The 144179-nt window shown below is 48.3% G+C and overlaps 1 protein-coding gene and 1 pseudogene across 1 annotated transcript; one reads left to right on the top strand and one right to left on the bottom strand.

Annotated features, from left to right (window-relative positions):
* Positions 1 to 38655: 38655 nt before the first annotated feature.
* LOC147084071 (uncharacterized) lies at positions 38656 to 43096 on the top strand (annotated as a pseudogene).
* Positions 43097 to 51332: 8236 nt separating this feature from the next.
* Positions 51333 to 138174, bottom strand: LOC147084070 (uncharacterized). Its single transcript, XM_085979890.1, has 2 exons — positions 136646 to 138174; positions 51333 to 52754 (listed from the first exon to the last, which is right to left on the bottom strand). Exons 1-2 carry the CDS (start codon positions 137471 to 137473, stop codon positions 51534 to 51536), a joined length of 2049 nt encoding a protein of 682 aa, XP_085836016.1. The 5' UTR covers positions 137474 to 138174; the 3' UTR covers positions 51333 to 51533.
* Between the last annotated feature and the right edge of the window lie 6005 nt (positions 138175 to 144179).

Genomic DNA, 144179 nt, shown 5'->3' with positions numbered 1-144179 from the left:
AACCAATCGGGGTGTCCGTGGGGCGGGACTTCCGCCACCTGCTTCTCCCGCTGCTGAGACAAGTAGAATGCAGCAGAGGGCGCTCTTCTGAGTTTGGGGCTCAGGCCTGTTAGTGGAGCAGTGCAGAGGGAACTTTACTCTGCACTGGGCTTTACTCACTCAGCACTGCACTGGAGGGGCAGCACAGAGTTTTAGACTCGAGTCTCTGGAGTGGGACTTCAACCCACAACCTTCTGACTCAGAGGAGAGAGTGCTGCCGCCTGAGCCATGGCTGACACACTGTATCTAACCCGTGCTGTACCTGCCCTGGGAGTGTTTGATGGGACAGTGTAGAGGGAGCTTTACTCTGTATCTAACCCGTGCTGTACCTGCCCTGGGAGTGTTTGTTGGGACAGTGTAGAGGGAGATTTACTCTGTATCTAACCCGTGCTGTACCTGCCCTGGGAGTGTTTGATGGGACAGTGTAGAGGGAGCTTTACTCTGTATCTAACCCGTGCTGTACCTGCCCTGGAAGTGTTTAATGGGACAGTGTAGAGGGAGCTTTACTCTGTATCTAACCCGTGCTGTATCTACCCTGGGAGTGTTTGATGGGACAGTGTAGAGTGAGCTTTACTCTGTATCTAACCCGTGCTGTACCTGCCCTGGAAGTGTTTAATGGGACAGTGTAGAGGGAGCTTTACTCTGTATCTAACCCGTGCTGTATCTACCCTGGGAGTGTTTGATGGGACAGTGTAGAGGGAGCTTTACTCTGTATCTAACCCGTGCTGTATCTACCCTGGGAGTGTTTGATGGGACAGTGTCCAGGGAGCTTTACTCTGTTTCTAACCTGTGCTGTACCTGCCCTCACGAGCAAATTTGGCTAGGATAAATAAAATTAGAGTTAAAGGCGTGGCTCAAAGACTGGTGTGGGAGAAATGGGTTTTGCTTCTTGGGACACTGGCACCAGTACTGGGACAGGAGAGAGCTGTTCCGTTGGGACGGACTTCACTTGGCCAGTGCTGGGACTAGAATCCTGGCGAATCGAATAACTAGGGCTGTAGAGAGGGCTTTAAACTAATTAGTGGGGGGGAGGTTGCAAGAGAGCGAAAAATTAAAATGTCAGCGGAGAAGGCAATAGAGCAAGGTAGCAGTGGGGGAATTAAAAACAAGAGCGTGTCAGGGACAGAATATATAAAGATAAAGGTAAAGTAGTAAAGGGGTAAAAGCAGGAATAAATTGTCGCAAAACATATTTAAAAGTTCTTTATCTGAATGCACACAGCATTCGTAACAAAATAGACGAGTTGACGGTACAAATAACTACACATGGGTATGATCTGGTGGCCATTATGGAGACATGGCTGCAGGGTGACCATGACTGGGAACTAAACATCCAGGGGTATTTGACTATTAGGAAGGACAGACAGGAAGGAAAAGGAGGTGGGGTGGCTGTGTTAATAAAGGATGGAATCACTGCAATAGTGAGAAATGATATTGGGTCAAAGGATCAGGATAGTGAAATGGTTTGGGTGGAAATAAGGAATAATAAGAGGAAAAAGTCACTAGTGGGCGTAGTCTATAGGCCTCCTAACAGTTGCAACTCTATTGGTCGGAGTATAAATCAGGAAATAGTTGGGGCTTGTAATAAGGGAACAGCTATAATCATGGGAGATTTTAGCTTTCATATTGACTGGACAAATCAAATTGGGCAGGGCAGCCTTGAGGAAGAGTTCATAGAGTGCAATAGGGACGGGTTCCTTGAGCAGTATGTTACTGAACCAACCAGGGGGCAGGCAATCTTAGATCTGGTCCTGTGTAATGAGACAGGATTAATAAAATATGTCCTAGTAAAGGATCCCCTTGGAATGAGTGACCATAATATGGTCGAATTCCAAATTCAGTTGGAGGGTGAGAGAGTTGGATCTCAAACCAGCGTACTGAGCTTAAATAAAGGAGACTATGAAGGTATGAGAGCAGAGTTGACTAAAGTGGAGTGGGAAAATAGATTAAGGTGTAAGACGGTAAATGAGGAAAAAGGGGCGTAAAAGAAAAGACAGCCATCCGTGGCTAAGTAAAGTAATAAAGGATAGTATCCGACTGAAAACAAGGGCATATAAAGTAGCCAAATCTAGTGGGAGGATAGAAGATTGGGAAGCATTTAAAAGCCAGCAAAGAATAACTAAAAGTTTAATTAAGAAAGGGAAGATAGGTTATGAAAGTAAACTAGCAAAAAATATAAAAACAGATAGCAAGAGTTTCTACAGCTATATAAAAAGAAAAAGGGTGGCTAAAGTGAATGTTGGTCTCTTAGAGGACGAGACCGGGAAATTAGTAGTGGGGAACATGGAGATGGCAAAAACACTGAACAAATATTTTGTAGTAGAGGACACTAAAAATATCCCAACACTGGACAAACAGGGGGCTATGGGGGGGGGGGGAGGAGCTAAACACGATTAAAATCACTAAGGAGATGGTACTCAGTAAGATACTGGGACTTAAGGCGGATAAAACCCCTGGACCTGATGGCTTACATCCTAGGGTCTTGAGAGAGGTAGCGGTGGGGATTGCGGATGCATTGGTGGTAATTTTCGAAAACTCCCTGGATTCAGGCAAGGTCCCAGCAGATTGGAAAACTGCTAATGTAACGCCCTTATTTAAAAAGAGAGGTAGACAAAAGGCTGGAAACTATTGACCAGTTAGCCTAACATCTGTGGTTGGTAAAATGTTGGAGTCCATTATTAAGGAAGCAGTAACAGGACATTTGGATCAGCATAATTTAATCGGACAGAGTCAGCATGGTTTTATAAAGGGGGAGTCATGTTTGACAAATTTGCTCGAATTCTTTGAGGATGTAACAAACAGAGTGGATAAAGGGGAACCAGTGGATGTGGTGTATTTGGACTTCCATAAGGCATTTGACAAGGTGCCACACAAAAGATTACTGCAAAAGATAAAAAAATCACGGGATTGGGGGTAATATACTGGCATGGGTGGAAGATTGGCTATCTAACAGAAAACAGAGTGTTGGGATAAATGGTTCATTCTCGGGTTGGCAATCAGTAACTAGTGGTGTTCCGCAGGGGTCAGTGCTGGGACACCAACTCTTTACAATCTATATTAACGATTTGGAGGAGGGGACCGAGTGCAACATATCCAAGTTTGCCGACGATACAAAGATGGGAGGGAAGCAGTGAGTGAGGAGGACATAAAAAACCTGCAAAAGGACATAGACAGGCTAAGTCAGTGGGCAGAAATTTGGCAGATGGAATATAATGTTGGCAAGTGTGAGGTTATGCACCTTGGCAGAAAAAATCAAAGTGCAAGTTATTATCTAAATGGAGAGAAACTGCAAAGTGCTACAGTACAAAGGGATCTGGGGGTCCTGGTGCATGAAACACAGAAGGTTAGTATGCAGGTGCAGCAGGTGATCAGGAAGGCCAATGGAATCTTGGCTTTTATTGCAAGGGGGATGGAGTATAAAAGCAGAGAAGTCTTGCTTCAGTTATACAGGGTACTGGTGAGGCCACACCTGGAATATTGCGTACAGTTTTGGTTTCCATATTTAAGAAAATATATACTTGCTCTTGAGGCAGTTCAGAGAAGGTTCACTCAGTTGATTCCGGAGATGAGGGGGTTGACTTATGAGGAAAGGTTGAGTAGGTTGGGCCTCTACTCATTGGAATTCAGAAGAATGAGAGGAGATCTTATTGAAACATATAAGATTGTGAGGGGGCTTGATCGGGTGGATGTGGGGAGGATGTTTCCACTGATGGGTGAGACTAGAACTAGGGGGCATAATCTTGGAATAAGGGGCTGCCGTTTCAAAACTGAGATGAGAAACTTCTTCACTCAGAGGGTGGTAAATCTATGGAATTTGCTACCTCAGATAGCTGTGGAAGCTGCGAAATTAAATAAATTTAAAACGGAGATAGACAGTTTCCTAACTGATAAGGGAATTAGGGGTTACGGGGAGCTGGCAGGGAAGTGGACGTGAGTCTAGGTTCAGATCAGCCATGATCCTATTGAATGGCGGAGCAGGCCCGAGGGGCCGTACGGCCTACTTATGCTCCTACTTCTTATGTTCTTATTCTCTTCACATATCTATAAAAGCTTTTACAGTCAGTTTTTATGTTCCCCGCAAACTTACTCCCATATTCTATTTTCCCCTTCTTAATCAATCCCTTTGTCCTCCTTTGTTGAATCCTAAACTGCTCCCAATCCTCAGTTTTACTGCTTTTTCTGGCCAATTTATATGTCCTCTCCTTGGATCTTATGCTATCCCTAATTTCCCTTGTTAGCCACGGTTGAGTCACCTTTTTTGTTTTATTTTTATGCCAAACTGGGATGAACAAATTCTGTAGTTCATCCATGCGGTCTTTGAATGTTTGCCATTGCCTATCCACCGTCAACCCTTTGAGTGACATTCCTCAATCAATCCTACACAACTCGCTCCTCAGACCATCGTAGTTTCCTTTATTTAAATTTAGGACCCTAGTCTCTGAGTCAACAACTTCATTCTCCATCTTAATGAAGAATTCGATCATATTATTATCACTCTGACCCAAGGGGCCTCGTACAACAAGGTTGTTAATTAATCCTTTCTCGTTACATAATACCCAGTCTAAGATGGCCTGATCTCTGGTTGGTTCCTCGACATATTGGTCCAGGAAACCATCCCGTAAACACTTCAGGAATTCCTCCTCCACAGTAGAGGACATGAGAGGGTGGGGAGTGAGTCCCTTTAAATGTGGAGGGGGTGGATGTCCCATTAAATGTGGAGGTGGTGGGTGTCCCTTTAAATGTGGAGCGGGTGTGTATCCCTTTAAATGTGGAGGGGGTGGGTGTCCCTTTAAATGTGGAGGGGTGTCTGGCCCTTTAAATGTGGAGCGGGTGGGTGTCCCATTAAATGTGGAGGTGGTGGGTGTCCCTTTAAATGTGGAGGGGGTGGGTGTCATTTTAAATATGGAGAGGTGGGGCCGCGCATGCTCATTCGGGCCCCTCACCACAAAACGAGGCTGCCAGTGCGCCTGCGCGGGACTTCCGGGAAGAAGGCGGAAGGCCAGGCCCGGGGAAGAGGCGGAATTAGCGGCCGGGGCAAAGTAAAGTGTTTGGGAAGCGATTTAAATCGAGGGGGAGAGAGCGAGATTATAAAGTAAAATACGAGAAAAACCAAACCTGAGATTCGGGCGGGATCGATCTCCGCGGACACCGAACGGAGCGGTTCACCCGCGCGGGGTGGCGGAGTGAGCTGGAGCAATGTCATTCTGACTGACGGGAGCGCTGACCAATAGGAAGAGGGTTGAGCTCGGAGGACTGAACTGGGCGGCCTGGTCCTCCAACCAATGGCGACGGGGCTAGGGGGCGGGACCTTCCTCCACGGCTCTGAGGCTGGGGCCCGTTTGTGACGTCATCACAGGAAGAGGCCATTGAGGGATGGAGGCCAGCCCGGCTTGTGACTGACGGGATCTCTAACCAATAGGACGAGGGCGGGCCGGGCCCGCCAACCAATGGCGGCGCGGCAAAGGGGCGGGGCCTCCAGCTCAGGTGCGCTGGGGCCGATTGTGACGCGCTGTCCCCAGGTGAGAGCAGCTCAGTCAGCACAGAGCTGGGGCTGGAATCTGGCAAAGGGGCACAAGCTTCACAATACAAGCTCCCCTCTGAAGTGCGATTATTTTTGTTTTTCCTCATTTGTGTAGGGTGTCTTTTTTTTTACCTTGCGGTGGCGACCAATGGGCGTTGCCTGTTGGCGTCAGCGCGTATGCGGAGGGGGTGTTGATTGGTGGGCGCCTCGCGTCAATCAGGAGCGCGGAAAACGCTGGGCGGACCGGACGGGCTGACGGTCCTCCAACCAATGGCGGCGCGGGAGGGAGGGGGGCGGGACCTCGGTGGGCTGCAGGCCGCTTTCATTGTCTGCAGGAGCTGTTAAAGGGAAGGGGAGGAGGGGGTGGAAAAAACCCAGCTTGTGAGTGTTTATTCCTTTGCATTACCTTTATTGCAAGGCTATTCATCAACTGCATTCATTTAAAAATAAGTGAACCTTTTCTCTTTTTGACTTTTATCCAGAACAAAGAGCCCTGGTGCTGTGAACATTTTGGTGGGCAGCCACTTTTAAAGGGACAAAGACCAGCATTCTTCCTCCACTCTCTCTCTCTGTTGTGAGTATTTGTGGTGGGTGAGAGGGTTCGGGGGTGAGTCAAAGGAGACTGCAGCCCCTTTTCAACAAAAAAAAATTGCATGGCCATTTAAAGGGGAATGGGTGCCCCCCAGGTATTTAAAGGGGCATTGCCTCTCTCTGTATCCTGTAAGAGCAGGGAGGTTCTGCTTGAACTGTACAGAACACCAGTTAAGCCACCGGCTAGAGTGCTGCGTGCAGTTCTGGTCGCCCCATTCCAGGAAAGATGTGACTGCTCGACACAGGAGATTTACGAGGATGTTGCCAGGACTAGAGAATTTCAGCTACAAGGAAAGATTGAATACATAGAAACATAGAAGATAATCTACATCCTAGGGTACTTAAGTAGATGCATTGCTGGTCATCTTCCAAAATTCGATAGACTCTGGAACAGAACCCATGGATTGGAGGGTAGCTAATGTTACCCCACTGTTCAAAAAAGGTGGTAGAGAGAAAGCGGGGAATTACAGACATCGGTAGAGGGGAAAATGCTAGAGTCCATTATAAAAGATGTAATAGCAGAGCACTTGGAAAACAGTGACAGGATTGGAAAAAGTCAACATGGATTTACAAAAGGTAAATCGTGCTTGACTAATCTACTGGAATTTTTTGAGGATGTAACTGGTAAAATCATCATCATCATCGGCGACCACTCGAATTCGAGTATGGTATGTCCTTCATCAGTCATCTACTTGTGGGTCTTCAGGTGGCTGTGGAGGCCAATCCGAGATCCACAGACTCTACTGCAGTGTGGGCATGTAAGACTATTGGTAGTGACTGGAGTATGGGTCTTAAGTTGTTGTCTCTCCTTACGGCGCTGGTGTTTATCCTCAGCGGCACGCTGGAGATTCTTTTCATGTAGTGCGGCACCGTTGTGGATGCATTTTCTCCAATATATGAAACTTTTTCAGGATTACTTTGATGTTATCTTTGTAACGCTTCTTTTGACCACCAGGAGACCTCTGCCCTTCCTTCAACTGGGAGACGTGAGTCTGACATGCGAATGACATGTCCAATCCAACGGAGTTGATGCTGCATGATGAGCGTAGTGATGCTGTAGATATTGGCCTCTTCAAATATACTCCAGTTGGTACGCTTGTCCTTCCCAGCTGACCCTCAAGATTTTGCGTAGAGAGCGTTGGTGGTATTGCTCTAAGGCTTTGAGATGTCTACTGTACATAGTCCAGGTTTCAGCTCCATATAAAAGGGTGGGAAGGATGATGGCTTTGTATACAAGAATTTTAGTTTGGACTTGGAGGTCATGATTTTCAAAGACTCTCAGTTTAGAAAAGGCTGCACTTGCACAACTCAGGCGGTGATGGATTTCAGAATCAATGTCAGCTTTGGAGGATAAATGGCTACCAAGATATGGAAAGGTGTTGACATTTTCAAGGGTGTTATTATCAATCTTTATAGAGGGAGGAGTTGCAAGCTGATTAGGTGATGGCTGGTGGAGCACCTGGGTTTTCTTTATGTTCCTGGTGAGGCCCAGAAGTTTGTAGGCTCTGGAAAAAGCATTCAAGGTGTTTTGTAGATCATGCTCAGAAAGAGCTGCGATGGCGTTATCATCTGCATACTGTAACTCCATAATGGTAGTGATGGAGACTTTGCTCTTGGCCTTAAGCCTGTTGAGAGTGAAAATTCGGCCATCAGGACGGTAAAGGATTTGAATTCCGGTGGGCAGATCATTGCCGATGAGATGGAGGATAACTGAGATTAACACTGCAAAAAGCGTTGGAGCAATGATGCAGCCCTGTTTTGCTCCAGTGTCAACTGTAAAGGGCTCTGAAATAGAACCGCTGCTGCTGAGAACTGCTGCGGACATGTTGTCATGTAGCAGCCTCGGGACTAAGATGAATTTGTCGGGGCAACCAAGCTTAGCCAAGATATGCCATAAAGTCTGGCGGTGGACGGTGTCAAAAGCTTTAGTTAAGTCTATGAAAGCTATGAACAGTGGTTGCTTTTGTTCACGGCATTTCTCCTGTTATTGACGTGCTGTGAAGATCATATCAGCTGTTCCTCTGGATGGTCGGAAACCACACTGCGACTCCGGAAGCACCTCCTCAGATAACGGCAAAAGTCTGTTAGCAAGGACACGGGCAAGCACTTTTCCTGTGGGAGAAAGAAGGGAGATACCTCGGTAGTTACCACACACCGACTTTTCCCCCTTTTTAAAGATAGTAACAATCAAAGCGTCTCTGAGCTCTTGTGGAATTTCTTCCTGCTGCCATATTTTTAGGAGGGAGGCATGTATGTATGTCAGGAGCTCAGGGCCACCTTTTTTAAGGATTTCTGCTGGAATCCCATCTGAGCCGGCAGATGTAACTGGTAAAATAGATAAGGGAGAACCAGTGGATGTGGTGTATTTGGACTTTCAAAAGGCTTTCGATAAGGTCCCGCATAAGAGATTAGCGTGTAAAGTTAAGGCACATGGGATTGGGGGCAAGGTATTGACTTGGATAGAGAACTGGTTGGCAGACAGAAAGCAAAGAGTTGGAATAAACGGGTCTTTTTCCGAGTGGCAGGCAGGGACTAGTGGGTTACCGCAGGGATCAGTCCTTGGACCCCAGCTATTCACAATATATATTAATGATCTGGACGAGGGAACTAGATGTAATATCTCCAAGATTGCAGACGACACAAAGCTGGGTGGGCGTGTGTACTGTGAGGAGGATGCCGAGAAACTCCAGTATGATTTGGACAGGTTGGGTGATTGGGCAGAAGCATGGCAGATGCAATATAACGTGGATAAATGCGAGGTTATCCACTTTGGTGTCAAAAACAGGAAGGCAGATTATTATCTGAATGGCAATAGATTGGGAGAAGGGGAAGTGCAACGAGACCTGGGTGTCCTTGTGCACCAGTCGCTGAAGGTAAGCATGCAGGTGCAGCAGGCGGTTAAGAAGGCAAATGGTATGTTGACCTTCGTAGCGAGAGGGTTTGAGTACAGGAACAAGGATGTCTTGTTGCAGTTGTACAGGGCCTTGGTGAGACCACATCTTGAGTATTGTGGGCAGTTTTGGTCGCCTTATCTGAGGAAGGATGTTCTTGCCATGGAAGGAGTACAGCGAAGATTCACCAGACTGATACTTGGGATGGCAGGAATGACGTATGAGGAGAGATTGGGTCGATTGGGCTTGTACTCGCTGGAGTTTAGAAGAATGAGAGGGGGTCTCATTGAAACTTATAAAATTCTAACAGGACTGGACAGACTGGATGCAGGAAGGATCTTCCCGATGGCCGGGGAGTCCAGAACCAGGGGTCACAGTCTAAGGATAAGGGGTAGGCCATTTAGGATTGAAATGAGGAGGAATTTCTTCACCCAGAGAGTGGTGAACCTGTGGAATTCTCTGCCCCAGAGGGCGGTGGAGGCCAGTTCATTAAATATATTCAAGAAAGAGTTGGATATGTTTCTTAAGACTAAAGGGATCAAGGGATATGGGGAGAAGGCAGGGACAGGGTACTGAATTTGGATGATTAGCCATGATCTCATTGAATGGCAGAGCAGGCTCGAAGGGCCGAATGGCCTACTCCTGCTCCTATCTTCTATGTATATCTGTTTCTATGACACCCACCACTCCACATTTAAAGGGACACCCACCCCCTCCACATTTAAAGGGACACCCACCTCCACATTTAAAGGGACTCCCTCCCCCCCTCTCATGTCCTCTACTGTGGAGGAGGAATTCCTGGAGTGTTTACGGGATGGTTTCCTGGACCAATATGTCGAGGAACCAACCAGAGATCAGGCCATCTTAGACTGGGTATTATGTAACGAGAAGGGATTAATTAGCAATCTTGTTGTACGAGGCCCCTTGGGTCGGAGTGATCATAATATGATCGAATTCTTCATTAAGATGGAGAATGAAGTTGTTGACTCAGAGACTAGGGTCCTAAATTTAAATAAAGGAAACTACGATGGTCTGAGGAGCGAGTTGGGTAGGATTGATTGGGGAATGTCACTCAAAGGGTTGACGGTGGATAGGCAATGGCAAACATTCAAAGACTGCATGGATGAACTACAGAATTTGTTCATCCCAGTTTGGCATAAAAAGAAAACAAAAAAGGTGACTCAACCGTGGCTATCAAGGGAAATTAGGGATAGCATAAGATCCAAGGAGAGGACATATAAATTGGCCAGAAAAAGCAGTAAACCTGAGGATTGGGAGCAGTTTAGGATTCAACAAAGGAGGACAGAGATTAATTAAGAAGGGGAAAATTGAATATGGGAGTAAGCTTGCAGGGAACATAAAAACTGACTGTAAAAGCTTTTATAGATATGTGAAGAGAAAAAGAACATAACAAGTAGGAGCAGAAGTCGGCCATACGGCCCCTCAGGCCTGCTCCGCCATTCAATAGGATCATGGCTGATCCGAACCTAGACTCACGTCCACTTCCCTGCCCGCTCCCCGTAACCCCTAATTCCCTTATCAGCTAGGAAACTCTATCTCCGTTTTAAATTTATTTAATGTCGCAGCTTCCACAGCTATCTGAGGTAGCAAATTCCATAGATTTACCACCCTCTGAGTGAAGAAGTTTCTCCTCATCTCAGTTTTGAAAGGGCAGCCCCTTATTCTAAGATTATGCCCCCTAGTTCTAGTCTCACCCATCAGTGGAAACATCCTCCCCGCACCCACCCGATCAAGCCCCCTCACAATCTTATATGTTTCGATAAGATCGCCTCGCATTCTTCTGAACTCCAATGAGTAGAGGCCCAACCTACTCAACCTTTCCTCATACGTCAACCCCCTCATCTCCGGAATCAACCGAGTGAACCTTTTCTGAACTGCCTCAAGAGCAAGTATATCTTTTCTTAAATATGGAAACCAAAACTGTACGCAATATTCCAGGTGTGGCCTCACCAGTCCCCTGTATAACTGAAGCAAGACTTCCCTGCTTTTATACTCCATCCCCCTTGCAATAAAAGCCAAGATTCCATTGGCCTTCCTGATCACCTGCTGTACCTGCATACTAACCTTCTGTGTTTCATGCACCAGGACCCCCAGATCCCTTTGTACTGCAGCACTTTGCAGTTTCTCTCCATTTAGATAATAACTTGCTCTTTGATTTTTTCTGCCAAAGTGCATAACCCCTCACTTTCCAACATTATATTCCATCTGCCCACTCACTTAGTCTTTCTATGTCCTTTTGCAGGTTTTTTATGTCCTCCTCACTCACTGCTTTCCCTCCCATCTTTGTATCGTCGGCAAACTTGGATATGTTGCACTCAGTCCCCTCCTCCAAATCGTTAATATCGATTGTAAAGAGTTGGGGTCCCAGCACTGACCCCTACGGAACACCACTAGTTACTGATTGCCAACCCGAGAATGAACCATTTATCCCAACTCTCTGTTTTCTGTTAGATAGCCAATCTTCCACCCATGCCAGTATATTACCCCCAATCCCGTGATTTTTTATCTTGTGCAGTAATCTTTTGTGTGGCACCTTGTCGAATGCCTTTTGGAAGTCCAAATACACCACATCCACTGGTTCCCCTTTATCCACCCTGTTTGTTACATCCTCAAAGAATTCGAGCAAATTTGTCAAACATGACTTCCCCTTTATAAAACCATGCTGACTCTGTCGGATTAAATTATGCTTATCCAAATGTCCTGTTACTGCTTCCTTAATAATGGACTCCAACACTTTACCAACTACAGATGTTAGGTGATGCGCTATCAATTACTCAAAAGACTGAGATTAAGCGAGTAACTAACAGGCTTTTATTAACAAGAGAATGAAAGTGTGCCTCGAGTGGTCGACCAGTCCAGAATACAGAGGGACTGTGGAGCAGTCACCTTTATACCTGGACTCATGGGAGGAGTCAGCTGAGGCATGTACAGACATGTACACAGTGGAATACAAACACCCATACAGACAGGTATAACAGTGGTTTACCACATTCACCCCTTGTTTAAAAATGAGTCCGGCGGGGTGAAGTGTATTAAAAGTTTGTGTATTGGAGTCTCTCCGGAGGTCTTGTCTGCCGCTGTGATCGACGTGGCGACGGCAGGGGTAGTGAAGCTTCCGGCGTCGAGTCCCGCGTAGGCTGGGGCACTGGTGTGTAGTCCTCGCGGGTGTCGGGCGGGTCGCGGGGCCCAGGCGTGCCGTCTGCTGGGCTTGGATATTGGATCGTGGGGGGGTTGGTAGTGGGTTACTGGGGCCCCCGAGGGTGCGAGGTCTCGTATGGAGACTGTGTCCTCCCGCCCGTCCGGGTACGCAATGTAAGCATACTGGGGGTTGGCGTGGAGGAGGTCGACCCTCTCGACCGGGGGTCCGTTTTATGGGTCCTCACGTATCTTCTCAGTAGGACCGGCCCTGGGGATGTCAGCCATGGCGGTAGCGATGTCCCCGATGTGGACTTCCTTGGGAAGACAAACATTTTCTCGAGGGGTGGCGTTAGTGGCAGTGCAGAGCAGTGACCGAATAGAGTGGAGCGCATCGGGGAGCACATCCTGCCAGCGGGAGGTCGGAAGGCTCCTAGACTTTAAGGCTAGCAAGGCGGCCTTCCAAACTGTTGCATTCTCTCTTTCCACCTGTCCGTTCCCCCGGGGGTTGTAACTGGTGGTCCTGCTTGTGGCAATACCCCTAGCGAGCAGGTACTGACGGAGTTCATCGCTCATAAACGATGAGCCCCGGTCGCTATGGATATTGCTGGGGAAACCGAACAGGGTGAAGAGGTCGTTCAGACATTTAATGACCGTGGCACTGGTCATGTCCGGGCAGGGGATGGCGAACGGGAAACGGGAGTACTCATCAATAATGTTGAGGAAGTACACATTGCGGTCGGAGGAGGGGAGAGGCCCTTTAAAATCAACGCTCAGGCGCTCGAAGGGGCGAGTGGCTTTTATCAGGTGAGCCCTGTCTGGTCTATAAAAGTGCGGTTTGCACTCAGCGCAGACTTGGCAGTTCCTGGTCATGGTCCTGACCTCCTCAATGGAGTAAGGCAGGTTGCGGGCCTTGATGAAGTGGAAGAACCTGGTGACCCCCGGGTGGCAGAGGTCATTGTGGAGGGCCCGCAGTCTATCGATCTGCGCGCTGGCGCAGGTGCCACGCGATAGAGCATCCGGGGGTTCATTGAGCTTCCCGGGCCGGTACAAGATCTCATAATTGTAGGTGGAAAGTTCGATTCTCCACCTCAAGATCTTGTCGTTTTTGATTTTGCCTCTCTGCTTGTTGTTAAACATAAAAGCAACTGAACGCTGGTCAGTGAGCAGGGTAAATCGTTTTCCGGCCAGGTAGTGCCTCCAATGATGCACAGCCTCCACAATAGCCTGGGCCTCCTTCTCAACAGCGGAGTGTCTGGTCTCCGGGCCCTGGAGGGTTCGTGAAAAGAAGGCCACGGGTCTCCCCGCCTGATTAAGGGTAGCGGCCAGGGCAAAGTCGGACGCGTCGCTTTCCACCTGGAAGGGGATGGATTCGTCCACTGCGTGCATGATGGCTTTGGCAATGTCTTCCTTGATACGGTGGAAGGCTAAGCGGGCCTCTGCCGTCAAGGGAAAAGAGGTGGACTTGATCAGCGGATGGGCCTTGTCCGCATAGTAGGGGACCCACTGGGCGTAATAGGAGAAAAACCCTAGGCACCTCTTCAGGGCCTTGAGGCAGTGGGAGTTCCATAAGGGGACGCATCCGGTCGGGGTCGGGACCGATGACTCCGTGTTCCACAACACAGCCAAGGATGGCGAGGCGGGTTGTGCGGAATATGCACTTCTCCTTGTTATACGTCAGGTTCAGGAGCTGGGCGGTGCAGAGGAATTTTTCGAGGTTTGCGTCATGGTCCTGCAAGTCATGGCCGCAGATGGTCACATTGTCCAGATATGGGAAAGTGGCCTGCAACGCATTTTGATCGACCATCCGGTCCATCTCCCTTTGGAAGACGGAGACCCCATTGGTGACGCCAAAGGGAACCCAAAGGAAGTGATAGAGGCGGCCGTTTGCCTCAAAGGCAGTATACTGGCGGTCCTCAGGGCGGATAGGGAGCTGGTGGTACGCTGATTTCAGGTCAATGGTCGAGAAGACGCGGTACTGCGCGATCTGGTTGACCATATCAGCTATGCGGGGGAGTGGGTAAGCGTCCAGCAGGGTGTAGCGATTTATTGTCTGGCTGTAGTCTATGACCAGGCGCTGCTTCTCGCCAGTCTTAACGACCACAACCTGGGCTCGCCAGGGGCTGGTGCTGCCCTCAATAATCCCCTCCTTCAGGAGCCGCTCCACTTCGGTTTTAATGAAAACCCTGTCCCTGGCACTGTATCGCCTGCTCTTTGTGGCGATGGGCTTACAGTCGGGGGTGAGGTTAGCAAACAGTGGGGGGGGGGGTGACTCTGAGTGTGGAGAGGTTGCACCTGGTGCGCGGCGGGCAGTTTGGAAGCTGCTGGCTGCGGACTGAGTGGGGGGAGGGGTCCACCGTATGCCATCGTAACACTTTTAAGGTGGCACTGAAAATCTAACCCCAGTAGAACGGCAGCGCAGAGGTGGGGCAGGACCAGAAGTTTAAAATTATCGTACACAGTCCCGTCTACTAAGAGTGTCACCACGCAGTAGCCGCCAATGTCCGCCGACTGGGACTCGGAGGCCATAGAAATCCGCTGGTGCGCAGGCAGGACTGGGAGAGAGCAACGCCGCACCGTGTCGGGGTGGATGAAGCTCTCCGTGCTCCCAGAGTCAAAAAGGCAGGTTGTTTCATGACCATTTACCTTAATGTCCATTGTGGACCGGGCCAGTTGGTGCGGTCTCGCTTGGTCCAGCGTAACGGAGGCCAACGTAGGGGTCGGTGTGTCGCTGCGGGTACCAGATGAGGCGGTGTTGGGGGCCTGCTGCGTCCCGGCTGGCGTCCAAGGTGGCGGCGTCCATGATCCCCATGTGGCTGGAGGCGTCCAAAATGGCTGCTGTTCCGGTGGTTCGCACATGGCTGGGGAGGCCCAAGATGGCGGCCCGCACGGCCCACACGTGGCGCTGCTGGGGTTCGGGGTGGCTTTGGCCCTGCAGACGCTGGCGTAGTGTCCCTTCTTCCCGCAGCCCGAGCAGATCGCATTTTTCGCCGGGCAGCGCGTTCTGGGGTGTTTGGCCTGGCCACAGAAGTAGCATTTCTGGCCTTGGGACACTGCTGCGGTAGTTGGGCCGTTGCTGGGATGTGGCTGGGGTGGCACGGCGCTATGAGACTGTCCTACCGTGTCCCAGGCTGTCGTTCCCCGCGGCATCCACGGTGCAAAGGAGTAGGCATCCATGCCCCGGTAGGCTGCGTCCAATGATAGTGCGAGTTCAGAGGCCTTGTTGAGGTCGAGGTCACTCTGCTCCAACAGTCGCTGTCGGGTGTAATTGGACCTGTGGCCCACTACAAAAGCGTCCCGGATAGGTTCCTCTGTGTACACGGCGGCCTTTACATCCTTACAACCACAGGCCCGGCCAAGCACAGACAGTGCCTGAAGGTATTCCTCGGTCGATTCCCCAGGTTGTTGTTTACGACTCCCCAGGAAGTGCCTGGCGTACACCTCGTTCACTGGGTGCGTGTACTGGTCCTTGAGGAGCTTGAGAGCAGCCGTGTATGAGGTTGCGTCCTGGATGACCGAGTACGCTCGGTGGTTCACTTTGGAGGTCAGGACATCCAGTTTGTCCTCATCCGATTTGACCGTTGCAGCGGAGGCGATCAGGAATCTTTCAAAGCACCTAAGCCAGTGAGCAAACTTGGTGGATGCGTCCGCCTCCCGATGGTCTAAGTCCAGGCATGCTGGTGTGAGGATCTTCTCCATTGTAAAAAAATCTTGTTAATAAAATTGATGCGCTATCAATTACTCAAAAGACTGAGGTTAAGCGAGTAACTAACAGGCTTTTATTAACAAGAGAATGAAGGTGTGCCTCGAGTGGTCGACCAGTCCAGAATACAGAGGGACTGTGGAGCAGTCACCTTTATACCTGGACTCGTGGGAGGAGTCAGCTGAGGCATGTACAGACATGTACACAGTGGAATACAAACACCCACACAGGCAGGTATAACAGTGGTTTACCACATTGCAAATTTGTCAAACATGACTTCCCCTTTATAAAACCATGCTGACTCTGTCGGATTAAATTATGCTTATCCAAATGTCCTGTTACTGCTTCCTTAATAATGGACTCCAACATTTTACCAACCACAGATGTTAGGCTAACTGGTCTATGGTTTCCAGCCTTTTGTCTACCTCCCTTTTTAAATAAGGGCGTTACATTAGCAGTTTTCCAATCTGCTGGGACCTTGCCTGAATCCAGGGAGTTTTGGAAAATTACCACCGCTACCTCTCTCTCTCGAGACCCTAGGATGTAAGCCATCAGGTCCAGGGGATTTATCCGCCTTAAGTCCCATTATCTTACCGAGTACCATCTCCTTAGTGATTTTAATCATGTTTAGCTCCTCCCCCCCCCCCATAGCCCCCTGTTTGTCCAGTGTTGGGATATTTTTAGTGTCCTCTACTGTAAAGACTGATACAAAATATTTGTTGAGCGTTTTTGCCATCTCCATGTTCCCCACTACTAATTTTCTGGTCTCGTCCTCTAAGGGACCAACATTCACTTTAGCCACCCTTTTTCTTTTTATATACTCCCAGGGCAGGTACAGCACAGGTTAGATACAGAGTAAAGCTTCCTGTACACTGTCCCATCAAACACTCCCAGGGCAGGTACAGCACGGGTTAGATACAGAGTGAAGCTCCCTCTACAGTGTCCCATCAAGCACTCCCAGGGCAGGTACAGCACAGGTTTGATACAAAGTAAAGCTCCCTGTACACTGTCTCATCAAACACTCCCAGGGCAGGTACAGCACGGGTTAGATACAGAGTAAATTTCCCTCTACACTGTCCCGTCAAACACTCCCAGGGCAGGTACAGCACGGGTTAGATACAGAGTAAAGCTCCCTCTACACTGTCCCATCAAACACTCCCAGGGCAGGTACAGCACGGGTTAGATACAGGGTAAAGCTCCCTCTACACTGTCCCATCAAACACTCCCAGGACAGGTACAGCACGGGTTAGATACAGAGTGTCAGCCATGGCTCAGGCGGCAGCACTCTCTCCTCTGAGTCAGAAGGTTGTGGGTTGAAGTCCCACTCCAGAGACTCGAGCCTAAAACTCTGTGCTGCCCCTCCAGTGCAGTGCTGAGGGAGTAAAGCCCAGTGCAGAGTAAAGTTCCCTCTGCACTACTCCACTAACAGGTCTGAGCCCCAAACTCAGAAGAGCGCCCTCTGCTGTATTCCACTTGTCTCCGCAGCGGGAGAAGCAGGCGGCGGAAGTCCCGCCCCTCGGACACCCCGATTGGTTGGAGGACCTGCCGCCACCTCAGTCCTCCAAGCTCCGCCCGCTCTCTCCCTATTGGTCGGAGCTCCCATCAGTCACCGCCGTGGAGTTGATGACGTGCCCCAGTCTGGCTCCCTGCAGAAGACAAGGGGCTGCGGCCGCTCAATCCGCTCCGCTGGGTGCTGGGACGGTGCAGTTTGTATTTTCTTTTTATTTATCTCCCCGCCCGCGCTTCTCTCCGCTATATATATAAAAAAACCCTGAGAAAACTCACTTTCCGCCGGTGATCCGGACTTGATTGCAATATCCCAACATTCCCTGGACTCTGGACAGGTCCCAGCGGATTGGAAAATGTTGTGGAGTAATTTTAAATTCTCAACACAAGTCTGATATCGAGAGCTCAAGCAGTCTTTATTGGCATGCGTGGTCAGACAGCCTGCTTCTGTCTGAGCCATGCTTCTCCAGATTGTTACAGCGGTGGTCACAGAATCACAGAAACCCCACAGTGCAGATAGAGGCCATTTCGGCCCATCGAGCCTGCACCGACACATATCCCACCCGATCCCCGTAACCCCTACACCAACACATATCCCACCCTATCCCCGTAACCGCACGTATTTAATCCCCCTAACACTAAGGGTCAATTTATCATAGCCAATCAACCTAACCCGCACATCTTTGGACTGTGGGAGGAAACCGGAGCACCCGGAGGAAACCCACGCAAACACGGGGAGAATGTGCAAACTCCACACAGACAGTCGCCCGAGGCCGGATTCGAACTCGGGTCCCTTGCGCTGTGAGGCAACAGTGCTAACCACTATGCCACCGTCAGATATTTATACATCCAAATGGTGCTTTATACATTGTTCCCGCCTCTTGTCTAAAACACTCGGTGTTACAACGTGGTTTGTCACAGTTCCTGATAATACCAGGTGGCTGTCAGCGCACCCTTGCCCTAATTCTGAGAATTGTTAACTCCAGCTCTATTGTGGCCCGACCCATTGCCAGCTGCTTAAGTCATGTGGTTCCTGTTGCGGTTCCCCCTCTGCACCGATACGTTATTTTGCAACATCAGCTCTTTCTGTTGACCAGAACATTTTGAGTTTATTGCAGCATTTGTAACCCTGTGGTTCAGTCCGATGATTCTGTCTGGTAAGTGTTGCTCCCTGCTCTCCTTGACCATTGCCTGTCTAGAGCCAAGCCCCCATCATACAACACCGCTCTGCACTAACTCTCCCCGTATTCTTTACTTTTCCCCTTTCACCCTCTTTATTACTTGTTTAGTTATCCTTTGCTGGTTTCTAAAAATTTCCCAATCCTCTGGCCTACCACTAATCTTTGCAGCATTGTATGTCTTTTCTTTCAATTTGATACCATCCTTAACTTCCATAGTTAGTCATGGATGGTGCGTCCTTCTCGTAGAGCCTTTCTTTCTCGCTGGAATACACCTTTGCTGAAATTTATGAAGTCTCTCCTTAAATGTCCGCCACTGCTGATCTACCATCTTACCCTTTTAATCTATTTTCCCTGTCCACTTTAGCCAACTCTGTCATCATACCCTTGTAATTGCCTTTATTTAAGTTTAGGACACTAGTTTCAGACCCAAGTTTCTCACCCTCAAGCTGAATTTGAAATTCTACCATGCTATGATCACTCTTTCCTAGGGGATCCTTTACTATGAGATCATTAATTAATCCTGTCTCATTACACATTACCAGATCTAAAATAGCCTGTTCCCTGGTGGGATCCACAACATATTGTTCCAAGAATCTGTTTTGAATACACTCTATGAACTCGTCCTCAGGGCTACCTTTGCCAATTTGATTTCTCCAATCTATATGAAGATTAAAATTGCCCACGATTATTGCAGTACCTTTCTTACAAGCCCCCATTATTTCTTGATTTCTGTCCTACAGTGTAGCTACTGTTAGGGGGGCCTATAGACCACTCCCACCAGTGACTTCTTACCCTTACTATTTCTTATCTCCACCCAAACTGATTCTACATCTTGATCTTCCGAGCCAAGATCATTTCTCACCACTGTACTGATCTCATCCTTTATTAACAGAGCTACCCCACCTCCTTTCCCTTTCTGCCTATCCTTCCAAAATGTCAAATACTCCTGAATATTCAGTTCCCAGCCTTGGTCACCTTGCAACCACGTCTCTGTAATGGCGATTAGATCATACCCATTTATTTCAACTCATCTATCTTGTTATGAATGCTGCGTGCATTCAGATAAACAGCCTTAAATTTTAAATTAACATTTTCCCTTACTCTGTCTCTACTTTCTGCTGCACTCTTATGCTTGTACACTCTGCCCCTTCTTGATACATTCTGGCTATCACTACCCCTGCCGTTGCCCTGCTCTATTGCCTTCTCCTTTCTCTTTGCCTTCCTAAATACCCCTTCACCTGAACCCCTATCAACTATTTCCAGCTTAGCTTTTCTCCCTTCTGCTTCAACCCTCAGGTTCCCAACCCCCTGCCAAGCTAGTTTAAACCCTCCCGTGAGAATATAGGTCCCATTTCCATTGAGGTGCAACCGGCTGGCTTGCAGAGGTCCCACCTCCCCCAGAAATGGTTCCAATTCCTCAGGAATCTAAAGCCCTCCCTCCTACACCATCTCGCCAGCCACGCATTCATCTGCTCTATCTTCCTATTTCTGCACTCACTAGCACGTGGCACTGGTAGTAATCTGGAGATTACTACCTTTGAGGTCCTGCTTTTTAACTTATTTCCTTGTTCCCTAAACTCTGCCTGCAGGACCTCATCCCTCTTTCTACCTATGTCATTGGTACTGATATGGACCACGACCTCTGGCTGTTCACCCTCCCCCCTCAGAATGCCCTGCAGCTGTTCAGTGATATCCTTGACCCTGGAATTGAAGGGATAATTACTAGTCCTAGCCCTTTTTGGGCTACCCCAGATCAGGCATATTCCCCAGACATTCACCTTAAACTACAGTTAGAGGTAGTCGAATTCTATAAGATGCTTAATTGGGTCTAAAGTTCCAGGCTATCTCTCTCTAAAGGAAAGGAACAACTGAAGATGTTTCCATCCTCCAGATAGCTTTTTTAATAAGTTTAACTAGACTGTAACCATCCGGATATTATGAGAGTCCGGAAAACCCCCCCTGAATTCTGCAACTCCTTGTAGTGTATGTACCTTTAAGAGGAACTATGTTTTTGAAGCCCCTGTATACTGTAGTACCAGTAGTGACCACTCGGGTATATAAGCCTGTGTAGCGTCTTGTGTTGTTAGTTCACCTCCAGACTTTGTTCAGTAAACACTTGTTAAATCAACTCCTGCATTCCGTGTCTCCATTAACACACGGATCTAACAGTGGCGACGAGTTGGAAACGAACTTACCTGCAATTCGGCAGCACCTCAAGGGGATCGATTCCTCAGACGAAGGTCGAAGCCAGAAGCAAGAAAAAAATATATATATATAACTCGAAGAAACTCGAAAACGAGGGCCAGGCTTGGTCTCCAGTCTGTGGTTTCCCCAGCTAAACGGGCTGGTGGCAGGTAGTGCACTGATCCTTCCTGGGCTGCGGCGGGCTAGAGCTCGATCGGGTGGCTCTGCAACGGGGCCAGGCAGCGAGTCGGGAAGCAGAAGCAAAGAGAGAGAGAGGGTGGAGCACTCAGGGTGTGGTCGGTGTTCGGAACGAGCAGAGGGAGGGGAAAGTCCCAGAGGGTCCGCTCCACAACAGGAACGGTTCTTCAATTATGGAGAGAATATTGAAGCGATATATTAAAAAAAAATAGAAATACCGTGAAAAGCTGCAGGTCGCAACGGGAACCGCAGAGAACAGCGTTGGCGGCAGCGGTGGGAAAGTGCGGGAGGCGCCATTTTGATCCATCGGGGATGGAGGAAAAGCGCGGGAAGCGCCATTTTAGATTTTCAAGATGCCGAAGACTGGCAATATTACTGCTTTCGATAGTGATGTAGAAGATTGGACCACATGTGGAAAGAGTGGAGGTATATTGCAAGGCGAATGAAGTAGCGGATGATAAAAAGGCATCGGTACTTCTAAATCTGATGGGCGCAAGGACATACGGGCTGTTACGAAACTTGATCACTCCAGCCAAACCGATGGACAAGAATTTTAAGGAGATTGTTGATACCTTACAGGAGCACTTAAACCCAACACTGCTGCTGATAGCGGAACGATTTAAATTCTTCAGGAGGAATCAGCACAAGAATGAAAGTAACGCTGATTACCTCACCGAATTACGAAAGCTGTCAAAGCACTGCCAATTCGGGGCAGGACTGGCAGATTCTCTGAGACAAATTCGTCTGCGGTCTCCTAAGCGAAGGAACACAGAAAAGATTACTTTCTGAGAAAGATTTGACACTGGACAAGGCTTTCAGTGTGGCTGTATCATACGAAGCAGCAGCAAGAGGATCTGCAGAGATACAAGCAAAAGCCACAGGACTTCAGCACCCATGAAATGACACGGGGTTTCGAGAGATGTTATTGCTGCGGCAGATCCACCCATGACCAGAAGGACTGCTGGTTCAAGGACAAAGCATGCAGGCAATGCGGAAAGATTGGACACAGTGCACGTGTATGCAGATCTGGAAAGAAATCCGCTGACAGTAAAAAGGTCAATAAGGAAAAGTACAGAAAGGTACAAATGATGACGGACAGTAGCTCCGAAGACCAGAAGAGCGATAGCGACTCCGGAAACAAGAGACTAAGCTGTCTCAAATTACATAATGTAATTGCCAAAGAAGATTACCAGACCATTTGGGTTACCCTCACGATAGCGGGGTCCCCAGTCAAAATGGAGCTAGATACAGGATCAGCTCTGACCGTCATAAGTCGACAGGATTATGAGCGGCTATTTCCGCATATACCTTTGAAAGACCCATCCATTGTCTTGAAGACATATACGGGGCAGAAAGTATACCCCAGAGGGAAAATAAGGGTGCCTGTTGTATACAACGGCAAGGAAGTACAGAAGTTTTTATACGTTCTGCAAGATGGTGGTCCACCGTTGTTGGGACGTGAATGGATCAGAAAGATACATTTAGACTGGCACTCCATTCAGGCACTGACGGTGACCAGTAAGAAAAAAAACCGATGATGACGTCATACCTGAACGATGAAAAGAAATCTTGGCTAACGCCAAAGAAATGTTTCAACAGGAATTAGGAACCCTGAAAGGCGCCACCGCCTCAACAAAAGTGGAAGATGCGGCAATTCCCAAGTTTTTTAAGGCAAGGCCAGTGCCATACGCAATTCATCCAGCTGTCGAGGCAGAGCTGGAGAATTTGGAAAAAGCAGGCGTGTTATCCAAGGTAGATTGGAGCGAGTGGGCAACACCCATCGTCCCGGTCATGAAGAAAACGTTGAATAATGATAAATCTGACTAACAGAGAAAAGTTCGCATCTGTGGGGACTTCAAGGTGACTGTAAACCCGGTTCTTCACACGGTATAGTATCCTCTTCCGAGGATAGAAGATATTTTCGCCTCACTATCCGGAGGGAAACGTTTCACCAAAATTGACTTAGCACAGGCATATCTGCACTGTGGGGTTCCTGTGATCTACAGATGGAGGTTGAGGAGGCCTCTAAAAAGTATATCACGATAAACACACACACAGGCCTGTACCAGTACAATCGACTGGTTTTCAGAGTGGCATCAGCTCTGGCTATCTAGCAAAGAGCTATGGAGCAAGTCCTGCAAGGGATTCCGGGGACTCAATGCTACCTAGACGACATCCTTGTAACAGGAGAAAATGACAACGAGCACCTTGCCAACTTGGAGCAGGTGCTCACGAGGCTGAGAGAACGGGGCCTACGAGCAAATCGCCCCAAGTGCGAATTTTTCCAGAAACAAATATCATATTGTGGCCATGTCATTAACGAAGAAGGGTTGCATAAGTCACCTGAAAAAATTGAAGCGGTCGTAATGGCCCCAGCGCCTGAAAATGTCTCTCAATTAAGGTCGTTCCTGGGATTAGTAAATTACTATCATAAATTTTTACGAAACTTGTCGACGGTTCTGCACCCGCTTAACGCACTGCTACAAATGGGAGTAGTTTGGAAATGGAGCGAAGACTGTAAACGTGCCTTCCATAAATGCAAAGGCTTGATCACGTCCAGGGAAGTGTTGGCTCATTACAACCCATCACTGCCAATCAGACTGGCGTGCGATGCATCCCCTTACGGCGTGGGAGCGGTATTATCGCATAGATTCCCTGACGGCTCGGAGCGGCCGATAGCTTTTGCGTCATGCTCATTGAACTCAGCTGAGCGTAACTATGCCCAGATCGACAGGGAGGCACTCAGCCTGGTGTGGGGGATGAAGAAATTCAACCCTTACCTACACAGACAAAAATTTACCTTGTTGACTGACCACCAACCCCTCGTCTCCATATTCAACCCTAAAAAGGGCATTCCCATTATGACAGCGCAAAGGCTACAGAGGTGGTTCCTTTTCCTAGGGGCACACCAATATGACATAGAGTACAAAGGAACAAAACAGAATGGGAATGCTGATGGCTTATCGTGCCTACCGTTGCCAACGGTGGAAGAGGCGCCTACAGTGGACCCAGTGGAGATATTCCACTCGACCATAGTGGAATGTCTACCGGTGACAAATTCTACCATTGAAAAGGAAACTTGAAATGACCCGACTCTCTCACGAGTCTATGATTTAACGGTGAAGGGATGGCCAGCACATGGCGAACCACTGTTGCCAGCATTCTCGCAAAGAGAACAGCTGTCAGTGTGCCGAGGAATCTTGATGTGTGGATCCAGAGTGGTGATTCCACCCAAACTCAAGGATAGAGTGCTAAAGGAGCTTCACGAGGGGCATCTGGGTGGAGTGAAAATGAAGAACTTAGCCAGAGCGTTTGTGTGGTGGCCAGGTATCGATGGAGACATCGAAGAAATGACCAAGAGCTGTCTAGGATGCCAGGAGGTCCAAAACGCTCCACCACAAGCCCCTCTACATCCATGGGAGTGGCCCTCATCTCCATGGCAAAGGGTACATATCGATTTTGCTGGTCCATTTATGGACTCAATGTTCTTAATCGCGGTGGATGCACACTCCAAGTGGCCGGAGGTAATAAAGATGTCCTCCACCACCACGGAAAAAACCATCACAGTATTAAGGACCATATTCGCCAGGAATGGGCTGCCTGAACAGATCTGTTCTGATAATGGACCGCAATTTGTATCCGAAGAATTCAGAAAGTTCTTAAAACAATGGGGTTAATCACAGAATCACAGAAACCCCACAGTGCAGATAGAGGCCATTTCGGCCCATCGAGCCTGCACCGACACATATCCCACCCGATCCCTGTAATCCCTACACCAACACATATCCCACCCTATCCCCGTAACCCCACGTATTTAATCCCCCTAACACTAAGGGTCAATTTTTTTTATCATAGCCAATCAACCTAACCTGCACATCTTTGGACTGTGGGAGGAAACCGGAGCACCCGGAGGAAACCCACGCAAACACGGGGAGAATGTGCAAACTCCACACAGACAGTCACCCGAGGCCGGATTCGAACCCGGGTCCCTGGCGCTGTGAGGCAACAGTGCTAACCACTATGCCACCGTGCTGCCCCACATGTTAAGCACTACATGTCCGCCCCATACCATCCCGCCACCAATGGATTGGCTGAAAGGTTTGTCCAGACCTTCAAGAAGGCCATAAAGGCCATGGGTAATGAAGACATAAATCTACATAACTTCTTGTTTGCGTACAGGAATGCAACACGTGGTTACAAACCAAACCCCCGCCATGATGTTTTTCAATAGAAGACTAAGATGCCGGCTGGATTTGGTCAAGCCAAACGTCAGAAGGGACGTAGAGAACCGGCAATTTCAAAGCATGAATGAAAGGCCAACTAGAACCTTCCAGATAGGTCAACCAGTTTTGGCCCGGGACTACCGTACCGAGAAATGGCAGCCTGGAACTATTTGCACACGACTAGGACCACTGATGTATACCGTGGACATGGGAGAAAGCATAATAAGGCGCCATGCTGACCAAATCATCAAGTCATCCAAAAAGGGACAACCTACACCACAACTCTATACACCTAGTGATGAAGCAGAGATACCCATAGTATCTACCTCCGATCCGGTGCTACTGGAACCAGATGAACCCGACACTGGCATTGAAGCCGAATCGACCTTGCCAAAAGAACCTACTACACCACCACACACGGACCGAGTCAGGAAGCCTCCAGAGAGACTGAATTTGTAATTGATTAACTTCAGCAAATGTGTATATTATTGTTCTTGTAAAAATGTTATTTAATGATTACTTAAAATGTTATGTACTATTTATCTAAAAGGGGAGGAATTGTAGTGTATGTACCTTTAAGAGGAACTATGTTTTTGAAGCCCCTGTATACTGTAGTACCAGTAGTGACCACTCGGGTATATAAGCCTGTGTAGCGTCTTGTGTTGTTAGTTCACCTCCAGACTTTGTTCAGTAAACACTTGTTAAATCAACTCCTGCATTCCGTGTCTCCATTAACACACGGATCTAACACTCCTCACAAAAGAGAATACAGAGATTGAGTTCGCGAGCCTGATACAGAAATACTAATTGAGACAATTCTAAAAATATATACATTTATTAAAGAACCGACATTCAGTTAACAGCTGATAAGTCAATCGCAACTTTTACAGTTCAAAATACAATTAGCTTAGACAATCTTATTCTCAGAGATCCTTATTCTCAAACCTTAACTTCGTTACAGTTATACATTTCTAATTATTTCTAATCCAGAATATCCACTAAAATCAAATTAAAAGTACCTTTTGACCCCCCGAGACTCAAAAAGCTAAAAACTTAGAGCATGCCCCTGAAGTTAAGAATCACTTGCCCATTTCCATGAACTTCTGCCTTTCCATCTGATGGAGCCGCTAAATGTGTCGCAATAGAGTTGGTGCAGGAGGGAGGGCTTTAGTTTCCTGGATCACTGGGTGTACTTCTGGGTAAGGTGGGACCTGTACAAGTCGGGTGGGACCTGTACAAGTCGGATGGGTTGCACCTGAACCGGAACGGGACCAACATCCTTGGGGGAGGTTTGAAACATAGAAACATAGAAGATAGGAGTAGGAGTAGGCCATTCGGCCCCTCGAGCCTGCTCCACCATTCAATGCGATCATGGCTGATCATTCAAATTCAGTACCCTGTCCCTGCCTTCTCCCCATATCCCTTGATCCCTTTAGCCTTAAGAAATATATCCAACTCCTGCAACTGCATGCTTACCTTCAGCGACTGGTGCACAAGGACACCCAGGTCTCATTGCACTTCCCCTTCTCCCAATCTATTGCCATTCAGGTAATAATCTGCCTTCCTGTTTTTGACACCAAAGTGGATAACCTCATATTTATCCACGTTATACTGCATCTGCCATGCTTCTGCCCAATCACCCAACCTGTCCAAATCATCCTGGAGTGTCTCGGCAGCCTTCTCACAGCACACACGCCCACCCAGCTTTGTGTCATCTGCAAATTTGGAGATATTACATCTAGTTCCCTTGTCTAGATCATTAATATATATTGTGCAAAATTAAGGCACATGGGATTGGGAGCAAGGTATTGACTTGGATAGAGAACTGGTTGGTGGACAGAAAGCAAAGAGTTGGAATAAATGGGTCATTTTCCAAGTGGCAGGCAGTGACTGGTGGGGTACCGCAGGGATCGGTCCTAGGACCCCAGCTGTTCACAATATATATTAATGATCTGGATGAGGGAATTGGATGTAATATCTCCAAATTTGTAGATGACACAAAGCTGGGTGGGGAGGGTAAGCTGTGAGGAGGATGTCGTGAAACTCCAGTACAATTTGGACAGGTTGGGTGATTGGGCAGAAACATGGCAAATGCACTATAATGTGGATAAATGTGAGGTTATCCACTTTGGCAAAAACAGGAAGGCAGATTATTATTTGAATGGCAATAGATTGGGAGAAGGGGACGTGCAAAGAGACCTGGGTGTTCTTGTGCACCAGTCGCTGAAGGTAAGCATGCAGGTGCAGCAGGTGGTTAAAAAGGCAAATGGTATGTTGGCCTTCGTAGCAAGAGGGTTCGAGTACAGGAACAAGGATGTCTTGCTACAGTTGTACAGGGCCTTGGTGAGACCGCACCTTGAGTATTGTGTGCAGTTTTGGTCGCCTTACCTGAGGAAGGACGTTCTTGCCATGGAAGGAGTGCAGCGAAGATTCACCAGGCTGATACCTGGGATGGCAGGAATGACTTATGAGGAGAGATTGTGTCGATTGGGCTTATACTCACTGGAGTTTAGAAGATTGAGAGGGAATCTCATCGAAACCTATAAAATTCTGTCAGGCCTGGACAGATTAGATGCAGGAAGGGTGTTTCTGATGGCCGGGCAGTCCAGAACCAGGGGTCATAGTCTAAGGATAAGGGGTAAGCCATTTACGACTGAAATGAGGAGGAATTTCTTCACCCAGAGAGTGGTGAACCTGTGGAATTCTCTGCCACAGAGGGCAGTGGAGGCCAGTTCATTAAATATATTCAAGAAAGTTGGATATATTTCTTAAGGCTAAAGGGATCAAAGGACATGGGGAGAAGGCAGGGACAGGGTACTGAATTTGGATGATCAGCCATGATCTCATTGAATGGCGGAGCAGGCTCGAAGGGCCGAATAGCCTACTTCTGCTCCTATCTTCTATGTTTCTATGTGAATAGCTGGGGTCCAAGGACCGATCCCTGTGGTACCGCACTAGTCACTGCCTGCCACTCGGAAAAAGACCCGTTTATTCCAACTCTCTGCTTTCTGTCAGCCAACCAGTTCTCTATCCAAGTCAATACCTTGTAGGGAAATGGTGTTTGGGAAATTGACGGCATTGAAGGCCGATATATCCCCAGGGCCTGATAACCTACATCCTAGGGTACTTAAGGAGGTGGCCCTAGAAATAGTAGATGCATTGCTGATCATCTTCCAAAATACGCTGGAATCTGGAACTGTACCCATGGATTGGAGGGTAGCTAATTTTACCCCACTATTCAAAAAGGGTGGTAGAGAGAAAGCGGGGAATTACAGACCGGTAAGCCTGACATCGGTAGTGGGGAAAATGCTCAAGTCCATTATAAAGGATGTAATTGCTGAGCACTTGGAAAACAGTGACAGGATCAGACAAAGTCAACATGGATTTTTACAAAAGGTAAATCGTGCTTGACTAATCTACTGGAATTTTTTGAGGATGTAACTGGGAAAATAGATAAGGGAGATCCAGTAGATGTGTATTTGGACTTTCAAAAGGCTTTCGATAAGGTCCCGCATAAGAGATGAGCGTGTAAAGTTAAGGCACATGGGATTGGGGGCAAGGTATTGACTTGGATAGAGAACTGGTTGGCGGACAGAAAGCAGAGAGTTGGAATAAACGGGTCTTTTTCCGAGTGGCAGGCAGTGACTAGTGGGGTACTGCAGGGATCGGTCCTTGGACCCCAGCTATTCACAATATACATTAATGATCTAGATAAGGGAACTAGATGTAATATCTCCAAGTTTGCAGACGACACAAAGCTGGGTGGGCGTGTGTGCTGCGAGGAGGATACCGAGAAACTCCAGGATGATTTGGACAGGTTGGGTGATAGGGCAGAAGCGTGGCAGATGCAATATAACGTGGATAAATTCAAGGTTATCCACTTTGGTGTCAAAAACAGAAAGGCAGACTATTATCTGAATGGCAATAGATTGGGAGAAGGGGAAGTGCAACGAGACCTGGGTGTCCTTGTGCACCAGTCGCTGAAGGTAAGCATGCAGGTGCAGCCGGCAGTGAAGAAGGCAAATGGTATGTTGGCCTTCATAGCGAAAGGGTTGAGTACAGGAGCAAGGATGTCTTGCTGCAGTTGTACAGGGCCTTGGTGAGACCACACCTTGAGTATTGTGTGCAGTTTTGGTTGCCTTATCTGAGGAAGGATGTTCTTGCCATGGAAGGAGTGCAGCGAAGATTCACCAGGCTGATACCTGGGATGGCAGGAATGATGTATGAGGAGAGATTGGGTTGATTGGCCTTATACTCGCTGGAGTTTAGAAGAATGAGAGGGGATCTCATCGAAACCTATAAAATTCTGACAGGTCTGGACAAACTAGATGCAGGTAGAATGTTCCCGATGGTCGGAGAGTCCAGAACCAGGGGTCACAGTCTAAGGATGAGGGGTAAGCCATTTAGGACAGAGATGAGGAAGAATTTCTTCACCCAGAGAGTGGTGAACCTGTGGAATTCTCTACCACAGAAGGCGGTTGAGGCCAAGTCTTTAAATATATTCAAGAAGGAGTTAGATATATTTCTTAGAGCTAAAAGTATCAAGGGATATGGGGAGAAGGCAGGGACAGGGTACTGAGTTTGGATGATCAGCCATGATCTCATTAAATGGTGGAACAGGCTCGAGGGGCCGAATGGCCTACTCCTGCTCCTATCTTCTATGTTTCTAATCCCATGTGCCTTAACTTTACGCGCTAATCTCTTATGCGGGACCTTATTGAAAGCCTTCTGAAAGTCCAAATACACCACATCCACTGGTTCTCCCTTATCTATTTTACCAGTTACATCCTCAAAAGATTCCAGTAGATTAGTCAAGCACGATTTACCTTTTATAAATCCATGTTGACTTTGTCCGATCCTGTCACTGTTTTCCAAGTGCTCTGCTGTTACATCTTTTATAATGGACTCTAGCATTTTCCCCACTACCGATGTCAGGCTTACCGGTCTGTAATTCCCCGTTTTCTCTCTACCACCCTTTTTAAACAGTGGGGTAACATTAGCTACCCGCCAATCCATGGGTACTGTTCCAGATTCCATCGAATGTTGGAAGATGACCAGCAATGCATCTACTATTTCTCGGGCCACTTCCTTAAGTACCCTAGGATGTAGATTATCAGGCCCTGGGGATTTATCGGCCTTCAATCCCATCAATTTCCCTAACACCATTTCCCTACAATTACTGATTTCTTTCAGTTCCTCCCTTATATCAGACCCTATGTTCCCCGACATCTCTGGGAGGTTATTTGTGTCCTCCTTTGTGAAGACAGAACCAAAATATGTATTTAATTGGTCTGTCATTTCTTTGTTCCCCATTATAAATTCCCCTAATTCTGACTGCAATGGACCTACACTTGACTTCACCAACCTTTTTCTCTTCACATATCTATAAAAGCTTTTACAGTCAGTTTTTATGTTCCCTGCAAGCTTACTCTTATATTCTATTTTCCCCTTCTTAATTAATCCCTTTGTCCTCTTTTGTTGAATCCTAAACTGCTCCCAATCCTCAGGTTTACTGCTTTTTCTGGCCAATTTATATGTCCTCTCCTTGGATCTTATGCTATCCCTAATTTCCCTTGTTAGTCATGGTTGAGTCAACTTTTTTGTTTTATTTTTATGCTAAACTGGGATGAACAAATTCTGTAGTTCATCCATATGGTCTTTGAATGTTTGCCATTGCCTATCCACCATCAACCCTTTGAGTGACATTCCCCAATCAATCCTACCCAACTCGCACTTCAGACCATCGTAGTTTCCTTTATTTAAATTCAGGACCCTAGTCTCTGAGTCAACTACTTCATTCTCCATCTTAATGAAGAATTCGATCATATTATGATCGCTCCGACCCAAGGGGCCTCGTACAACAAGATTGCTAATTAATCCTTTCTCATTACGTAATACCCAGTCTAAGATGGCCTGATCTCTGGTTGGTTCCTCGACATATTGGTCCAGGAAACCATCCCGTAAACACTCCAGGAATTCCTCCTCCACAGTATTGTTACTAATTTGGTTAGTCCAATCTATATGTAGATTAAAGTCACACATGATGGCTGCTGTGCCCTTATTGCATGCTTCTCTAATTTCCTTTTTAATGCCATCCCCAACCTCCGCATTACTGTTTGGAGGAAGTGTCCCTGAGTTCCCACATAGCGCAGGAGGAGCATACCACGTGACCGGGCTGTCCTGCCGTGACTTACCCTTTAATTAATTGAAATTAAATTAAATCAAATCAATCCCACCAATTACACTACAGTTAAATGTTATATTTAAGGGCCCTGGTTTACCAACAGTCCCCGCTACACCACAGAGAGCTTAGATACTATAAACCACAGAGTTAAAGTTTAAAAAGAGAGAAATACTCACCAACCAATCACTTACCTGCTTTCTGGTGACGTCACACTTTGATTACTTTTTACTTCTCTCCCTCCCTCTGAGCTTGGAGATTGGTAAGCCTACCTGGTCCTCGTCGCTACTTTATATCACCGCCGAGTCTCCCGCAGGTCTGCCGCTCTTGCTAGTATTGTTGGGGGGGGTTTAAACTAACTTGGTAGTGAGATGGGATGCGGAGTGGAGCTATAGTAGAGGGTGATGCACCGCTAAATATAGAGGAAAAAACAAGTCAGTCTGGAAGGCAGAATAAATATGTAATGGCACAAGGGAGTATGGCAAGGCTGGATGGCATTTATTTTAATGCAAGGAGTCTTGCGAGTAAGGCAGATGAATTGAAGGTGTTGATGAACACATGGGAGTATGATATTGTTGCTATCACAGAGACATGGTTGAGGGAGGGGCAGGACTGGCAGCTCAATATTCTGGGCGAGACAGGGGGGTGTAAAAGAGGAGGGGGTGTTGCAATATTAATCAAGGAGTCAATTACTGCAGTAAGGAGGGATGATATCTTAGTAGGTTCCTCTAATGAGTCCATATGGGTAGAACTTAAAAACAAAAAGGGGGCATGCACTTTGCTGGGTGTGTACTATAGGCCTCCAAACAGTCATGGGGAGATAGAGGAACAGATATGTCGGCAAATCTCAGAGAAGTGTAGAAATAATAGTGTAATAAAAGTAGGGGATTTCAACTTCCCCAATATTAACTGGGCTAGCCAGAGTGTGAAAGGCTTAGAGGGTGCGGAATTCTTAAAGTGCATCCAGGAGAGTTTTTTGAGCCAGCATGTAGAAAGTCATACAAGAGAGGGGGCGGTACTGGACCTAATTCTAGGGAATGTAGCCGGGCAAGTGGTAGAAGTGTCAGTAGGAGAGCATTTTGGTGACAGTGACCATAATTCACTGAGATTTAAGGTAGTCATGGAAAAGGACAAAGTTGGACCGGAAATAAAGGTTCTAAATTGGGGGAAGGCTGATTTTAATATGATAAGGCAGGATCTGGCCAAAGTGGACTGGGATCAGCTACTTGTAGGAAAATCCACATCAGAGCAGTGGGAGTCTTTCAGAAAGGAAATAGAGAGAGTACAACGCCAACATGTTCCCATAGAAGTCAAGGGTGGGACCAACAAGCCCAGGGAACCTTGGATGTCAAGGGATATACAAGAATGGATTAGGAAAAAAAGGGAGGCTTTAAGGCAGATACGAAGGACTAAAAACAGTGGAAACCCTAGAGGAGTATAGAAAGTGCAGGGGGGTACTTAAAAAAATAAATTAGGAGAGCGAAGAGGGGGCATGAAAAAACACTGGCAGGCAAAATAAAGGAAAATCCCAAGGTGTTTTATAAGTATATTAAGGGCAAGAGGATAACCAGGGAAAGAGTAAGGCCCATTAGGGACCAAAGTGGCAATCTGTGCGTAGAGCCGGAAGATGTAGGTGAGGTTTTAAATGAATATTTTGCATCTGTGTTCACTATGGAGAAGGACGATGTAGACATAGAAATCAGGCAGGGGGACTGTGACATACTTGAACATATTAGTATTGAGAGGGAGGAGGTACTAGCGGTTTTAGCGTGGCTAAAGAGTTGGTGTAGGGGGGAGGGTTTTACTTTCCTGGATCACTGGGCCTGCTTCTGGGAAAGGTGGGACTTGTACAAGTCGGACGGGTTGCACCTGAACCAGAGCGGGACAAATATCCTTGCGGGGAGGTTTGCTAGCACTGTTGGGGGGGGTTTAAACTAACTTGGCAGGGGGATGGGATACAGAGGGGAGCTGAAATAGGGGGGGATGTGCTGCCAATTATAGAGAAAAAAACAAGTCAGCTTGGTAGACAGGGCAAATATATAAGGGCAAGGCTGGATGGCATCTATTTTAATGCAAGGAGTCTTGCAAATAAGGTGGATGAACTGAAGGTGTTGATAAACACATGGGAGTATGATATTGTTGCTATCACGGAGACATGGTTGAGGGAGGGGCAAGACTGGCAGCTCAATATTCCGGGGTACAGAATCTTCAGGCGAGACAGAGGGGGAGGTATAAGAGGAGGGGGTGTCGCAATATTAATTAAGGAGTCAATTACTGCAGTAAGGAGGGATGATATATTAGCAGGGTCCTCTAATGAGGCCATATGGGTGGAGCTTAAAAACAAAAAGGGGGCAAGCACTTTGCTGGGAGTGTACTATAGGCCTCCAAACAGTCAGGGGGAGATAGAGGAACAGATATGTAGGCAAATCTCAGAGAAATGTGCAAATAATAGGGTAATAATAATGGGGAATTTCAACTTCCCCAATATTAACTGGGATAGTCAGAGTGTGAAAGGCTCAGAGGGTGTAGAATTCTTAAAGTGCATCCAGGAGAGCTTTTTGAGCCAGCATGTAGAAAGTCCTACAAGAGAGGGGGCGGTACTGGACCTAATTCTAGGGAATGTGGCCGGCCAAGTGGAAAAAGTGCTAGTAGGTGAGCACTTTGGTGACAGTGACCATAATATGGTGAGATTTAAGGTGGTCATGGAAAAGGACAGGGATGGGCCGGAAATAAAGGTTCTAAATTGGGGGAAGGCCGATTTTAATAGGATAAGGCAGGATCTGGCCAAAATGGACTGGGATCAGCTACTTGCAGGAAAATCCGCATCGGAGCAATGGGAGGCTTTCAGAAGGGAGATTGAGATCATACAATGGCAACATGTTCCCGTAAAGGTCAAGAGTGGTTCCAAAAACCACAGGGAACCGTGGATGTCAGGGGATATACGAGAATGGATTAGGAAAAAAAGGAGGGCTTTTGGTAGATGCAAAAGGCTAAAGACGGAGGAAGCCCTAGAGGAGTACAAAAAGTGCAGGGGGATACTTAAAAAAGAAATTAGGAGATCAAGGAGAGGCCATGAAATAACACTGGCGAGCAAAATAAAGGAAAATCCGAAGATGTTTTATAAGTATATTAAGGGTAAGAGGATAAATAGGGAAAAAATAGGGCCCATTAGGGACAAAAGTGGCAATCTGTGTGTGGAGCCGGAAGATGTAGGAGGGGTTCTAAATGAATTTTTTGCATCTGTTTTCACTATGGAGAAGGACGATGTAGACATAGAAATAGGGTGGGGGGACTGTGATATGCTCGAACATATTAACATCGAGAGGGAGGAGGTATTGGCGGTTTTAGCTGGCCTAAAAATGGATAAATCCCCAGGCCCAGATGAAATGTATCCCAGGCTGCTGTGTGAGGCAAAGGAGGAGATTGCGGGGGCTCTAACACATATATTGAGGACCTCTCTGGCCACAGGGAATGTGCTAGAGGACTGGAGAACCGCTAATGTAGTACCATTATTCAAGAAGGGTAGTAGGGAAAAACCGGGGAACTACAGGCCAGTGAGCCTAACATCAGTGGTAGGAAAATTATTGGAAAAAATCCTGAGGGAAAAAATTTGTCTCCACTTGGAGAGGCAAGGATTAATCAGGGATAGTCAACATGGCTTTGTCAAGGGAAGATCATGTCTGACTAATTTGATTGAATTTTTTGAGGGGGTGACTAGGTGTGTGGATGAGGGTAACGCAGTGGATGTGGTATACATGGATTTCAGTAAGGCCTTCGATAAAGTTCCGCACAGGAGACTGGTCAAGAAGGTAAGAGCCCATGGAATCCAGGGTGCCTTGGCATATTGGATACAAAACTGGCTTAGTGGCAGAAGGCAGAGGGTGATGGTCGAAGGTTGTTTTTGTGACTGGAAGCCTGTGGCCAGTGGGGTACCACAGGGATCGGTGCTGGGTCCCTTGCTGTTTGTGGTCTACATTAATGACTTGGATATGAATGTAAAGGGTATGATCAGTAAGTTCGCGGGTGATACAAAAATTGGTAGGGTGGTAAATAGCGAGGAGGGTAGCCTCAGTCTGCAGGACGATATAGATGGGTTGGTCAGATGGGCGGAACAGTGGCAAATGGAATTTAACCCGGAAAAGTGCGAGGTGATGCACTTTGGGGGGACTAACAAGGCAAAGGAATACACAATGAATGGAAAGACCCTAGGCAAGACGGAGGGTCAGAGGGATCTGGGTGTGCAAGTACACAGATCCCTGAAGGCGGCGGAACAGGTGGATAAGGTGGTAAAAAAGGCATATGGGATACTTGCCTTCATTAGTCGAGGCATTGAATATAAGAGCAAGGAGGTTATGATGGAGCTGTATAAAACACTGGTTAGGCCACAGCTGGAATACTGTGTGCAGTTCTGGTCGCCACACTACAGGAAGGATGTGATCGCGTTAGAGAGGGTGCAGAGGAGGTTCACCAGGATGTTACCAGGGCTGGAGCGCTTCAGCTATGAAGAGAGACTGGGCAGATTGGGTTTGTTTTCCTTGGAGCAGAGGAGGCTGAGGGGGGACATGATTGAGGTGTACAAAATTATGAGGGGCATAGATAGGATGGATGCTGAGGAGCTTTTTCCCTTAGTAGAGGGGTCAATAACTAGGGGGCATAGATTCAAGGTAAAGGGCGGGAGGTTTAGAGGGGATTTGAGAAAGAACTTTTTCACCCAGAGGGTGGTTGGAGTCTGGAACTCACTGCCTGAAAGGGTTGTGGAGGCAGAAACCCTCACAACATTTAAGAAGCATTTGGATGTGCATTTGAAATGCCATAGCATACAAGGCTACGGGCCAAATGCTGGAATATGGGATTAGATTAGACAGGGCTTGATGGCCGGCGCGGACACGATGGGCCGAAGGGCCTCTATCCGTGCTGTATTACTCTATGACTCTCTAAAAGTGGATAAATCCCCAGGCCCAGACGAGATGTATCCCAGGCTGCTTTGTGAGGCAAGGGAGGAGATTGCAGGGGCTCTGACACAAATTTTCAGAACCTCTGGTGAGAGGACTGGAGAACAGCTAACGTAGTACCATTATTCAAGAAGGGTAGCAGAGATAAACCAGGGAATTACAGGCCAGTGAGCCTAACATCAGTGGCAGGGAAATTATTGGAAAAACTTCTGAGGGACAGAATTAGTCTCCACTTGGAGAGGCAAGGATTAATCAAGGATAGTCAGCATGGCTTTGTCAAGGGGAGATCAAGTCTAACCAATTTTATTGAATTTTTTGAGGGGGTGATTAGGTGTGTGGATCAGGGTAGTGCAGTTGATGTAGTCTACATGGACTTCAGTAAGGCTTTTGACAAAGTCCCACATGGGAGACTGGTCAAGAAGGTAAGAACCCATGGGATCCAGGGCAAATTGGCACATTGGATCCAAAATTGGCTTAGTGGCAGGAGGCAGAGGGTGATGGTCGAAGGTTGTTTTTGTGACTGGAAGCCTGTGTCCAGTGGTGTACCGCAGGGATCGGTGCTGGTCCCCTTGCTGTTTGTAGTGTACATTCATGATTTAGATATGAATGTAGGAGGTATGATCAGTAAGTTCGCAGATGACACAAAAATTGGTGGAGTGGTAAATAGTGAGGAGGGAAGCCTCAAGCTACAGGACGATATAGATGGGTTAGTTAGATGGGCAGAACAGTGGCAAATGGAATTTAACCCTGAAAAGTGTGAGGTGATGCATTTTGGGAGGACTACCAAGGCAAGGGAATACACAATGAATGGTAGGACCCTAGGAAGGACAGAGGATCAGAGGGACCTTGGTGTGCATGTACATAGATCCCTGAAGGCAGCAGGACAGGTAGAGAAGGTGGTTAAAAAGGCATATGGGATACTTGCCTTCATTAGCTGAGGCATAGAATATAAGAGCAGGGATGTTATGATGGAGCTGTACAAAACGCTAGTTAGGCCACAGCTGGAATACTGTGTGCAGTTCTGGTCGCCACACTATAGGATGGATTTGATTGCATTGGAGAGGGTGCAGAGGAGATTCACCAGGATGTTACCTGGGCTGGAGCGCTTCAGCTATGAAGAGAGACTGGACAGGCTGGGGTTGTTTTCCTTGGAGCAGAGAAGGCTGAGGGGGGACCTGATTGAGGTGTACAAAATTATGAGGGGCATAAATAGGGTAGATAGAAAGGAACTTTTCCCCTTAGTAAAGGGGTCAATAACCAGGGGGCATAGTTTCAAGGTAAGGGGCAGGAGGTTTAGAGGGGATTTGAGGAAAAACTTTTTCACCCAGAGGGTGGTTGGAATCTGGAACTCACTACCTGAAAGGGTGGTAGAGGCAGGAACCCTCACAACATTCAAGAAGCATTTAGACGAGCACTTGAAACGCCATAGCATACAAGGCTACGGACCAAGTGCTGGAAAATGGGATTAGCATAGACAGGGCTTGATGGCTGGCGCAGACACGATGGGCCGAAGGGCCTCTTTCTGTTCTGTGTGTCTCTATCCAAAAAAAGCAGTGGACCCAGCACTGACCCTGGGGGAACACCGCTACCATCCTCCAGTCTGAAAAACACCCATTTACCACAACTCGCTGTTTTCTGTCCTTAAGCCAATTCCTTATCCAAGCTGCCACTGACCCACCTATTCCATGAGCCTCAATTTTGTTAACCAGCCTTCTATGTGGTACTTTGTCAAATGCCTTCCGAAAATCTAAGTCTGTCCCAGGAACTGTCGCAAAACACAATTAGAGATCCTGTCCCTTTGATTCCTGAATTTAAAAAGACTCTATTACAATCTGAGCCCGTGGGTTGTGAGCCAAAGAGCCTTGCGTCCAGTGAGGGGAATAAAGGCCCACAGCCTCCCCTGGCCCCAGGCCCTGAACAAGGGACTGGAGAAACTCGCTGCCCTGTGGATCAGACAATCAGCCGGCGCAAGTCCAGCCCCTCAGGCTCCCCGATTGGTTGGAGGACCCGCCGCCGGCTTGCTCCTCTAGCCCCGCCCCGCTCGCTCCCTATTGGTCGGAAGCTCCCGTCAATCAGGCCTGGGTCACGTGTCCCTGGAGCGCGCTCCGGCAAACTGAAGAAGCTCCGCTCGGAGCCCGGATCCGCGGACTCTCAGGTTTGCATTCCCCTTTATTCTCTCCCCTCTGCTGATCTCAGTTGGATCTGAGGGAAAACTCACTTTCCCTCACTGATTGTGGCTCATAACCAACACCGACTTTACAAAGAAAGCCCCGCGCGGCAGCCTGGAGCTCAGGGGCCCAGCGCGCAGGAGGATGATTGACAGGGGAGCAGGGTGTGTGCTGAGCATGCGCGGTGCGGGCTGGGCGCCTGTGGAGCAGGAGAGGGCGGGGCCATGGGGCGCATGCGCGGTGTCAGCCACAACTCAGCGCAGTGGCCGGAGTGCTTTCTGGAGCGCGGGGGCTTGTGGGAATTGCAGCCACCATTACTATTGATTCTTTCAACCAAGTTGTGCAACAGCTGGGGCCTGAAAATCAGCTTCACTGCCCCTGGGCTGCGAAAGAGCAACATGAGACAACATTCTCCCTCTTACCGCTTTCTACACTCCTTTCGCAGGGTTTTTTTTTTAGAAGCGGAGCATTTACAGAGAGGAAGCTCAAACCAACATCACATCAAGATCTGACAGAGTCACTCGATTTATATCATTGGCCTTTGCACATGGAAGGAGAGAGCAGTGATCACAGCACGGACAAACTGCACATGTGCTCCATGTGTGGACTCACCTTCAGCCGACTGCCTGCCTTGGCGAGACACATGCACCGTCACACCGGGGAGAGACCGGGTAAAGGTGGGGATGGTGGGAATGGATTCAGTTCCCCGTCTGTGTTGAAATTTAATCCGCACAGTCACCCTGGGGACAGTCCGTTCACCTGCTCCGTGTGTGGGAAAGGATTCACTTGCACATCCCACCTGCTGAGACACCAGCTTGTCCACACTGGTGAGAAACCGTTTAAATGTTCCGACTGTGGGAAGAAGTTTAAAAGCTCCACGAATCTGATGACACACCAGCGGTCTCACACTGGAGAGAGACCGTTCACCTGCTCTGTGTGTGGGAAGGGTTTCACTCAGCCATCCCACTTGCAGATACACCAGCGAGTTCACACTGGGGAGAGGCCGTTCACCTGCTCTGTGTGTGGGAAGGATTTCACTGGGTCATCCAGCTTGCAGATACACCAGCGAATTCACACTGGGGAGAGGCCATTCACCTGCTCCGTGTGTGGGAAGCGATTCACACAGTTATCCAACCTGCAGGCACACCACCAAGTTCACACTGATGAGAGGCCATTTAAATGTTCCGACTGTGGGAAGAGCTTTAAAGGCTCCGAGGTTCTGATCAGACACCAGCGAGTTCACACTGGGGAGAGGCCATTTCCCTGCTCTGTGTGTGGGAAGCAATTCACCGATTCATCTACCTTGCTGATGCACCAGCTTGTTCACACTGATGAGAGACCCTTTAAATGTTCTGACTGTGGGAAGAGCTTTAAAAGATCCTGGGCTCTGACTACACACCAGCGAGTTCACACCGGGGAGAGGCCATTCACCTGCTCCGTGTGTGGAAAGGGATTCTTGCTGTCCTCCAGCCTGCTGAGACACCAGCTTGTTCACACCGATGAGAGACCGTTTACATGTTCTGACTGTGGGAAGAACTTTAAAAGCTCCAATGCCCTGCTGAGACACCAGCTTGTTCACACTGTTCTGTAGCACAGGGCCCTGTAGAGAACTGGGGTGACATGAACATGGAATGGATGAATGTTTTATAAATTCCTGTACTATTGTTTAATCTTTCAATCTGTTGTGCTGATGATTCCCTTGATTTGACTGTTCATGTTATTTTTTTCCCTTATCATAGGCAATTGCCTGTTAAAAGTCAACCATGTGCCCCCTTATTAAAGGGGCACAACCAATAAAACATGTAACATAACAAAAAAAAGTTTAAAGGAAACTTAAATTAAAATTAAAATTCTATTTTCGGGGGTGATGATGCACGTCAGTCCCTCCGGTACCCACCGGTCATGGAAGGCCTCAAGCATGCCGGTGGACTGTTCATGTTATCACATAGAATAGGTCGACAAGTGAAGGCACAACGTCTGGCTGTGAATCTAATAATAACCTCACGGACCGCATAGCTGTGATACCCAGACGGGCTTGTGATTATGGTCTGGTCACAGATGGACTAAATCCCCTTTACTCACCTCTGCAACAGGTTGTTACGGGGAGCCGTGGGTGCCCGTGTGTCATGCAACATAAAATTCACTCAGAGTCTGGAAAGTACCTTCAACACAATTTTATTACACGTTAACAGGGGAACACCTATCCATGGACAGATGTTCCCTGATTGTTACAATCCATTGCCTTTTATACAGTTTTTGCTCTAAGTTGTGGCTTACATCAGACAGTTGGCTTCGGATGCAAATTCTTGTGACCCGTGTGTACATTCTGACCGTTTACATTAGTCTTGTGACCCCATACGTTATCTTCACCTCATTCCTTAATTAGTAACTAACGGTTTGTGTACCTTACTCAATTTGTAACTGACAGTTTGACCATTTGACCACATTACACCATACTTCCCTCTGGGACATATACAAAACAACTCTTTATATGGTTGGATGTATACTCGGTTCCTTAATTCTCTTATTTTTAGCTAATGAGCCCCTTTCTCCCTTTTAACCCTTTCAACATGAAACGGTACCATCTCCTAAAACAAGAGTTACAGGAACTAGACAAGGAGATCGAAACCGAACTCCGTAAGATACCGTGATGTGAAACAGCCTGAAACTGGGGCTTAAATGTAGATATCCATCCTTGGATCCACATCATCTCTCATGTACTGGTAGCGCTACAATTAATATTAGCATTAGGTTGGCTTACAATGACTTGTGCTGCTTGCTCGAAGCGTAGAAACAAAACCAGGGCAAAGACGATAGTTAAGGAACAGAGTAAGCTGCTCAAACATGTGCAAGATGAAGGAATTACTGAGCTCTAAAACACACTAGGTGTCCCCAACCTAGCAGCTGGCCACTGCAAGCGGGGCGGGATGCCTAAGGCAGTAGTAGTAGTAATTGGTCATCTTGGGTAAGTTAGCCAAGGACCAAAAGGGGGGTCTGAAGTGGGGCATCGGCGCCCTTCAGGAATTAAGGGGTTAACAATGCAGCTTACACACTAGAAACAGTTGAGACAGTGACCGGCAGAGATCAGACATGTTGACCACAAAGTTTCGATGCTTTTGAACGTTAGATGAAATTAGCTCAGAAACACCAACCACAAACTATGGAAGTGAAACCACATGGGGCACAGCAAGACAGAAATGCAGACATGTGGTTTTACTAACGGTCACAAAATACAATAACAGGTGAGATCATAAAGATCATGTGACAATAACATATAGGCGAAAGATTGTGTGACGCGAGATAGGGAATTAGCCAAACAGCAACTGTGCACGTGGGCCTTAAGCCAATTAAAACAGTGTAATGGAATATGCACGAGGTTAACACGACATTTGAACGTATAAATATGTAACGCTTACTGTATAATTTTGGAGAAGTCCTTACTGGTGCGCCAGTTAGAGATTGTCTCCCTACTGGTGTATTAAAGACCATTTGAATAACGATCTGAAAACCTTGTGTCGAGTGTAGGTTTAAAATACTCCACAACAACCTGCTCCGTGTATGGGAAGGGAGTCACTCAGTCATCCCACCTGCTGACACACCAGCGAGTTCACACTGGGGAGAGGGTGTTCACCTGCTCTGTGTGTGGGAAGGGATTCACTCAGTCATCCCACCTACTGAGACACCAGCGAGTTCACACCAGGGAGAGACAGTTCACCTGCTCCGTGTGTGGGAAGGGATTCACTCAGTCATCCCACCTGCTGACACACCAGTGGGTCTGCACCGGAGAGACACCGTTCACCTGCTCCGTGTGTGGGAAGAGATTCATTGATCATCCCATCTGGTGACACACCAGCGAGTTCACACCGGGGAGAGACCATTCACCTGCTCCGTGTGTGGGAAGGGATTCATTGATTCATCCCACCTGGTGACACACCAGCGAGTTCACACCGGGGAGAGACCGTTCACCTGCTGTGTGTGTGGGAAGGGATTCACTCAGTCATCCCACCTGCGGACACACCAACAAGTTCACCCTGCTCTGTAGGGCAGGGCCCTGCCGGCAGCTGGGGCAATGTGAACATGGAAACTGTTTTATAAATTTTGTACTGCTGTTTAATCTTTCAGCCTCTGGAGCTGATGGTTCATGGGGAACACAAGCCTAGTCTGTGCAACCTGTCCTCATCATTTAACCCCTTTAGCCCTGGTATCATTCTGGTGAATCTGTGCCAATATATCCTTCCTGAGGTGCGGTGCCCAGAATGGAACAGTATTACAGACTGACTGCGGCCTGCTCGACTGTTCATTGTCAAAGCTTATCCAATCTGGTGACAGTTACGAAAGTGTGCGACGTAACAAAGGAAGAGATAAGGCGGATGTTGAACTATTGGAAAAACAAGTCTACATAATGTATTCTGCGCAGCAACAGACTCAGGAAGCTAAGGCTACAAAACATCCAGAATTACAGCGACTGTCAGGAGAACCACGAGTCACAATGAAGCAAGAAGGACAAGAACATCCTCAACTCTCCCAGAACACGGTCCTGATCACCCTCAGCTCCGAGTGGTGCTCCCCAGAATAAGGTTGTATGACTTTGTTATCTGGTAAAACTGTCAGGTCTGAATGTCAATAAAAATTATTCAAAACAATTCTAGAGTATTGCGTGATTCTTCCATGGCAGGTACAGCATAGGTTAGATACAGAGTAAAGCTCTCTCTGCACTGTCCCATCAAACACTCCCAGGGCAGGTACAGCATGGGTTAGATACAGAGTAAAGCTCCCTCTACACTGTCACATCAAACACCCCCAGCGCAGGTACAACACGGGTTAGATACAGAGTAAAGCTCCCTCTACACTGTCCCATCAAACACTCCCAGGGCAGGTACAGCACGGGTTAGATACAGAGAAAAGCTCCCTCTACACTGTCCCATCAAACACTCCCAGGGCAGGTACAGCACGGGTTAGATACAGAGTAAAGCTCCCTCTACACTGTCCCATCAAACACTCCCAGGGCAGGTACAGCACGGGTTAGATACAAAGTAAAGCTCCCTCTACACTGTTCCATCAAACACTCCCAGGGCAGGTACAGCACGGGTTAGATACAGAGTAAAGCTCCCTCTACACTGTCCCATCAAACACTCCCAGGGCAGGTACAGCACGGGTAGAAACAGAGCAAAGCTCCCTCTGCACTGTCCCATCAAACACTCCCAGAGCAGGTACAGCACGGGTTAGATACAGAGTGAAGCGCCCTCTACACTGTCCCATCAGACACTCCCAGGGCAGGTACAGCACGGGTTAGATACAGAGTAAAGCTCCCTCTACACTGTCCCATCAAACACTCCCAGGGCAGGTACAGCACGGGTTAGATACAGAGTAAAGCTCCCTCTACACTGTCCCATCAAACATTCCCAGGACAGGTACAGCACGGGTTAGATACAGAGTAAAGCGCCCTCTACACTGTCCCATCAGACACTCCCAGGGCAGGTACAGCACGGGTTAGATACAGAGTAAAGCGCTCTCTGCACTGTCCCATCAAACACTCCCAGGGCAGGTACAGCACGGGTTAGATACAGAGTAAACCTCCCTCTACACTGTCCCGTCAAACACTCCCAGGGCAGGTACAGCACAGGTTAGATACAGAGTAAAGCTCCCTCTACACTGTCCCATCAAACACTCCCAGGGCAGGTACAGCACGGGTGAGATACAGAGTAAAGCTCCCTCTACACTGTCCCATCAAACACTCCCAGGGCAGGTACAGAATGGGTTAGATACAGAGTAAAGCTCCCTCTACACTGTCCCATCAAACACTCCCAGGGCAGGTACAGCACGCGTTAGATACAGAGTAAAGCTCTCTCTGCACTGTCCCATCAAACACTCCCAGGGCAGGTACAGCACAGGTTAGATACAGAGTAAACCTCCCTCTACACTGTCCCATCAAACACTCCCAGGGCAGGTACAGCACAGGTTAGATACAGAGTAAACCTCCCTCTACACTGTCCCATCAAACACTCCCAGGGCAGGTACAGCACGGGTTAGATACAGAGTAAAGCTCCCTCTACACTGTCCCATCAAACACTCCCAGGGCAGGTACAGCACGGGTTAGATACAGAGTAAAGCTCCCTCTACACTGTCCCATCAAACACTCCCAGGGCAGGTACAGCACGGGTTAGTTACAGAGTAAAGCTCCCTCAACACTGTCCCATCAAACGCTCCCAGGGCTAGGACAGCAGGGGTTAGATACAGAGTAAAGCTCCCTCTACACTGTCCCATCAAACACTCCCAGCGCAGGTACAGCACGGGTTAGATACAGAGTAAAGCTCCCTCTACACTGTCCCATCAATCATTCCCAGGGCAGGTACAGCACGGGTTAGATACAGAGTAAAGCTCCCTCTACACTGTCCCATCAAACACTCCCAGGGCTGGTGCAGTACTGACGTTAGGATCTGAGTCGCTCGATTTATCGGGACCTGAATATCATCGGCCTTTGTACATGGAAGGAGAGAGCAGTGATCACAGCGCGGACAAACCACACATGTGTTCCGCGTGTGGACTCGGATTCAGCTGATCGCCTGACCTGGCGAGACACGTGCACCGTCACACCGGGGAGAAACCGGGTAAAGGTGGGGACAGCAGGAAGGGATTCAGTTCCCCGTCCGTCGGATGTTCATCGGTGCAGTCACACCGTGGACAGTCCGTTCACCTGCTCCGTGTGTGGGAAGGGATTTGTTTATTCATCCCACCTGCTGAGGCACCAGCAAGCTCACTCTGATGAGAGACCGTTTAAATGTTCTGACTGTGGGAAGAGCTTTGAAAGCACCGGGGAGATGAAGGGACACCAGCGAGTTCACACTGGAGAGAAACCCTTTAAATGTTCTGACTGTGGGAAGAGCTTTGAAAGCTCTAAGAGCCTGAAGAAACACCAGCGAGTTCACACTGTTCCTAGAATCTTACAGCACAGAAGGTTCTTGGGCCCATTGTGATGTGTCGGCTCTTTGAAAGAGCTGTTGAATTTAGTCCCACTCCCCTGCTTTATCCCCATAACCTCCAAACTCGTCCTCTTCAAGTACATGTCCAATTGCCTTTGAAAGTTCCTATGGTACCACATAGATGGCCGGTTATCAAAATTGAGGCTCATGGAATAGGAGGGTCAGCGGCAGCTTGGATAAGGAATTGGCTTAAGGACAGAAAACAGTGAGTTGTGGTAAATGGCTGTTTTTCAAACTGGAGGATTGTAGACAGTGGTGTTCCCCAAGGGTCAGTGCTGGGGCCACTGCTTTTTTTGATAAATATAAATGACCTGGATATTGGAATACAGAGTAGAATTTCTAAATTTGCCGATGACACCAAACTTGGGGGTGTGGCAAACAGTGAGGATGATACCAATCCACTGCAACAGGACATAGAAAGGCTAGCAGAATGGGCAGACAATTGGCAGATGGAATTTAATACAGAGAAGCGTGTGGGTGATGCATTTTGGCAGAAGGAACAGGGACAGGCAATATACACTTAATGGCACAGTTTTAAAGAGTGTGCCGGGACAGAGGGACCTGGGAGTTACTGTGCGTAGGTCCCTGAAGGTGGCAGGACATATTGAGAGTGGTTAGCAAAGCATTTGGGATCTTGGGCTTCATAAATAGAGGTATTGAGTACAAAAGTAGAGAAGTTATGCTGAACCTTTATAAAGCGCTGGTTAGGCCACAACTGGAGTATTGCATCCAGTTCTGGTCACCACACTTTAGGAAGGATGTGAAGGCCCTTGAGAGGGTGCAGAGGAGATTTACCAGAATGGTTCCGGGGATGGGGGATCTTAGCTACAAGGACAGGTTGGAGAAGCTGGATTTGTTTTTATTAGAGCAAAGGAGGTTGAGGGGTGATTTGATAGAGGTGTACAAGATTATGACGGGTTTGGATAGGCTAGACGGGGAAAGGCTGTTCCCACTAGTTGATGGTACAAGGACTAGGGGACACAGATTTAAGGTTTTGGGAAGAGATACAAGAGGGATATGAGGAAAAACTTTTTTACGCAGCGAGTGGTGAGGACCTGGAACTCGCTGCCGATGGAAGTGGTGGAATCAAATCAAATCAAATCAACTTTTATTGTCATTGTTAGTGCACAAGTGCAGTACAACGAAATGTAGGCTTGCGGCTCCCGAGAGTGTACAATTTGGATTAGGACACTTAAACATTTCAACATACATTTGTACATATATATTAGCATAAATATGACCATAATAAAGTGCATCGGCAGATGTGCAGGCTTTAGTGTTTATTTGTGGAGTTCAGTAGGATGACAGCCCTGGGAAAGAAGCTGTTCCTAAATCTGGTCGTACGGGTGCGAATGCATCTGTAGCATCTCCCAGATGGCAGGAGGGCAAACAGACTGTGGCTGGGGTGGGTAGGGTCTTTGATGATGGACCGTGCCCTCCGTAGGCAGCGTTTCTGATATATATATTCTATGGTCGGTTGCCAGGTGCCGGTAATGCGTTGGGCAGCGGAGACACTCAATATTTTCAAGGGGAGACTGGATAGGCACTTGAGGGGAATAAACTTGCAGGGCTATGGGGATAGAGCGGGGGAATGGGACTGACTGGATTGTATACAGAGAGCTGGCACAGACTCGATGGGCTGAATGGCCTCCTTTTTATGCCGCTATGACTCTATTACCTCTACCAACTAGAAGGACAAGGGCAGCAGGTGCATGGGAACACCACCACCTCCAAGTTCCCCTCCATGTGACACACCAGCCTGACTTGGAAGTATATCATCGATCCTTCATCGTCGCTGGGTCAAAATCCTGGAACTCGCCCCCGAACAGCACTGTGGGAGTACCTTCACCACACGGACTGCAGCGGTTCAAGAAGGTGGCTCACCACCGCTTTCTCCAGGGCAATTAGGGATGGGCAATAAATGCTGGCATTACCAGCAACACCCAGATCCCATGAACGAATAAAATAAAAACGACCTCCCTGATTTTGTCCGTATATTTTCCTTTCCTGCTCTTTCTCTTCCTGCCTTTCCTCTCCACATCTCTCTCTAATTGGCTGCTACATTACATTCCTACATGACCACACGTCAGAAGTCCTGCAATTGCTGCACAGCGCTTGGAGATGTCCTGAAATTGTGAAAGGTGCGATACATATCCAAGATCTTTCTTTCTTCGTACTTATCTTCTCTCCTGTCTCATTTTTGAAATGTCAATGTTTCTTATCATCACTCACTTTCTCCTCAAATTCTTTTCTTCTCATCTCCTTCGTTTGTCTCTTTCTTACTTTGATCTTTAGTTTTTCTTTCCTTGTCTCTCATTTACTTCTAATGTCCTGTTTCGCTTCCCTTATTACTCTCACTATTACCTCAATGCTAAACAATCGGGGGAAACTCTCCACTGGCTGGAGTCAGACCGAGCACAAAGAAAGATGGTTGTGGTGGTTGGAGGTCAATCATCACAGCCCCAGGATATTGCTGCAGGTGTTCCTCAGGGCAGTGTCCTCGGCCCAACCATCTTCAACTGCTTCATCAATGACCTTCCCTCCATCATAAGGTCAGAAGTGGGGATGTTCGCTGATGACTGCACAGTATTCAGTTCCATTTGCAACTCCTCAGATAATGAAGCAGTCCATTCCCACATGTAACAAGACCTGGACGACATTCAGGTTTGGGCTGATAAGTGGCAGGTAACATTCGCAGCACATAAGTGCCAGGCAATGACTATCTCCAACAAGCAAGCATCTAACCACTGCCCCTTGACATTCAACGGCATTACCATCGCTGAATCCCCCACCATCAACTTCCTGGGGTTCACCATTGACCAGAAACTTAACTGGACCAGCCACATAAATACTGTGGCAACAAGAGCAGGTCAGAGGCTGGGTATTCTGCGGCGAGTGTCTCACCTCCTGACTCCCCAAAGACTTTCCACCATCTACAAAGCACAAGTCAGGAGTGAGATGGAATACTCTTCACTGGTCTGGATGAGTGCAGCTCCAACAGCACTCAAGAAGCTCGACACCATCCAAGACAAAGCAGCCCGCTTGATTGGCACCCCATCCACCACCTTAAACATCTACTCCCTCCACCACCGGTGTACCGTGGCTGCAGTGTGTACCATCTACAAGATGCACTGCAGCAACTCGCCAAGGCTTCTTCGGCAGCACCTCCCAAAGCCTCGACCTCTTCTACCTAGGACAAGGACAGCAGGTGCATGGGAACACCTGATAGAATACATAGATCACTGAAGGCAGCAGGACAGGTAGATAAGGTGGTTAAAAAGGCATATAGGATACTTGCCTTCATTAGCTGAGGCATAGAATATAAGAGCAGGGAGTTTATGATGGAGCTGTACAAAATGCTAGTTAGGCCACAGCTGGAATACTGTGTGCAGTTCTGGTCGCCACACTATAGGAAGGATGTGATTGTATTGGAGAGGGTGCAGAGGAGATTCACCAGGATGTTACCTGGGCTGGAGTGCTTCAGTTATGAGGAGAGACTGGACAGACTGGGGTTGTTTTCCTTAGAAACATAGAAGATAGGAGCAGGAGTCGGCCATTCGGCCCTTCGAGCCTGCTCCACCATTCAATGAGATCATGGCTGATCATCCAAATTCAGTACCCTGTCCCTGCCTTCTCCCCATACCCCTTGATCCCTTTAGCCTCAAGAAATGTATCCAATTCTTTCTTGAATATATTTAATGAACTGGCCTTCACCGCCCTCTGTGGCAGAGAATTCCACAGGTTCACCACTCTCTGGGTGAAGAAATTCCTCCTCATTTCAGTCCTAAATGGCTTACCCCTTATCCTTAGACTATGACCCCTGGTTCTGGACTCCCCGGCCATCAGAAACATCCTTCCTGGATCCTAGAGCAGGGAAGGCTGAGGGGGGACCTGATTGAGGTGTACAAAATTATGAGGGGCGTAGATAGAAAGGAACTTTTCCCCTTAGTAGAGGGGCCAATAACCATGGGGCATAGTTTCAAGATAAGGGGCAGGAGGTTTAGAGGGGATTTGAGGAAAAACCTTTTCACCCAGAGGGTGGTTGGAATCTGGAACTCACTGCCTGAAAGGGTGGTAGAGGCAGGAACCCTCACAACATTCAAGAAGCATTTAGATGAGCACCTGAAATGCCATTGCTTACAAGGCTATGGACCAAGTGCTGGAAAATGGGATTAGAATAGACAGGACTTGATGGCCAGTGCGGACACGATGGGCCGAAGGGCCTCTTTCTGTATAACTCTATGACCACCAACTCCAAGTCAAACACCATTCTGACTTGGAAGTATATTGCCATTCCTTCATCGTCGCTGGGTCAAAGTCCTGGAACTCCCTCCCTAACAGCACTGTGGGAGAACCTTCACCACACGGACTGCAGCAGTTCAAGAAGGCGGCTCACCACCACCTTCTCAAGGGCAATTAGGGATGGGCAATAAATGCTGGCCTTGCCAGCGATGCCCACATCCCATGAACGCATTAAAAAAAACGTCATCCCATAACACGCGTACAAGGGCTCAGTAATGTTTAATTCATCAGAAAAAGACAAAGTACAACAACATACTGGTCAGATTAACAGAATTTCATCATATTTATGAGGCCACAAACTTAAAATAGTCACTAATAAATCCAGGAGGGAATTCAGGAGAAACTTTTTTTTACCCAGAGAATGGTGAGAATGGGGAACTCGTTACCACAAGGAGTGGTTGAGGTGAACAGCACAGATGGATTTATGGGGAAGCTACACAAGGGAGAAAGGAATGGGAGGAGATGTTGATCGGGTGTGGAGCACAAACACTGGCATGGAACAGTTGGGCCGAATGGCCTGTTTCTGTGCTGTACATTCTATGGAACACCATGAACAGTCAAATGTAAGAAGTCACACAACACCAGGTTATAGTCCAACAGCTTTATTTGAAATCACAAGCTTTCGGAGCGCTGCTCCTTCGTCAGGTGACGTGGAGAGATGCATAAAGACACAGCTTATATAGTCAGAGAATAATGTCAGATGTTTACAGGTAATCTTTCTAACTGCCATTTATCACACCTCGGCAGAGAGATAATCACAGCAATCAAAGGTGTGAATGGTGTCCAAACAGGTCAGTCAGGAAAACATTACATCAAAGAACAATGAGGTGGGGTCACAAGGGGTCAAATGTTGCAGATGCTGGGGTCTGTATGAAAAACAAAAAAAGACAAAAAACATTTTTTTTGCTGGAAATCACAGCAGGTCCGGCCGCATCTGTGTGGAGAGAACAAGCCAACGACGACTCGAGTCTGGATGACCCTACGTCAGGTGGGGTTACATGTAACGTGACATGAACCCAAGATCTCGGTTCAGGCCGTCCTCATGGGTGCAGAACTTGGCTATCAGTTTCTGCTCGACGATTTTGTGTTGTCGTGTGTCTCGAAGGCCGCCTTGGAGAATGCTTACCCGAAGATCGGAGACTGAATGTCCTTGACTGCTGAAGTGCTCCCTGATGCAGGGTCATCCAGACTCGAGTCGTCGTTGGCTTGTTCTCTCCACACAGATGTGGCTGGACCTGCTGCGATTTCCAGCAAAAAAAATGTTTTTTGTCTGTTTTTTTGTTTTTCATACAGACCCCAGCATCTGCAACATTTGACCCCTTGTGATCCCACCTCATTGTTCTTTGATGTAATGTTTTCCTGACTGACCTGTTTGGACACCATTCACACCTTTGATTGCTGTGATTATCTCTCTGCTGAGATGTGATAAATGGCAGTTAGAAAGATTACCTGTAAACATCTGACATTATTCTCTGACTATATAAGTTGTGTTTTTATGCATCTCTCCACTTCACCTGACGAAGGAGCAACGCTCCGAAAGCTTGTGATTTCAAATAAAGCTGTTGGACTATAACCTGGTGTTGTGTGACTTCTTACATTTGTCCACCCCAGTCCAACTCCAGCATCTCCACACCATGAACAGTCAATCGAAGGGAATCATCAGCACAGCAGTCTTAAAGATTAAACAGCAGTACAAGAATTTCAAAACATTCATCCATTCCATGTTCATGTCATTCCAACTGTCTGCAGGGCCCTGCACTATAGAACAGTGTGAGCTCGCTGGTGTCTCTTCAGCGCCCCGGAGCTTTTAAAGCTCTTACCACAGTCAGAGCATTTAAATGGTGTCTCATTAGTGTGAACCCGCTGATGTGCCAGCAGGTGGGATGACTGAGTGAATCCCTTCCCACACACGGAGCAGGTGAATGGCCTCACCCCGGTGTGAACTCGCTGGTGTCCGTTCAGATTCCCGGAGCTTTTAAAGCTCTTCCCACAGACAGAACATGTAAACGGTCTCTCATCAGTGTGAACTCGCTGGTGTTGCTTCAGATCCCTGAAGCTTTTAAAGCTCTTCTCACAGTCGGAACATTTAAATGGTCTCTCATCGGTGTGAACTCGCTGGTGGCCCTTCAGATCCCCAGAGGTTTTAAAGCTCTTCCCACAGTTGAAACATTTAAATGGTCTCTCATCAGTGTGATATCGCTGGTGTCTCAACAGGTGGGATGACTGAGTGAATCCCTTCCCACACACAGAGCAGGTGAACGGTCTCTCCCCAGTGTGAACTCGCTGGTGTGTCAGTAGGTGGGATGACTGAGTGAGTCCCTTCCCACAGACAGAGCAGGTGAACGGCCTCTCCCCGGTGTGATATCGCTGGTGTCTCACCAGGCTTGATGGCTGAGTGAATCCCTTCCCACACACACAGCAGGTGAACGGTCTCTTTCCTAATGTCTCCAGCTGGTGACCCTTCAGCTCCTGGGACCTTCTAATGCTTTTCCCACAGTCGGAATGTTTTACCGGCCTCTCCCCAGTGTGAACTCGCTGGTGTGCCAGCAGATTCAAGGACTGAGTGAATCTCTTCCCACACACTGAGCAGGTGAACAGAATCTCTCCTGCTCTCTCCAGCTGGTGTCTCTTCAGATCCTGGGACCTTTTAAATCTCTTCCCACAGTCAGAACATTTAATCTCATCACTGTGAACAAGCTGGTGTCTCAGGAGGGTGGCAGAATGAGAGAATCGCTTCAAAAACACGGAGCAGGTCAACGGTCTCTCATCGGTGTGGACAAGCTGGTGTCTCAGCAGCACGGAGGGTGCAATTAATCCCTTCCCACACACGGAGTGGGGTAACGGTCTCTCCCTAGTGTGAACTTGCTGGTGTATCATCGGAGCAGATGACTGAGTGAATCCCTTCCCACACACGGGGCCCGGGTTTCCCCCAGTGTATGGCCACTGGTGTCGCTTCAGGTATTTGTAGGTTTTGAAACTCTTTCAGAACATTTAAAAGTTCTCTCCCCAGTGTGAACTCACGGGTGTGCCAGCAGATTGGAGGAGCGACTGAATCAGGTCCTGAGGAATCGCGTAACTCTCCGATCTTGAGGTGATGTTTGGTTTGAGCTTCCTGTCTGTAAATGCTCCACTTCTAAAACCCTGTAAAAGGAGTGTAGAAAGGGTAAGGGGGGGAAGCAGGAATTTTTTTTGGCTTATTTTGCCTCAAAGAACAAACAGGGCAGAGCTGGTCCCACTGGTGTCCAGCCGTGCCCACAATAACCAGCGGGCCAGAAACAGCCCAATCCACCTCACCGACTTGGCCTTGAAGTCAAATCAAGATTCAAAGTCAAAAATGACATCCTTTGTGACTGTGACAAAGGTAAACTATCCCTCCTCAACCTTCCTGACTTGTCTGCAGTCTTTGACACGGTTGACCACTCCATCCTTCTCCAACGCCTCTCCACCGTTGTCCAGCTGGTTGGGACTGCACTCGCCTGGTTCCATTCTTATCTATCTAATCGTAGCCACAGAATCACCTGCAATGGCTTCTCTTCCCAATCCCGCATCGTTACCTCTGGTGTCCCCCAAGGATCTATCCTTGGGCCCCTCCTATTTCTCATCTAAATGCTGCCCCTTGGTGACATCTGAAAACACAGCGTCAGTTTCCACATGTACGCTGACGACACCCAGCTCTACCTCACCACCACTTCTCTCGACCCCTCCACGGTTCTGGGTGAGCAGAAATTTTCTCCAATTAAATATTGGGAAGACTAAAGCAATTGTTTTCAGTCCCTGGCCACAAACTCTGTTCCCTAGCCACTGACTCCATCCCTCTCCCTAACATCTCTCTGAGGCTGAACCACACTGTTCACAACCTTGGTGTCATATCTGACCCTGAAATGAGCTTCCGAACACATATCCGCAGCATAACAAAGACCGCCTATTTCCACCTCCGTAACATCGCCCGTCTCCGCCCCTGCCTCAGCTCATCCACTGCTGAAACCCTCACCCGGGCCTTTGTTACCTCTAGAATCGACTATTCCAACACACTCCTGGCTGGCCTCCCACATTCTACCCCATGTAAACTTGAGGTGATCCAAAGCTACCCGTGTCGTAACTCAACGCCAAGTCCCGTTCACCCATCACCCCTGTGCTCGCTGACCTACATTGGCTCCCAGTTAAGCAATGTTTCGATTTCAAAATTCTCATCCTTGTTTTCAAATCCCTCCATGGCCTCGCCCCTCCCTATCTTAGTTATTCCCTTCAGCCTCACAACCACCCTCCCCCGGTGATAGAATCACAGAAAAATAATGACACAGAAGGAGGCCATTCGGCCCATCTTGTCCGTGCCAGCCGATTAAGTGCTATCCACCCTAATCCCACTTTCCAGCACTTGGTCCGTAGCCTTGTAGGTTACGGCACTTCAAGTGCACATCCAAGTACTTTTTAAATGTGATGAGTGTTTCTGCCTCTACCACCCTGTCAGGCAGTGAGTTCCAGACCCCCACCACCCTCTGGGTGAAAACATTTCTCCTCAACTGCCCTCTAAAGCTTCGAGCAATTACTTTAAATCTACGCCCCCTGGTTGTGGACCCCTCTGCCAAGGGAAATAGGTCCTTCCTATCTCGGCCCCTCAGAATTTTATACACCTCAATCAGGTCTCCCCTCAGCCTCCCCGGTTCCAAAGAAAACAACCCCCCCGCCCCCTCACCGAGACATCTGCGCTCCTCCAATTCTGCCCTCTTGAGCATCCCTGATTATAATCGTTCAACAATCAGTGGCCGTGTCTTCTGTTGCCTCAGCCCTAAACTCTGGAATTCCCTCCCTGAACCTCTCCACCTCGCTATCCTCCTTTAAGACATCGAAACATAGAAGATAGGAGCAGGAGTAGGCCATTCGGCCCCTCGAGCCTGCTCCGCCATTCAATGAGATCACGGCTGATCATCCAAATTCAGTACCCTGTCCCTGCCTCCTCCCCATATCCCTAGATCCCTTTAGCCTTAAGAAATATATCTAACTCCTTCTTGAATATATTTAATGAATTGGCCTCCACTGCCTTCTGTGGTAGAGAATTCCACAGGTTCACCACTCTCTGGGTGAAGAAATTCCTCCTCATTTCTGTCCTAAATGGATTACCCCTTATCCTTAGACTGTGACCCCTGGTTCTGGACTCCCCCGCCATTGGGAACATCCTTCCTGCATCTAGTCTGTCTAGTCCTGTTAGAATTTTATAAGTTTCAATGAGATCCCCTCTCATTCTTCTGAATTCAGGAGAATACAGGCCTAGTTTACTCAATCTCTTCTCATACGACAGTCCCGCCATCCCAGGAATCAATTTTGTGAACCTTCATTGCACTCCCTCTATGGCAAGTATATCCTTCCTTAGGTAAGGAGACCAAAATTGTACACAGTACTCCAGGTGTGGTCTCATCAAGGCCCTATATAATTGGAGTAAGACTTCTTTACTCCTGTACTTATATATTTCTTAAGGCTAAAGGGATATGGGGAGGAGGCAGGGACCGGGTTCTGAATTTGGATGATCAGCCATGATCTCACTGATTGGCGGAACAGGCTCGAGGAGCTGAATGGCCTACTCCTGCTCCTATCTTCTATGTTTCTATGTATTCAATCTTTCCTTGTAGCTGAAATTCTCTAGTCCTGGCAACATCCTCGTAAATCTCCCGTCTGGAGCACAGTCACATCTTTCCTGCAATGGGGACGACCAGAACTGCACGCGGTGGCCTAACTGGTGTTTTTGTACAGTTCAAGCAGAACCTCCCTGCTCTTACATGATACAGAGAGAGGCACTGCCCCTTTAAATACCTGGGGGGCACCCATTCCCCTTTAAATGGCCAAGCAATTTTTTTTGTTGAAAAGGGGCCGCAGTCCCCTTTGACTCACGCCCCCCCCACCCTCTCACCCACCACAAATACTCACAAGAGAGAGAGAGAGAGGAGGAAGAATGCTGGTCTTTGTCCCTTTAAAAGTGGCTGCCCACCAAAATGTTCACAGCACCAGGGCTCTTTGTTCTGGATAAAAGTCAAAAAGAGAAAAGGTTCACTTATTTTTAAATGAGTGCAGTTGATGAATAGCCTTGCAATAAAGGTAATGCAAAGGAATAAACACTCACAAGCTGGGTTTTTTTCACCTCCTCCTCCCCTTCCCTTTAACAGCTCCTGCAGACAATGAAAGCAGGAAAGCGGCCTGCAGCCCACCGAGGTCCCGCCCCCTCCCTCCCGCGCCGCCATTAGTTGGACGACCGTCAGCCCGCCCGGTCCTCCCAGCGTTTTCCGCGCTCCTGATTGGCGGGCGCCTCGTGTCAATCACCCCCCTCCGATTACGCGCCGACGCCAGCACGCAACGCCCAGGGGTCGGTTGGATCGGCGCACGCCACCGCAAGGTAAAAAAAAGACACCCCACACAAATGAGAAAAGACAATAATAATAATCGCACTTTAGAGGGGAGGAGGTTGGGGGAATTAATGAGTGTTTTCAATTTGTTTCGCAAAAAAAAATATTTGAAAAGCTTCCCAACGGTGCGAAGCGGGCTGCGCATGCGCTCCAGTCAGCCTTTGAGTCCCCCACGTGGGCCCGGGGCCGGACACGCCCACTTGCCTTCCTCTGCACCAATCACAGCGCGGGCAGGCGCAACACGAGGCTGCCAGTGCGCCTGCGCGGGGCCTCCGGGGAGCAACCGGAAGGCTGGGCCCGGGGAAGAGGCGGAATCAGCGGCCGGGGTAAAGTCAAGTGTTGGGGAATCGATTTAAATCGAGGTGAGAGGGGAGCGGAGAGCGAGATTATAAAGTAAAATACGAGAAAAACCAAAGCTGAGAGTTGGGCGGGCGGTACCTCCGCGAACGCCGAACGGAGCGGATTGAGTCGCGCGGGGGGGGGCGGAGTGAGCCGGAGCAATGTGATTCTGACTGACGGGAGCGCGGACCAATAGGACGAGGGCTGAGCTGGGAGGACTGAACTGGGCGGCCTGGTCCTCCAACCAATGGCGGCGCGGCAAGGGGGCGGGGCCTCCTCTCCAGCTCAGGTGCGCTGGGGCCGATTGTGACGCGCTGTCCCCAGGTGAGAGCAGCTCAGTCAGCACAGAGCTGGGGCTGGAATCTGGGAGAGGGGCCGCAGGCAGCGGGCCTGGCAAAGGGGCACAAGCTTCACAATACAAGCTGCTTTCAAATGCACAATTGTTTGCTACAGGCAGCCTTGGTCACTCTGCAAAAAAAAAACTTTAACAATTCATCATAATGCCCCTGCTTTAGGAGAGGCGTAGAGTGCAAAAGCAAGGAAGTTATGATGAAACTGTGTAAAAGACTGGAGTCAGCTGTGGCTCAGTGGATAGCAGAGTCAGAAGGTTGTGGGTTCAAATCCCGCTCCAGGGACTTGAGCACATAAAGTGAGGCTGACACTCCAGTGCGGTGCTGAGGGAGCGCCGCACTGTCGGAGGGGCAGTACTGAGGGAGTGCAGCATTGTCGGAGGGGCAGTACTGAGGGAGCGCCGCACTGTCGGAGGGGCAGTACTGAGGGAGCGCCGCACTGTTGGAGGGGCAGTACTGAGGGAGTGCTGCACTGTTGGAGGGGCAGTACTGAGGGAGTGCCGCATTGTCGGAGGGGCAGTGCTGAGGGAGCGCCGCACTGTTGGAGGGGCAGTGCTGCGGGAGAGCCGCAATGTCGGAGGGGCAGTAATGAAGGAGCGCCGCAGTGTCGGAGGTGCCGTCCTACGGATGAGACGTTAAACCGAGGCCCCCGTCTGCCCCCTCAAGTGGATGTGAGGCTGCGAGGTGAGGCCCGATCAGAGCATCGGACCTGTGAGGGGGCAGTGACTGGCGGCAGAGCTTAAAAGCGGCGGCAGTTGCGAGGTGAGGCCCGATCAGAGCATCGGACCTGTGAGGGGGCAGTGACCGGCGGCAGAGCTTAAAAGCGGCGGCAGCGAACGAGGCCCGACCAGAGAGCTTGGACCTGGGGGAGAGCAGAGGCGCGACCGGCAGCAGTTAAAACCGGCGGCAGCGAATGAGGCCCGACCAGAGAGCTTGGACCTGGGGGAGAGCAGAGGCGCGACCGGCGGCAGTTAAAACCGGCGGCAGCGAACAAGGCCTGACCAATTCAACAGCAGAGGAGAGAGGTAAAAAGTAATCCAAGTGTGACGTCACCAGGAAGCAGGTAAGTGATTGGTTGGTGAGTATTTCTTTTATTACAAGCTTAAATTCTGCAGTTTATATTTTCTTGGGTCTCTGTGGTGTAGTGGGGACAGTTGGTAAATAAGCGCCCTAGAGTATATCTTTAACTGGTGGTATTGAATTAATTTAAATTAATTAAAGGGGTAGGCCATGCCAGGAGAGCCCAGCCCCGTGTTGTGCTCCTCTTGCTCTATGTGGGAATTCAGGGACGCTGCCAGTGTCCCTGATGACCACGTGTGCCAGAAATGCATCCAGCTGCAGCTACTAACGGGCCGTATTGAGGCGCTGGAGCTGCGGATGGATGGGTTGTGGAGCATTCACGATGCTGAGAGGGTCGTGGATTACACGTTTGATGAGTTGGTCACGCCGCAGGGTAGGGCTGCACAGGCAGGAGGGAAATGGGTGACCACCAGGCGGAGCAGTAGAAGCAGGCAGGTAGTGCAGGAGACCCCTGTGGCCATCCCCCTTTCAAACAGGTATACCAATTTGGATACTGTTGAGGGGGATGACTCACCAGAGGAAGGCAGCAGCAGCCAACTTCCTGGCACCGGGGGTGTTGCTGCTGCTCAGGAAGGGAGGAAAAAGAGTGGGAGAGCAATAGTGGTAGGGGATTTGTGGTAAACCACTTTTATCGTTCACTATCGTTACACTATAGTTATCACTTATATCGTTACTCTATGGTTATCACTGTTCACACTGTTGTATCACTATACGAGGTCGCCTCTTGTCACGCTGTTATACCTGGGCTGACCACTGCTGACTCCGCCCATGGCTCCACCTACCTGCCCAGGTATAAAGGTGGTCGACTGGCTGGCATTCCTCCTTGTTGGATCCGATCACCCCCGAGGGTGGGCTCTGTTATTTAGCCAATAAAAACCTATAGTTACTTTCTTAACTCGTCGCTTTTCATTGGATGAATTGATAGGTATATCAATTTTATTGGCTAAATAACAGAGCCCACCCTCGGGGGTCATCGACTACAGCCAAACCATAAACCGGTACACCCAGCTGGACGCATACCCACTTCCCCGCATATCTGATATGGTCAATCAGATTGCACAATACCGAGTATTCTCTACCATCGACCTTAAGTCGGCCTACCACCAACTCCCTATCCGCCCTGAGGACCGCCAGTATACCGCCTTCGAGGCGAATGGCCGCCTCTACCACTTCCTTGGGGTTCCCTTCGGCGTCACCAACGGGGTTTCGGTCTTCCAAAGGGAGATGGACCGGATGGTTGACCAGAACGGGCTGCAAGCCACGTTCCCCTATCTAGATAACGTCACCATCTGCGGCCGCGACCGGCAGGACCATGATGTTAATCTGGAAAGATTCCTCCGTACGGCCCAACGGCTGAACCTCACCTACAATAAGGAGAAATGTGTGTTTAACACCTCACGCCTTGCCATCCTCGGCTGCGTAGTAGAGAACGGAGTCATCGGCCCCGATCCCGAAAGAATGCGCCCCCTCATGGAGTTACCCCTCCCCCACTGTCCAAAGGCGCTGAAGAGAACCCTGGGGCTCTTTGCCTACTATGCCCAATGGGTGCCCAATTATGCGGACAAAGCCAGACCCCTCATGAAGTCCACATCCTTCCCCCTTACGGAGGAAGCGTGCGCAGCCTTCTCCCTCATTAAGGGAGACATTGCTAAGGCCACAATGCACGCGGTGGATGAGTCCATCCCTTTCCAAGTGGAGAGCGATGCATCCGACTTCACCCTAGCCGCTACCCTTAACCAGGAGGGGAGACCGGTGGCCTTCTTCTCAAGGACCCTACAGGGCCCTGAGATCCGACACTCGTCGGTCGAGAAGGAGGCCCAGGCGATCGTGGAGGCTGTACGACGCTGGAGGCATTACCTGGCAGGCAAACGATTTACCCTCCTCACCGACCAGCGTTCGGTCGCTTTTATGTTTAATAACAAGCTGAGGGGCAAAATCAAGAACGACAAGATTTTGAGGTGGAGAATCGAGCTCTCCACCTACGATTATGATATCTTGTACCGGCCAGGTAAGCTGAACGAACCCCCTGATGCTCTATCACGAATTACATGCGCCAACGTGCAAATTGATAGACTTCAGACCCTCCACAACGACCTCTGCCACCCCGGGGTCACCAGACTTTACCACTTCATTAAGGCCCTCAACCTGCCCTACTCCATCGAGGAGGTCAGGACCATGACCAGGAACTGCCAGACCTGTGCCGAGTGCAAACCGCATTTCTTTAGGCCGGACAGAGCAAGCCTGATCAAGGCCACCCGCCCCTTCGAGCGCTTGAGCATCGATTTTAAGGGGCCCCTCCCGTCCTCTGACCGTAATGTGTACTTCCTCAACATTGTTGAGGAGTACTCCCGTTTCCCCTTTGCCTTCCCCTGCCCAGACATGACCAGTACCACGGTCATTAAATGCCTGAACGACCTCTTCGCCTTGTTCGGGTTCCCAAACTATATACATAGCGACCGGGGCTCCTCCTTCATGAGCGAGGAACTCCGTCAGTTCCTACTAGCGAGAGGTATTGCTGCAAGCAGGACCACCAGCTACAACCCCCGAGGGAACGGCCAGGTGGAAAGAGAGAATGCGACTGTATGGAAGGCCGTCCTCTTAGCCTTAAAGTCTAAGGGCCTCCCAACCTCCCGCTGGCAGGAAGTCCTCCCGGCAGCGCTGCATTCCATCCGGTCACTACTTTGCACTGCCATCAACGCCACCCCCCATGAACGAATGTTTGTTTTCCCCAGGAAGTCGACTACGGGAACCACGCTACCAACCTGGCTGACCTCTCCGGGGCCTGTCTTGCTGCAAAAGCACGCGAGGGCCCATAAAACGGACCCCCTGGTCGAGAGGGTGAACCTCCTGCACGCCAACCCCCAGTACGCCTATGTGGCATACCCAGATGGGCGGGAGGACACAGTCTCCTTACGAGACCTCGCACCCTCGGGCATTCCGGAGACACCACCTTTACCCCCCACCACCCCCCCAATTCCAGCCCAGGTAGACGGCATGCCGGAACCCCACGAGCCTTCACCGACCACGCAGACACCAGCATTAACACCGGATAACACAACACCGCCGCTGCGACGATCAGAAAGGCTTACGAGGCCTCCGGACAGACTGACATACCAGAACTGGTAGTACACTTCACCCCGCCGGACTCAAATCTAAACAAGGGGTGAATGTGGTAAACCACTTTTATCGTTCACTATTGTTACACTATAGTTATCACTGTTATATCGTTACTCTATGGTTATCACTGTTCACACTGTTGTATCACTATACGAGGTCGCCTCTTGTCACGCTGTTATACCTGGGCTGACCACTGCTGACTCCGCCCATGGCTCCACCTACCTGCCCAGGTATAAAGGTGGTCGACTGGCTGGCATTCCTCCTTGTTGGATCCGATCACCCACGAGGGTGGGCTCTGTTATTTAGCCAATAAAAACCTATAGTTACTTTCTTAACTCGTCGCTTTTCATTGGATGAATTGATAGGTGTATCAGGATTCTATCGTAAGGGGAACAGATAGACGGTTCTGTGGCCATAGACGTGACTCCAGGATGGTTTGTTGCCTCCCTGGTGCCAGGGTCAAGGATGTCACTGAACGGCTGCAGGGCATTCTGAAGGGGGAGGGTGAACAGGCAGAGGTCGTGGTTCACATTGGGACCAACGACATAGGTAGGAAGAGGGATGAGGTCCTGCAACAAGAATTTAGGGAGCAGATTAAAGAACAGGACCTCAAAGGTTGTAATCTCTGGATTACTCCCGGTGCCACGTGCTAGTGAGTATAGGAATAGGAGGATAGAGCAGATGAATGCGTGGCTAAAGAGTTGGTGCAGGAGGGAGTGCTTTAGTTTCCTGGATCACTGGGCCTGCTTCTGGGAAAGGTGGGACTTCTACAAGTCGGACGGGTTGCACCTGAACCAGAGCGGGACAAATATCCTTGCGGGGAGGTTTGCTAGCACTGTTCGGGGGGGTTTAAACTAAAATGGCAGGGGGTTGGGAACCTGAGCAGGGAGACAGAGGAAAGGAAAACAGGGATAAAAGCAAAAGATAGGAAGGAGAAAAACAAAAGTGGCAGTCAGAGAAATCAACGGTTTAAATCAAACATGGCCACAGTAAATAATAATTCTAATAGGTCTAAGAGCGTTAAAAAAACAAGCCTGAAGGCTTTGTGTCTTAATGCGAGGAGCATTTGTAATAAAGTGGATGAATTGGCTGCGCAAATAGAGGTAAACAAATATGATTTGGTTGGGATTACAGAAACGTGGCTCAAGGATGGCCAAGACTGGGAACTCAACATCCAGGGGTATTCGATATTCAGGAAAGATAGGCAAAAAGGAAAGGGAGGTGGGGTAGCATTACTGGTTAAAGAAGGGATTAATACAATTGTAATGAAGGATATTAGCTCTGATGATGTGGAATCTGTATGGGTAGAATTGAAAAATACTAAGGGGAAAAAAACATTCGTGGGAGTGGTGTATATAGACCTCCAAACAGTAAGGCGGAGGTTGGGGATGGCATTAAAAGGGAAATTAAAGAAGCGTGCAATAAGGGCACAGCAGTCATCATGGGTGACTTTAATCTGCATATAGATTGGACCAACCAAATTAGTAACAATACTGTGGAGGAGGAATTCCTGGAGTGTTTACGGGATGGTTTCCTGGACCAATATGTCGAGGAACCAACCAGAGATCAGGCCATCTTAGACTGGGTATTATGTAACGAGAAAGGATTAATTAGCAATCTTGTTGTACGAGGCCCCTTGGGTCGGAGTGATCATAATATGATCGAATTCTTCATTAAGATGGAGATTGAAGTAGTTGACTCAGAGACTAGGGTCCTCAATTTAAATAAAGGAAACTACGATGGTCTGAGGAGCGAGTTGGGTAGGATTGATTGGGGAATGGCACTCAAAGGGTTGACGGTGGATAGGCAATGGCAAACATTCAAAGACCGAATGGATGAGCTACAGAATTTGTTCATCCCAGTTTAGCATAAAAATAAAACAAAAAAGGTGACTCAACCGTGGCTAACAAGGGAAATTAGGGATAGCATAAAATCCAAGGAGAGGGCATATAAATTGACCAGAAAAAGCAATAATCCTGAGGATTGGGAGCAGTTTAGGATTCAACAAAGGAGGACAAAGGGATTAATTAAGAAAGGGAAAGTAGAATATGAGAGTAAGCTAGCAGGGAACATAAAAACTGACTGTAAAAGCTTTTATACATATGTGAAGAGAAAAAGGTTGGTGAAGTCAAGCGTAGGTCCCTTGCAGTCAGAATCAGGGGAATTTATAATGGGGAACAAAGAAATGGCAGACCAACTAAATACATACTTTGGTTCTGTCTGCACAAAGGAAGACACAAATAACCTCCCAGATATGCTGGGGAACAGAGGGTCTGATGAAAGGGTGGAACTGAAAGAAATCAGTATTTGTAGGGAAATGGTGTTAGGAAAATTGATGGGACTGAAGGCCGATAAATCCCCAGGGCCTGATAACCTACATCCCAGGGTACTTAAGGAAGTGGCCCTAGAAATAGTAGATGCATTGCTGGTCATCTTCCAGAACTCGATAGACTCTGGAACAGTACCCATGGATTGGAGGGTAGCTAATGTTACCCCACTGTTCAAAAAAGGTGGTAGAGAAAAAGCGGGGAATTATAGACCGGTAAGCCTGACATCGGTAGTGGGGAAAATGCTAGAATCTATTATAAAAGATGTAATAGCAGAGCACTTGGAAAGCAGTGATTGGATCAGACAAAGTCAACATGGATTTACAAAAGGTAAATCATGCTTGACTAATCTACTGGAATTTTTTGAGGATGTAACTGGTAAAATAAATAAGGGAGAACCAGTGGATGTGGTTTATTTGGACTTTCAGAAGGCTTTCGATAAGGTCCCACATAAGAGATTAGCGTGCAAAATTAAGGCACATGGGATTGGGGGCAAGGTATTGACTTGGATAGAGAACTGGTTGGCAGACAGAAAGCAAAGAGTTGGAATAAACGGGTCATTTTCCGAGTGGCAGGCAGTGACTAGTGGGGTACCGCAAGGATCGGTCCTAGGACCCCAGCTGTTCACAATATATATTAATGATCTGGACGAGGGAATTGGATGTAATATCTCCAAATTTGCAGATGACACAAAGCTGGGTGGGAGGGTAAGCTGTGAGGAGGATGTCGTGAAACTCCAGTACAATTTGGACAGGTTGGGTGACTGGGCAAAAACATGGCAAATGCACTATAATGTGGATAAATGTGAGGTTATCCACTTTGGTGGCAAAAACAGGAAGGCAGATTATTATTTGAACGGCAATAGATTGGGAGAAGGGGAAGTGCAAAGAGACCTGGGTGTTCTTGTGCACCAGTCGCTGAAGGTAAGCATGCAGGTGCAGCAGGCGGTTAAGAAGGCAAATGGTATGTTGGCCTTCGTAGCAAGAGGGTTCGAGTACAGGAACAAGGATGTCTTGCTGCAGTTGTACAGGGCCTTGGTGAGACCGCACCTCGAGTATTGTGTGCAGTTTTGATCACCTTACCTGAGGAAGGATGTTCTTGCCATGGAGGGAGTGCAGCGAAGATTCACCAGACTGATACCTGGGATGGCAGGAATGACGTATGAGGAGAGACTGGGTCAATTGGGCTTATACTCACTGGAGTTTAGAAGATTGAGAGGGGATCTCATCAAAACCTATAAAATTCTGTCAGGCCTGGACAGACGAGATGCAGGAAGGATGTTTCTGATGGCCGGGGAGTCCAGAACCAGGGGTCATAGTCTAAAGATAAGGGGTAAGCCATTTAGGACAGAAATGAGGAGGAATTTCTTCACCCAGAGAGCGGTGAACCTGTGGAATTCTCTGCCACAGAAGGCAGTGGAGGCCAATTCATTAAATATATTCAAGAAAGAGTTGGATATATTTCTTAAGGCTAAAGGGATCAAGGGATACGGGGAGAAGGCAGGGACAGGATACTGAGTTTGGATGATCAGCCATGATCTCATTGAATGGCGGAGCAGGCTCGAAGGGCCGAATGGCCGACTCCTGCTCCTATCGTCTATGTTTCTATGTTTCTGCAGCCCACCGAGGTCCCGCCCCCCTCTCTCCCGCGCCGCCATTGGTTGGAGGACCGTCAGCCCGCCCGGTCCTCCCAGCGTTTACCGCGCTCCTGATTGGCGGGGGCTTCGCGTCAATCAACCCCCCCCCTCCGCTTATGCGCTGATGCCAGCACGCAACGCCAAGGGGTCGGTTGGATCGGCGCACGCCACTGCAAGTAAAAAAAAAAAAAACACCCCACACAAATGAGGAAAAACAAAAATAATAATAATCGCACTTTAGAGGGGAGGAGGTTGGGGGAATTAGTGAGTGTTTTCAATTTGTTTCGCAAACAAAAAATTTGAAAAGCTTCCCAACGGTGCGAGGCGGGCTGCGCATGCGCTCCAGCCAGCCTTTGCCTCCCCCACGTGGGCCCGGGGCCGGACACGCCCACTTGCCTTCCCCTGCACCAATCACAGCGCGGGCAGGCGCTTCCATCAATCGTCACCTGTCAATCACCCTCCCTTCCCCCTCGTGGTGTCGATTGACAGCGGTGTCAGCCAATGAGGTGCAGGAAGGGGCGGGACCAGGGCCAGGACTGACAGCAAGCCTGAACTAACTCAATTAAATACCTGAATGCAGCCAAAAATTTTTTTTTAATTTACTCAGCCGAAAAACAGCAAAGCAAATGAGGTTTGCTGAGTCAGCAAAGCCTATTTTAGAAACATAGAAGATAGGAGCAGGAGTCGGCCATTCGGCCCCTCGAGCCTGCTCCGCCATTCAATGAGATCATGGCTGATCATCCAAATTCAGTACCCTGTCCCTGTCTTCTCCCCATATCCCTTGATCCCTTTAGCTTTAAGAAATATACCGAACTCCTTCTTGAATATATTTAATGAATTGGCCTCCACTGCCTTCTGTGGTAGAGAATTCCACAGGTTCACCACTCTCTGGGTGAAGAAATTCCTCCTCATCTCTGTCCTAAATGGCTTACCCCTTATCTTTAGACTGTGACCCCTGGTTCTGGACTCCCCCGCCATTGGGAACATCCTGCATCTAGTCTGTCTAGTCCTGTTAGAATTTTATACGTTTCAATGAGATCCCCTCTCATTCTTCTAAACTCCAGCGAGTATAAGCCCAATCGACCCAATCTCTCCCCATACGTCATTCCTGCCATCCCAGGTATCAGTCTGGTGAATCTTCGCTGCACTCCCTCCATGGCAAGAACATCCTTCCTCAGATAAGGCGACCAAAACTGCACACAATACTCAAGATGTGGTCTCACCAAGGCCCTGTACAACTGCAGCAAGACATCCTTGTTCCTATACTCAAACCCTCTCACTACGAAGGCCAACATACCATTTGCCTTCTGTACCTGCATGCTTACCTTCAGCGACTGGTGCACAAGGACACCCAGGTCTCGTTGCACTTCCCCTTCTCCCAATCTATTGCCAGTCAGATAATAATCTGCCTTCCTGTTTTTGACACCAAAGTGGATAACCTCGCATTTATCCACGTTATATTGCATCTGCCATGCTTCTGCCCAATCACCCAACCTGTCCAAATCATACTGGAGTTTCTCGGCATCCTCCTCACAGCACACACGCCCACCCAGCTTTGTGTCGTCTGCAAACTTGGAGATATTACATCTAGTTCTCTCGTCCAGATCATTAATATTGTGAATAGCTGGGGTCCAAGGACCGATCCCTACGGTACCCCACTAGTCACTGTCTGCCACTCGGAAAAAGACCCGTTTCTTCCAACTCTTGGCTTTCTGTCTGCCAACCAGTTCTCTATCCAAGTCAATACCTTGCCCCCAATCCCATGTGCCTTAACTTTACACGCTGTCGAACGCCTTTTGGAATTCCATGTACTCCACGTTAACCTCATTGCCATCATCAACCCTCTCTGTTACCTCATCAAAAACCTCAATCAGAATCAGAGCGGCCGGGCCCGGCAGACGTGCGGCCAGAGCCCCGGCACCAGGAAACCCAGGGTGCAGCACCTCCCCCATCCGAGCCGCCGCTTCCCGGTTTCTTCAGCTGGCTCCACCGAGTCCGACTCGGGACAAAGGACAGGAGCCAGGCTCCCAGAATGACCCGCGGCCCCGGGGAGCATGCGCACTCACAGCGGGGAAATCAGCGCGTTGGACAGAGTGGTTTCTGGGGTGCGGGGAATTGTGGGTGCTGAGGCCGCCATTAGTCAGCGGCTGTCGGGAAGAGTTTTATTGCAGGTGACGGAAGTCGGTCCCTGGCCGCCTGTGTAGGTCTTTTTGTTGCAGCAGTTTGAGCTGGAGTGGAGATGCAGGAGAAGCTGCTGGGTTTTCGATAGAATCTGGAACAGTACCCATGGATTGGAGGGTAGCTAATGTTACCCCACTATTCAAAAAAGGTGGTAGAGAGAAAACGGGGAATTACAGACCGGTAAGCCTGACATCGGTAGTGAGGAAAATGCTGGAGTCCATTATAAAAGATGTAATAGCAGAGCACTTGGAAAACAGTGACCGGATCGGACAAAGTCAACATGGATTTACAAAAGGTAAATCGTGCTTGACTAATCTACTGGAATTTTTTGAGGATGTAACTGGTAAAATAGGTAAGGGCGAACCAGTGGATGTGGTGTATTTGGACTTTCAGAAGGCTTTCGATAAGGTCCCACATAAGAGATAAGCGTGTAAAGTTAAGGCACATGGGATTGGGGGGCAAGGTATTGACTTGGATAGAGAACTGGCTGGCAGATAGAAAGCAAAGAGTTGGAATAAACGGTTCTTTTTCCGAGTGGCAGGCAGTGACTAGTGGGGTACCGCAGGGATCGGTCCTAGGACCCCAGCTATTCACAATATATATTAATGATCTAGACGAGGGAACTAGATGTAATATCTCCAAACTTGCAGACGACACAAAGCTGGGTTGGCATGTGTGCTGTGAGGAGGATGTCGAGAAACTCCAGGATAATTTGGACATGTTGGGTGATTGGGCAGAAACATGGCAGATGCAGTATAATGTGGATAAATGTGAGGTTATCCACTTTGGTGTCAAAAACAGGAAGGCAGATTATTATCTGAATGGCAATATTTTGGGAGAAGGGGGAAGTGCAACGAGACCTGGGTGTCCTTGTGCACCAGTCGCTGAAGGTAAGCATGCAGGTGCAGCAGGCGGTTAAGGAGGCAAATGGTATGTTAGCCTTCATAGCGAGAGGGTTTGAGTACAGGAACAAGGATGTCTTGCTGCAGTTGTGCAGGGCCTTGGCGAGACCACATCTTGAGTATTGTGTGCAGTTTTGGTCGCCTTATCTGAGGAAGGATATTCTTGCCATGGAAGGAGTCCAGCCAAGATTCACTGGGCTGATACCTGGGATGGCAGGAATAATGTATAAGGAGAGATTGGGTCGATTGGTCTTGTACTCGCTGGAGTTTAGAAGAATGAGAGGGGATCTCACTAAAACTTACAAAATTCTGGAAGGACTGGACACACTAGATACAGGAAGGATGTTCCCGATGGTCGGGGAATCCAGAACCAGGGGTCACAGTCTAAGGATAATGGGTAAGCCATTTAGGACAGAGATGAGGAGGAATTTCTTCACCCAGAGAGTGGTGAACCTGTGGAATTCTCTACCACAGAAGGCAGTGGAGGCCAGTTCATTAAATATATTCAAGAAGGAGCTGGATATATTTCTTAAGGCTAAAGGGATCAAGGGGTATGGGGAGAAAGCAGGGACCGGGTACTGAACTTGGATGATCAGACACGATTGCTTTGAATGGCGGAGCAGGCTCGAGGGGCCGAATGGCCTACTCCTGCTCCTATCTTCTATGTTTCTATCTCTTATGCGGGACCTTATCGAAAGCCTTTTGAAATTCCAAATACACCACATCCACTGGTTCTCCCTTATCTATTTTACCAGTTACATCCTCAAAAGGTTCCAGTAGATTAGTCAAGCACGATTCACCTTTTCTATATCCATGTTGACTTTGTCCGATCCGGTCACTATTTTCCAAGTGCTCTGCTATTACGTCTTTTATAATGGACTCTAGCATTTTCCCCACTACTGATGTCAGGCTTACCGGTCTGTAATTCCCCGTTTTCTCTCTACCACCTTTTTTGAACATTAGCTACCCGCCAATCCATGGGTACTGTTCCAGAGTCTACCGAATTTTGGAAGATGACCAGCAAAGCATCTACTATTTCTAGGGCCACTTCCTTAAGTACCCTAGGATGTAGATTATCTTCTATGTATTCAATCTTTCCTTGTAGCTGAAATTCTCTAGTCCTGGCAACATCCTCGTAAATCTCCCGTCTCGAGCAGTCACATCTTTCCTGCAATGGGGTGAGCAGAACTGCACGCAGCACTCTAGCCGGTGGCCTAACTGGTGTTTTGTGCAGTTCAAGCAGAACCTCCCTGCTCTTACATGATAGAGAGAGAGGCACTGCCCCTTTAAATACCTGGGGGGCACCCATTCCCCTTTAAATGGCCAAGCAATTGTTTTTGTTGAAAAGGGGCCGCAGTCCCCTTTGACTCACCCCCCCGCCCCCCTCTCACCCACCACAAATACTCACGAGAGAGAGAGAGGAGGAAGAATGCTGGTCTTTGTCCCTTTAAAAGTGGCTGCCCACCAAAATGTTCACAGCACCAGGGCTCTTTGTTCTGGATAAAAGTCAAAAAGAGAAAAGGTTCACTTATTTTTAAATGAATGCAGTTGATGAATAGCCTTGCAATAAAGGTAATGCAAAGGAATAAACACTCACAAGCTGGGTTTTTTCCACCCCCTCCTCCCCTTCCCTTTAACAGCTCCTGCAGACAATGAAAGCAGGAAAGCGGCCTGCAGCCCACCGAGGTCCCGCCCCGCCATTGTTTGGAGGACCGTCAGCCCGCCCGGTCCTCCCAGCGTTTTCCGCGCTCCTGATTGGCGGGCGCCTCGCGTCAATCAACCCCCCCTCCGATTACGCGCTGACGCCAGCACGCAACGCCAAGCGGTCGGTTGGATCGGCGCACGCCACCGCAAGGTAAAAAGACACCCCACACAAATGAGGAAAAACAATAATAATAATAATCGCACTTTAGAGGGGAGGAGGTTGGGGGAATTAGTGAGTGTTTTCAATTTGCTTCGCAAAAAAAAATATTTGAAAAGCTTCCCAACGGTGCGAGGCGGGCTGCGCATGCGCTCCAGCCATCCTTTGACTCCCCCACGGGGGCCGGACACGCCCACTTGCCTTCCCCTGCACCAATCACAGCGCGGGCAGGCGCAACACGAGGCTGCCAGTGCGCCTGCGCGGGGCCTCCGGGGAGTAGAGGGAAGGCCGGGCCCGGGAAAGAGGCGGAATCAGCGGCCGGGGTAAAGTGTTGGGGAATCGATTTACATCGAGGTGAGGGGCGAGCGGAGAGCGAGATTATAAAGTAAAATACAAGAAAAACCAAACCTGAGAGTCGGGCGGGATCTCCGCGGACACCGAACGGAGGGGATTGAACCGCGCGGAGTGAGCCGGAGCAATGCGATTCTGACTGACGGGAGCGCTGACCAATAGGAAGAGGGCTGAGGTGGGAGTACTGAACTGGGCGGCCTGGTCCTCCAACCAATGGCGGCGCGGCAAGGGGGCGGGGCCTCCTCTCCAGCTCAGGTGCGCTGGGGCCCATTATGACGCGCTGTCCCCAGGTGAGAGCAGCTCAGTCAGCACAGAGCTGGGGCTGGAATCTGGGAGAGGGGCCGCAGGTAGCGGGCCTGGCAAAGGGGCACAAGCTTCACAATACAAGCTGCTTTCAAATGTACAATTGTTTCCTACAGACAGCCTTGGTCACTCTGCAAAAAAAACTGTTTAACAATTCATCATAACTCCCCTGCTTTAGGAGAGGCGTAGAGTGCAAAAGCAAGGAAGTTATGATGAAACTGTGTAGAAGACTGGAGTCAGCTGTGGCTCAGTGGATAGCAGAGTCAGAAGGTTGTGGGTTCAAATCCCGCTCCAGGGACTTGAGCATATAAAGCGAGGCTGACACTCCAGTGCGGTGCTGAGGGAGCGCTGCACTGTCGGAGGGGACAGCACTGAGGGAGCGCTGCACTGTCGGAGGGGCAGTACTGAGGGAGCGCTGCACTGTCGGATAGTCAGTACTACATAGAAACATAGAAGATAGGAGCAGGATTAGGCCATTCGGCTCTTCGAGCCTACTCTGCCATTCAACGAGATCATGGCTGATCATCCAAATTCAGTACCCTGTCCCTGCCTTCTCCCCATATCCCTTGATCCCTTTAACCTTAAGAAATATATCCAATTCTTTCTTGAATATATTTAATGAACTGGCCTCCACCGCCCTCTGTGGCAGAGAATTCCACAGGTTCACCACTCTCTAGGTGAAGAAATTCCTCCTCATTTCAGTCCTAAATGGCTTACCCCTTACCCTTAGACTGTGACCCCTGGTTCTGGACTCCCCGGCCATCATAAACATCCTTCCTGCATCTAGTCTGTCCAGGCCTGACAGAATTTTATTGACAAGGTATTGACTTGGATAGAGAACTGGTTGGCAGACAGAATGCAAAGAGTTGGAATAAATGGGTCGTTTTCCGAGTGGCAGGCAGTGACTTGTGGGGTACCGCAAAGATCGGTCCTAGGACCCCAGCTGTTCACAATATATATTAATGATCTGGACGAGGAAATTGGATGCAGTATCTCCACATTTGCAGACGACACAAAGCTGGGTGGGAGGGTATGCTGTGAGGAGGATGTCGTGAAACCCCAGTACGATTTGGACAGGTTGGGTGATTGGGCAGAAACATGGCAAATGCTCTATAATGTGGATAAATGTGAGGTTATCGACTTTGGTGGCAAAAACAGGAAGGCAGATTATTATTTGAATGGCAATAGATTGGGAGAAGGGCAGGTGCAAAGAGACCTGGGTGTTCTTGTGCACCAGTTGCTGAAGGTAAGCATGCAGGTGCAGCAGGTGGTTAAGAAGGCAAATGGTATGTTGGCCTTCGTAGCAAGAGGGTTCGAGTACAGGAACAAGGATGTCTTGCTGCAGTTGTACAGGGCCTTGGTGAGACCGCACCTTGAGTATTGTGTGCAGTTTTGTTCGCCTTATCTGAGGAAGGATGTTCTTGCCATGGAGGGAGTGCAGCGAAGATTCACCAGGCTGATACCTCGGATGGCAGGAATGACGTACGAGGAGAGATTGGGTCGATTGGGCTTGTGCTCACTGGAGTTGAGAGGGGATCTCATCAAAACCTATAAAATTCTGTCAGGCCTGGACAGACTAGATGCAGGAAGGATGTTCCCGATGGCCGGGGAGCCCAGAACCAGGGGTCACAGTCTAAGGATAAGGGGTAAGCCATTTAGGACTGAGATGAGGAGGAATTTCTTCACCCAGAGAGTGGTGAACCTGTGGAATTCTCTACCACAGAGGGCGGTGGAGGTCAGTTCACTAAATATATTCAAGAAGGAGTTGGATATATTTCTTAAGGCTAAAGGATCAAGGGATATAGGGAGAAGGCAGGGACAGAGTACTGAATTTGGATGATCAGCCATGATCTCATTGAATTGCGGAGCAGGCTCGAGGGGCCGAATGGCCTACTCCTCCTATCTTCTATGTTTCTATGTTTGCTCCTCCAACGTGAGCGCTCCACCAATGAGCGAGGGGAGGCGGAGCCTGAAGGACCGACCGAGGGGCTTTGGTCCTCCAACCAATCGCGGCGAAGGAGGAGGCGGGACCTGGAACCGGCTCATTGGACGGATCGGCCCGCCGCCTTTTTGTAAATGGGCCTGCTCAGGATCTGTGAGCCTGGGAAAGTTTATTTTTAATGTTCCTTTTGTGGCGGTACCACTGGTTGTCCCTTACATTGAGACACATAATTCCCTTTAACTTACCTTTTGGGGCCGTTGCCCTTTTAACTTACCTGTTGGGGCCATTTCCCCTTTAAGGCGCGCCCTAGCGCGCTGACGTCACGTCACGTACGACGTGATGTGCGTGCACCGGCACAGCCCGGCCTAGCGTCTTCGGCCTCAACGGCCAGCCGAGAGGAGCGACGCAATCTTCTGCTCCTGCGGCAAGCACCGGCACAGCCCGGCCTCCCGACTTCGGCCTCAATGACCAGCGATGCAACAACGCGCATCACGTGACGCCCAAAGCGCGGGAACACACAGCAGAGCGTGATGACATCATCACGCTCCCCACAGGACTGCGAACTGAGTCCTCGTGGAGTCCCCGCTGGGACAAGACCTACACCACGGTGCTCCTACAGTCAGCCATCTTACCTGCCATCTTACCTGCTGTAATTAGCCTGTTCCTGTAAATAAACAACTTGTTTATAGTTCGTCGAAGTCAAACTCTCTTATTTAGTGGCGATCTACACAATAATGGGGAGGAGATAGAGGAGCGATTACACTGCTGGGTGTTTACTACAGGCCACCAAATAGTGGGGAGGAGATAGAGGAGCAGATTTACAGGCAAATTACAGAAAGATGCAAGAATTAGAGAGTAGTGATAATGGGGGACTTCAATTATGCGAATATAGATAGTAACAGTGTAAAGGGCAAATTGGGGAGGAGTCCCTGAAATGTGTACAAGAGAACTTTCTGGATCAGTGTGTTTCCAGCCCAAGGAGGAAGGAAGCAGAGCCGGATCTAGTTCTGGGGAATGAAGTGGGGCGAGTGGAGCGTGTTTCAGTGGGAGAGTATTTGGGGGAACAGTGATCATAATATCATCAGGTTTAGAATAGTTATAGAAAAGGACAAAGAACAATCAAGCGTAAAAAATAACTGCAGTGAGAGGAAAAGGGATCTGGCCCAGGTGGATTGGAGTCAAAAATTGGGAGGCAAAACAGAAAATGACCAATGGGAGGCCTTCAAAGAGGAGCTGGTTCGGGTACAGAGCAGACACATTCCTATGAGGGGGAAAGGAAGGGCATCCAAAGCTAGAGCTCCCTGGATGAATAAAGATAGAGGTTAAAATGAGAGAGAAAAAGGAGGTTTATGACAAATGTAAGGTTGATAATACAGTGGGGAATCATGCTGAATATAGAAAGTACAGAGGAGATCTAAACAATGGAATAAGAGGGGCAAAGAGCGAGTATGAGAACAGATTAGCAGCGAACATAAAAGGGAACCCAAAAGTCTTTTATAAAGACTTAACTAGTAAAAGGGCAGTCAAAGGAAGGGCGGGGCTGATTGGGGACCTAAAGGGAGATTGTCTTGTGGAGGCAGAGGGCTGGGCTGAGGGACTAAATGAGAACTTTGCATCTGTCTTCACTGGAGAAGAGGATGCTGCCAATGTAGCAGTAAAGGAGGAGGCCGGAGCGATACTGGACAGGATACAAATAGATAAAGAGGAGGGACTTCAAAGGTTGGCAGTCCTCAAAGTAGAAAAGTCGCCCGGTCCGGATGGGATTTGTCCTCGGTTACTGGGGGAAGTAGGGGTGAAAATTGCGGAGGCTCCGGCCACAATCTTCCAATCCTCCTTGGACATGGGGGTGGTGCCAGAGGACAGGAGGATTGCAAATGTTACAGCCCTGTTTAAAATAGGGGAGAGGGATAAACCCGGCAACTACAGGCCAGTCAGCCTAACGTCAGTGGTGGGGAAACTTTTAGAGACAATAATCCGGGACAAAATTCATTGTCCCTTAGAAAACTACCATGGGATTGAAGGGATCAAGGGATATGGGGAGAGTTGGAATAAACGGATCTTTTTCCGAGTGGCAGGCAGTGACTAGTGGGGTACCGCAGGGATCGGTCCTTGGACCCCAGCTATTCACAATATATATTAATGATCTAGACGAGGGAACTAGATGTAATATCTCCAAGTTTGCAACACAAAGCTGGGTGGCCGTGTGTGCTGTGAGGAGGATGCCGAGAAACTCCAGTATGATTTGGACAGGTTGGGTGATTGGGCAGATGCATGGCAGATGCAGTATAATGTGGATAAATGCGAGGTTATCCACTTTGGTGGCAAAAACAGGAAGGCAGATTATTATCTGAATGGCAATAGATTGGGAGAAGGGGAAATGCAACGAGACCTGGGCGTCCATGTGCACCAGTTGCTGAAAGTAAGCATGCAGGTGCAGCAGGCGGTTAAGAAGGCAAATGGTATGTTGGCCTTCGTAGTGAGAGGGTTCGAGTACAGGAACAAGGATGTCTTGCTGCAGTTGTACAGGGCCTTGGTGAGACCACATCCTGAGTATTGTGTGCAGTTTTGATCACCTTATCTGAGGAAGGATGTTCTTGCCATGGAGGGAGTGCAGCGAAGATTCACCAGACTGATACCTGGGATGGCAGCAATGACGTATGGGGAGAGATTGGACTTGTACTCGCTGGAGTTTAGAAGAATGAGAGGGGATCTCATTGAAACTTATAAAATTCTAACAGGACTAGACAGACTAGATGCAGGAAGGATGTTCCCGATGGCCGGCGAGTCCAGAACCAGGGGTCACAGTCTACGGTAAGCCATTTAGGACGGAGATGAGGAGGAATTTCTTCACCCAGAGAGTGGTGAACCTGTGGAATTCTCTACTACAGAAGGCAGTGGAGGCCAATTCATTAAATATATTCAAGAAGGAGTTAGATATATTTCTTAAGGCTAAAGTGATCAAGGGATATGGGGAGAAGGCAGGGACAGGGTACTGAATTTGGATGATCAGCCATGATCTCATTAAATGGCAGAGCAGGCTCGAGGGGCCGAATGACCTACTCCTGCTCCTATCTGCTATGTTTCTATATTTCTATTACTCTCACTATTACCTCAATGCTAATGAATCGGGGGAAACTCTCCACTGGCTGGAGTCAGACCGAGCACAAAGGAAGATGGTTGTGGTGGTTGGAGGTCAATCATCACAGCCCCAGGATATCGCTGCAGGAGTTCCTCAGGGCAGTGTCCTCGGCCCAACCCTCTTCAACTGCTTCATCAACGACCTTCCCTCCAACATAAGGTCAGAAGTAGGAATGTTCGCTGGTAACTGCACAGTGTTCAGTTCCATTTGCAACTCCTCAGATAATGAAACCGTCCATGCCCGCATGCAACAAGACCTGGACAACATTCAGGCTTGGGCTGATAAGTGGCAGGTAACATTCACACCACACAAGTGCCAGGCAATGACTATCTCCGACAAGCGAGCGTCTAATCACCGCCCCTTGACATTCAACGACATTACCATCACCAGATTCCCCACCATCAACATCCTGGTGGTCACCATTGACCAGAAACTTAACTGGACCAGCCACATAAATACTGTGGTTACAAGAGCAGGTCAGAGGCTGGGTATTCTGCAGCAAGTGTCTCACCTCCTGACTCCCCAAAGCCTTTCCACCATCTACAAGGCACAAGTCAGGAGTGTGATGGAATACTCTCCACTTGTCTGAATGAGTGCAGCTCCAACAACACTCAAGTAGCTCGACACCACCCAAGACAAAGCAGCCCGCTTGATTGGCATCCCATCCACCACCTTAAACATTCACTCCCTCCACCACTGGCGTACCGTGGCTGCAGTGTGTACCATCTACAAGATGTACAGCAGCAACTCGCCAAGGCTTCTTCGGCAGCACCTCCCAAACCGACAACCTCTTCTCCCTAGAAGGACAAGGGCAGCAAGCGCATGGGAACACCTGATAGAATACATATATCCCTGAAGGCAGCAGGACAGGTAGATAAGGTGGTTAAAAAGGCTTATGGGATACTTATATTCTATGCCTCGGCTAATGAAGGCAAGAGCAGGGAGGTGATGATGGAGCTGTACAAAACGCTAGTTAGGCCACAGCTGGAATACTGTGTGCAGTTCTGCTCGCCACACTATAGGAAGGATGTGATTGCATTGGAGAGGGTGCAGAGGAGATTCACCAGGATGTTACCTGGGCTGGAGCGCTTCAGCTATGAAGAGAGACTGGACAGGCTGGGGTTGTTTTCCTTAGAGCAGAGAAGGCTGAGGGGGGACCTGATTTTGAGGGGCATAAATAGGGTAGATAGAAAGGAACTTTTCCCCTTAGTAGAAGGGTCAATAACCATTAATTTCAAGGGGCAGGAGGTTTAGAGGGGATTTGAGGAAAAACTTTTTCACCCAGAGGGTGGTTGGAATCTGGAACTCACTGCCTGAAAGGGTGGTAGAGGCAGGAGCCCTCACAACATTCAAGAAGCATTTAGATGAGCACTTGAACCGTCATAGCATACAAGGCTACAGACAAAGTGCTGGAAAATGGGATTAGAATAGACAGGGCTTGATGGCCGGTGTAAACACGATGGGCCGAAGGGCCTCTTTCTGTGCTGTATAACTCTATGACTCTATGACCACCAACTCCAAGTCAAACACCATACTAACTTGGAAGTATATTGCCATTCCTTCATCGGCGCTGGGTCAAAGTCCTGGAACTCCCTCCCTGACAGCACTGTGGGAGTACCTTCACCACACGGACAGCAGCGGTTCAAGAAGGCGGCTCACCACCACCTTCTCAAGGGCAATTAGGGATGGGCAATAAATGCTGGCCTTGCCAGCGACGCCCACATCCCATGAACGAATTAAAAAAAAACTTCATCCCATAACACGCATACAAGGGTTCAGTAATGTTTAATTCATCAGAAAAAGATAAAGTACAACAACATACTGGTCAGCTTAACAGAGTCTCATCATATTTATGAGGCGACAAACTTAAAATATTCACTAATAAATCCAGTAATGAATTCAGGAGAAGTGTCTTTACCCAGAGAATGGTGAGAATGGGGAACTCGCTACCACAGGGAGTAGTTGAGGTGAACAGCACAGATGGATTTATGGGGAAGCCACACAAGGGAGAAAGGAATGGGAGGAGATGTTGATCGGGTTAATTGAAGTAGAGTGGGTGTGGGGCATAAACACCGGCATGGACCAGTTGGGCCGAATGGCCTGTTTCTGTGCTGTACATTCTATGTAACACCATCAACAATCAATCGAAGGGAATCATCAGCACAACAGATTGAAAGATTAAACAGCAGTCCAAGAATTTATAAAACATTCATCCATTCCATGTTCATGTCACCCCAGCTGTCTCCAGGGCCCTGTGCTACAGAACAATGTGAACTCGCTGGTGTCTCTTCAGCTCCCTGGAGCTTTTAAAGCTCTTAGCACAGTCAGGGCATTTAAATGGTCTCTCATCAGTGTGAACAAGCTGGTGTGTCAGCAGGTGGGATGACCGAGTGAATCCCTTCCCACACACAGAGCAGGTGAACGGCCTCTCCCCGGTGTGAACTCGCTGGTGTCTCTTCAGCTCCCCGGAGCTTTTAAAGCTCTTAGCGCAGTCAGGGCATTTAAATGGTCTCTCATCAGTGTGAACAAGCTGGTGTGTCAGCAGGTGGGATGACCGAGTGAATCCCTTCCCACACACGGAGCAGGTGAATGGCCACTCCCCAGTGTGAACCAACTGGTGTACCTTCAGATTCCCAGAGGTTTTAAAGCTCTTCCCACAGTCAGAACATTTAAATGGTCTCTCAGTGTGAACTCGTTGGTGTGTCAGCAGGTTGGATGACTGAGTGAATCCCTTCCCACACACGGAGCAGGTGAACGACCTCTCACCAGTGTGAAATCGCTGGTGTTTCTTCAGATCGCCAGAGGTTTTAAAGCTATTCCCACAATCAGAGCATTTAAATGGTCTCTCATCGGTGTGAACCAACTGGTGTCCCTTCAGATCCCCAGAGGTTTTAAAGCTCTTCCCACAGTCAGAACATTTAAATTGTCTCTGATCAGTGTGAACTTGCTGGTGTTTCAGCAGGTTGGATGACTGAGTGAATCCCTTCCCACACATGGAGCAGGTGAATGGCCTCTTCCCAGTGTGAACTGGCTGGTGTCTGTTCAGATTCCCAGAGCTTTTAAAGCTCTTCCCACAGACAGAACATGTAAATGGTCTCTGATCGGAGTGAACTCGCTGATGTTGCTTCAGATCCCCAGAGGTTTTAAAGCTCTTCCCACAGTCAGAACATTTAAATGGTCTCTGATCAGTGTGAACTTGCTGGTGTTTCAACAGGTTGGATGACTGAGTGAATCCCTTCCCACACACTGAGCAGGTGAATGGCCTCTTCCCAGTGTGAACTGGCTGGTGTCTGTTCAGATTCCCGGAGCTTTTAAAGCTCTTCCCACAGACAGAACATGTAAATGGTCTCTGATCGGAGTGAACTCGCTGATGTTGCTTCAGATCCCCAGAGGTTTTAAAGCTCTTCCCACAGGCAGAACATTTAAATAGTCTCTCATCAGTGTGAACTCGCTGGTGTGTCAGGAGGTGGGATGACCGAGTGAATCTCTTCCCACACACGGAGCAGGTGAACAGAATCTCTCCTGCTCTCTCCAGCTGGTGTCTCTTCAGATCCTGGGACGTTTTAAATCTCTTCCCACAGTCAGAACACTTAATGTGAACAAGCTGGTGTCTCAGGAGGGTGGCAGAATGAGAGAATCGCTTCAAAAACACAGAGCAGGTCAACGGTCTCTCATTGGTGTGGACAAGCTGGTGTCTCAGCAGCACGGAGGGTGCAATAAATCCCTTCCCACACACGGAGCGGGTTAAAGGTCTCTCCCTAGTGTGATCTTGCTGGTGTATCATCGGAGCGGATGACTGAGTGAATCTCTTCTGGAACACGGGGCCAGTGAACGGGCTCTCCCCAGTGTGTAGCCACTGCTGTTGCTTCAGGTACTTGTATATTTTGAAGCTCTTCCCACACTCAGAACATTTAAAAGGTCTCTCATCAGTGTGAGCTCGCTGGTGTACCAGCAGATTGGTGGAGCGACTGAATCAGGTCCTGATGAATCGAGCGACTCTGTCTGTTCTTGGCGTGATGTTCGGTCTGAGCTTCCTGTCTGTAAATGCTCCACTTCTAAAACCCTGTAAAAGGAGTGTAGAAAGGGGTAAGAGGGAGAATGTTGCCTCATGTCCCCCTTTCCCAGCACAGGGGCAGTGAAGCTGATTTTCAGGTCCCAGCTGCTGCACAGGTTACATATGAACATACGAATTAGGAGCAGGAGTCGGCCCCTCGGCCCTGCTCCGCCATTCAATAAGATCATGGCTGATCTGATTACTCCACATTCCCACCTACCCCCGATAACCTTTCACCCCCTTGCTTATCAAGAATCTATCTACCTCTGCCTTAAAAATATTCAAAGACTCTGCTTCCACCGCCCTCTGAGGGAGAGAGTTCGAAATACTCACGACCGTCTGTAAGAAAAGATTTCTCCTCATCCATTTACGCCTACTCTCTGTTTCCTATTAGCTAGCCAATCTTCTAGCCATGCCAACATGTAACTCCCTAAACCATGAGCTTTTATTTTCCGCAATAACCTTTGATGTGGCACCTTCTCAAATGCCTTCTGGAAATCTAAGTACAGTACATCCACCAGTTCCCCTTTATCCACAGCATATGTTACTTCCTCAAAGAACTCCAATAAATTGGTTAAACATGATTTCCCTTTCACAAAACCATGTTGACTCTGCCTGATTACCTTGAACTTTTCCAAGTGCCCTGCTATAACGTCTTTAATAATAGCTTCTATCATCTTCCCTATGACAGATGTTAAGCTAACTGGCCTGTAGTTTCCTGCTTTCTGTCTCCCTCCCTTTTTGAATAAAGGAGTTACATTCGCTATTTTCCAATCTAATGGAACCTTCCCCGAATCTGGGGAATTTTGGAAAATTAAAACCAACGCATCAACTATCTCACTAGCCACTTCTTTTAAGACCCTAGGATGAAGTCCATCAGGACCCGGGGACTTGTCAGCCCACAGCTCCAACAATTTGCTCAGTACCACTTCCCTGGTGATTGTAATTTTCTTGAGTTCCTCCCTCCCTTCCATTTCCTGATTTACAGCTATTCCTGGGATGTTACTTGAATCCTCTATAGTGAAGACCGATGCAAAATACCTGTTCAATTCAACTGCCATCTCCTTATTTTCCATTATTAATTCCCCAGACTCACTTTCTATAGGACCAACGCTCACTTTGTTAACTCTTTTCTTTTTTAAATATCTATAGAAACTCTTACTATCTGTGTTTATATTTCTAGCTAGCTTTCTCTGGTACTCTCATTTTTCTCTCCTTATTAATCTTTTAGTCATTCTTTGCTGTTTTTTATATTCTGTCCAATCTTCTGACCTCCCAGCCATCTTTGCACAATTATATGCTTTTTCTTTAAGTTTAATACTATCTTTAACTTTTTTAGTTAACCACAGATGGTGGGTCCTCCCCTTGGAATTTTTCTTTCTCGTTGGAATGTATCTATTCTGTGTATTCTGAAATATCCCCTTAAATGTCTGCCACTGCAACTCTATTGACCTATCCCTTAACCTAATTTGCCTGTTCACTTTAGCTAGCTCTGCTTTCATGCCCTCATAATTGCCCTTATTTAAGTTTAAAATGCTAGTCTTGGACCCACTCGTCTCTCCCTCAAACTGAATGTAAAATTCAATCATATTATGATCGCTGCTACCTAGGGGCGCCTTCACTATGAGGTCATTAATTAATCCTATCTCACTGCACAATACCAGGTCTGGTTGGCTCCAGAACGTGCTGTTATAAGAAACTATCCCAAAAACATTCTATGAACTCCTCATCTAGGCTACCTTTGCCCATCTGATTTTTCCAGTCTATATGTAGATTAAAATCCCCCATGATTATTGCCATACCTTTCTGACAGCACCCATTATTTCTTCCTTTGTACTCCATCCTACCGTGTGGTTACTGTCAGGAGGCCTGTACACCACTCCCACAAGTGACTTCTTGCCTTTATCATTTCTCATCTTAACACGCAGGTGCAGCAAGCAATTAGGAAAGCAAATGGTACGTTAGTCTTTATTACAAAAGGATTGGAGTATAAAAGAGTAAAGTCTTACCGCAATTATATAGGGTCTTGGTGAGACCACACCTGGAGTATTGTGTACAGTTTTGGTCTCCTTACCTAAGGAAGGATATACTTGCCTTAGAGGGAGTGCAACGAAGGTTCACCAGACTGATTCCTGGGATGGGGGGATTGTCCTATGAGGGGAGATTGAGGAGACTGGGCCTATATTCCCATGAATTTTGAAGAATGAGAGGTGATGTCATTGAAACATCTACAATTCTTACAGGGCTTGACAGGGTAGATGCTGGGAGACTGTTTCCCCTGGCTGGGGAGTCCAGAACCAGCAGTCACAGTCTCAGAATAAGGGGTCGGCCATTTAGGACTGAGATGAGGAGAAATTTCTTCACTCAGAGGGTGGTGAATCTTTGGAATTCTCTGCCCCAGAGGGCTGTGGAGGCTCAGTCATTGAGTATAATCAAGGCTGAGATCGATAGATTTTTGGACTCATGGGGAATCAAGGGATATGGGGATCGGGCGGGAAGGTGGAGATGAGGAAGAAGGTCAGCCATGATCTTATTGAATGGTGGAACAGGCTCGGAGGGCCGAATGGCCTGCTCCTGCTCCTATTTCTTATGTTCTTAAGAAAGCTGTTTGCTATAGCCTGCTGCACCATGACAAATACACAGAGGATTTCAGTTACGTGGAGAGACTGGAGAAGTTGGGTTTGTTCTCCTTGGAGCAGAGAAGGTGCAGCGGAGATTTAATAGAGGTGTTCAAAACATGAAGGGTTTTGATAGAGTAAATAGGAGCATGGGAACAGGAGGAGGCCATTCAGCCCCTCCGGCCTGTTCCGCCATTCAGTGAGATCATGGCTGATCTGTGTCTTAACTCCACCCACCTGCCTTGGCTCCATATCCCTTTGCTCCCTTGTCTAACAAAAATCTATCACTCTGGGATTTAAAATGATTAATTGAGCTGGCATCGACTGCTTCCTGTGGGAGAGGGTTCCACACTTCTACCACCCTTTGTGTGAAGAAGTGTTTCCCAACTTCTCTCCTGAATGGCCTGGCTCTGATTTTAAGGTGATGTCCCCTTGTCCTCGACTGCCGCACCGGCGGAAAAAGTTTCTCTCTATCTACTCTACCAATACCTTTCAAAATCCTAAAATCCTCAATCACTCCTTAACCTTCTCGATTCCAGGGAACACAAGCTTAGTTTATGTAATCTCTCCTCATAATCTAACCCTTGGAGCCCGGGTAACATTCTGGTCAATCTGTGCTGCACTCCTTCCAAGGCCAATATATCCTTTCTGAGGTGCGGTGCCCAGAACTGTACACAGTGCTCCAGGGAGTTACTGTGCGTAGGTCCCTGAAGGTGGCAGGACATATTGAGAGAGTGGTTAACAAAGCATATGGGATCTTGGGCTTCATAAATAGAGGTATTGAGTACAAAAGTAGAGAAGTTATGCTGAACCTTTATAAAGCGCTGGTTAGGCCACAACTGGCGTATTGCGTCCAGTTCTGGTCACCACACTTTAGGAAGGATGTGAAGGCCCTTGAGAGGGTGCAGAGGAGATTTACCAGAATGGTTCCGGGGATGGGGGATCTTAGCTACAAGGACAGGTTGGAGAAGCTGGATTTGTTTTCATTAGAGCAAAGGAGGTTGAGGGGTGATTTGATAGAGGTGTACAAGATTATGACAGGTTTGGATAGGCTAGACGGGGAAAGGCTGTGCCCACGAGTTGATGGTACAAGGACTAGGGGACACAGATTTAAGGTTTTGGGCAAGAGATACAGGGGGGTGTGAGGAAAAACTTTTTTACGCAGCGAGTGGTGATGACCTGGAACTCGCTGCCGACAGAAGTGGTGGAAGCGGAGACACTCAATGTTTTCAAGGGGAGACTGGATAGGCACTTGAGGGAAGTAAACTTGCAGGGCTACGGGGATAGAGCGGGGGTATGGGCCTGACTGGATTGCTCTACAGAGAGAGCCGGCTCGGACTCGATGGGCCAAAAGGCCTCCTTCTGTGCCTCTATGACTCTCTGGGGTCTAACCAGGGCTTTGTATAGCTGTAGCTTATAAGGAGAAACTGTTTCCAGTGGCAGGAGGGTCAGTAACCAGAGGACACAGATATAAGGTCATTGACAAAAGAACCAGAGGCGAGGTGAGGAGAATTTTATTGACGCAGCGAGTTGTTGTGATCTGGAATGCGCTGCCTGAAAGGGCGGTGGAAGCAGATTCAATAATAACGTTCAATGGGGAATTGGATAAGTACTTGAAGGGGAAAAATTTTCAGGGCTATGGGGAAAGAGCAGGGGAGTGGGACTAAATGGAGAGCTCTTTCAAAAGAGCCAGCACAGGCACGATGGGCTGAACGGCCTCCTTCTGTGCTGTCTGATTCTAGGAGCCACTCCTAGAGTGGAGAGGTGCCCGCAGGGATCGCTTGGCAGGAAATTGAGAGGAGGTGGTTCACACGCAGACAGCACCTGATTTCGAGACGCTGTCCTTTTAAAATTGGTCCTCCTCAGGCAAGGGGGTACTCGGACCGTTTAATGAAAATCACATTGAAAAGGAGAGTCCCTGTCCCTTTAAGAGCCCGCTGCCCACCACTCCCACCTTTTTCTTAAAGTCTTTGAAATTAATAATAAAAGTTCATGCAGAAAAAATGTGAGTGTGTGTCTGACTGTATTTTAGTGAGTATCTGTGTGTCTGCCTGACCGTATGTGTGTGTGTCTGTGTAGAATAGCATCATAGAATGATACAGCACAGAAGGAGGCCATTCAGCCCATCGTGCCTGTGCCGGCTCTTTGAAAGCACGATCCAATTAATCCCACTCCCCCTGCTCTTTCCCCAAAGCCCTGTAAATGTTTTCCCTTCAAGTATTTATCTCAATCTCTTTTGAATTATAATATCGAATCTGCTTCCACCGCCCTTTCAGGCAGCGCATGCCAGGTCACAACAACTTGGTGTAAAAATCTGTTTCCTCATGTCACCTCTGGTTCTTTTGCCAATCGCCTTAAATCTGGTTTCTGTCCCTTCAGCCATTGGAAACGGTTTCTCCTTACTTACTCTCTCAAAATCCATTCTCCTGATTTTGAACAACTCTATCAAATCTCCTCTTAATCTTCTATGCTTAAGGAGAACAACCCCAGCTTCTCCCGTCTCTCCACGTAACTCAAGTTCCTCATCCCTGGTCCCATTCTCGTAAATTTCTTCTGCACCCTCTCGAAGGCCTTGACATCCTTCCTAAAGTGTGGTGCCCAGCGGAAGCCTAGCCAGTACGATAGCAAAATACTGCAGATGTTGGAAATCCGAAATAACAACAGAAAATGCTGGAAAAACTCAGCAAGTCAGGCAACATCCGTGGAGAGAAATTTGAGTTGACGTTTCGGGTTTGACCCTAGCCAGTGTTTTATAAAGGCTTAGCATAACCTGCTTGCTTTTGTACTCTATTCCTCTATTAATAAAGTCAAGGATCCTGTATGCTTTTTTTTAACAGCCTTCTCAACTTGTCCTGCCACCTTCTAAGATTTGTGTACATACACCCCGAGGCCTCTCTGTTCCTGCACCCTCTTTAAAACTGGACCATTTAGTTTATATTGCCTCTCCTCATTCTTCCTACCAAAATGAATCACATCACACTTCTCTACATTAAATTTAATCTGCCACGTTTCTGCCCATTTCACCAGTCTGGCTACGTCCTCCTGAATTCTGTTACTATCCTCATTCTTTGCTACATTTCCGAGTATCGTGTCATCTGTAAATTTTGAAATTTTGCCCTGTATCCCCAAGTCCAGGTCATTGATATATATCAAAAAAAGCAGTGGTCCGAATCAATGTTCACGTTAAGTTGCGCAGCCATGCAGCGGTCTGGAGGTCCCGTGCAGCCGGCTCACCGCCCTATAAATGGAAAAATCGCGCATGCGCGGAAATTTGAATGGGCCATGCAGCCCGTTAAAGGGGCCACGCACCTCAAAAAAAAGAGGGAACATTGGTCCTAATACCGACCCCTGGGGAACATCACTGTTTACCTCCCTCCAGTCTGAAAAGAAACTGTTCACCACTACTCTCTGCTTTCTGTCCCTTGGCAGAAAATTGGGAGGGGGCGACAGCAAACAGCACCTGATTTCTCGCTAAGGACTCAGGGGAGCAGGGGATTAGCCCCACTTTAAATGTCATTCTCTTACATATACATTAATAAAAAGGGAGACGCTGTCCCTTTAAAATCGGTCATCCACGGGGAGGCGGTCCCTTTAATGAAAATCTCCTAGAAAAAGAGAGCGCCTGTCCCTTTAAGAGAACCCCCACCACTCCCATATTTGTCTTAAAGTGCTTGAAATTAATAATTAAAAACGCAGAAAATTAATATTTAAATAATTAATTCGGAGAAAAAATCTTTTTCCTCACATTCGCTCCACAGGGTTTCTTGTTTCTGTTTCATCAATTTAAAAACAAACTGCTTTTTTATGATTAGCCATGATCGCATTGACAGGATTAATTAAAAATGTCCTAGTAAAGGATCCCCTTGGAATGAGTGACCATAACATGGTTGAATTCCATATTCAATTAGAGGGTGAGAAGGTTGGATCTCAAGCAAGCGTGCTAAGCTTGAATAAAGGAGACTATGAAGGTATGAGAGCGGAATTGAGTAGAGTGGATTGGGAAAATAGATTAAAGGGTAAGACGATACATGATCAGTGGTGTACATTTAAGGAGTTATTTTACAACTTCCAAAAAATATATATTCCACTGAGAAGAAAAGGGTGTAAAAGAAAAGACAGCCATCCGTGGCTAAGTAAAGAAATTAAGGATAGTATTCGACTAAAAACAAGGACATATAAGGTAGCCAAATCTAGTGGGAGGATAGAGGATTGGGAAAACTTTAAAAGACAGCAAAAAATAACAAAAAGATTGATTAAGAAAGGGAAGATAGATTATGAAAGTAAATTAGCAAAAAATATAAAAACAGATACAGTAGTAAGAGGTTTTATAGTTATATAAAAAGAAAAAGGGTGGCTAAAGTAAATGTTGGTCCCTTAGAGGATGAGACCGGGAAATTACTGGTGGGAAATATGGAGATGGCAAAAACATTGAATGAATATTTTATATCAGTCTTTACATTAGAAGACACTAAGAATATCCCAACACTGGACAAACAGGGGGCTAAAGGGGGGGGGGGGGGAGAGAAGCTAAACACGATCAAAATCACTAAGGAAGTGGTACTCGGTAAAATAATGGGACTCAAGGCGGATAAATCACCTGGACCTGATGGCTTACATCCTAGGGTCTTGAGGGAAGTGACGGTAGGGATTGTGGATACATTGGTAATAATTTTCCAAAACTCCCTGGACTCGGCAAAGGTCCCAGCAGACTGGAAAACTGCTAATGTAACACCCTTATTTAAAAAGGGCAGTAGACAGAAGGCTGGAAACTATAGACCGGTTAGCCTAACATCTGTGGTAGGTAAAATTTTGGAGTCCATTATTAAGGAGACAGTAACAGGACATTTGGATAATCATAATTTAATAGGGCAAAGTCAGCATGGTTTTATGAAGGGGAAGTCATGTTTGACAAATTTGCTGGAGTTCTTTGAGGAAGTAACATATAGGGTGGATAAAGGGGAACCAGTGGACGTAGTGTATTTAGACTTCCAAAAGGCATTTGACAAGGTGCCACACAAAAGATTATTGCTTAAGATAAAAAATCACAGGATTGGGGGTAATATTCTGGCATGGATAGAGGATTGGCTATCTAACAGAAGGCAGAGAGTTGGGATAAATGGTTCATTCTCAGACTGGCAATCAGTAACTAGTGGTGTTCCGCAGGGGTCAGTGCTGGGTCCCCAACTCTTTACAATCTATATTAACGATTTGGAGGAGGGGACCGAGTGTAACATATCAAAGTTTGCAGATGATACTAAGATGGGAGGGAAAGTAGTGAGTGAGGAGGACATAACAAACCTGCAAGGGGACATCGACAGGCTAAGTAAGTGGGCAGAGATTTGGCAGATGGAATACAATACTGGAAAGTGTGAGGTTATGCACTTTGGCAGGAAAAATCGTAGAGCAAGTTATTATCTTAATGGCAAGAAACTGGAAAGTACTGAAGTACAAAGGGATCTGGGGGTCCTGGTGCACGAAACTCAAAAGGTTAGTATGCAGGTGCAGCAAGTGATTAAGAAGGCCAATGGAATGTTGGCTTTCATTGCTAGGGGGATAGAATATAAAAATAGGGAGGTATTGCTTCAGTTGTACAAGGTATTGGTGAGACTGTGTACAGTTTTGGTGTCCATACTTAAGAAAGGACATACTTGCTCTCGCGTCAGTACAAAGAAGGTTCACTTGGTTAATCCCGGGGATGAGGGGATGGACATATGAGGAGAGGTTAAGTAGATTGGGACTCTACTCATTGGAGTTCGGAAGAATGAGAGGCGATCTTATTGAAACATATACGATTGTGAAGGGGTTGGATCGGGTGGATGCGGGGGAAGATGTTCCCGATGATGGGTGAAACTAGAACTAGGGGGCATAGTCTTAGAATAAGGGGCTGCTCTTTCAAAACTGAGATGAGGAGGAACTACTTCACTCAGAGGGTGGTAGGTCCATGGAATATGCTGCCCCAAAAAGCTGTAGAAGCTACATCATTACATAAATTTAAAACAGAAATAGACAGTTTCCTAGAAGTAAACGGAATTAAGGGTTACGGGGAGCGGGCAGGAATTTGGACACGAGTCTAGGTTCGGATCGGTCATGGCCCTGTGGGTAGCGGAGCGGGCCCAGGGGCCGTGTAGCCTGATCCTGCTCCTATTTCGTGTGTCTAATTCTGTTAGATTCAGGAGATGGTTCTGCGATAGTGGATTGGCGGTTAGGATCAGATCAGCCATGATCTTATTGAATGGCGGAGCAGGCTCGAAGGGCCGAATAGCCTGATCCTGCTCCTATTTCATGTGTCTAATTCTGTTAGATTCAGGAGATGGTTCTGTGATAGTGGATTGGCGGTTAGGATCAGATCAGCCATGATCGCATTGAAGGGCGGAGCAGGCTCGAAGGGCCGAATTGCCTACTCCTGCTCCTATCTTCAAGGTTTCTATGTTTAAAACAAGTATCTTCTGTAAAATAAAATTAGTTTGAGCTGTAAAATGGGAAAGGAACATTAAAAATAAACTTTCCCAGGATCACAGATTATGACCAGGCCGCTTTACAAAATGGCGGCGGGCCGATCCCAGGTCCCGCCTCCTCCTTCGCCGCGATTGGTTGGAGGACCAAAGCCCCTCGGTCGGTCCTCCAGGCTCCGCCTCCCCTCGCTCATTGGTGGAGAGCTCAGTGTCAGTCAGTGCACGCCGGCGACGTCGTGACGTTGCAGGGTGGGCGGTTGGAGCAGGCGGGAAATTAAATTCATTTAAATTAAATCTCCCGTCAGGCTCCTCTGTCCCAATCAGCCGGCGCAAGTCCCGCCCTCGGGCTCCCCGATTGGTTGGAGGACCCGCCGCCGGCTCGCTCCTCCAGCCCCGCCCCGCTCGCTGCCTATTGGTCGGAAGCTCCCGTCAATCAGGCCCTGGGCCCGGGTCCTATCTTCTATGTACTTTCAGTGATGACTTTTATAAACTGGTTTTACAGGAAATTAGAAGAGGAGGGGAGAGATTTGAAGACACTCGGTCCCTTTGTGACGCTAAAGTTGCAGCTGACCCCGCGCATGCGCCCCATGACCCCGCCCTCTCCTGCTCCACAGGCGCCCGGCCCGCACCGCGCATGCTCAGCACACACCCTGGGCTACTGTCAATCATCCTCCCCCACTGAACAGGCCCCGCCCCTCTCTCTACTCCGCATGCGCCGCCAGGCCCCTCTCCCGAGGATGAGCCGCTACCGCGCCTGCGCAGGGCCTCGGATTCTGGGTCGGCCCGGGCAACCGCGAGAGTCCGGATCACCGGCGGAAAGTGAGTTTTATGAAAGTTTTTTTTTATATAGCGGAAAGAAGCGCGGGCGGGGAGATAAATAAAAAGAAAATACAAACCGCACCGTCCCAGCGCGGAGCGGATTAAGCGGCCGCAGCCCCTTGTCTTCTGCAGGGAGCCGGATGACGTCACAATCGGGCCCCAGCCTCAGGGAGGAAGGTCCCGCCCCCTTGCCGCGCCGCCATTGGTTGGAGGACCAGGCCGCCCAGTTCAGTCCTCCCAGCTCAGCCCCCTTCCTATTGGTCAGCGCTCCCGTCAGTCAGAATCACATTATTCCGGCTCACGCCGCCACCCCGCGCGGTTCAATCCGCTCTCTCAGGTTTGGGTTTTCTGGTATTTTACTTTATAATCTCGCTCATCGCTCCCCCCTTCACCTCGATTTAAATCAATTCCCCAAACACTTTACTTTACCCCGGCCGCTGAATTCGCCTCTTCCCCGGGCTCGGCCTTCTGCCTTCTCCCCGGAGGCCTCGCGCAGGCGCACTGGCAGCCTCGTTTTGTGGTGGGGCCGAATGCGCGGCCCCGCCTCTCCACATTTAAAGGGACACCCACCCCGTCCACATTTAAAGGGAAGCCCACCCCCTCCACATTTAAAGGGAAACCCACCTCCTCCACATTTAAAGGGACACCCACACCCTGCACATTTAAAGGGACACCCACCCCCTCCACATTTAAAGGGACACACACCCCCTCCACATTTAAAGGGACACCCACCTCCTCCACATTTAAAGGGACTCCCTCCCCCCCTCTCATGTCCTCTACTCTGGAGGAGGAATTCCTTGAGTGTTTACGGGATGGTTTCCTGGACCAATATGTCGAGGAACCAACCAGAGATCAGGCCATCTTAGACTGGGTATTATGTAACGAGAAAGGATTAATTAGCAATCTTGTTGTACGAGGCCCCTTGGGTCAGAGTGATAATAATATGATTGAATTCTTCATTAAGATGGAGAATGAAGTTGTTGACTCAGAGACTAGGGTCCTAAATTTAAATAAAGGAAACTACAATGGTCTGAGGAGCAAGTTGGGTAGCATTGATTGGGGAATGTCACTCAAAGGGTTGACGGTGGATGGGCAGTGGCAAACATTCAAAGACCGCATGGATGAACTACAGAATTTGTTCATCCCAGTTTGTCATAAAAATAAAACAAAAAAGGTGACTCAACCGTGGCTAACAAGGGAAATTAGGGATAGCATAAGATCCAAGGAGAGGACATATAAATTGGCCAGAAAAAGCAGTAAACCTGAGGATTGGGAGCAGTTTAGGATTCAACAAAGGAGGACAAAGGGATTAATTAAGAAGGGGAAAATAGAATATGAGAGTAAGCTTGCAGGGAACATAAAAACTGACTGTAAAAGGTTTTATAGATATGTGAAGAGAAAAAGAACATAAGAAGTAGGAGCAGAAGTAGGCCATACGGCCCCTCGGGCCTGCTCCGCCATTCAATAGGATCGTGGCTGATCCGAACCTAGACTCACGTCCACTTCCCTGCCCGCTCCCCTTAACCCCTAATTCCCTTATCAGTTAGGAAACTGTCTATCTCCATTTTAAATTTATTTAATGTCGCAGCTTCCACAGCTCTCTGAGGTAGTAAATTCCATTGATTTACCACCCTCTGAGTGAAGAAGTTTCTCCTCATCTCAGTTTTGAAACGGCAGCCCCTTATTCTAAGATTAAGCCCCCTAGTTCTAGTCTCACCCATTAGTGGAAACATCCTCCCCACATCCACCCGATCAAGCCCCCTCACAATCTTATATGTTTCGATAAGATCGCCTCTCATTCTTCTGAATTCCAATGAGTAGAGGCCCAACCTACTCAACCTTTCCTCATAAGTCAACCCCCTCATCTCTGGAATCAACCGAGTGAACCTTCTCTAAACTGCCTCGAGAGCAAGTATATCTTTTCTTAAATATGGAAACCAAAACTGTTTGCAATATTCCAGGTGTAGCCTCACCAGTACCCTGTATAGCTGAAGCAAGACTTCCCTGCTTTTATACTCCATCCCCCTTACAATAAAAGCCAAGATTCCATTGGCCTTCCTGATCATCTGCTGTACCTGCATACTAACCTTCTGTGTTTCATGCACCAGGACCCCCAGATCCGTGTGTACTGTAGCACTTTGCAGTTTCTCTCCATTTAGATAATAACTTGCTCTTTGATTTTTTCTGCCAAAGTGCATAACCTCACACTTTCCAACATTATATTCCATCTGCCAAATTTCTGCCCACTCACGTAGCCTGTCTATGTCCTTTTGCAGGTTTTTTATGTCCTCACTCACTGCCTTCCCTCCCATCTTTGTATCATCGGCAAACTTGGATATGTTGCACTCGGTCCCCTCCTCCAAATCGTTAATATAGATTGTAAAGAGTTGGGGTCCCAGCACTGACCTCTGCGGAACACCACTAGTTACTGATTGCCAACCCGAGAATGAACCATTTATCCCAACTCTCTGATTTCTGTTAGATAGCCAATCTTCCACGCATGCCAGTATATTACCCCCAATCCCGTGATATTTTATCTTGTGCAGTAATCTTTTGTGTGGCACCTTGTCAAATGCCTTTTGGAAGTCCAAATACACCACATTCACTGGTTCCCCTCTATTCACCCTGTTTGTTACATCCTCAAAGAATTCGAGCAAATTTGTCAAACATGACTTCCCCTTTATAAAACCATGCTGACTCTGTCAGATTAAATTATGCTTATCCAAATGTCCTGTTACTGCTTCCTTAATAATGGACGCCAACATTTTACCAACCACAGATGTTAGGCTAACTGGTCAATAGTTTCCAGCCTTTTGTCTACCTCCCTTTTTAAATAAGGGCATTACATTCGCAGTTTTCTGATCTGCTGGGACCTTGCCTGAATCCAGGGAGTTTTGGAAAATTACCACCAATGCATCTGCAATCCCCATCGCTACCTCTCGCCAGACCCTAGGATGTCAGCCATCAGGTCCAGGGGATTTATCCGCCTTAAGTCCCATTATCTTACCGAGTACCATCTCCTTAGTGATTTTAATTGTGTTTAGCTCCTCCCCCCCTATAGCCCCCTGTTTGTCCAGTGTTGGGATATTTTCAGTGTCCTCTACTGTAAAGACAGATACAAAATATTTGTTCAGCGTTTTTGCCATCTCCATGTTCCCCACTTCTAATTTCCCGGTCTCGTCCTCTAAGGGACCAATGTTCACTTTAGCCACCCTTTTTCTTTTTATATAACTTTAGAAACTCTTGCCATCTGTTTTTATATTTTTTGCTAGTTTACTTTCATAATCTATCTTCCCTTTCTTAATTAATCTTTTAGTTATTCTTTGCTGGCTTTTAAATGCTTCCCAATCTTCTATCCTCCCACTAGATTTGGCTACTTTATATGCCCTTGTTTTCAGTCGGATACTATCCTTTATTACTTTACTTAGCCACGGATGGCTGTCTTTTTTTTTACGCCCCTTTTTCCTCAGTGGAATATATTTTTCTTGAAAGTTGTGAAATATCTCCTTGAATGTACACCACTGCTCATGTACCGCCTTACACCTTAATCTATTTTCCCAGTCCACTTTAGTCAACTCTGCTCTCATACCTTCATAGTCTCCTTTATTTAAGCTTAGTACGCTGGTTTGAGATCCAGCTCTCTCACCCTCCAACTGAATTTGGAATTCAACCATGTTATGGTCACTCATTCCAAGGGGATCCTTTACTAGGACATTTTTTATTAATCCTGTCTCATTACACAGGACCAGATCTAAGATTGCCTGCCCCCTGGTTGGTTCAGTAACATACTGCTCAAGGAACCCGTCCCTAATGCGCTCTATGAACTCTTCCTCAAGGCTGCCCTGCCCAATTTGATTTGTCCAGTCAATATGAAAGTTAAAATCTCCCATGATTATAGCTGTTCCCTTATTACAAGCCCCAACTATTTCCTGATTTATACTCTGACCAATAGAGTAGCAACTGTTAGGAGGCCTATAGACTACGCCCACTAGTGACTTTTTCCCCTTATTATTCCTTATTTCCACCCAAACCATTTCACTATCCTGATCCTTTGACCGAATATCATTTCTCACTATTGCAGTGATTCCATCCTTTATTAACACAGCCACCCCACCTCCTTTTCCTTCCTGTCTGTCCTTCCTAATAGTCAAATACCCCTGGATGTTTAGTTCCCAGTCATGGTCACCCTGCAGCCATGTCTCCGTAATGGCCACCAGATCATACCCATGTGCAGTTATTTGTACCGTCAACTCGTCTATTTTGTTACGAATGCTGCGTGCATTCAGATAAAGAACTTTTAAATGTGTTTTGTGACAATTTATTCCTGCTTTTACCCCCTTTACTACTTTACCTTTATCTTTATATATTCTGTCCCTTCCTGACACGCTCTGGTTTTTAATTCCCCCACTGCTATCTTGCTCTGTTGCCTTCTCCGCTGACATTTTTATTTTTCGCTCTCTTGAAACCTCCCCCCGACTAATTAGTTTAAAGCCCTCTCTACAGCCCTAGTTATTCGATTCGGCAGGATTCTAGTCCCAGCACTGGCCAAGTGAAGTCCGTCCCAACGGAACAGCTCTCTCCTGTCCCAGTACTGGTGCCAGTGTCCCAAGAAGCAAAACCCATTTCTCCCACACCAGTCTTTGAGCCACGCATTTTACTATCTGATTTTATTTACCCTAGCCTTATTTGCTCGTGAGGGCAGGTACAGCACGGGTTAGATACAGAGTAAAGCTCCCTCTACACTGTCCCATCAAACACCCCCACGGCAGGTACAGCACGGGTTAGATACAGAGTAAAGCTCCCTCTACACTGTCCCATCAAACACTCCCAGGGCAGGTACAGCACGGGTTAGATACAGAGTTAAGCTTCCTGTACACTGTCCCATCAAACACTCCCAGGGCAGGTAGAGCACGGGTTAGATACAGAGTAATTCTCCCTCTGCACTGTCCCATCAAACACTCCCAGGGCAGGTGCAGCACGGGTTAGATACAGAGTAAAGCTCCCACTACACTGTCCCATCAAACACTCCCAGGGCAGGTACAGCACGGGTTAGATACAGAGTAAAGCTACCTCTACACTGTCCCATCAATCACTCCCAGGGCAGGTACAGCACATGTTAGACACAGAGTAAAGCTCCCTCTACACTGTCCCATCAAACACTCGCAGGGCAGGTACAGCACACGTTAGACACGGAGTAAAGCTCCCTCTACACTGTCCCATCAAACACTCCCAGGGCAGGAACAGCACGGGTTAGACACAGAGTAAAGCAAAGATTTTTATTTGAATGGCAATAGATTGGGAGAAGGGGAAGTGCAAAGAGACCTGGGTGTTATTGTGCACCAGTCGCTGAAGGTAAGCATGCAGGTGCAGCAGGCGGTTAAGAAGGCAAATGGTATGTTGGCCTTCGTAGCAAGAGGGTTCGAATACAGGAACAAGGATGTCTACAGTTGTACAGGGCCTTGGTGAGACCACACCTTGAGTATTGTGTACAGTTTTGGTCACCTTACCTGAGGAAGGACGTGCTTGCCGTGGAGGGAGTGCAGCGAAAATTTACCAGGCTGATACCTGGGATGGCAGGAAAAACATATGAGGAGAGATTGTGTCGATTGGAGTTATACTCACTGGAGTTTAGAAGATTGAGAGGGGATCTCATCGAAACCTATAAAATTCTGTCAGGTCTGGACAGACTAGATGCAGGAAGGATGTTTCTGATGGCCGGGGAGTCCAGAACCAGGGGTCATAGTCTAAGGATAAGGGGTAAGACATTTAGGACTGAAATGAGGAGGAATTTCTTCACCCAGAGAGTGGTGAACCTGTAGAATTCTCTGCCACAGAGGGCGGTGGAGGCCAGTTCATTAAATATATTCAAGAAAGAGTTGGATATATTTCTTGAGGCTAAAGGGATCAAGGGATATGGGGAAAAGGCAGGGACAGGGTACTGAATTTGGGTGATCAGCCATGATCTCATTGAATGGCGGAGCAGGCTCGAAGTGCCGAATGGCCTACTCCTGCTCCTATCTTTTATGTTCCTATGTTTCTCTACACTGTTCCATCAAACACTCCCAGGGCAGGTACAGCATGGGTTAGATACAGAGTAAAGCTCCCTCCACACTGTCCCATCAAACACTCCCAGGGCAGGTACAGCACGGGTTAGATACGGAGTAAAGCTCCCTCTACACTGTCCCATCAAACACTCCCAGGGCAGGTACAGCACGGGTTAGATACAGAGTAAAGCTCCCTCTACACTGTCCCATCAAACACTCCCAGGGCAGGTACAGCACGGGTTAGATACAGAGTAAAGCTCCCTCTACACTGTCCCATCAAACACTCCCAGGGCAGGTACAGCACGGATTAGATACAGAGTAAAGCTCCCTCTACACTGTCCCATCAAACACTCAAAGGGCAGGTACAGCACGGGTTAGATACAGAGTAAAGCTCCCTCTACACTGTCCCATCAAACACTCCCAGGGCAGGTACAGCACAGGTTATATACAGAGTAAAGCTCCCTCTACACTGTCCCATCAAACACTCAAAGGGCAGGTACAGCACGGGTTAGATACAGAGTAAAGCTCCCTCTACACTGTCCCATCAAACACTCCCAGGGCAGGTACAGCACAGGTTATATACAGAGTAAAGCTCCCTCTACACTGTCCCATCAAACACTCCCAGGGCAGGTACAGCACGGGTTAGATACAGAGTAAAGCTCCCTCTACACTGTCCCATCAAACACTCCCAGGGCAGGTACAGCACAGGTTATATATAGAGTAAAGCTCCCTCTACACTGTCCCATCAAACACTCAAAGGGCAGGTACAGCACGGGTTAGATACAGAGTAAAGCTCCCTCTACACTGTCCCATCAAACACTCCCAGGGCAGGTACAGCACAGGTTATATACAGAGTAAAGCTCCCTCTACACTGTCCCATCAAACACTCCCAGGGCAGGTACAGCACGGGTTAGATACAGAGTAAAGCTCCCTCTACACTGTCCCATCAAACACTCCCAGGGCAGGTACAGCACAGGTTATATATAGAGTAAAGCTCCCTCTACACTGTCCCATCAAACACTCAAAGGGCAGGTACAGCACGGGTTAGATACAGAGTAAAGCTCCCTCTACACTGTCCCATCAAACACTCAAAGGGCAGGTACAGCACGGGTTAGATATAGAGTAAAGCTCCCTCTACACTGACCCATCATAAGAACATAATAAGAACATAAGAAGTAGGAGCAGGAGTAGGCCATACGGCCCCTCGGGCCTGCTCCGCCATTCAATAGGATCATGGCTGATCTGAATCTAGACTCACATCCACTTCCCTGCCCTCTCCCCATAACCCCTAATTCCCTTATCTGCTAGGAAACTGTCTATCTCCATTTTAAATTTATTTAATGTTGCAGCTTCCACAGCTCTCTGAGGTAGCAAATTCCATAGATTTACTACCCTCTGAGTGAAGAAGTTTCTCCTCATCTCAGTTTTGAAAGGGCAGCCCCTTATTCTAAGATGCGAGTCATCAGAGAGTGCTGTGAGTTTGCGTAAGTGTGAGAGTTCTTTAATTGTTATTTCTCTTTAAATCATTCTTGATAAGATTACTTAAGCAGTTTAAGTAAAGGGGAAAAGTTAAATATTTGGGATTCTGTTGGTTTAAGAAGAGTAAAACAAGATTACACTGCAGTAGGGGTAAATTGGAACAGCAGGCAGTGGAAACCAGTTTTCTAACCAATCAGCAGGGGTGACTCATTTGGCTGTAAACAAACGAACAGTATAAAAAGACCAGTCCTAGTGCGAGCAAGCACTGAGTGCGAGTCATCAGAGAGTGCTGTGAGTTTGGGTAAGTGTGAGTTTGGGTAAGTGGGGTGTTTGGTGCTCTTTTCAAACTTTAACTCTGGGTTGTAGTTAATAAGGCCTTTCTGGTGCAGAGTGACTGTTGGTAAACCATTTAACTGGTGTAATTAGAGGGATTGATTTAATTTAAATCCAATTAATTAAAGGGGATACTAGCATCTAAAATCGGGCAGAGGGTGTCCATAACTAATAATAAAAAATTTAATTAGTTACATAGAATGGGGCAGGTGATGTGTTACTGTTGCGAGATGTGGGAGCCGGTGGACCCCATTGAGGCTCACGGTGATTACATCTGTGACAAGTGTCTGCTGCTACAGGAACTCCAGCTCCGTGTTGATGAGCTGCCGTCTGAGCTTCAGACACTGTGACACATCAGGGAGGGGGAGAAGTACCTGGACTCTGTGTATCAGGAGGTGGTCACACCTATGAAGTTAATTAATTCAGATGTAGCCCATGGTCAGGGACAGGACGGTGTGACTACGAGTGAGGCAGGTACGGGGATCTAGGAGGTAGAGCTGGAGGAGCCGCAGCCCTTGCTCTTGTCCAACAGGTTCGAGGTTCTTACTCCCTGTGGGGACAGGAGCAGGGACTGCAGGGAGGATGAGCAACCTGGCCACAGCACCGTGGAACGGGGGGTCATTCAAGAGGGGGGAGTAAATAGAAATGTTGTAGTGGTAGGGGATAGTATTATTAGGGGGATAGATAGAGTTCTCTGCAGCTGACAGCGAGAGTCCCGAAGGCTGTGTTGCCTACCCGGTGCCAGGGTTAAGGACATCTCCTCTGGGCTGGAAAGAAACTTGCAGTGGGAGGGGGTGGATCCAGTTGTCGTGGTCCATGTTGGTACAAACGACGTAGATAGGACTAGGAAGCCGGTTCTGTTAAAGGAGTATGAGCAGCTAGGGGTCAAATTAAAAAACAGAACCTCAAGGGTAATAATGGATTATTACCTGAGCCATGAGTGAATTTGGCTAGGACAAATAAAATTAGAGAGTTAAATGCGTGGCTCAAAGACTGGTGTGGGAGAAATGGGTTTTGCTTCCTGGGACACTGGCACCAGTACTGGGGCAGGAGGGAGCTGTTCCGTTGGGACGGGCTTCACTTGGCCAGTGCTGGGACTAGAGTCCTGGCGGATCATATAACTAGGGCTGTAGAGAGGGCTTTAAACTAACTAGTGGTGGGGAGGTTCCTAGAGAGCAAATAATAAAAATGACAACAGAGAAGGTCATAGACTTAGGTAGCAGTGGGGAAATTAAAAACCAGAGCGTGTCAGGAAGGGGCAGAAGGTATGGAGAAAAAGGTAAAGTAATAAAAAGGGCAAAAAGCAGGAACTAAGTGTCACAAAACATATTTGAAAGTTCTCTATCTGAATGCACGTAGCATTCGTAGCAAAATAGACGAGTTAATGGCACAAATAACTACTACATATGGGTATGATCTTGTGGCCATTACAGAAACATGGCTGCAGGGTGACAATGCCTGGGAATTAAACATACCAGGTTATTTAACGATCAGTATTCTGCCCTCGCAACGCGATCCTATGCAGAGCGAGACAGATAGCGAACAACTTGATATCTTCCAATAAAATCACAAGGCTTGACTTTTCTTGTAACGCTTTACTGAAAGATTCTTATTATTGTAAAACTGAAATACAACACAGAAATGGAAGCACACATTAGTATACAAGCGCATAACTGATATGTATACACAAATTTAGGTACGCCTGAGCGACACAGTACATTTAGTAAACTGGGAGGCATTCTCTTTAAATTAGCCCTGTACATAGTGTATCAAAATACAGCTACTAGTTAATCAGCTAGACAGAGAAAAGTTACAACTAAACATTTTCTACAACATACAGTGTACACTAATCATCTATAGCATTCTAAAATACTTACAGACAAACAATTTCCAAGACTCAAGCATGGGGACAATACAACTGCCTTTGCTGCTGTAGGAGCACCGTGGTGTAGGTCTGTGTCCCAGCGAGGACTCCACGAGCACTACGTAGCAGTCCTGTGGGGAGCGTGATGACCTCATCACGCTCGGTCGCGTTGTCCGCGCTTGGGGCATCACGTGATGCGCGTGGTCGCGTTTCTGGCCGTTGAGTCCGAAGTCGGGAGCGGGAGCTGGAGGCCAGGCTGAGCCGGTGCTTGCCGCGGGAGCGGAAGATCGCGTCGCTCCCGGCGGCTGGTAGATGCGGCCGAAGACGCTAGGCCGGGCTGTGCCGGCGGCCTTTCTGGAAGGCCGAGTCGGGCCGGCAGCCGCCTCACGCACGTCACGTCATACGTGCCGTGACGTCAGCACACTACGTCGTACGTGACGTGACGTCAGCACGCTAAGGCGCGTCTTAAAGGGGCAATGGCCCTAAAAGGTAAGTTAAAGGGGCAACGGCCCTAACAGGTAAGTTATACATATATAAGTAGGTTATGTACATACAGTAAGGTTAAGTTAGAGGGAGAGACAGCACAATCAGGAAGGACAGGCAGGAAGGAAGGGGAGGTGGGGTGGCTATGTTAATAAAGGAATGAATCACTGTAATACAGAGAAATGATATTGGGTCAAAAGATCAGGATAATGAAACAGTTCGGGTGGAGGTAAGGAATAATAAGGGGAAAAAAACACGAGTGGGCGTAGACTATAGGTCTCCAAACAGTTGCAACTCTGTTGGACGGAGTATCAATCAGGAAATAGTTGAGGCTTGTAATAAGGGAACATCTATAATTATGGGGGATTTTAACTATCATATTAATTGGACAAATCAAATTGGGCAGGGCTGCCTTGAGGATGAGTTCATTGAGTGTATTAGGGATGGGTTTCTTGAGCAGTATGTAACTGAACCGACCAGGGGGCAAGCAACCTTAGATCTGGTCCTGTGTAACGAGACAGGATTAATTAAAAATGTCCCAGTAAAGGATCCCCTTGGAATGAGTGACCATAACACGGTTGAATTCCATATTCAATTAGAGGGCGAGAAGGTTGGATCTCAAACAAGCGTGCTAAGCTTGAATAAAGGAGACTATGAAGGTATGAGAGCGGAATTGAGTAGAGTGGACTGGGAAAATAGATTAAAGGGTAAGACGATACATGATCAGTGGTGTACATTTAAGGAGTTATTTTACAACTTCCAAAAAAAAAATATTCCACTGAGAAGAAAAGGGTGTAAAAGAAAAGACAGCCATCCGTGGCTAAGTAAAGAAATTAAGGATAGTATTCGACTAAAAACAAGGGCATATAAGGTAGCCAAATCTAGTGGGAGGATAGAGGATTGGGAAAACTTTAAAAGACAGCAAAAAATAACAAGAAGATTGATTAAGAAAGGGAAGATAGATTATGAAAGTAAATTAGCAAAAAATATAAAAACAGACAGTAAGAGTTTTTATAGATATATAAAAAGAAAAAGGGTGGCTAAAGTAAATGTTGGTCCCTTAGAGGATGAGACCGGGAAATTAATGGTGGGAAATATGGAGATGGCAAAAACACTGAATGAATATTTTGTATCAGTCTTTACAGTAGAGGACACTAAGAATATCCCAACACTGGACAAACAGGGGGCTATGGGGGGGAGGAGCTAAACATGATCAAAATCACTAAGGAAGTGGTACTCGGTAAAATAATGGGACTCAAGGCAGATAAATCACCTGGACCTGATGGCTTACATCCTAGGGTCTTGAGGGAAGTGGCGGTAGGGATTGTGGATGCATTGGTAATAATTTTCCAAAACTTCCTGGACTCAGCAAAGGTCCCGGCAGACTGGAAAACTGCTAATGTAACACCCTTATTTAAAAAGGGCAGTAGACAGAAGGCTGGAAACTATAGACCGGTTAGCCTAACATCTGTGGTAGGTAAAATTTTGGAGTCTATTATTAAGGAGACAGTAACAGGACATTTGGATAATCATAATTTAATAGGACAAAGTCAGCATGGTTTTATGAAGGGGAAGTCATGTTTGACAAATTTGCTGGAGTTCTTTGAGGAAGTAACATATAGGGTGGATAAAGGGGAACCAGTGGACGTAGTGTATTTAGACTTCCAAAAGGCATTTGACAAGGTGCCACACAAAAGATTATTGCTTAAGATAAAAAATCACGGGATTGGGGGTAATATTCTGGCATGGATAGAGGATTGGCTATCTAACAGAAGGCAGAGAGTTGGGATTAATGGTTCATTCTCAGACTGGCAATCAGTAACTAGTGGTGTTCCGCAGGGGTCAGTGCTGGGTCCCCAACTCTTTACAATCTATATTAACGATTTGGAGGAGGGGACCGAGTGTAACATATCAAAGTTTGCAGATGATACAAAGATGGGAGGGAAAGTAGTGAGTGAGGAGGACATAAAAAACCTGCAAGGGGACATAGACAGGCTAAGTAAGTGGGTAGAGATTTGGCAGATGGAATACAATACTGGAAAGTGTGAGGTTATGCACTTTGGCAGGAAAAATCGTAGAGCAAGTTATTATCTTAATGGCAAGAAACTGGAAAGTACTGAAGTACAAAGGGATCTGGGGGTCCTGGTGCACGAAACTCAAAAGGTTAGTATGCAGGTGCAGCAAGTGATTAAGAAGGCCAATGGAATGTTGGCTTTCATTGCTAGGGGGATAGAATATAAAAATAGGGAGGTATTACTTCAGTTGTACAAGGTATTGGTGAGACTGCACCTGGAATACTGCATACAGTTTTGGTGTCCATACGTAAGAAAAGACATACTTGCTCTCGAGTCAGTACAAAGAAGGTTCACTTGGTTAATCCCGGGGATGAGGGGATAGACATATGAGGAGAGGTTGAGTAGATTGGGACTCTACTCATTGGAGTTCAGAAGAATCAGAGGCGATCTTATTGAAACATATAAGATAGTGAAGGGGTTGGATCGCGTGGATGCGGGGAGGATGTTCCCGATGATGGGTGAAACTAGAACTAGGGGGCATAGTCTTAGAATAAGGGGCTGCTCTTTCAAAACTGAGATGAGGAGGAACTACTTCACTCAGAGGGTGGTAGGTCCATGGAATATGCTGCCCCAAAAAGCTGTAGAAGCTACATCATTACATAAATTTAAAACAGAAATAGACAGTTTCCTAGAAGTAAAGGGAATTAAGGGTTACGGGGAGCGGGCAGGAATTTGGACATGAATCTAGGTTCGGATCGGACATGGCCCTGTGGGTAGCGGAGCGGGCCCAGGGGCCGTGTAGTCTGATCCTGCTCCTATTTCGTGTGTCTAATTCTGTTAGATTCAGGAGATGGTTCTGTGATAGTAGATTGGCGGTTAGGATCAGATCAGCCATGATCTTATTGAATGGCGGAGCAGGCTCGAGGGGCCGATTGGCCTACCCTGTTCCTATTTCTTCTGTTCTTATGTTCTTATTATGCCCCCTAGTTCTAGTCTCACCCATCAGTGGAAACATCCTCACCGCATCCACCCGATCAAGCCCCCTCACCATCTTATATGTTTCGATAAGATCGCCTCTCATTCTTCTGAACTGCAATGAGTAGAGTCCCAACCTACTCAACCTTTCCTCATATGTCAACCCCCTCATCTCTGGAATCAACCGAGTGAACCTTCTCTGAACCGCCTCGAGAGCAAGTATATCTTTTCTTAAATATGGAAACCAAAACTGTACGCAGTATTCCAAGTGTGGCCTCACCAATACCCTGTATAACTGCAGCAAGACCTCCCTGTTTTTATACTCCATCCCCCTTGCAATAAAAGCCAAGATTCCATTGGCCTTCCTGATCACCTGCTGCACCTGCATACTAACTTTTTGTGTTTCATGCACCAGGACCCCCAGATCCCTTTGCACTGTAGCACTTTGCAGTTTCTCTCCATTTAGATAATAACTTGCTCTTTGATTTTTTCTGCCAAAGTGCATAACCTCACACTTTCCAACATTATATTGCATCTGCCAAATCTCTGCCCACTCACTTAGCCTGTCTATGTCCTTTTGCAGGTTTTTTATGTCCTCCTCACTCACTGCTTTCCCTCCCATCTTTGTATCGTCGGCAAATCCTTCCTCCAAATCGTTAATATAGATTGTAAAGAGTTGGGGTCCCAGCACTGACCCCTGCGGAACACCACTAGTTACTGATTGCCAGCCCGAGAATGAACCATTTATCCCAACTCTTTGTTTTCTGTTAGATAGCCAATCTTCCACCCATGCCAGTATATTACCCCCAATCCCGTGATTTTTTATCTTGATCAGTAATCTTTTGTGTGGAACCTTGTCACATGCCTTTTGGAAGTCCAAATACACGACATCCACTGGTTCCACTTTATCCACCCTGTATGTTACATGCTCAAAGAATTCGAGGAAATTTGTCAAACATGACTTCCCCTTCAGAAAACCATGCTGACTCTGTCCTATTAAATTATGTTTATCCAAATGCTCTGTTACTGTTTCCTTAATAATTGACCCCAACATTTTGCCAACCACAGATGTTAGGCTAACTGGTCTATAGTTTCCAGCTTTTTGTCTACTTCCCTTCTTAAATAAGGGTGTTACATTAGCAGATTTCCAATCTGTCGGGACCTTTCCTGAGTCCAGGGAGTTCTGGAAAATGATCACCAATGCATCCACAATCCCTACCGCCACTTCTCTCAAGACCTTAGGATGTAGGCCATCAGGTCCGGGGGATTTATCCATCTTAAGTCCCATTATTTTACTGAGTACCATCTCCTTAGTGATTTTAATCGTGTTTAGCTCCTCCCCCCCCATTGCCCCCTGTTTGTCCAGTGTTGGGATATTTTTAGTGTCCTCTACTGTAAAGACTGATACAAAATATTCGTTCAGCGTCTTTGCCATCTCCATGTTCCCCACCACTAGTTTCCCGGTCCCATCCTCTAAGGGACCAACGTTCACTTTAGCCACCCTTTTTCTTTTTATATAGCTGTAGAAACTCTTGCTATCTGTTTTTATATATTTTGCTAATTTACTTTCATAATCTATCTTCCCTTTCTTAATTAATCTTTTAGTTATTGTTTGCTGGCTTTTAAATGCTTCCCAATCTTCTATCCTCCCACTAGATTTGGCTACTTTATATGCCCTTGTTTTCAGTCAAATACTATCCTTTATTACTTTACTAAGCCACAGATGGCTGTCTTTCCTTTTACTCCCCTTTTTCCTCAGTGGAATATACTTATCTTGAAAGATGTGAAATATCTCCTTGAATGTAGACCACTGCTCTTGTACCGTCTTACACTTTAATCTGTTTTCCCAGTCCACTTTAGTCAATTCTACTCTCATACCTTCATAGTCGCCTTTATTTAAGCTTAGTACGCTGGTTTGAGATCCAACTCTCTCACCCTCAAACTGAATTTGGAATTCAACCATATTATGGTCACTCATTCCAAGGGGATCCTTTACTAGGACATTTTTTATTAATCCTGTCTCATTACACAGGACCAGATCTAAGATTGCCTGCCGCCTGGTTGGTTCAGTTACATACTGCTGAAGGAACCCGTCCCTAATACACTCTATGAACTCTTCCTCAATGCTGCCATGCTCAATTTGATTAGTCCAGTCAATATGAAAGTTAAAATCCCCCATGATTATAGCTGTTCCCTTATTACAAGCCCCAACTATTTCCTGATTTATACTCCGACCAACAGATTTGCAACTGTTAGGAGGGCTATAGACTATGCCCACTAGTGACTTATTCCCCTTATTATTCCTTATCTCCACCCAAACTGTTTCACTATCCTGATCCTTTGACCCAATATCATTTCTGACTATTGCAGTGATTCCATCCTTGATTAACATAGCAACCCCACCTCCCTTTCCTTCCTGTCTGTCCTTCCTAATTGTCAAATACCCTTGTATGTTTAGTTCCCAGTCATGATTATCTTGCAGCCATGTTTCTGTAATGGCCACCAGATCATACCCATGTGTAGTTATTTGTACCGTCAACTCGTCAACTTTGTTACGAATGCTCCGTGCATTCAGATAAAGAACTTTCAGATATGTTTTCTGACAATTTATTCCTGCTTTTACCCCTTTTACTACTTTACCTTTATCATTATACATTCTGTCCCTTCCTGACACGCTCTGGTTTTTAATTCCCCCACTGCTACCTTGCTCTATTGCCTTCTCCGCTGTCATTTTTATTTTTCGCTCTCTTAAAACCTCCCCCCCATTAATTAGTTTAAAGCCCTCTCTACAGCCCTAGTTATTTGATTCACCAGGATTCTAGTCCCAGCACTGGCCAAGTGGAGTCCGTCCCAACGGAACAGCTCTCTCCTGTCCCAGTACTGATGTCAGTGTCCCAAGAAGCAAAACCCATTTCTCCCACACCAGTCTTTGAGCCACGCATTTAACTCTCTAATTTTATTTACCCTAGCCAAATTTGCACGTGGCTCAGGTAGTAATCCAGAGATTATTACCCTTGTGGTTCTGCTTTTTAATTTGGCCCCTAGCTGCTCAAACTCCCTCAGCAGAACCTCTTTCCTTGTCCTATCTATGTCGTTGGTACCAACATGGACCATGACAACTGGATCCTCCCCCTCCCACTCCAAGTTTCTCTCCAGCCCAGAGGAGATGTCCTTAACCCTGGCACCGGGCAGGCAACACAGCCTTCGGGACTCTCGCTCTCGGCTGCAAAGAACCGTATCTATCCCCCTAACGATACTATCCCCTACCACTACAACATTTCTTTTAACTCCCCTCACTTGAATGCTCCCCCGCTCCACGGTGCTGTGGCCAGGTTGCTCATCCTCCCCGCAGTCCCCGTTCCCGTCCTCACAGGGAGTAAGAGCCTCAAACCTTGTTGTACAAGAGCAAGGGCTGCGGCTCCTCCAACACTACCTCCTGGATCCCCGTACCTGCCTCACTTGTAGTCACACCGTCCTGTCCCTGACCACGGACTACATCTGAATTAATTAATCTAATTGGTGTGAATACTTCCTGGAACACAGAGTCCAGGTAACTCTCCCCCTCCCTGATGTGTCTCAGTGTCTCAACATGGAGCCGGAATTCCTCGAGCAGCCAACACTTACTGCAAATGTGATCACCGTGAGCATCAATGGTGTCCACCAGCTCCCACATATTGCAGCAGTAACACATCACCTGCGCTCCCATTCTATGTAATTAATTACATTTCTTCTTCTTATTTTTAAATACCCTCTGCTGGGTGCCGGGCGGGCGCTGGGACGGTGCGGTTTGTATTTTCTTTTTATTTATCTCCCCGCCCGCGTTTCTCTCCGCTATATATAAAAAACCCTGATAAAACTCACTTTCCACCGGTGATCTGGACTCACGCGGTTGCCCGGGCCGACCCAGAATGCGAGGCTCTGCGCAGGCGCGGTAGCGGCTCATCCTCAGGAGCGACGCATGTGGAGTAGGGGGAGGGGGCGGGGCCTGTTCAGAGCCCGTTCAGAGCCCGCGCTCACCTTGGAGCAGTGCATGCGGAGTAGGGGGAGGGGGCGGGGGCCTGTTCAGAGCCCGCGCTCACCTTGGAGCGGCGCATGCGGAGTAGGGGGAGGGGGCGGGGGCCTGTTCAGAGCCCGCGCTCACCTTGGAGCGGTGCATGCGGAGTAGGGGGAGGGGGCGGGGGCCTGTTCAGAGCCCGCGCTCACCTTGGAGCGGTGCATGCGGAGTAGGGGGAGGGGCGGGGCCTGTTCAGAGCCCGCGCTCACCTTGGAGCGGCGCATGCGGAGTAGGGGGAGGGGGCGGGGCCTGTTCAGAGCCCGCGCTCACCTTGGAGCGGCGCATGCGGAGTAGGGGGAGGGGGCGGGGCCTGTTCAGAGCCCGCGCTCACATTGGAGCGGAGCATGCGGAGTAGGGGGAGGGGGCGGGGCCTGTTCAGAGCCCGCGCTCACCTTGCAGCAACACATGCGGAGTAGGGGGAGGGGGCGGGGCCTGTTCAGAGCCCGCGCTCACCTTGGAGCGGCCATGTGGAGTAGGGGGAGGGGGCGGGGCCTGTTCAGAGCCCGCGCTCACCTTGGAGTGGCGCATGCGGAGTAGGGGAGGGGGCGGGGCCTGTTCAGAGCCCGCGCTCACCTTGGAGCGGCGCATGCGGAGTAGGGGGAGGGGGCAGGGCCTGTTCAGAGCCCGCGCTCACCTTGGAGCGGTGCATGCGGAGTAGGGGAGGGGGCGGGGCCTGTTCAGAGCCCGCGCTCACCTTGGAGTGGCGCATGCGGAGTAGGGGGAGGGGGCAGGGCCTGTTCAGAGCACTCGCTCACCTTGGAGCGGTGCATGCGGAGTAGGGGGAGGGGTCGGGGCCTGTTCACAGCCCGCGCTCATCTTGGAGCGGTGCATGCGGAGTAGTGGGAGGGGGCGGGGTTTGTTCAGAGCCCACGCTCACCTTGGAGCGGCCCATGCGGAGTAGGGGGAGGGGGCGGGGCCTGTTCAGAGCTCGCGCTCACCTTGGAGCGACGCATGCGGAGTAGGGGGAGGGGGCGGGGCCTGTTCAGAGCCCGCGCTCCCCTTGGAGCGGTGGATGCGGAGTAGGGGGAGGAGGCGGGGCCTGTTCAGAGCCCGCACTCCCCTTGGAGCGGTGGATGCGGAGTAGGGGTGGGGGCGGGGCCTGTTCAGAGCCTGCGCTCACCTTGGGGCGGCGCTTGCGGAGTAGGGGGTGGGGCCTGTTCAGAGCCTGCGCTCCCCTTGGAGCGGCGCATGCGGAGTAGGGGGCGGGGCCTGTTCAGAGCCTGCGCTCACCTTGGAGCGGCGCGTGTGGTGGAGGGGGCGGGGCCTGTTCAGAGCCCGCGCTCACCTTGGAGCGGCGCGTGTGGTGTAGGGGGCGGGGCCTGTTCAGAGCTCACCTCCAACAATGGGAACAACAACAACCTGTATTTCTATAGCACCTTTAACATAGGAAAACGTCCCAAGGCGCTGCACAGGAGTATTGTAAGACATTGAAAAATGTGACCCCGAGCCACAGAAGGAGAAATTAGGGCAGATGGTCAAAAGCTTGGTCACAGAGGTGGGTTTTGATCAGCCATGATCTCATTGAATGGCGGAGCAGGCTCGAGGGGCCGAATGGCCGACTCCTGCTCCTATTTTCTATGAAAGAGAGGCGGAGAGGTTCAGGGAGGGAATTCCAGAGCTTAGGGCCGAGGCAACAGAAGACACGGCCACTGATGGTGCAGCGATTATAATCAGGGATGCTCAAGAGGGCAGAATTGGAGGAACGCAGGTGTCTCGGGGGGGAGGAGGTTGTTTTCTTTGGAACCGAGGAGGCTGAGGGGAGACCTGATTGAAGTGTATAAAATGCTGAGGGGCCGAGATAGGAAGGACCTATTTCCCTTGGCAGAGGGGTCCACAAGCAGGGGGCATAGATTTAAAGTAATTGGTCGGAGTCTTAGAGGGGAGTTGAGGAGAAATGTTTTCACCCAGAGGGTGGTGGGGGTCTGGAACTCACTGCCTGACAGGGTGGTAGAGGCAGAAACTCTCATCACATTTTAAAAGTACTTGGATGTGCACTTGAAGTGCCGTAACCTACAAGGCTACGGACCAAGTGCTGGAAAGTGGGATTAGTGTGGATAGCACTTAATCGGCTGGCACGGACAAGGTGGGCTGAATGGCCTCCTTCTGTGCCGTAATTTTTCTGTGATTCTATCGCGGGGGACGGGTGGTTGTGAGGCTGAAGGGAATAACTAAGATAGGGAGGAGCGAGGCCATGGAGGGATTTGAAAACAAGGATGAGAATTTTGAAATCGAAGCACTGCTTAACCGGGAGCCAATGTAGGTCAGTGAGCACAGGGGTGATGGGTGAACGGGACTTGGCGTTGAGTTACGACACGGGTAGTTTTGGATCACCTCAAGTTTACGTGGGGTAGAATGTGGGAGGCCAGCCAGGAGTGCGTTGGAATAGTCGAGTCTAGAGGTAACAAAGGCCCGGGTGAGGGTTTCAGCAGCAGATGAGCTGAGGCAGGGGCGGAGACGGGCCATGTTACCGAGGTGGAAATAGGCGGTCTTTGTTATGCTGCGGACATGCGGTCGGAAGCTCATTTCAGGGTCAAATATGACACCGAGGTTGTGAACAGTCTGGTTCAGCCTCAGAGAGATGTTAGGGAGAGGGATGGAGTCAGTGGCTAGGGAACAGAGTTTGTGGCAGGGACTGAAAACAATTGCTTTAGTCTTCCCAATATTTAATTGGAGAAAATTTCTGCTCACCCAGAACTGGATTAGAGATCGTGGAGGGTCGAGAGAAGTGGTGGCGAGGTAGAGCTGGGTGTCGTCTGCGTACATGTGGAAACTGATGCTGTGTTTTCAGATGATGTCACCAAGGGGCAGCATTTAGATGAGAAATAGGAGGGGCCCAAGAATAGATCCTTGGGGGACACCAGAGGTAACGATTCGGGAGCGGGAAGAGAAGCCGTTGCAGGTGATTCTGTGGCTACGATTAGATAGATAAGAATGGAACCAGGCGAGTGCAGTCCCACCCAGCTGGACAACGGTGGAGAGGTGTTGGGAGAAGGATGGAGTGGTCAACCATGTCAAAGGCTGCAGACAAGTCAGGAAGGACGAGGAGGGATACTTTACCTTTGTCACAGTCACAAAGGATGTCATTTTTGACTTTGAAACTTGATTTGACTTCAGGGCCAAGTCGGTGAGGTGGATTGGGCTGTTTCTGGCCCGCTGGTTATTGTGGGCACGGCTGGACACCAGTGGGACCGGCTCTACCCTGTTTGTTCTTTGAGGCAAAATAAGCCAAAAAAAGTTCCTGCTCCCCCCTTACCCTTTCTACACTCCTTTTACAGGGTTTTAGAAGTGGAGCATTTACAGACAGGAAGCTTAAACCAAACATCACCTCAAGATCTGAGAGTTACACGATTCCTCAGGACCTGATTCAGTCGCTCCTCCAATCTGCTGCCACCCCCGTGAGTTCACACTGGGGAGAGAACTTTTAAATGTTCTGAAAGAGCTTTAAAATCTACAAGTACCTGAAGCAACACCAGTAGCCACACACTGAGGGAAACCCGGGCCCCGTGTGTGGGCAGGGATTTATTGCACCCTCCGTGCTCCTGGGACACCAGCTTGTTCACACTGATGAGAGACCAATTAAATGTTCTGACTGTGTGAAGAGATTTAAAAGGTCCCAGGATCTGAAGAGACACCAGCTGGAGAGAGCAGGAGAGATTCAGAAAAAAAAGCACCAGACCGGAAGATTGGGGGCAGTACAGGATACAGCAAAAGAGGACAAAGGGATTAATCAGGAAGGGGAAAATAGAATACGAAAGTAAACTTGCAGCAAACATAAAGACAGACTGCAAAAGCTTTTATCGGTATATCAGGAGGAAAAGACTGGTAAAATCCCAAGTCGGTCCCTTGCAGTCTGATTCGGGAGAATATATAATGGAGAATAAGGAAATGGCAGACCAATTAAACTCATACTTTGGTTCTGTATTCACAAAGGAGGACACAAATAACCTCCCAGGAATATCGGCAAACATAGGGACTAATGAGAGGGAGGAGCTGACAGAAATTAGTATCTCTAGGGATATGGTGTTGGGTAAGTTGAGGGGACTGAAGGCCGACAAATCCCCAGGGCCTGATAAACTACATCCTAGGGTACTTAAGGAGGTTGCCCTGGAGATAGCAGATGCTCTAAGGATCATCTTCCGGAACTCCATTGACTCGGGAACAGTACCCGTGGATTGGAGGGTAGCTAATGTTACCCCAATATTTAAAAAGGGGGGTAGAGAGAAAGCAGGGAATTATAGACCAGTAAGCCTTACATCGGTTGTGGGCAAAATGCTAGAGTCCATTATTAAGGATAAAATAGCGGAGCACTTGACAAATGGGGAAAGGATCGGACAGAGTCAACATGGATTTACAAAGGGTAAATCGTGTTTGACTAATCTGCTGGAATTTTTTGAGGAGGTAACTGGTAGAATAGATGGGGGAGAGCCAGTGGATGTGGTGTACCTTGACTTCCAGAAAGCCTTCGATAAGGTTCCACACAAAAGATTATCATGCAAAATTAAGGCTCATGGGATTGGGGGCAAAGTATTAACGTGGATAGAGAACTGGCTGGCGGATAGAAAACAGAGAGTTGGAATAAACGGCTCGTTTTCGGAGTGGCAGGCAGTGACCAGCGGGGTGCCGCAAGGATCTGTCCTGGGACCCCAGCTGTTCACAATATATATAAATGATCTGGATCAGGGAATTGGATGCAATATTTCCAAATTCGCTGACGACACTAAACTAGGAGGAGGGGTGGGCTCTGATGAGGATGTCAGGAGGCTACAGTGTGATTTGGACAGGTTGGGGGAATGGGCGGATACGTGGCAGATGCACTATAATGTGGATAAATGCGAGGTTATCCACTTTGGGGGTAAAAACAGGAGGGTAGATTATTATCTAAATGGCAATAGATTGGGAGATGGGGAAGTGCAGAGGGACCTGGGTGTTCTTGTGCACCAGTCACTGAAGGAGAGCATGCAGGTGCAACAGGCGATTAAGAAGGCAAATGGTATGTTGGCCTTCATATCAAGGGGGTTCGAGTATAGGAATAGGGATACCTTACTACAGCTGTACAAGGTGCTGGTGAGACCGCATCTGGAGTATTGTGTACAGTTTTGGTCGCCCCATCTGCGGAAGGATGTTCTTGCCATGGAAAGAGTGCAACGGCGATTCACCAGGCTGATACCTGGAATGGCGGGAATGACCTACGAAGAGAGATTAAATAGTTTGGGCTTGTACTCACTGGAGTTTAGAAGATTGAGAGGGGATCTCATCGAAACATATAAAATTATGGCAGGCCTGGACAGGCTGAATTCAGAGAGAATGTTTCCAATGGCCGGGGAGCACAGAACCAGGGGCCACAGTCTAAAAATAGCGGGCAAATCATTTAAAACAGAGATGAGGAAGAATTTCTTCACTCAAAGAGTGGTGAGCCTGTGGAATTCCCTGCCACAGAGGGCTGTGAAGGCTAATTCAATAAATATTTTCAAGAGAGAATTGGATATATTTCTGAAGGCTAAGGGGATTAAGGGTTACGGAGAAAAGGCGGGGACGGGGTACTGAACTGGTAAGATCAGCTATGATCTCAGACGAAGATCAGCCATGATCTCATTGAATGGCGGAGCAGGCTCGAAGGGCCGAATGGCCTACTCCTGTTCCTATCTCTATGTATCTATGTATTCTGTTCACCTGCTCTGTGTGTGGGAAGAGATTCACTCGGTCCTCGAATCTGCTGGCACACCAGCAAGTTCACACTGGGGAAAGGCCAGTGAAACATTCCGACTGTGGGAAAAGCTTTCAAATGTCCCAGGAGCTGAAGGGACACCAGCTGGAGAGAGCAGGAAAGAGGCCATTCACCTGCTCCGTGTGTGGGAAGGGATTCACTCGGTCATCCGACCAACTGACACACCAGCGAGTTCACACTGATGAGAGACCGTTTACATGTTCTGTCTGTGGGATGAGCTTTAAAAGCTCCAGGAATCTGAGCGGACACCAGCGAGTTCACACTGATGAGAGACCATTTAACTGTTCTGCCTGTGGGAAGAGCTTTAAAACCTCTGAGGATCTGAAGCAACACCAGTGAGTTCACTCCGATCAGAGGCCATTTACATGTTCTGTCTGTGGGATGAGCTTTAAAAGCTCCAGGAATCTGAGTGGACACCAGCGAGTTCACACTGGGGAGAGACCGTTCACTTGCTCTGTGTGTGGGAAGGGATTCACTCAGTCATCAAGCCTGGTGAGACACCAGCGAGTTCACACTGGGGAGAGGCCGTTCACCTGCTCCATGTGTGGGAAGGGATTCACTCGGTCATCAAGCCTGGTGAGACACCAGCAAGTTCACACTGGGGTGAGGCCATGCACCTGCTCCGTGTGTGGGAAGAGATTCACTCAGTCATCCCACCTACTGACACACCAGCGATATCACACTGATGAGAGACTATTTAAATGTTCTGTCTGTGGGATGAGCTTTAAAACCTCTGACGATCTGAAGCAACACCAGCGAGTTCACTCTGATCAGAGACCATTTACATGTTCTGTCTGTGGGATGACCTTTAAAAGCTCCAGGAATCTGCACGGACACCAGCGAGTTCACACTGGGGAGAGGTCGTTCACCTGCTCTGTGTGTGGGAAGGGATTCACTTGGTCCTCGAATCTGCTGGCACACCAGCGAGTTCACATTGTTCTGTAGTGCAGGGTCCTGTAGACAGCTGGGGTGACGTGAACATGGAATGGATGAATGTTTTTAAATTCTTGTACTGCTGTTTAATCTTTAAGATTGTTGTGCTGATGATTCCCTTTGTTTCACTGTTCATAGAAACATCGAAGATAGGAGCAGGAGTAGGCCATTCAGCCCCTCGAGACTGCTCCGCCATTCAATGAGATCATGGCTGATCATCCAAATTCAGTAACCGGTCCCTGCTTTCTCCCCATATCCCTTGATCCCTTTAGCCTTAAGAAATATATCTAACTCCGTCTTGAATATATTTAATGAATTGACCTCTACTGCCTTCTGTGGTAGAGAATTCCACAGGTTCACCACTCTCTGGGTGAAGAAATTCCTCCTCATTTCAGACCTAAATGGCCTACCCCTTATCCTTAGATGGTGTTACATAGAATGTACAGCACAGAAACAGGCCATTCGGCCCAACTGGTCCATGCCAGTGTTTATGTCCCACACCCACCCTACTTCAATTAACCCGATCAACATCTCCTCCCATTCCTTTCTCCCTCATGTGGCTTCCCCATAAATCCATCTGTGCTGTTCACCTCAACTACTCCCTGTGGTAGCGAGTTCCCCATTCTTACCATTCTCTGGGTAAAAAAGTTTCTCCTGAATTTCCTCTTGGATTTATTAGTGACTTTTATATTTATAGCCACATAAATATGATGAGATTTTGTTAAGCTGACCAGTATGTTGTTGTACTTTGTCTTTTTCTGATGAATGAAACATTACTGAGCCCCTGTACCCGTGTTATGGGATGAAGTGCCAGACAAGTAAAGACACAACATCTGGGTGTGAATCTAATAATAACCTCACGGACCGTATAGGTGTGATAACCAGACAGGCTTGTGGTTATAGTCTGGTCACAGATGGACTAAATTCCCTGAATTAGCAGGAGTTCAGGAGGTGGTCAACAGACGGGTCCAAACAATCCCATTTCCTGAGCGGTAACCAAGCTTGTGTATAAGAACAGGCCACTTAAGCCGTTGTCAGTTGGAATAGACTCGAGAAGATCGCGCGTGAATCCACTGTACTTCTATTCTCCAGATTGAGGGAATTATTACCCGATCTGTGTTATGCAGCGCTCTTAATAAAGCCTGGAGAGACAATCTGTGTTCTTGTGAGCTTGATTATCTGGTATCCGAAACCCTGGGACTCCTGATCATTAGAGTCAACCTCAGTGTGTGGAAAGGGATTCCCTGGTGTATCCCACCCGCTGACACACCAGAGTGTCCACAGTGTGACTGCGGTGGGTCGATTCCACTGTTTCCGATGCCTTTAATCACATCCAGGACTGAACCAGGCAACTGGGGCATGTTAATGTTAAAAGCCCCCAATAACTGGGCTGGATTTAAAGATTATTCCCTGTTCTCTCAGTACTGGTGAGCAGAGAGAAGCTGATGTTATAGAATCATATAGCACAGTGGGATGCCTTTTGGCCCATCGTGCTGGTGCCGGCTCTCTGAAAGAGCGATGCAATTAGTCCCACTGCCCTGCTCTTTCCCCACAGCCCTGCAAATTTCTGCCTTTAGTATATATCCAATTCCCTTTTGACAGTTACTATTGAATCTGCTTCCACCTCCCATTCAGGCAGTGAATTCCAGATCATCACAATTCGCTGTGTAAAAAAAGTCTCCTCATTTCCTCTCTAGATTCTTTTGCCAATGATCTGAAATCTGTGTCTTCTCGGTACCGACCCTCCCGCCAGTGACAACAGCTTCTCCTTGTTTGTTTGATCAAATCCCCTCATAATTTTAAGCACCTCGATCACAGCTCCACTTAACCGTCTCTGCTCCAAGTTATATTGCCATTGTTTTGTGAATTGTTGCTGTGATCAAGGTGCTGGATGTCCGTGCCTGGGCAATGGGACATTCTATCCTCGTGAGCACCGAGTGTCAGCATCCAGCAATCTCTGGTCAGGGACTGTCTTTTTGAACTGCCTCACCTGAGCTTTTTGACTCCCTGATTTCATTATTAAACATTTCAGAGTGTTTGCAGACTGACCAAGGCTGAACAGATACATGTGAGGTATTACTTTTCAGTAGGAAGAATGGGGAGGTCACTTATCACTTGGAGGGTGCGAGTTCTAGGAGCAAAGGGATCTCGGAGTACAAATACACAAATTACTAAAAGTTGTGACACAGGTTATGAAATAAAGAGTAGATTGCCTTTCAAAAGCTAGGCTTTATTAACCTTAAAAAACCAGCAAGTACATGTTGAGCACCCAGTCTCAACCAAACTGTAGAAAACTGAATTTAAGATGGCCACCACAGGTCACATGGAATCAACTAACCAATAAGTTTACAGCATATATCTCAAGGCAGGAAAACAGGCAACCAATTACAATGCTTCTTATAAAACAAGAATAATCACCACATTCACCCCTCCTTTTAAAATATACTTCAACCTAGGTAGCCTTTACAGTTTACAATTAGTTATTTATGACTAGAGCAATACATGTATAATGCCTTCAACAATTTTAAAATGTTACTATTAAATTATTAATTATTTTAAAAGTCCATTTTTAATCAGTTGACCGGATATCTTGTTCGTGTCGACCTTCTTAGCCTTGGTGGAGTTCCTTGCCCTCCCACACCAGGAGACACAGAAATATCTTCTGCAGGGAGGCTATCAATATCCCGATTAGAAGGTAGACTGGGAGTGTCATGAACATCCATCGGGGGCAGACTAAGAGAATTGTAAGTGTCTGCAATAGGATTGGAAATGTTCGTAGTATCTGTGACGACATCAACATTATCTGAATTATGGCCATTGTTAATGTCCTCAGAAGAGGGCTGGCCACCACAAGGAGCTAAGTCTTTAACTGAAACCGTACTTTCTTTCCCATCTTGGAATCGAATGTGAGCATATTGGGAATTTGCCTCCAATAGCTCCACCTCCTCCACTAAAGGATCATACTTTGACAGTCTAACATGGCGTCGGAGCAGCACAGGTCCCTGCATAGTAAGCCATGAAGGTACCGAATATCCCGTAGTGGATCTCCGTGGATAGTTGATGAGCCTTTCATGGGGGGTCACATTAGTAGCCGTTGAAAGCAATGATCTAATGGAATGCAGGGCATCAGGCAGTACCATTTCCCACTGTGTATTCTTAAGGTTCCAGGATGTCAAAGCCAACATAACTGCCTTCCAGATCACCCCATTGTATCGTTCGCACTGTCCATTACCCTGGGGATTATACGGGGTAGTTCTGCTAGCAGAAATTCCCCGACTCTGGAGGTATTCCTTCAACTGGGAAGACATAAAAGAACTTCCCTGATCCGAATGGATATACGCAGGCATCCCAAAGATGACAAAAAGTTGAGTCAGACATTTAATAACTGTAGCAGCTGATACATCTGCACAAGGAAAAGCAAAAGGGAACCTTGAAAACTCATCCACAACAGTAAATATATATCGATTCTGAGTCATTGAAGGAAGAGGCCCCTTAAAATCAACGCTCAGACGTTCAAAGGGAGAAGTAGCCTTTATAAGATGAGCTCGTTGAGGCTTAAAGAAATTCAGTTTACACCGGGCGCAGACAGAACATGACGAAGTCATCCGCTTGACGTCTTCAACTGAAAAGGGCAAATTCTTACTGCGTATGAAGTGTATCATCCTCGTAACACCAGGATGGCACAAAGCATTATGAAGATTAATAAGCATATCTCCGTGAAGCACAGAACAATAAGCCCTCGACAGCGCATCAGCGGCAACATTATCCTTCCCCGGACGATAGACTATATCGAAATGGTAGCATGCCAACTCGATCCTCCACCTCATTATTTTATCATTCTTAATCTTTCCGAAATGTTTGACATCAAACATGAAGGACACAGATTTTTGGTCAGTTACTAACGTAAAATGTCGCCCAGATAAATAATGTCTCCATTTACGCAGTGCTTCTACTATTGCGTACGCCTCTTTCTCTATTGATGAATGTCTCTGCTCACTATTGCTCAGAGTACGTGAGAAAAAGGCCACAGGTCTTCCATTTTGGTTCAGGGTAGCCCCAATTGCAAAATTGGAAGCGTCCGTCTCAATCACAAAGGGAACCTGCTCATTAATAGAATGCACAACTGCTCCAAGGATATCTTTTTTAAGATTATCAAAACACATCCTGGCCTCCCATGATAAAGGATATGTCGTAACCCGAATAAGGGTCCGGATCTTCTGCAAGAAGTTTGCAATCCAATTAGAATAATAAGAAAACAGTCCAACAACTCGTTGCAAGGCCTTAGAATTAGTAGGGCAAGGTAAATCAATCAGTGGTCGCAGCCGTTCTGGATCTGGTTTAATCTTGTTTCCCGAGATAATATACCCCAGTAAATTTACCTCGGTGGTCGAAAAGATACACTTCTCTTTATTGAAAGTTAAGCCAACTTTTTCCGCAACTTGAAGGAATCTTTCTAGATTAAAATCGTGCTCCACCCTTGATTTGCCACACACCGTGATGTCATCTAAATATGAGAAGGTGTCAGAGAGAGAGTTATCACTTATAAAAGCATCCATTGCCCGTTGAAAACAGGCGACACTGTTAGTAACACCGAATGGTACTCGGCAAAACTGGTACAGCTTTCCGCCAGCTTCAAAGGCCGTATATGGTTTGTCCCTCTTAGCGATAGGAATCTGATGATAGGCACTCTTTAGGTCAATAGTGCTAAAAACCTTATATTGAGATACTTTATTGATAAGCTCATCAATCTTAGGCAGGGGGTACGCATCTAATTGAGTATACCTGTTAATAGTTTGAGAGTAGTCTATCACCATTCGCTTCTTATGTCTCTCATTAGTGGTGACAACTACCTGTGCCCGCCAGGGCGAAAAACTAGGTTCAATGATTCCTTCCGATAAAAGACGTTGAACTTCAGAATTAATAAATTCTTTATCCTGACTGCTATACCTTCTTGACTTGGTAGCAATTGGCTTACAGTCTGGCATCAAATTGGAAAAAAGTGATAATGGAGAAATGAATAAAGAAGTTAATCCACAAATAGACAAAGGTGGCTTGGTTCCTCCGAAAGAAAGACCGAGGGACTCATGTAATTGAAGCACATCATGACCAAACAAAATGTCCGCACAGAGATTAGGCAGAACGGATAGGCGTATATCAGTATACGTATTACCTAGGAGAATTAATTTCACAAGGCAACAACCAGCTACTTGTGAGGTGAGAGTCGTCTGAGCCATACACACCTGATAGGAAACAGGCAAAATTTTCAAACGCTTCTCCCTCACAAACTGAAGACTTATAAAGCTCTCAGTACTGCTCGTATCTATAAGGGCCTTCACTTCTAACCCATTAACTTGGGCCATAACTATAGCTTTGTTTAGGCCATGGGAAAAGGTGGCAGAAACTGATGCAATAAATGCCCTATCTAAAGGCTGAATGGTCGCAGAGGAGGCAACCGATTTGCAAACACGTGCGTAATGACCTCCCTTGCCGCATTTACTACACACAGCCTCCCAGGCAGGGCACTTCAGACGGGGGTGCCGGGCGTTCCCGCAAAAATAACACTTCTGAATCCTAGAGGCAACAGCTGCCGAAGTAGAAACTGTTTCGGAATCTGGCAAACCACTCCTATTAAATCCACGTAACTCCCTTTCATCCGGAACTGCCGAAACCACGGTCGCAGGCCGATCAAAAAGAGCATAAGAATCCGAACTTCTCTGAGCCAAATCCAATGTAGAGGCTTGCTCAAAAGCACTCTTAAGATCCAAGATCTTATTTTCTAATAACCGCTGACGAATTGATCTAGACAGTACCGACTCTTCCCTATGTTCTTCTGCAGACACGGCCTTATAATTACAGTTAGCACCAAGGCGCCGGAGTGCTTGTAAATAAGCATCCAAGGATTCTCCCGCCTGCTGCCTATGGGCAGATAAAAGGTGACGTGCAAATAGCTCATTTTTGGGTTTAACAAAAAATTTTTCCAACGTAGCAATAGCCAATTCATAAGTTTCACAGTCCAAAATATACTTATACACATCCAGAGCAATGTAGTTGATTAGTATATCCAACTTATTTAGAGATTGCTGATCCAACACACCCAAAAAGTTTTTAAATGTACAATACCAATGTTTCCATTGATCATCCACTCCTGCAGAATTAGGGTCAGCATTAAATCGTTCCGGTCGAAGATATCGTTCCATTATAGCAAAAGGTTAATAAATTGAAATAAAGAGTAGATTGCCTTTCAAAAGCTAGGCTTTATTAACCTTAAAAAACCAGCAGTACATGTTGAGCACCCAGTCTCAACCAAACTGTAGAAAACTGAATTTAAGATGGCCACCACAGGTCACATGGAATCAACTAACCAATAAGTTTACAGCATATATCTCAAGGCAGGAAAACAGGCAACCAATTACAATGCTTCTTATAAAACAAGAATAATCACCACAGTGAGGAGGACATAAAAAACCTGCAAAAGGACATAGACAGGCTGGGTGAGTGGGCAAAAATTTGGCAGATGGAATATAATGTTGGAAAGTGTGAGGTTATGCACTTTAACAGAAAAAATCAAAGAGCAAGTTATTATCTAAATGGAGAGAAACTGCAAAGTGTTACAGTACAAAGGGATCTGGGGGACCTGGTGCATGAAACACAGAAGGTTAGTGTGCAGGTACAGCAGGTGATCAGGAAGGCCAATGGAATCTTGGCTTTTATTGCAATGGGGATGGAGTATAAAAGCAGGGAAGTCTTGCTGCAGTTATACAGGGTACTGGTGAGGCCACACCTGGAATATTGCGTACAGTTTTGGTTTCCATATTTAAGAAAAGATATACTTGCTCGCGAGGCAGTTCAGAGAAGGTTCACTCGGTTGATTCCGAAGATGAGGCGGTTGACTTATGAGGAAAGGTTGAGTAGGTTGGGCCTCTACTCATTGGAATTCAGAAGAATGAGAGGCGATCTTATCGAAACATATAAGATTGTGAGGGGGCTTGATCAGGTGGATGCGGTGAGGATGTTTCCACTGATGGGTGAGACTAGAACTAGGGGGCATAATCTTAGAATAAGGGGCTGCCCTTTCAAAACTGAGATGAGGATAAACTTCTTCACTCAGAGGGTGGTGAATCTATGGAGTTTGCTACCTCAGATAGCTGTGGAAGCTGCGACATTAAATGAATTTAAAACGGAGATAGACAGTTTCCTAGCTGATAAGGGAATAAGGAGTTACGGGGAGAAGGCAGGGAAGTGGACGTGAGTCTAGATTCGGATCAGCCATGATCCTATTGAATGGCGGAGCAGGCCCGAGGGGCCGTGTGCCCTACTCCTGCTCCTACTTCTTATGTTCTTATGTAGGATGCCTTTCGGCCCATCGTGCTGGTGCCGGCTCTCTGAAAGAGCGATGCAATTAGTCCCACTGCCCTGCTCTTTGCCCACAGCCCTCCAAATTTCTGCTTTTAGTATATATCCAATTCCCTTTTGAAAGTTCCTATTGAATCTGCTTCCACCTCCCATTCAGGCTGTGCATTCCAGATCATCACAATTCGCTGTGTAAAAAAAAGTCTCCTCATTTCCTCTCTAGATTCTTTTGCCAATGATCTGAAATCTGTGTCCTCTCGTTACCGACCCTCCTGCCAGTGACAACAGCTTCTCCTTGTTTGCTCGATCAAAACCCCTCATAATTTTGAGCACCTCGACCACAGCTCCACTTAACCGTCTCTGCTCCAAGTTATATTGCCAGTGTTTTGTGAATTGTTGCTGTGATCGAGGTGCTGGATGTCCGTGCCTGGGGAATGGGACATTCTATCCTCGTGTGCACCGAGTGTCAGCATCCAGCAATCTCTGGTCAGGGACTGTCTTTTTAAACTGCCTCACCTCAGCTTTTTGACTGCCTGATTTCATTATTAAACATTTCAGAGTTTATGCAGACTGACTAAGGCTAAACAGATAAATGTGAGGTATTTCATTTTAGTAGGAAGAATGGGGAGTGTTCCGTTTGCAAAGATAATCCAGAGGCCGTTTGCAGAGCTCAGTTCATGTTGCTTTTAATGGCTGATCCAAACAAACTCTCACAGGCAAAAGCAATCGAATACCTATATCCAATGTCAGACACAATACAATGATAACAGCACCATCAAACTCCATGTGCTCAGGCCAAGGCAATCGAGTACCTATCACCAATGTCAGACATAACATTTCCTCCCCCCTCACAGAATTTCAAACATAAAATGTAGTGACAAAGTCCTGTAGGTGGCCAGGGCAAGAACGTGTACGGACAGGCTGTGGTGTGGACTGTTGAAGAGCAGGCTGAGGCACAATATCTGCTTGAGGGTTGGCTGGCTGAGCCACATGTGCATCCCGCCACTCTGGGGGTAAGGCTTGGGGATTAGGTCCATATAATCCTGCATCAGGGGGTGCTGGCACCTTCCGAAGGCGGCTGGCACGCCACCGAGAGCTGTCAGTGAGACAGAAAGTGGCTGGTCCATGTTGGCGGCTGATTTGGAGAGGGGAGGACCAGAATGAGGCCATCTTATTGTTGCGGTGAGGCCTGCGGACTCTGAACCAATCGGAGACTGAGATGTTGGGCGCCTTGGCCCTCTTCGACTGGTCGAAGCGGAGTTTCACCTTCTCCTGCTGTCTAGCGACTGTGGCTTGAGCCCGTGGAGCAGGGCTCTGAGCTAGCGAGGGGCGCAGCCTGCCAAGGGCAGCATGAGCTCACGGCCTAGCATGAGGGATGCGGGTGAGATCCCTGTAGTGAATGCTGGGAGGCTCTGTAGTGCAGCAGTATGTGGAGGAGGGCCTTGTCAAACGCACACCCCTGGGATAAGTGTGCTCTGAGGCCATTTTTCAGTGTCTGGTTAAAACGCTCCACCCCCCCATTTGATTCGGGGTGGCTGTACGCTTATGTGACAGATGCCCTTGCTCTCAAGGTAAGAGGAGAGTTCCGAAGAGACCATTTGGGGGCCATTGTCTGTGGTGATGGCCTTTGGATGCCCCCAGCGGGAGCAGAGGGACTCAAGGATATCGACGATGACCCGAGAGTTGACGGAGCCCATGGCAGTGACCTCTGGCCATTTTGAGTGCAGGTCATAGGTCACCACTAGGAACCGTTGATGGCGGGGGACACCATGGATCTCCCCGCAGATGTCCAGCTGCAGGTGCTCCCAGGGCTGAGAGGGCCAGGCAAGGGGTTGCAGGGGTGGAGGAGCTTGGTGGCCAGTCTTGCCACTTACAAGGCAGGCTGCACAGTCCTTGACCAGGGCCTCGATTTCCCTGTCAATACCTGGCCACCACACTAGGTCTCGGCATCGTTGTTTGAGCTTCACTATGCCCAAGTGGCCCTCATGCGACATGGCTAAAACACGCGCACGAAGGGCACTTGGGACCGCAGTGCAGAGCCCACGTGCAACACAGGAGTCATTCCAGCAGGAGAGCTCCTCTTTAACTCTGGAGTAGGCAGACAGTTCCTCAGGCACCTTGCGAGGCCAGGCATCTCTGATGAAGGTGCACAGCTGGGAGAGAGCTGGATCCTGTTCAGAGGCCTCTTTGAGCTCCTGGAGACTGTGGTTTGGAGGGGTGTGTGCAGCATCTGGACAATATCCTGTTCCACTTGTTCAGACCCGATGAGTGGGGCTGGGGCAGAGACAGTGCGGGAGAGCAGATCTGCAACAACATTGTCACATCCTGGTGTGAACTGGAGACTGAAATTGTATTGGCGGAGGTGGTCAGACCAGTGGTGTAGACGCAGTGGTCTGTGGCCCATGCCGGATGTCGACAGCAGAGCAGTGAGAGCCTGGTGATCGGTTTGCAGGGTGAAGACATGGTCATATGTGTACAGGTGCCACCGCTCACATGCCCAGATGCACGCCAGTGCCTCACACTCGCCTACTAAATACTTCTGTTCAGTGGGGCTAAGGGCTCGGGAGGCAAAGGTGATTGGTTTCTCCACTCCATTCTGTATCTGCGATAATACCGCCCCCACAGCTGCAGCGGACGCGTCGCAGGTGACGAGGGTGGGGCTGGCGACGTCAAAGTGAGCCAACACTGGAGGCGACGTGAGCTGTGATTTGAGGAGGTGAACAGCTTCTGTACAGGCTTGTGACCACACCCAGGGCTCATCCTTTCGCAGGAGCTGGCGCAGTGGGGCTGTGGTGGCTGAGTACTGGGGCAAAAACTTCAGGTAGTACCCAGTCATGCCAAGGAAGGAGGCAACCTGTGCTGCAGAGCTGGGTTCTGGGATGCTGTGAATGGCATTCACGTTTGATTGGAGTGGGGATATACCATCAGCCGACAACCGAAACCCCACAAATTCGATCTCTGAAACAGCAAAGACACACTTTTCGCCATTCAGTGTGAGCTTGTGTTTTGCTAGAGCCGTGAAAACTCTGTGAAAGCATTCATCGTGAGTGGAGGTCGAGGGCCCATGCATGACGATGTCATCCAGGTAGATGGCCACCCCAGGAATGCCCGCGAGCACAGAGGACATCACCTTTTGGAAGCAGCTGGGTGCAGAGCTAAGTCCAAATGGCATCCTGGTGTACCGAAAGACGCCAGCATGTGTCACAAAAGCAGTGAGGTCCCTGCTGCTGGGGTGCAGGGGAACCTGTAGATAGCCCTGTTGAAGGTCCAGTTTCGAGAACAGGATGGAACCATAGAACTGCGCTGTGAGTTCCTCTGACGTGGGCAGTGGATATTTGTCAGGGATTACGGCCTTATTCACTGCTCGAAGATCAACACAGACGCATAGGCCACCTGACTTTTTCATTGTGACCACCAGGTTGGAGACCCATGGGGAGGCATCAACTGGTTCGATGATGCCAGCTTCCAGTAGCTGCTTTAGTTCAGCTGTGACCCCGTCACGGAGAGCAAGCGGGATGCGGCGCAGTGGCTGAATGACAGGGGTAATGGTGGAGTCAACCATGGGCTGGTGGGTGAAGGCAGTCAGGCAGCCCAGACCCTCGAAGAGTGCTGGTCATGTTTGGTGCCACGGTGAGGTGACGTGCAGAATTGCAGTCCCGCCAGTGTCCAAGAGAGAAAAACCCAGGTCAGTGAAAAGATCCAGTCCCATCAGGTTAGCTCCTTGGCGTGCCACATGAAAACAAAAATCTAGCAAAACTTTTGTTCCATAGCGTACAGTGAGGTTGACTGAGCCCACTAGTCCAATTTTCAAATTACCATACCCGCAAAGAGCAGTGGAGGACGCAGAGAGTGGCAGGGAGTTGAAAAAGCATTTGAATGTGTTCACATTCAGCAGTGAGACGCTGGCACCGGTATCCAACAACAGAGGGATGCACACGTCATTCAGGTTAATTGTGCATGACTTGAAAGCCACTACTGGCCCAGAGCTCACATTGTGAATTATAGGCCAACTGCTTGAGGACTGAGAGTGTTCATCTGTAGCAACAGGGGCAGAGCAGCAGACATTGGCAAAGTGATTTTGTTTTGCACAATTGCGACAGGCTTGGCTGCGCGCGGGGCAATTCTGCGCTCTGGTAGCATGTGAACGAGATCCGCAGTTTCCACACTGTTGCCGCGGTAGCGCACATTGCTGCCGTCGCGCGAGCATTACAGTGTCAGGGCTGTCAGGGCTGTCAGGGCCGAGGGCGCCGTCACTGGGTGTGTGTGCTAGTTTCGCTGCACATTCGGCTGCAGACTCCACTTGAAAGGCAATGTTAACTGCCTTAACTGCCTGTGACAATGACAGATCGTCGGACTCGAGTAACAGTCTTTCACGCACTCTCACGTTGTTGGTGTGCTCTATTAGTTGATCACGCACCATCTCATCTTGTAGTGCACCGAACTTGCATGAGCTAGCTAACCCCCTCAAATTAGCCACGTATTGATGCACCGACTCACCGGGGAGTTGGTGACGCTGTCTAAAAATGAATCACCGCAGGAGGGCACTTTGTGGGGCAGAGAAGTGTGTGCTTAACAGAGCCACAAGCACATCATACGTTTGAATTGAGTCTGCTGTGCATAATGTCCCAAGAACACGCTGGCCCTCCGCTCCCAAGCAATGGGATAACAGTGCCTTTTTCCATGCTGTACTCACATTTTCTAGTCCAAGAGCAATGAGGTAGGTTTCAAAGGACTGTAACCAGTGAACCCATGGGATCGGGGGCTCACCGGGTAGTGCAAGGAAGGGAGGAGGTGGTGGAAGTGAGATTTCAGCCATCCTCGTCGCCAAATGTTGCGTTTGCAAAGATAATCCAGAGGCCATTTGCAGAGCTCAGTTCATGTTGCTTTTAATGGCTGATCCAAACACACTCTCACAGGCAAAAGCAATCGAATACCTATATCCAATGTCAGACACAATACAATGATAACAGCACCATCAAACTCCATGTGCTCAGGCCAAGGCAATCGAGTACATATCACCAATGTCAGACATAACAGGGAGGTCACTTATCACTTGGAGGGTGCGAGTCTAGGTGGGGTAGAGGAGCAAAGGGATCTCGGAGTACAAATACACAAATTACTAAAAGTTGCGACACAGGTTAGCAAGGCCATAAAAAAAGCAAACCAAGCACTAGGGTTTATTTCTAGAGGGATAGAATTGAAAAGTAGTGAAGTTATGCTAAACCTGTATCGAACCTTGGTTAGACCACACTTAGAGTACTGCGTGCAGTTCTGGTCGCCATATTATAAAAAGGATATAGAGGCACTGGAGAGGGTACAGGGAAGATTTACAAGGATGATACCAGAAATGCGAGGGTATACATATCAGGAAAGGATGAACAGGCTGCGTCTCTTTTCTCTTGAAAACAGAAGGCTGAGGGGTGACCTAATAGAGGTCTTTAAAATTATGAAAGATTTTGATAGAGTGGATACAGAGAGAATGTTTCCACTTGTGGGGAAGAGCATAACTAGAGGCCATCAATATAAGATAGTCAGCAAGAAATCCAATAGGGAATTCAGAAGAAACTTCTTTACCCAAAGAGTGGTGAGAATGTGGAACTCGTTGCCACAGGGAGTGGTTGAAGCAAATAGTATAGATGTATAGATAACCAGGTGGTTAAGAAGGCAAATGGTATGTTGGCCTTTGTAGCGAGAGGGTTTGAGTACAGGAACAAGGATGTCTTGCTGCAGTTGTACAGGGCCTTGGTGAGACCACACCTTGAGTATTGTGTGCAGTTTTGGTCACCTTATCTGAGGAAGGATGTTCTTGCCATGGAAGGAGTTCAGCGAAGATTCACCAGGCTGATACCTGGGATGGCAGGAATGACGTATGAGGAGAGATTGGGTCGATTGGGCTTGTACTCGCTGGAGTTTAGAAGAATGAGAGGGGATCTCATTGAAACGTATAAAATTCTAACAGGACTAGGCAGACTAGATGCTAGAAGAATGTTCCCGATGGTCAGGGTGTCAAGAACCAGGGGTCACAGTCTAAGGATAAGGGGTAAGCCATTTAGGACAGAGATGAGGAGGAATTTCTTCACCCAGAGAGTGGTGAACCTGTGGAATTCTCTACCAAAGAAGGCAGTAGAGGCCAATTCATTAAATGTATTCAAGAAGGAGTTGGATATATTTCTTAAGGCTAAAGGAATCAAGGGATATGGGGAGAAGGCAGGGACAGGGTACTGAATTTGGATGATCAGCCATGATCTCATTGAATGGCGGAGCAGGCTCGAGGGGCCGAATGGCCGACTCCTGCTCCTATCTTCTGTGTTTCTATTCCATCTGCTCCTGCGGCCTTGTTGTTCTTCAGTTCTCGGATGGCCATTTCAACCTTATGCCGGGCTAGGGTTGTGCTGAGATGGTGGCGGGTAGCATGCTGCGGGATGGAGTTGAGGACACTCATGTCGAAGACAGCGTCTCGGTTAAGGAGATCTCTGAAGTGTTTGTTCTAGCGGGCACTGACTGCCTCTCTGTCCTTGATGAGTACCTCTCCATTCTTGGCCCGCAGTGGGGTAGGACCTTGCGCCGTAGATGGTCTTGACTGCACAAAAAATCCACGCACGTTGTGGTTGTCAGCTAGCTGCTGGAACTCCTACCCTTTCTCCACCATCTGTTCTTTAGGTCGTGAGTTTTTTGTTGGACCTCGGCCTTCAGGCGTCTGTAGAGCTGCTTTCTTGCTCTCGAGTTGTGTTGCTGTTTCCAGATCAGGAATGCCTTGCACTTGCAGCTTATTAGCTCCTGGATCTCCTGGTCATTCTCGTCGAACCAGTCTTGGTTTCCTGTTGGAGAGACCGAGCAGTAGCTAGAATACTGCGTGCAGTTCTGGTCACCACATTACAGGAAGGATGTGATTGCACTAGAGGGGGTGCAGAGGAGATTTATGAGGATGTTGCCAGGGCTGGGGAATTTTAGCTATGAGGAACAATTGGATAGGCTGGGGTTGTTTTCTTTGGAACAGAGGAGGCTGAGGGGAGACCTAATTGAGGTGTATAAAATTATGAGGGGCCTAGATAGAGTGGATAGGAAGGACCTATTTCCCTGAATTTGGATGATCAGCCTGTGGTAAACCACTTTTACCGTTTACTATCGTTACACTATAGTTATCACTGTTAGATCGTTTCCCTATAGTTATCACTGTTCACATTGTTGTATCACTGTACGAGGTCGCCTCTTGTCACGCTGCTATACCTGGGCTGACCACTGCCGACTCCACCCATGGCTCCACCTACCTGCCCGGGTATAAAGGTGGTCGACTGGCTGGTATTCCTCCTTCTTGGATCCGATCACCCACGAGGGTGGGCTCTGTTATTTAGTCAATAAAAACCTATAGTTACTTTCTTAACTCGTCGCTTTTCATTGGACGAATTGATAGGTATATCAATTTTATTGACTAAATTTTAAAATGTCGTCACTTGAGCAGCCAAACAACCAGTCAACAGAGCAGCCAAACGACCAGCCAGACGCCCAGCTACAACAGCCACAGCAGCCGGCTTGGCTGCGAGCCCTCAAACCACCGTACCTGGATCTAAACCCACAAGCAACAAACGCAGCCCTCGACTTCAAACACTGGCTGTGCTGCTTCGAATCCTACCTGGAAGAATCCGGCGTCCCTCAGAGATCCAAACTAAGAGTTCTGACCGCCCAAGCGAGCCCTAAAGTATACGCACTCATCCAGGACATTACTACTTACGAGGCCGCTATCAACCTACTGAAACAGCAGTACCGGAGCCCGGTAAATTCCATGTATGCCAGACACCTCCTAAGATCCCGCCCGCAACAGCCAGGAGAGTCTGTAGCTGAATTTTTACGGGCGCTACGAACACTCGGCAGGGACTGTGACTTTAAAGCAGTATCGGCTGCAGAAAACACTGAAGATAACATCCGCGATGCCTTCGTGAAAGGCCTTCGGTCCGACTACTCACGGCAGAGACTGCTGTAATCAAAGTACCTCGACCTGAACACAGCTGCAGCCTTGGCCTACTCCCTAGAAGTGACCCAGCGGGACCTCGAGGTGTATTCCAGGTACAGTTCGCGACTCTGGGACTCGGGCCCGACCCCGACCGCAATACCCCTCGTAGCGCCGCCCCCGGGACCTACCTCAGCGTCGGCATCCCGGACCCGATCGGGACCGCCACCCCCGGTACCGGCTGCGACTTCGGACCCCCGCGACCGGGCCGCCGGCTGCTTCTTCTGTGGGCAGGCGAAACACCCGAGGTCGCGCTGCCCAGCCAAAAACGCGACGTGCTCCAGCTGCCTGAAGAAAGGCCACTTCGCGAAGGCCTGCAGAGGGAGAGCAGCAGAGGCCAGCAGTGCCTCATGCGAACTGTGGGGGTGGCCATCTTTTATCAAGGCCACAGATGAGCAATGGGGGTGGCCATCTTTGATCCAGGCAACCGACGCCAGCAGTGCCTCATGTGGGTTGTGGGGGCAGCCATCTTCTCCGCCATTTTGCCCCACCTCGTGGGTGCCTCCATTTTACCCACCACGCTCGACCGCCACCTTACCTCCAGACCTGATGACCGCTTCACCTACAGACTACAGCGACCCGCTCAGCCACACACTAGCCTCCGTCACACTAGACCAAGCTCGCCCGCATCAGCTGTCCAAGTCAATGATGGACATCAAAGTAGACGGCCACGCCACGACCTGCCTGTTCGACAGCGGAAGCACGGAGAGCTTCATACATCCAGACACGGTGAGCCACTACTCCCTCACTGTCCAGCCAACGCGCAACCGGATCTCGATGGCATCGAGGTCCCACGCCACAGACATCAGCGGCTACTGTGTTGTGACCCTGTCGGTTAAGGGCACGGAGTATAAAAACTTTAAACTCCTCGTCCTGCCCCAGCTATGCGCTGCCATCCTACTAGGGCTGGATTTTCAATCCCACCTCCAAAGCGTCACTCTAGCATACGGTGGACCCCTCCCCCCGCTCACAGTCGACAACCAGCAGCTTTTAGACCGCCCACCGCGTAACACCTGCGGCCTATCCACCCTCAAGGTCCCGCCACCTTCCCTGTTCGCTAACCTCACCCCCGACTGCAAACCCGTCGCTACCAAGAGCAGGCGGTACAGCGCCGGGGACAGAGCTTTCATTAGCTCTGAGGTGCAGCGTCTCCTGAAGGAGGGCATCATCGAGGGGAGCAGCAGCCCCTGGCGTGCCCAGGTTGTAGTCGTTAAGACCGGCAATAAAAACCGCCTGGTCATCGACTACAGCCAAACCATAAACCGGTACACCCAGCTGGACGCATACCCCCTTCCCCGCATATCTGATATGGTCAATCAGATTGCTCAATACCGGGTATTCTCTACCATCGACCTTAAGTCGGCCTACCACCAACTCCCTATCCGCCCCGAGGACCGCCAGTATACCGCCTTCGAGGCGAATGGCCGCCTCTACCACTTCCTTAGGGTCCCCTTCGGCGTCACCAACGGGGTTTCGGTCTTCCAAAGGGAGATGGACCGGATGGTTGACCAGAACGGGCTGCAAGCCACGTTCCCCTATCTAGATAACGTCACCATCTGCGGCCGCGACCGGCAAGACCATGACGCTAATCTGGAAAGATTCCTCCGTACGGCCCAACGGCTGAACCTCACCTACAATAAGGATAAATGTGTGTTTAACACCTCGCGCCTTGCCATCCTCGGCTGCGTAGTAGAGAACGGAATCATCGGCCCCGATCCCGAAAGAATGCGTCCCCTCATGGAGCTACCCCTTCCCCACTGTCCAAAGGCGCTGAAGAGAACCCTGGGGCTCTTCGCCTACTATGCCCAATGGGTGCCGAATTATGCGGACAAAGCCAGACCCCTCATGAAGTCCACCTCCTTCCCCCTTACGGAAGAAGCGTGCGTGGCCTTCTCCCTCATCAGGGGAGACATTGCTAAGGCCACTATGCACGCAGTGGATGAGTCCATCCCCTTCCAAGTGGAGAGCGATGCATCCGACTTCGCCCTAGCCGCTACCCTCAACCAGGAGGGGAGACCGGTGGCCTTCTTCTCAAGGACCCTACAGGGCCCTGAGATCCGACACTCTTCGGTCGAGAAGGAGGCCCAGGCGATTGTGGAGGCGGTACGCCGCTGGAGGCATTACCTCGCAGGCAAGCGATTTACCCTCCTCACCGACCAGCGTTCGGTCGCTTTTATGTTTAATAACAAGCTGAGGGGTAAAATCAAGAATGACAAGATCTTGAGGTGGAGAATCGAGCTATCCACCTACGATTATGATATCTTGTACCGGCCTGGTAAGCTGAACGAACCCCCTGGCGCTCTATCGCGAATTACATGCGCCAACGCGCAAATTGATAGACTTCAGACCCTCCACAACGACCTCTGCCACCCCGGGGTCACCAGGCTTTACCACTTCATTAAGGCCCGCAACCTGACCTACTCCATCGAGGAGGTCAGGACCATGACCAGGAACTGCCAGACCTGTGCCGAGTGCAAACCGCACTTCTTTAGGCCGGACAGAGCAAGCCTGATCAAGGCCACCCGCCCCTTCGAGCGCTTGAGCATCGATTTTAAGGGGCCCCTCCCGTCCTCTGACCGTAATGTGTACTTCCTCAACATTGTTGATGAGTACTCCCGTTTCCCCTTTGCCTTCCCCTGCCCAGACATGACCAGCACCACGGTCGTTAAATGCCTGAACAACCTCTTTGCCTTGTTCGGGTTCCCAAACTATATACATAGTGACCGGGGCGCCTCCTTCATGAGCGAGGAACTCCGTCAGTTCCTACTAGCGAGAGGCATCGCCACTAGCAGGGCCACCAGCTACAACCCCCGAGGGAACGGCCAGGTGGAAAGAGAGAACGCGACGGTATGGAAAGCCGTCCTCTTAGCCTTAAAGTCTAAGGGCCTCCCAACCTCTCGCTGGCAGGAGGTCCTCCCGGCGGCGCTGCATTCCACCCGGTCACTACTTTGCACTGCCATTAACGCCACCCCCCATGAACGAATGTTTGTTTTCCCCAGGAAGTCGACTACGGGAACCACACTACCAACCTGGCTGACCTCTCCGGGGCCTGTCTTGCTGCGAAAGCACGTGAGGGCCCATAAAACGGACCCCCTGGTCGAGAGGGTGAACCTCCTGCACGCCAACCCCCAGTACGCCTACGTGGCATACCCAGACGGGCGGGAGGACACAGTCTCCTTACGAGACCTCGCACCCTCGGGCATTCCGGAGACACCACCGCTACCCCCCCCCCACCACCCCCCCAATTCCAGCCCAGGTAGACGGTACGCCGGAACCCCAAGAGCCTTCGCCTACCTCGCAGACGCCAGCATTAACACCAGAGAACGCAACACCGCCGCTGCGACGATCAGACAGGCTTACGAGGCCTCCGGACAGACTGACATACCAGAACTGGTAGTACACTTCACCCCGCCGGACTCAAATCTAAACAAGGGGTGAATGTGGTAAACCACTTTTACCGTTTACTATCGTTACACTATAGTTATCACTGTTAGATCATTTCCCTATAGTTATCACTGTTCACATTGTTGTATCACTGTACGAGGTCACCTCTTGTCACGCTGCTATACCTGGGCTGACCACTGCCGACTCCGCCCATGGCTCCACCTACCTGCCCGGGTATAAAGGTGGTCGACTGGCTGGTATTCCTCCTTCTTGGATCCGATCACCCACGAGGGTGGGCTCTGTTATTTAGTCAATAAAACCCTATAGTTACTTTCTTAACTCGTCGCTTTTCATTGGACGAATTGATAGGTATATCACAGCCATGATCTCATTGAATGGCGGAGCAGGCTCCAAGGGCCGAATGGCCGACTCCTGCTCCTATCTTCTATGTTTCTATGTTTCTTAGCAGGGAGGTCAATAACCAGAGGGCACAGATTTAAAGTAATTGGTCGGAAGTTTAGAGGGGATTTGAGGAGAATTTTTTTTCACCCAGAGTGTGGTGGGGGTCTGGAACTCACTGCCTGAAAGGGTGGTAGAGGCAGAGACCCTCATCACATTTAAAAAGTACTTGGATATGCACTTGAAGTGCCGTAACCTACAGGGCTACGGACCAAGTGCTGGAAAGTGGGATTAGGGAGGATAGCTCTTTGTCGGCCGGCACGGACAAGATGGGCCGAGCGGCCTCCTTCTGTGCTGTAAATTTCTATGATTCTATGGTTCATTAATCATCCCATTCCCAAGCTGCCTCTGTGTTAACACCTCAGATGAGTCGTCCCACGTAGAGTGACTCTCTCAACCTGTTCTCCCGGTTACAGAACCAGTTTGTCTCTCTCAGGAATGCCCAAGGCTCTGTGGTCTGGGCACCAACTCACTCGTGACCTCACATGTTGCAACAAGTCTGCTGCCTGAGCAGTTTGCAGTGTTATTAGGTCTGTGGGTCTCTTAGCAACCACCTCCCTTATCTAGGCAAAGGGCTCATCTCCTGACTTTGGGTGTTATCATTCCAAACTTCAGCATTCTCTGTCTTTTAGCTTCAATCTGTCTGTGTCCACCCAGTGACAACACTGAGCTCCTCCCTCCAACCACTGACACTCGCCCTCTTGCTGAGAAAGAAAGACTTGCATTTATATAGCGCCTTTCACAACCTCAGGATGTCCCACTGTGCTTTACAGCCAATGAAGAACTTCTGAAGTGTAGTCACTGTTGTAATGTAGGAAACACGGCAGCCAATTGGCGCACAGCAAGCTCCCACAAACAGCAATGTGACAATGACCAGATAATCTATTTCAGTGATGTTGATTGAGGGATAAATATTGGCCCCAGGACACCGGGGAGAACTCCCCTGCTCTTCTTCAATGTAGTGCCATGGGATCTTTTACATCCACCTGAAAGAGCAGACGGGGGCCTCGGTTTAACATCTCATCCGAAAGACGGCACCTCTGACAGTGCAGCACTCTCTCAGTACTGGAGTGTCAGCCTAGATTTTTATGCTCAAGTCTCTGGACTGGGACTTGAACCCACGACCTTCTGACTCAGAGGTGAGAGTGCTGCCCACTGAGCTAAAGTGCCTGGAGCTAAGCCAGCTGGGATACTTGACATAGGATTACATCGGATATACGGCACAGAAACAGGCCATTCGGCCCAACCAGTCCATGCCGGTGTTTATGCTCCACTCGAGCCTCCTCCCGTCTTTCCTCATCTAAATCTATCAACATAACCCTCGATTCCCTTCTCCCTCATATGCTTGTCTAGCCTCCCCTTAAATGCATCGATACTATTCGCTTCAACCACTCCCTGTGGCAGCGAGTTCCACATTCTCACCACTCTCTGGGTAAAGAAGTTTCTTCTGAATTCCCCATTGGATTTCTTGGTGACTATCTTATATTGATGGCCTCTAGTTATGCTCTTCCCCACAAGTGGAAACATTCTCTCTGTATCCACTCTATCAACATTTTTCACAATTTTAAAGACCTCTATTAGGTCACCCCTCAGCCTTCTGTTTTCAAGAGAAAAGAGACCCAGCCTGTTCATCCTTTCCTGATATGTATACCCTCGCATTTCTGGTATCATCCTTGTAAATCTTCTCTGCACCCTCTCCAGTGCCTCGATATCCTTTGTATAATATGGCGACCAGAACTGTACGCAGTACTTTAAGTGTGGTCTAACCAAGGTTCGATACAGGTTTAGCATAACTTCACTACTTTTCAATTCTATACCTCTAGAAATAAACCCTAGTGCTTGGTTTGCTTATTTTATGGCCTTGCTAACCTGTGTCGCAACTTTTAGTAATCTGTGTATTTGTACTCCGAGATCCCTTTGTTCCTCTACCCCACCTAGACTCGCACCCTCCAAGTGATAAGTGACCTCCCCATTCTTCCTACCAAAATGTAATACCTCACACTTATCTGTTTAGCCTTGGTCAGTCTGCAAAAACTTTGAAGTATTTAATAATGAAATCAGGGAGTCAAAAAGCTCAGGTGAGGCAGTTTAAAAAGACAGTCCCTGGACAGAGATTGCTGGATGCTGACACTGGGTGCTCACGAGGATAGAATGTCCCATTCCCCAGGCACGGACATCCAGCACCTCGATCACAGCAAAAATTCACAAAACAATGGCAATATAACTTGGAGCAGAGATGGTTAAGTGGAGCTGTGATCGAGGTGCTCAAAATTATGAGGGGTTTTGATCGAGCAAACAAGGAGAAGCTGTTGTCACTGGCAGGAGGGTCGGTAACGAGAGGACACAGATTTCAGATCATTAGCAAAAGAATCTAGAGAGGAAATGAGGAGACTTTTTTTACACAGCGAATTGCGATGATCTGGAATGCACTGCCTGAATGGGAGGTGGAAGCAGATTCAATAGTAACTTTCAAAAGGGAATTGGATATATATTAAAGTCAGAAATGTGCAGGGCTGTGGGGAAAGAGCAGGGCAGTGGGACTAATTGCATCGTTCTTTCAGAGAGCCGGCACCAGCACATCCTACTGGGCTCTATGATTCTATAACATCAACTTCTCTCTGCTCACTAGTACTGTGAGAACAGGGAATAATCTTTAAATCCAGCCCAGTTATTGGGGGCTCTTAACATTAACAAGCCCCAGTTGCCTGAATTAACATGGTTCAGTCCTGGATGTGATTAAAGGCATCGGAAACAGTGGAATCGACCCACCGCAGTCACACTGTGGACACTCTGGTGTGTCAGCAGGTGGGATACACCAGGGAATCCCTTTCCACACACTGAGGTTGACTCTAATGATCGGGAGTCCCAGGGTTTCGGATACCAGATAATCAAGCTCACAAGAACACAAATTGTCTCTCCAGGCTTTATTAAGAGCGCTGCATAACACAGATCGGGTGATAATTCCCTCAATCTGGAGAATAGAAGTACAGTGGATTCGCACGCGATCTTCTTGAGCCTGTTACAACTGACAACGGCTTAAGTGGCCTGTTCTTATACACAAGCTTGGTTACCGCTCAGGAAATGGGATTGTTTGGACCCGTCTGTTGACCGCCTCCTGAACTCCTGCTAATTCAGGGAATTTAGTCCATCTGTGACCAGACTATAACCACAAGCCCGTCTGGTTATCACACCTGTACGGTCCGTGAGGTTATCAGATTCACACCCAGACGTTGTGCCTTTAGTTGTCTGGCACTTCATCCCATAACATGGGTACAGGGGCTCAGTCATGTTTCATTCATCAGAAAAAGGCAAAGTACAACAACATACTGGTCAGCTTAACAGAATCTCATCATATTTATGTGGCTATAAATATAAAAGTCACTAATAAATCCAGGAGGGAATTCAGGAGGAACTTTTTTACCCAGAGAATGGTGAGAATGGGGAACTCGCTACCACAGGGAGTAGTTCAGGTGAACAGCACAGATGGATTTATGAGGAAGCCACACAAGGGAGAAAGGAATGGGAGGAGATGTTGATCGGGTTAATTGAAGTAGGGTGGGTGTGGGGCACAAACACTGGCATGGACCAGTTGGGCCGAATGGCCTGTTTCTGTGCTGTACATTCTATGTAACACCATGAACAGTCAATCAAAGGGAATCATCAGCACAACAGTCTTAAAGATTAAACAGCAGTACAAGAATTTATAAAACATTCATCCATTCCATGTTCATGTCACCCCAGCTGTCTACGGGGCTCTGCGCTACAGAACAATGTGAACTCGCTGGTGTCTCAGTAGGTGCGATGACCGAGTGAATCCTTTGCCCACACAGAGCAGGTGAACAGTCTCTTTCCTTCTCTCTCCAGCTGGTGTCGCTCCAGGCCCTTTGAACATATAAATGTCTTACCAGTCAGAACAACTTTTAAATGGTTTCTCATCGGTGTGAACTTGCTGGTGTTTCAGCAGATGGGATGACTGAATGAATCCCTTCCCACACACGGAGCAGGTGAACGGCCTCTCCCCAGTGTGAACTCGCTGGTGTCCATTCAAAATCCCAGCGCTTTTAAAGCTCTTCCCACAGACAGAACATGTAAACGGTCTCTCATCGGTGTGAACTTGCTGGTGTTGCTTCAGATCCCCAGAGGTTTTAAAGCTCTTCCCACAGTCAGAACATTTAAATGGTCTCTCATCAGTGTGAACTCGCTGGTGTGTCAACAGGTGGGATGACCGAGTGAATCCCTTCCCACACACGGAGCAAGTGAATGGCCTCTCCCCAGTGTGAACTCGCTGGTGTCCGTTCAGATTCCTGGAGCTTTTAAAGCTCATCCCACAGACAGAACATGTAAATGGTCTCTGATCGGTGTGAACTTGCTGGTGTACCTTCAGTTCCCCAGAGGTTTTAAAGCTCTTCCCACAGGCAGAACAGTTAAATGGTCTCTCATCAGTGTGATATCCCTGGTGTCTCAACAGGTGGGATAACTGAGTGAATCCCTTCCCACACACAGAGCAGGTGAACGGTCTCTCCTCAGTGTGAACTCGCTGGTGTGTCAGTAGGTGGGATGACTGAGTGAATCTCTTCCCACACACAGAGCAGGTGAACGGTCTCTCCCCAGTGTGAACTCGCTGGTGTGTCAGTAGGTGGGATGGCCGAGTGAATCCCTTCCCACACACACAGCAGATGAATAACCTCTTTCCTGGTCTCTCCAGCTGGTCTCCCTTCAGCTCCTGTGACATTTGAAAGCTTTTCCCACTGTCGGAATGTTTCACCGGCCTCTCCCCAGTGTGAACTCGTTGGTGTGCCAGCAGATTCGAGGCCCGAGTGAATCTCTTCCCACACACGGAGCAGGTGAACAGAATCGCTCCTGCTCTCTCCAGTTGATGTCTCTTCAGATCCTGGGACCTTTTAAATCTCTTCCCACAGTCAGAACATTTAATCGGTCTCTCATCACTATGAACAAGCTGGTGTCTCAGGAGGGTGGCAGAATGAGAGAATCACTTCAAAAACATGGAGCAGGTCAACGGTCTCTCATCGGTGTGGACAAGATGGTGTCTCAGCAGCATGGAGGGTGCAATTAATGCCTGCTCACACATGGAGCGGGTTAAATATCTCTCTCTAGTGTGAACTTGCTGGTGTATCATCGGAGCGGATGGCTGAGTGAATCCCTTCCCACACACGGGGCCCGGGTTCCCCCCAGTGTGTGGCCACTGGTGTCGCTACAGGTATTTGTAGATTTTGAAGCTCTTTCAGAACATTTAAGAGTTTTCTCCCCAGTGTGAACTCACGGGTGTGCCAGCAGATTGGAGGAGCGACTGAATCAGGTCCTGAGGAATCACGTAACTCTCAGATCTTGAGGTGATGTTTGGTTTGAGCTTCCTGTCTGTAAATGCTCCACTTCTATAACCCTGTAAGAGGAGTGTAGAAAGGGTAAGGGGGGAGCAGGAACTTTTTTGGCTTATTTTGCCTCAAAGAACAAACAGGTCAGTGCCGGTCCCACTGGTGTCCAGCTGTGCCCACAATAACCAGTGGGCCAGAAACAGCCCAATCCACCTCACTGACTTGGCCCTGAAGTCAAATCAAGTCTCATCAAATGACATCCTTTGTGACTGTGACGAAGGTAAACTATCTCTCCTCGTCCTTCCTGACTTGTCTGCAGCCTTTGACACGGTTGACCACTCCATCCTTCTCCAACACCTCTCCACTGTCGTCCAGCTGGGTGGGACTGCACTCACCTGGTTCCATTCTTATCTATCTAATCGTAGCCACAGAATCACCTGGAAAGGCTTCTCTTCCCACTCCCGCATCACTACCTCTGGTGTCCCCCAAGGATCTATCATTGGGCCCCTCCTATTTAGAGTCATAGAGTTCTACAGCACAGAAAGAGGCCCATCGTGTCCACGCCGGCCATCAAGCCCCGTCTATTCTAATCCTATTTTCCAGCACTTAGTCCGTAGTCTTGTATGCTATGGCATTTCAAGTGCTCATCTAAATGCTTCTTGAATGTTGTGAGGGTTCCTGCCTCTACCACCCTTTCAGGCAGTGAGTTCCAGATTCCAACCACCCTCTGGGTGAAAAAGTTTTTCCTCAAATCCCCTCTAAACCTCCTGCTCCCTACCTTGAAACTATGTCCCCTGGTTGTTGACACCTCTACTAAGGGGTAAAGTTCCTTTCTATCTACCCTATCTATGCCCCTCATAATTTTGTACACCTCAATCAGGTCCCCCCTCAGCCTTCTCTGCTCTAAGGAAAACAACCCCAGCCTGTCCAGTCTTTCTTCATAGCTGAAGCGCTCCAGCCCAGGTAACATCCTGGTGAATCTCCTCTGCACCCTCTCCAATGCAATCACATCCTTCCTATAGTGTGGCGACCAGAACTGCACACAGTATTCCAGCTGTGGCCTAACTAGCATTTTGTACAGCTCCATCATAACCTCCCTGCTCTTATATTCTATGCCTCGGCTAATGAAGGCAAGTATCCCATATGCATTTTTAACCACCTTATCTACCTGTCCTGCTGCCTTCAGGGATTTATGTACATGCACACCAAGGTCCCTCTGATCCTCTGTCCTTCCTAGGGTCTTACCATTCATTGTGTATTCCCTTGCCTTGTTTGTCCTCCCAAAATGCATCACCTCACACTTTTCAGGGTTAAATTCCATTTGCCACTGTTCTGCCCATCTGACCAACCCATCTATACTGTCCTGTAGCCTGAGGCTTCTCTCCTCACTATTTACCACTCCACCAATTTTTGTGTCATCTGCGAACTTACTGATCATACCTCCTACATTCATATCTAAATCATTAATGTACACTACAAACAGCAAAGGACCCAGCACCGATCCCTGCGGTACACCACTGGACACAGGCTTCCAGTCATAAAAACAATCTTCGACCATCACCCTCTGCCTCCTGCCACTAAGCCAATTTTGGATCCAATGTGCCAAATTGCCCTGGATCCCATGGGCTCTTACCTTCTCATCTAAATGCTGCCCCTTGGCGACGTCATCTGAAAACACAGCGTCAGTTTCCACATGTACGCTGACGACACCCAGCTCTACCTCACCATCACTTCTCTCGACCCCTCCACGATGTCTAATCCAGTTCTGAATGAGCAGAAACTTTCTCCAATTAAATATTGGGAAGATTGAAGTAATTGTTTTCAGTCCTTGCCACAAACTCCGTTCCCTAGTCACTGACTCCATCCCTCTCCCTAACATCTCTCTGAGGCTGAACCACACTGTTCGCAACCTTGGTGTCATATTTGACCCTGAAATGAGCTTCCGAACACATATCCGCAGCATAACAAAGACCGCCTACTTCCACCTCGGTAACATCGCCCGTCTCCACCCCTGCCTCAGCTCATCCGCTGCTGAAACCCTCACCCGGGCCTTTGTTACCTTGAGGCTCGACTATTCCAACGCACTCCTGGCTGGCCTCCCACATTCTACCCTACGTAAACTTGAGGTGATCCAAAACTACCCATGTCGTAACTCAACGCCAAGTCCCATTCACCCATCACCCCTGTGCTCGCTGACCTACATTGGCTCCCGGTTAAGCAATGTTTCGATTTCAAAATTCTCATCCTTGTTTTCAAATTGCTCCATGGCCTCGCCCCTCCCTATCTTAGTTATTCCCTTCAGCCTCACAACCACCCGCCCCCCGCGATAGAATCACAGAAAAATAATGACACAGAAGGAGGCCATTCGGCCCATCTTGTCCGTGCCAGCCGATTAAGTGCTATCCACACTAATCCCACTTTCCAGCACTTGGTCCGTAGCCTTGTAGGTTACGGCACTTCAAGTGCACATCCAAGTACTTTTAAAATGTGATGAGAGTTTCTGCCTCTACCACCCTGTCAGGCAGTGAGTTCCAGACCCCCACCACCCACTGGGTGAAAACATTTCTCCTCAACTCCCCTCTAAAGCTCTGACCAATTACTTTAAATCTACGCCCCCTGGTTGTGGACCCCTCTGCCAAGGGAAATAGGTCCTTCCTGTCTCGGCCCCTCATAATTGTATACACCTCAATCAGGTCTCCCCTCAGCCTCCTCGGTTCCAAAGAAAACAACCTCCTCCCCGCCCCCCCCCCCCCCCCCGAGATATCTGCGTTCCTCCAATTCTGCCCTCTTGAATATCCCTGATTATAATCGCTGCACCATCAGTGGCCGTGTCTTCTGTTGCCTCGGCCCGAAGCTCTGGAATTCCCTCCCTGAACCTCTCCGCCTCTCTTTCATAGAAAATAGGAGCAGGAGTCGGCCATTCGGCCCCTCGAGCCCGCTCCGCCATTCAATGAGATCATGGCTGATCAAAACCCACCTCTGTGACCAAGCTTTTGGCCATCTGCCCTAATTTCTCCTTTTGTGGCTCGGGGTCACATTTTTCAATGTCTTACAATACTCCTGTGCAGCGCCTTGGGATGATTTCCTACGTTAAAGGCGCTATAGAAATACAAGTTGTTGTTGTTCTCATTGTTGGAGGTGAGCTCTGAACAGGCCCCGCCCCCTCCCCCTACTCCGCATGCGCCGCTCCAAGGTGAGCGCGGGCTCTGAACAGGCCCCGCCCCCTCCCGCTACTCCACATGCATCGCTCCAGGTGAGTGCGGGCTCTGAACAGGCCCCGCCCCCTCCCCCTACTCCGCATGCGCCGCTCCAAGGTGAGCGCGGGCTCTGAACAGGCCACGCCCCCTCCCCTACTCCGCATGTGCCACCGGGCCCGCTCCTGAGGATGAGCCGCTACCGCGCCTGCGCAGGGCCTCGCATTCTGGGTCGGCCCGGGTAACCGCAAGAGTCCGGATCACCGGCGGAAAGTGAGTTTTATCAGGGTTTTTTATATATAGCGGAGAGAAGCGCGGGCGGGGAGATAAATAAAAAGAAAATACAAACCGCACCGTCCCAGCGCCCTCCCGGCACCGAGCGGAGCGGATTGAGCGGCCGCAGCCCCTTGTCTTCTGCAGGGAGCCGGACTGGGGCACGTCATCAACTCCACGGCGGTGACTGACGGGAGCTCCGACCAATAGGGAGAGAGCGGGCAGAGCTTGGAGGCCTGAGGTGGCGGCGGGTCCTCCAACCAATCGGGGTGTCCGAGGGGCGGGACTTCCGCCGCCTGCTTCTCCCGCTGCTGAGACAAGTGGAATGCAGCAGAGGGCGCTCTTCTGAGTTTGGGGCTCAGGCCTGTTAGTGGAGCAGTGCAGAGGGAACTTTACTCTGCGCACTGGGCTTTACTCCCTCAGCACTGCACTGGAGGGGCAGCACAGAGTTTTAGACTCCAGTCTCTGGAGTGGGACTTCAACCCACAACCTTCTGACTCAGAGTAGAGAGTGCTGCCGCCTGAGCCACGGCTGACACTCTGTATCTAACCCGTGCTGGACCTGCCCTGGGAGTGTTTGATGGGACACTGTAGATGGAGCTTTACTCTGTATCTAACCCGTGCTGTACCTGCCCTAAGAGTGTTTGATGTTGACACTAGGTGCTGAGAATGTTAAAATGTTCTTTCCCCACAGTGACATCCAGCACCTTGAGCACAAAAATTCACTTCAAGAAAGGAACACAAACCCATCAGCTTCTCCCCTGGACACCGACATTGAGAGGACAGGGAATGTCTGTAACAAGTCATCAATTAGCTCTTGGCTTATCTTAGAAACAAGGACTCAATAGCTTATTTATTTATACAGAATATTAAAATCCAGTCCAGTTATTGGGGTTTTAACATCCATGAAATATAAGATGGTCACCAATAAATCCAGGAGGGAATTCAGGAGAAACTTGTTTACCCAGAGAGTGGTGAGAATGTGGAACTCGCCACCACAAAGAGTAGTTGAGGCTAAAAGTACAGATGCATTTAAGGGGAAGCCACATGAGTGTGTAAGGAATAGGAGGATATGTTGATCGGGTTAATTGAAGTTGGGTGGGTGTGGGGCATAAACACCAGCATGGACCAGTTGGGTTGAAAGTCCTGATTCTGTGCTGTACATTCTATGTAACACCAAGAACAGTCAAAAGAAGGGAATCATCAGAATAACACTTATATAATTTTTTTGATACATAAAAATGACCTGGATATTGGAATGCAGAGTAGAATTTCTAAATTTGCCGACGACACCAAACTTGGGGGTGTGGCAAACAGTGAGGATGATACCAATCGACTGCAACAGGACATAGAAAGGCTAGCAGAATGGGCAGACAAGTGGCAGATGGAATTTAATACAGAGAAGTGTGAGGTGATGCATTTTGGCAGAAGGAACAGGGAGAGGCAAAATACACTTAATGGCACAGTTTTAAAGAGTGTGCAGGGACAGAGGGACCTGGGAGTTAATGTGCGTAGGTCCCTGAAGGTGGCGGGACATATTGAGAGAGTGGTTAGCAAAGCAGATGGGATCTTGGGCTTCATAAATAGAGACACTGAGTACAAAAGTAGAGAAACATAGAAACATAGAAGATAGGAGCAGGAGTAGGACATTCGGCCCCTCGAGCCTGCTCCGCCATTCAATGCGATCATGGCTGATCATCCAAATTCAGTACCCAGTCCCTGCTTTCTCCCCATATCCCTTGATCCCTTTAGCCTTAAGAAATATATCCAACTCCTTCTTGAATATACTTAATGTATTGTCCTCTACTGCCTTCTGTGGTAGAGAAATCCACAGGTTCACCACTCTCTGGGTGAAGAAATTCCACCTCATTTCTGTCCTAAATGGCCTACCCCTTATCCTTAGACTGTGACCCCTGGTTCTGGACTCCCCCACCATCGGGAACATCCTTCCTGCATCTAGTCTGTCCAGTCCTCTCAGAATTTTATAAGTTTCAATGAGATCCCCTCTCATTACTCCTTCCATGGCAAGAACATCCTTCCTCAGATAAGGCGACCAAAACTGCACACACTACTCAAGATGTGGTCTCACCAAGGCCCTGTACAACTGCAGCAAGACATCCTTGTTCCTGTACTCAAACCCTCTCGCTACGAAGGCCAACATACCATTTGCCTTCTTAACCGCCTGCTGCACCTGCATGCTTACCTTCAGCGACTGGTGCACAAGGACACCCAGGTCTCATTGCACTTCCCCTTCTCCCAATCTATTGCCATTCAGATAATAATCTGCCTTCCTGTTTTTGCCACCAAAGTGGATAACCTCACATTTATCCACATTATATTGCATCTGCCATGTTTCTGCCCAATCACCCAACATGTCCAAATCATCCTGGAGTTTCTCGACATCCTCCTCACAGCACACACGCCCACCCAGCTTTGTGTCGTCTGCAAATTTGGACATATTACATCTAGTTCCCTTGTCCAGATCATTTATATATATTGTGAATAGCTGGGGTCCAAGGACCACATTAGTCAAGCACGATTTACCTTTTGTAAATCCATGTTGACTTTGTCCGATCCGGTCACTGTTTTCCAAGTGCTCTGCTATTACATCTTTCATAATGGACTCCAGCATTTTCCCC

The sequence above is a fragment of the Somniosus microcephalus genome, unplaced genomic scaffold (genome assembly GCF_052327205.1).
Source record: "Somniosus microcephalus isolate GS21.2 unplaced genomic scaffold, FLI_Smic_1.0 scaffold2, whole genome shotgun sequence".
In the NCBI taxonomy this organism is placed as follows: Eukaryota; Metazoa; Chordata; class Chondrichthyes; order Squaliformes; family Somniosidae; genus Somniosus; species Somniosus microcephalus.
This window is presented reverse-complemented; position numbering and strand designations above follow the sequence as displayed.

Bases quoted from the DNA above. Each gene is read 5' to 3' on its own strand.
- LOC147084070 (XM_085979890.1), bottom strand. From the start codon at position 137,473: ATGTCACAGGAGCTGAAGGGAGACCAGCTGGAGAGACCAGGAAAGAGG. The intron at 52,755-136,645 runs TAAGACATTTAT...ATGTTCTGAAAG, and splicing joins TTAAAAGTTGTTCTGACTGG to AGTTTCAAAACCTACAAATA.